Genomic DNA, 144179 nt, shown 5'->3' on the forward strand with positions numbered 1-144179 from the left:
GTTTTTCATTTTGTCATGTCATCTTCAATATCCTGGGTGTTAGTCTTAGCAGTGCACGGTGGTGGCACGAGTTATGGTTGCTTAGCTGACATAAAAGAAAGGGGCTAAAGATGGGATGGCATCAGTGATGGCATCAATGACGTGTGGTGGCATCTTTTATGGTCTATGGTGGGGTGGTAGTGGTAGCAGTGGAGAGTGCTGATGGAAAAAATGGGTGATTAGCCTACCGTAACTCCCGAATTTCAGGGGTTTTTAGATTGTAAAAAGGACGTTATGATTACAAGTACAAAGTTATTGTACAGAATGGCATAGGTTTTTTAATAGGGCAACTTAACCATAACGTCCCTTGATGGCTGCTCGTATGATGAAATTTCTTTGCAGTGTAAATGAGGGCAACTTCGATTTTACATTTCTGAAATAATGTAGGAGCCACCAGCAGAAAATGATCCTTCTTCAAGTGTTTGGATTCCAGATATCCTGATTCTGAAGGCAGGTATCACCCTCCACATATGCCTGCCATTTCTTGAAGATAAGCTGCCGAATGTTCACCCATTGGGCCTACATTGCCTGACACCTTTCATGAGACACCTTCCTGGTTCTTAGACATCTATATACCTCAATGAATAAGAGGTTTAGTCACTTGATACCCCTTTCAATAGCCTTACATTTGCAGTCAATACACCAACAGCGAGTATGTAATCCGTTCATGTGTGCTGAGGAACAAGCTGAAGATCTCCCAATGTTACATGTTGTTTTGGACCCAATCTCTCTTTTTCAGATCAATGAGGATAGCTTCTCTCACCACAACTGTGCCCTAAACTATGGCTTTGCCAAGTGCAACAACAAGCAGATGATGTTCAGTGGGGATGTGACCAAGATCACAATAGGAGTTAATGAACTTCAGAAACATGCACCCAGGAACCAATACAGACACATTAACACCCATGTGCAAGATATGGTCTTTACAGAGCCTCTAAAAGAGGTGTGGGGTATGAACCTAGAAGCTCAGCAAGCTCATCATCCACAATTGATGTTACAGTCTCTGTTGGGTCCACACATAGGGTAGCAATGGCTGGGTCTGTCAGCTGACAATTTGGTAGTGCTATGTAAGGTCACAAAGATACTACTCACATTGTAACGATTTATTGGGTGGACACTCTCAACTTGGGTAGTTCCTTTCCTCCCTGATCAAGGTGTTGCACAGTAAAACGCTTAACAGATTCAAACTTGGTCAGGTTTCCAACCTGTCTAATACCACTTAGCTTCCTCCCCCTGTGCCACCAATAAGCCAGGAACCAGGCTGGTGTATAGAAGAAGGTAATATTGATTTATTTAAAGTACATAATAATAGCTACACCACAATAACGCAAGCCACCCACTCTGTGGCACAACACAATAATCACATATGAAATGTACTCACATTAATAGATTGCCATGTATTTCTTAGTAAACTTTTACCTGCAACAACAAAACACAGGTTGAATTTTAAATCAGATCACACATGGGATTTCTCTGCACATGAACACATAGGAAACTTTAAAAACACACATTAATTCATTTCTTTATCAAAATGCTCTTTTCTCCCAGCGCCCCTCTCGCTCTCACGCTCTATGCATCAGATATATGTGACACCCCTTGATTCAAAGGCAAGGTTTACGGACTGGAATTAGATTGGGAATTCCATCTGGCTATTTGATTGGAAGGTAGGGTTTTGGAAAATAAATCAATGGGAAAATGTATTTGGGAACACAGCATATTCAAATGAAGGTCAGGGTTGTTGGGATTCTTGTTTTGGGACTAGGGACACCCCTCTTCTGTAAGAAAGTTAGGTGTTACATTAAAATAGGGTAACCCAATTACTTTATTGGCTATAGTGACTATAACACACTGGGAATGACATTTGTTAATTTCAAATTTGAACAAGAATCATCCTGCAATCTTTTCTATAGGGGAATTAATGAATTATTGTCGATTAAATAGGCTAAGAGTCTACACAGTTTTGCCAACCCCCCGCCCACAATTTAAGGGAAATGAATAAGGCAGGTAGTTTACCCACAAATATGATAGCATTTGGATCTATGTACTTACATTGGAGATCTCTGTTCTTAGCTCAGGAAGCTAGACAGATTTTAGAACCCTCTCTTGGGGACAGGTAGGAGTAAGCTCACACCACAGGCATTGACAGCTCAGCTATTCTTCAGCGGGGCCCAGTTAGGTTTGGAGGCTGTCTCCCTCAGACAGGGCTCCCAGCTTTTCAAGCACAAGTCTCCTTTCTTTTCTCCTTCTTTCTCTCTGTGTTTCTGTCTCTTTCTGTCTCTCTCTCGCCCTCATCTCACTATCTCTCTCTCTCTCTCTCTCTCTCTCTCTCTCTCTTTCACTCTCTCTCTCAGTTTTGTCTTTCCAGTCCCTTTTTTCCCGGGTTCATAGTGTTATGCTGTTCTATGGTTCTTATGACAAGTTTGCATTATGAATGTTTTTACACCCTCTGTCCCACAGGCCATCCACACCCCCAGTGGTCCACCGTGATGTTCTCTTGTGTTACCCGCTGTTCTCACACACAGGTGTTGCCCGTGTTGCTTGATTCTTCTACCCTGCTCCTCCTCCAGCCTACTTCTGCAGGAGTCTGTCCTGATACATTCTGGTTTGACCATAACCGTCTTGTGGACAATGATGGACTTGACTTTTATGGACTTCATTGTTTCACGGTGTGTCACCCTTTCTCAACTCTCATGCTGGACTTCCTTTGCATCTTGTACTCATGGTGGCCCTGAATCATGCTGTTCCCATGTTCATCTTGTATCCTGGCTTGCAACATTATGTGTTACTACTGACTTCTACAATTGTATTCGCTCTCCCCTCTCACTCCTCCACTCTTTTTGACTGCTTACTCTTTGTTCTCTCATCCTCTCCCTTTCTCCCTTTTCCGATCTCCTCCCCTTCCGAACTTTCTTCTATGCTCTTAGTCTATCAGAATTGTCCCTGGACCTAGTATGATACCAACCTCGTCTGTCTTCTTCCCCCCCTCCCATGCCCCCCTCCAACACTATCTGAAATGTCATCAGGCCTAGTACGATAGTGGCTTGTTTTGTTCCTCCCATCCCTTTTTGCACCCCGCTCCCTCACCTTTTGTTTTTCTCCAGCTCTACCAGAAATGTCATCAGGCCTAGTACAGTAGTCGCCTGTCTGTTTCCATTTCCTTCCCACTCTCCCCCTCCCTTCCTTATTTATGTTTTAGCACTTGCACTATCTAAAATGTTTGTCAGGCCGAGTACAAAAGTTAATTTCTCATCCTGTTCATGGCCTGTAAGAATGTCATTGTATTTTCCCTTGTTCCCTCTCTTGCCTCAAAGCATTTTGAAACACATGTGTATAGGTGCTATATAAAAAAGATCATATCAGATCATATCAATATTCCCGCACATTGGATTGGACATTCATTTTCTCCCCCACCTCTCTAGTCCGACCTCTGCCAGCTGACAGGACAAGGGTTTTAGTAGGTCCAGATAATGGATATTAAGGGGAGGAGAGAAATGCATCTTTTTAAAATGAAATTTAAAGTTGAATTTTTCTTTCTCAGAAAGTCACAACATGACAATTTTCTTCAATTTACTGATAACCACCATAAAATATATATTTTCCGATTCAGTGATTTATGCACGGGACACTACTTTAACGGCGGCATTACCTTCCTGGAGTGAGCTATAATTTTTTGCAGTTTATTCATACACCCAAATAGTTATGAACAGCAAACTTCACAAAACACACACTAATTTTACTTTCTATCAGCTCACCACGTTTTGGATTGTTGTTATTTATAGGAGTGTCACAATCCCATTTCTATATCTAGCTCACATGACACACATTGCATGATGTTGATTATTTTCATAGAACTGACACTTTAATATGAGTCCTAGATGAGCCTAATGGGATGCACAATTCTATTTTTATCAAGGGAATTGAGTCCCATGTTATTCCATAGCAATGAATTAATATAGAAGTCTTCAGTTTCATATTTCAGAAAACCCAGGCAGTTTTGTTTCTCCAAAGTCACATAACCTGGACATCTGCTTGGCTCCATGTTATTGCAGCTCAGCAATTTAGTCTATTAGGCCTGTTAGAAGCTGAGGCACATTTTATCGAGATTGTAAAAGTAGTCGGAAAGGTCAAGCCAGTATTCCCTTTTCTGACCCTTCCATGGATTTGATCTTCAAAACTGTATTTCTCAGCATTTTGATGAAACATACCTGGATTCCTGGTATGCATCGCCCCAAAGGACTCTGGGGTCAAAGATCCAGATACACAGTCCAGCAGTTTAATGTGGTTCTGCAACAGCAAACTACAATCACATTTGCAAGCTGAAAGCAGTTTCTTTTTAAATCAAAAGATGTGTTTTACACGTTATACATTTTATTTCAATACATTACATTTGGGCCTTCTTTCCATGGGTGAATCTATTTCCTTAATCTAACAGTTGAAAAGACATGAGTGCTTATTCTGAATTGTCCACAAATGGGCCACAGTTTAACATGGAAAACAGGTGCCCATTTTAAAATCAAGTAGGCTTTACCACAGAAATAATTTCAGTTTGTGTTTTGGAAAGTAAGTGTTTCTGTTTGTGTCAAATCAAATATGTCACCTGGCTTTGCATTTAGATATAAGTCACTATTCCATTGTATTTGCCAAATTCACAGCATTTTAATGTATGGCAGTCACATGTATCATGTTGCTGTTTGTTTTTCTCAGTCAAAACATGTATTTTACCATTTTACATGAAATCAGCATATGCAGCAACACATGTCTCCTATAATCCATCAGGCAAATTCAGCAATATTAAGTTTTAAAACACACTTTTCTTCACCTATGTGCCTTCCCATTTTGGTAATGTTGAGTGAGGCCCACGTTTCACATTCATTAGGCCTCATGTTGGAAAGTAAGTGTTTTGGATGGGCCTGCATGTTCCAATGGGTCTCATGCATCAGCCAGCTTTAATCTTGTAGAAGTGGACTTGCTTGACCTCTCAGCTCCCATCATTCTGGGGCTGAATATATACCCCACAACATGAACAATAAAAAACACCTAAGTTGGAAGTGGTGCTGCAGAACCTGGCGAACAAACAAGAGCACAGCAGGTTGTAGCAGATAGGAAGAGAATTCTAAATTGCAATCATAGTTTTTCCAGAAAATTACAGCCATATTCCACAAGATCGCAAAACTCCAGTCTGAACTTGGAAAGCCCCCCAAACATGCCCACTGGTGGTGGTAAAAAGAGCTGAGGAAATGAATTGTGACAGTTTGTGCAGGTTCCACACACATTTGTACAATGTCCTTGTGGTGACAAAATCCCTGATTTCTACACAATGTAGAACCAATGAAGATTTAGTTCTACATAGTACTTTGTGTTATCACAATGCACATAGGGGCATCACCTGTGCATCGCAGCTGTTCCCTGGACAGAGGAACTGTTATTGCACAACCTATTGCATTAGAATGATTATGTACAACAGTTTGAAACTGTTTGCATATCCCACAGTCTTGTGGAAAGCCTTCCACTATTTTGTATACATAATTTTGGACCAAATGGCAATGGTTTTGCAAAGTACTGCAAAGGCACTGAGATCAAACAGAAGAATGCCTGGCTTCTCCATACACTGCCCTAGTGTTGATCTAGGACTGCAAGTACACCCTGTATTGTTATGATACAATGTTTTCTCATTTTTTTTAAATGACTACCATTTAAATACTTATGGCCTCATTACAGACTTTGTAGTATTCTCTGCTGAAAATCTGGAGGAGGTAAATTGCACCACCGCTAGTAGTGAGAGCTTTACCACTATGGTGGGGGCAACAGTAATGAAACCTCTGTTACTTCTGGAGACAGTTGGAAAAGAGCATCACCGCTAGTGGACTGTTACTGCCAGATGGAAGACAAATATAGGAGGTATTTTGCGATATTCTTTGTGAGCCACTTGGGGTATTTTGTGATATTTTGATGAGCACCATATGCATAAGAACACCTGGCATTATTCATATATCGGATCACAAACAGTAAGCCAAAACCAGACTTGGGGCGCACTAGATCACAATTTCGTTGTGATGTGGTATTTTAATCTACAATACCACACAATGCCTTTTTTGTGATACTGCAGCATAATACTAACCAAGACACCTGGAAATCATTATTCATATAACCAGCCCCTTATTATGTGAATCACTTCACAGTGACCTATCTTTCCTTGCATTTTATCATGTGTGGTATAATGAAAAATACCACCTGCAGTAGGATGCAATCACTGCCTGCCTCACATGTGTCTGTATACTAACACAAGGAACTAGTACACATAATAAGTAAACTGAGTCTGACGTTTTTCTTTTGCAATCACTTTATAAGCAATAATTATGACATTATACAGAAATTAATGTGAACACCTCAAACTCTTGTTACGCTTTTACGGTAATAACAGATTCTATTCTTCTGGCTAAAATATAACCACAAATATATTTCCTAGTAACTCTTTCCCCGCGATATAAAAAACCCTCCACAACGAGCTTCAATTACACTCCTAGTGCTGCAGTTCAAAACATGGTTATCTGCAGACCTTGAAAGATATCAATTGCTCTGCCCAGCTCACTGCCTTCAGTTATATTTACAGCTTGATGCTTGGGCAGTGAAAAACACATGACATTTACTTTAGCAGAGCATTAGGCTTTTGGTTTATATGTGAAATCTGTGTTTTGGACAGGGCAGGAAACACATATAAATAGCTATCTACAAATATTCTTTAGACCGTGGCTGTCTGTAAAGTGCACCCACAAGCAACCAGATCACACACCTCAATCGGGACTTTTATGCTCACCTAGGTTATGCCTTGTTCATCATGCCTTCACACAGCAGGGCCAGAACACCCCATCAGCTCAGCTGTTCAGAATCATCTCCCAAAACAGGCTGCCTGGACAGAACTCGCGTAGAAATATTTCTAATCTGCTTTTCCTCAACTCAGTAGAACACCGAGCGAAACCCTCTCAGAGAGACAGCCAGCCTGCTTGCACGCTCAGAAACTGCAACCTCAACCCACGTCCAGAGATTCCTATGGAGAGTGTCAGATCGTTCTTCCCACTCATAGATAGCCCCTTTTAAACTCTTTGTGTGACCTTCCCATGAAATATATATTTGCCTACATTTTATGTAAGAAAATACCACCCTTAAAGTGATGTCATGTGTCCATCAAAAACACCTCACTTTAACAATCAACCAACCCTCTTGAATGTTCTGGTGACATGTGTCTATCCTGCACCGTTAGAATAGAGCAATGGAAGAAAAGTGTTACATTTCTCCTGCTCTGCATTCCTGTACTGTAAATGAACAATGGGCCTACTTTGAGCCACATTGTATACAATGCAAAACAAATCTAATGTTCATGTTTATTTTCTTGCACTTCCAGTTAACCTTGCACAGCCTCCATTAAGCTTACCAAATTGCAACACAAAGCCACTGACTGAGCTGTATTGAATATTAGTAAATTAGTAATGGGACATGTTAGTGGGTTTAAGGTTTCAGTAGAAATAATACATGTTCATTTATTTTCCATTGCACTCAGTCCATAATTGTAGTGTGCTATACAATGGTAACATCAGCTGTTATATAATGCCAAATCCAAAACCTTCCTTTTTGCTGGCATGGGCTCTATGCATTCACAATACTGACATATACTATTTTCAACCCAGAGCCTCACTTCCTTATAGGCAAATAGTATAGATTTTTATATTTGTTGAAATTCAGAGCCTCCTTTCTTCCTGCACAACATCTGTTGGGGTAGCCATTTTTGAACATGTATTTAAATACACCCAGCATCCCTATGTATGCCTTCTACCCAGACACGATGAGACAGTGTGTTTGAGGCCTCTGGTACTGAAAGGCATCAATTAAGATACAATTTAGTGAGCAGGAACTCACGAGCCTGGGGCATGGGTCCATAAATAAGCCATCAACATAGAAGCCAGCACTGGGAAGATGCTACATTGTAGAGTGTAGATGTAATTGTGGCAGCAGACTCCACCCACTCCCGGAATGTGGATACCATAATCAAGTGGTGGAATCACCAGAGGGGTGAGTCAGTTATCTGATATTGTCACACTGTCGGGAGACCAGTATCGGGGGTCCATTGCCCCACTCATACGTAATCCCTAGCAGGAAAAAAAGCCGCGAGGGAATCATGTGCCAGGAAGTGGGTGCTCGATTCCTCACTTCTCTCAATACATATGCACACCTCATCCATATTCCAGGTTCCCCACCCGCATGTGGTTAGTCCTATCCAAACTAGGAATTCAAATCTCAGAATGGTTACAAGAAACCAAGACCAAACTAGCCACCCCTGAACCAGACAGAGAGGCAACCCTGCTGTGATACCCATGCCTGTTGCAACGTGCCTCGCAAGGAGCCAGTTAGGAGTCATGCCAAGGCAGTGAGACATCTGCAATACAAGCAACATCCAACTGCCTGAAACGCGTGGACACAATGCATACTGGTCCTTGCAGGTCACACAATCAGTGATGGAAGTGTAAACTAAAGCATTGTAGTGTCTTTCAGTGAAATGCAAAAATATTGTAATTGTTGTCCTGGCAACCTCAAAAGCCCTGGGGAAAAGAAGGGGGGCACAACAAATTTACAAATCCCAGCATGCGTTCTAGTACAAACCGGTGCAAAAAACATCCCAGAGGAAAGGGGAATGATAAATGAAACTGAATCCTTCAAAAATGAAATAATGAGTACAATGTTTGCAAAAAGTTGATCTAAGCCCCCAACCCTACTTCCAAACCCTCATGGAACATGGTTCAGCAAATAATAGTTGATCGGGGGAGTGTTGTGAAGTTCCGTAACAGAGAGGCAGCAAGGAACTCTGTCGTGCTGGTGATAGCAGGTGGGAAGGACCTTTGTTGCAAGTGTCTTTAGGGTTCCATGATATGATTGATATGATATTTTATTTATGGCGCGCCCATACACAAGTGTTTCAAGGCACGAAATGTGCTCAGTTGTGAAAGCACTTGTGTAAATATCCAGTCCATTGGTCAAAAAACCAACATCAGTCACGAGACAGTTCTGGGCCAGTGTAATATCCACAGTGCGGGAGTGTAGGGCAACAGATGTAACTGCATGTGCAGTGGGTACTGTGCTTCTTTGTCAAAGGTAAATGTGTTCATGGTGCCGTTAGACGTACAAGTTGTGGGTGGATCCTCTGGTCTATGTAGTAATGGTGAGTGCATGGTAAAGGGTGATAAGAAATAATCAAGTAGGGAGAGTGGCAGAGTAGTCTGGAGCAGCCCTCTGTCCATAGTGCAAGGGCAGCCTCAACCATGTGAGGGCTTGTCTGTCATTGGGGTGGGTGTATATGTCCCATCAGCCCTCTGATTATACCTCCATCTTATGCTGATAGTAGTGATGCAAGGGGCTTGTAAATCTGATGGTGGGGAAGCCCCTGGTGGCTACCTATTCGGCCCAAAGGCACAAGCTGAGCAAGCAAAATGTATGTGCCACCAGGACACACGTCATAGAGATGGCATAATTTAACATTGGCCCCTACGCCCCGTAGAAGGAAATGGTGTGCATGTGCCATGTGTCAAGCTGCCAAACATAGTTTTCACAACACACACACTTTATAATTTTTGCAGATTGATCATCCACAAAAAAAAAAACATCCCTTGTGTGCACAAATCAAAGAATCCCTGTTCAAACTACTATGATAGCCAAAGGTCAGTACTGGTAGACAGCATATCAAGATGCGTGGCTGGAAGGAAGAGTATGTGTGGAGATATAGTGTAGTACATCATCAAACTGTCCAGGAAAACCTCTCCCATTACCTTGTTGAGGGATATCTCACAGAAATCGCAGGACCTCAGTTCATCATAAAAGGACATAGAGGTGGACCCCAAAATGGCATGACTTCACTCGAGGTGCACTCTCCAATCACTCTTTCAAGCCAGCAATATTGGTCTGTCTGCTTGTCCAGCAAGAAACCTTGGGTCTGAGTCGCTGGCGCATATCAGACTACTGCCGACATGTCCAGATATCACCATACCTAAGGCAGCATGGTTGCTACAGCAACCAACATTGCAGCCAAGGCCACAAGAGATACACATACAGCCCCTACACCTTCATAGCCCCCCTACAGGAAATTCTAGGCAGCTTGTTGGCAAGGAAAGTGGTGGCAAGGCCAGCACAACCTAGTTCTGCCTCTGGCCTGATGTATGTTGCTACCATTCTCCTTACAGTGCTTGTTGTGGTACTTGGTCTCAGCCAGCCTTGGGAAGCTGTCCGTATTGTGCTCCAGGAGGAGGTTGTGGAGCACACAGTTGGACCTGAGATTGGTGATCCCTGTGGGCATAGTCTTCATCACCATCAGTATGAGCTGTCACCAAGTACTGGTGATGATGATAATGGTGATGCTCTTGTGGATCTGCCCGACTCACACAAACACACACACACAGCACCCGACCACGCAGCATCAGCACTCTGTAGTATGAGCACCCTGTAGTATCCTGTGGAACTAGGCTTGTGCTGTGTCAGCCTGAAGGCTGAGTGAATTGTGAGAAGGGTATGATGCGTGTGGCGTGTTGTGGGATGAGTGTTCTCTTGGTTACGGTTGGGACACTCTTGCTCCTGCATACCTTTTTCATTACTATGTGTCCCAGCAGGCTGAGTTGTTGTGTGCTTTCAGAACCTGCATGGATTTTGTAATAATGGCAAGAGATGGGCTGCACCTGTGGATGTTTACAGTGCGTGTCTTGGGGTGCGATACTTGTGCCCCTGCTGTCCTAAAGCAGCTATGTAGACAACAGCAAATTGCATTTCATTGTCATCAAAATACATTTCTATCATCAAAATACATTTTTATGTGTAACAACTCTTTATGGATGCATGAAGTTTATATGATGGAGTGGGTGGGGGTGTGTTAGGCAGAATCCAGGGCAGTTAGCCTTATTTCCTCCTATAATGTTTTACCACCCCAATGTACCTGGTGGAGTAGAGTTCTTCGAAGACGCGCCGAAGGATCCTTCTTGAGTGACTCCCGTTAAAGCAGGAGCCACGGATAGTCAAAAGGCATAGAAGGTGGTGAACTTGTCGTCGACGACGGCGATGAGAAGTTCAAGGGTGCCGAGACCCCGATGTTGATCCAGGCGGTGCTCGTCAGCGACATCCTGCGAGGATGAGGTGTGCGGGGCACCTCGGCGATAGATTGTTCAGGACCGCAAAGAGTTTCAGAAGAGCTGTGGCCCAACGAGGGCGTCGAGTCGTTGAAGTCTTTGTGGCCATCAGGTGGCAGGAAACCCCTCGGCGCGTTGGTCATCCTCGACTTTCTCCGGCGGGACAAAACGGTTGACGTTGTGGACAAGGGAGTCCTTGGATTCAAATGTTCTTAGGCAAAGGAGCGGGCGGCTCCAGTCGTCGGTGGCACGGCATCAAGCGGTCCCCACGGCTGGGCAACACAAATTCAACGGGCCTCCAGAGGTTACACAAACCTGCGAACCCTGGTCGACGGCAATGGACTTCGACAGCGGCGAAGTCCGGGTGCTTTGCTTCGTTCTCCTCAGCGGTCCCATCTCGGGTCGGCATCCTTTCGAGGGTCTGAGTTCCAGGTAGCTTCGGCGAAGGTTAGCGGTGTTCGATGGTCCCTTGGAGCACGGGAAGAGGGCGCCTTACCAGGTCCTCTCTCGGATCAGTCCTTGACGAGTTCGGCAGCTTTCAGATCAGGTCGAAGCAAATGCAACAGCAAGTCTTGGTCTTCAAGCTGGGCGTCGAGGATCAGCAGTTCCAGTTACTCTTCAAGTGTAGACACAGCTTCTGAACAATTTCCAGTGGTGAGAGGTCCCCAGATATACTATCTTGTCTCTCATCCACACTGCTGGGTCACTCTCAGCAGCCAATCATACAGAAGGGCATTCATGAGGTCAGTCAGCGAATCAGGCACACAGTGCATTCAGGCCATCCTCCTCCCTCTCAGACACTCACAACAAGGAATGTGGATTGGGACAAGTACTCAGCCATTCAACACTACACACTGCATTCAGGCCAGTTTCAGGCAGGGCTGTCTCAGTCTTTGTCTCTCATACCAGAAACCAGACAGCCAGAACAAGAAGTGCATGTTGGTCACACACTCCATTCACCCAGGTCCCACCCACAGGGCGTACCCACAACATACCGTCACTGAGAAGGCTCCAGTCAGTCTGGACTGGACTTCACAACAACACCATATATGGAACTTCAACCCAACAGCCAGCCAGGGGGAAGGGACAGAGTCAGGGCTTCCCAGCACTTTGGGAAAACAAGGTACCAGGTAATAGAAAGCAAGAGGCCGCCACAAGGGCCATCTTGTTTTCCATCAGGAATCAACTGATTCCAATGGCAGGGCCTGGGTACCCCAAAATGGAGGATACTCAGCGCACCTGTCAAATTCAGCATGGAGCTGCCATCAGCCCATACCCTGCTCTGTGGGCCACCCACAGGTGCCCAAAAACATACACTAGGGGCACAGGGTTGTACCCCCCCACCCATGGGTGCCGTAAGGGTATCCCATGGGTCTGTTCACCAAACCAAAAGAGAGAGAGCTGCACCGCCAGGAGTTCCACATTAACTCCTGCGTGTAAAATATTACAGAACACACGATAAAAAGGCAGTAAAGGACAAGGATACGGAGGCCCTGTCCCTCCGATGCATTTCCAGCATCACAGCTTACCCTTAGAATTTAGTTTGTGGCCCTCTTTGGAACTGGAATTATTTGAATTCTCTTTGGTGTCTTTCTTAGGCTGCTTTCCCTCATCCTTTTTCTGAGTTACCCCTGAATCCTTGTGAGTAGCCCTGTTGGCAACCCACAAGTCAGCAGCCTTAGCTAATTTCTTAGAATCCAATTCTTTTGAATCAGCCAAGTGCTGTCTGAGATCAGTAGAGCAGGCATCATAGATAGACTCCATCATAACAAGATTTCTCATTCCTTCATAAGTGTTAACTTTATAACCCTTAAGCCATCCCTCTAAGTTATCCAAACATTCATTCACCCAAGTAGCCCGAGGGGTACTATCATGCTTTTTGGGGGTCCTAAACCTCGTAAGGTACTGGGAAGGAGTCTTCCCAAATCTAGCTATCAGAGCTAGCTTTACACATTCATAGTCCATCCTATCCACCTCCCCCAACTCCATTACCACATCAGATGCAACAGGAGGGAGTCTAGAGAATAGTCAGGGGATCAACTGATTCCCTGTGATATCCTGGAGCCCATGATTGTATTCAAACATAGCAAGCCAATCTAATACATCCAACTTATGTTCATACATACCCACAATCTCTATAGGCATTCAGGGTCTTTTTGGACTGGAAGATCTAGAGGATTCGGGGGGAGAAGCATTTTCCAAAGACAATTTCTTCATCTCAAGCTCATGCTTGAGCTCCATTTCTTTAAGCCTTAGTTCTTGATGCCTCTGTTCAGTTTGGGCACTAATTCTTTTGAATTCAAGTTCAAATCTCATGTTCTCTAGAGATATAAATTCAGGACTTAATGTGGGACCTGGTAAGGGTCCATTAGCTACAGGATGAGGCCCCTTGAGCAGGCAGAGGACCAGAGACGGTGAAATAGTTATCTTCCTCTTCCTCACCTGTCTCAATAATAACATTTTCAACATTATCCTCATTACTGTTTGCCACATTTGCTGGAGTAGTAGGGCGTACAGCACCACTATCCAGACTTTGTTTCTCTAACAGTCTATCAATCATTTCTGTTTTCTTGCCTTTGACGGGAAGACCTTTCTGTCTGCACAAATCTTTAAGATAATCAGCAGTTTTTGCAAGGAGAGTCTCCTGATTATAACTTTCCATTTTTGACTTTTGTTAAAATAACTTTTTGTGATTGTTAACCCTGTGGTTAGTTGCACCAAGGCACTAGTAACACACTCAAATTTCAATCCAATTCTTTTATCCCAACACTGCCACCAGTGTTAGGCAGAATCCAGGGCAGTTCCCTTAGGGAGCACTACCCCAGATTAGGACTACAGGTGAGAGCAACAAATCACCTTTGGTACCAGTCTGTACCACAAAGATTTAGTTGGTAGGTGTGGCTGAGCAGTCAGACTTATCTCAAGAGGGAGATGAGCAGTATTCAGGGTTGACACAATAGGTAGTACAGTACTATGGAGCAAGGAAACACTGACCAAAGTTGTGTATTAAAAAGAGAATATATATTTATTTTATACACTTCTAAGTCAACACATAGATCACAGTTAATAAAGTAAGTTAAGTTTAGTCAAAAGAAAAGCATATACAACTCCCTATTCAATGATAGATACGTTTGCGGTAGAGTGAAAACTGAGCAAAATGGCACAGTGAAAACCAACTACAAATTACACTCTAACAAATTACCAAAAGGGAGGGAAAGCACAAGTTAAACCGAAATACCTTCAGACACCCCCTAGCAACACTTCCCAGAGTTTTGTGAACAAGTAATGCACAGTAACACTTTAGCTAAAAGATAAGTGAATTAAAACTGAGCAAAATGGCACTCCACAAGTTAAAACAGTAGGAAGGAAGAGGGGTTTAGAAGATTTAGGTGCATCCACGCATTTCTCATTGAAAACTCATCTAGTGAGAGCAGATCTAACAAATCAGCCTGAGTCAATAGGCCTGAGCCAGAGTCAGTGGTACAGGACCAGGAGCTTAGGAGCAAAAATGTTCTTGTAGCTGCAGTCAAGTCTTTAGTAGAAAATTGTTGAAGAGGTAGATGTGAGGCAAAAGGCAAATGTTAAGAGAGAGGGCGGCCGACCCCAGTAGTTAAAGCATTTCAAACACCTTTAGGGCTACCACAGAAAAAGGGCGGCCTGGCGGAACAATGTACCTTAAATGTGGAGAAGTGGCTCCTGCAGTGGCAGTTGTTCCTGGCAGTTCCTGCAGGTCGAGGGATCCAACAGAGGAAGAGAGGCTCTCGTCATGGAGGAAGATTCAAGTCGCTGCACTACCCAGGGATGAAACCAGCCGCGGCGCTGCCAAACAAAGTTTAAAAGGTACGCTTGTTTTGATCGCGGCCCGGGTCGATAGCTGCCTGGCTATCCGGTCTCCAAGTGCTGGGCACTGTCGATTCTACCAAGGCAGGTCCGAGGAAGCGATTAGTGAACTGGTTGACCCCACCAGCTCAAGGGAAGGAGGCTCTTTCGCTGAAGATCTCCTCCCGTCGTGTGGAAGGAAAGTGGTGAGACGATCCGGCAGGGCTTTACCGGTGGTGTAGATGTTGAAGATGTCTCTGGCTTCTCTCCCCTTCGGTCCGTAGTTCCAGTGGCGCCCTCTTGCTCTTACAGTCATCAGGACCCTTCTTTTATGCAGAAAGAGACACATTCATACAGCCTAGCTGTAACTCACACAGTGGAGTGCTCTTCTTGGCGGGAGACCCTCCAGCTTATCAGGTTAGAGTGCGACCTGAGTTGCTGTGGCAACTCTGTCCAGGGGTTCTACTCCCCCTCCCAAACAACAGACCCACCCCAGACTCAGAGGCGCCAAAAGGAGGGCTTCTGGGCAGAAGCCCGCCAAAAGAGCGAACAAAGGATCCCCGACCACGGTTAGGAAAATGGAGTAAGACTCAAGAAAAAAGTTTTATTAAAGTTCTGGCAAATAAAACGTACCGGAGTAAAGTTAATAATAAAATGATAAATAATAAAGTAATAATAATATAATGAACCAGCGGTATGTTAGAGGCTGTCAGTAAAAGTATTAGCCTCGAACAATGGGAAAATCCCATAGGAAAATATTCACGATTGAATATAAAAGGTAGTAACCACCAGCCAGAAACTTTGTAGAGGGGTACTTTAAGGTACCCTCTCTAAAATGAACCTAGGGGAAAAACTATTAACCCCTTCCAGTACTTCTATATTAACATGGGGTGTACTGGTTTAAATTCAATGGGGACTTTACATGCCCTGGGAGACAGTAGTCAGTCCCAGGGAATGGAGTCTATGTTTGGGGTCACTACGACACCCCTGTGTCACTGCATGGAGGGTGCTGTGTAACACATGTGCATAAAGATGGTTCCTATGGGTGAGAGAAAAGGTCCCATAGGCATTAAAAACAAAAATAGCCTAGAACACACATGCAAAGATGCCTAAGAGTGGGAAAAAAGAGTCTCACTCTTAGGAGGTAAAAGGAAATAAACCCTTCAAATCCAGCAAAGCTGCTGGGGGATTCTATAGGTAAGGGAAATTAGCCATAAGTGAGAATTCTCCCTAACAGGGTGGGTGGGGCGGGTTCGGAGGTGATTAATCATGGGCTTGATTAGCTTGATTCCATAAGTGGCACATTGTGTTGCTGGCTCTGGTGCCAGTTTACAGCCATATGTTATAAATAAGTTTGTTGACTAGTATGTGTTCATTGTACATAAGTCTTTATTATTGACAGCCCCCAGGTGGGTGGACCCTCGAGTAGCTTCAACACTAAAACATATCATAGTTCTGGAACCCATCTGATTCCAGAACTATGCCATTACATCACAACTGAGAAACCAATAAACATAACATCTCCCACCCCTACATAACTCCACAACAGAACAGAAGGAGAGGAATAGGAACGGGGAAAAGGAAAGGATGAAACAGAGACAAGGCAACAGAAAAGAAAACAGAAACAGGGAAAATGTAAAACTCCAAAAAGGGTATGAAAAATAGAGCACAATCTGCCCTGGTGGAGTAGTGGATGTTGATTTGGAACACCAACATGGCCATAAATCCAATATGTATTTTATTTTCAAATTTGTTTATTGGCATTTTCGTTATAGTTACATATTTCAAGGTGACCGATTGGCCAGCGACATTCAGCCTTTGTGGTCAAACAACAAACTTTACATAACATGAACATAAACAATAGAAACATTAACTATCTCCGATTCAAGGGTGGGTGATGACTGATGAGGTTGTAAGCGGGGAGGAAGCGGCCGGGCAACATGGGCACGGGTATGGGCTTTCCGAGAATGTTAATGCTGGAGGGGCTTGGTTTCGAATGTCTTAGGCAATCATTCAGGTCCTGTGCTAGGGCCGGTAGGTGGTTCAGGGGGGCTTATCATCCGAGGAGTGAAACAATCTAGACATGGTGTCTTTCCAAGCAGCAAGGGCCATGCTTGACTCGTCCGTAGATCTAGCCACGCTGTCCTCCCAAGCTCTTGTTTCGGCAGTCGCCCATCTTTCGAATTCTTTGCGCCATGCCCTTTGATTTGGTCCTGCCGGCCGTTTCCATGCCATGGCGATAGTTCTTTTGGCTGTTATGCATAGCAAGTCCATCAGCTTAACCGCATATTTGAGTTTGGCCAGTCTGGGGTAGCAGCCTAGGAGGCATTCTGCTGGGGTCCATTTATATCTGGTGACTTCTGCCTCTTCGCAGGTTTTTTTTACCGTCGACCAGAGGCTACGGGTTTTGGTACAGTTCCATAACATATGGATTAAGTCTGCTCCCTCTATCCCACACCAGGTGCACTGTGTCTGGGCGGTTTTGTTGAACTTAGCGATTCTGCTCGGGGTTAAGTAGGTACGATAGAGTACATTTAACTGGATTAGCCGAAATCTCTGGTTTCTAGAGACCTCTTTCGGGAAGGACAGCGCTCTGCTCCATTCCTCTTCGGACAGCTCCAGTCCCATGTCTGATTCCCAGCGGGTCTTTATTATATCACCGCAGGGATTGGGGATGTCAACAAGGAGTTTATATATCTGAGATATTGCTTTCCCCTCTTCACTCAGGGTGTACATCAAGGCCAAGAGGGGAGTGTTCTCTGGTTCTTCTGGCCAGGTGTCCCATTTTGTGCGTGCTATCTTGCGGATCTTTTGATACCACCGGAATTGGCCAGCGTGAATGCCCTCTTCCTCCTGCAACTCAGCGAACTCCCTAAGTGTGCCTCCGGAGTATAGATCACCCCAGGTGTACACTCCTTTTTCCTCCCAGTGCCTAATGGTGTGGAGGGTGGTGACAGATTTGTCGAGTCCCGAGAGTATTGGCACTTCTTGGAAGTATGGTTGCTTCAGGTGTAACACCGTCTTGGTTCTGCACCATATTTTCCTGCCTAGGATTGTTAGAAAAGGCTGATCGTGTAGCAGAGTTTGAGGGGCCCAGAGCAATTCCCTCAGGTGAATTGGGGAGATCATGGCCTGTAGGAGGGGGTTCTCCGAAGTGGTCGCGTCTGCTAGCCATTTGGTTACATGGCTTAGCTGAGCTGCAAGGTAGTATTTCTCTAGACTAGGTAACTGGATCCCTCCTTGGCTGTGCGGTAATACTAAGGTAGACAGTGCCACCCGATGTCTGCCCTTACCCCATAGAAACTCCTTAATTATTGTGTCGAGAAGCCGAAAGAAGGGCTTGGTGATATAGAAGTGCACATTCTGGAACCCATATAGGAATCTAGGGAGAATGATCATCTTGGTTATTGAGGCCCTGCCCAGCATGGATAATGGAAGCTTAGACCAGAAACTTATGGATTTGCGCAATTTGGGTATCGCAGCCATCGTGTTTCGTGTATGCATTTGTTCTGGGGTGTGCATTATCTGGATCCCAAGGTAACGGAAAGATTCGGTCTCCCACTTTATGCCCACTGAGGGAAGCTCTTCTGCAGATTTATTTTTCAGGGATGCTAATGGAAACATGCAGGATTTCGTTTTGCTAAATTGTATGCCCGAAACTTTGGCATAGTTATCAAGGACCTCCAGTATTGTCGGGACATTGAGATGAGGGTCGTTAACATATATTAGGACATCGTCTGCATATAGTGAAACAATATGGTCAGTCCCGCCCAGCCTAATTCCTGCATCGAAAAATTGCTGCCTAAGGAAGATCGCAATGGGTTCTAGACCCAGGATGTAGATCATGGGAGAGAGTGGGCAGCCCTGCCTAGTGCCCCTGCGAATTTCCCATGTGTCTGATACATATCTCCCGGATTTTATCCTGGCCCTAGGTTCATTATATAGGATCACTACCCATCTGATAAATCGTTGACCAAGCCCAAAACCTTCCAGGACCGCTATCAGCCACTCCCAATAAATGGAATCAAATGCTTTAATAGCATCCAGGGAGAGTAGTGCGAGTTGTTTTCCGCTTGTATTGGTTTCAGCTATAATGTGCTGTAGCCTGCGTAAGTTTAGGGACGTGTTACGTCCAGGTATAAAGCCGTTTTGGTCTTCATGTACTATGTCACCAATCACTTTGGACAGACGTCTCGCTAGTATTGTCGTCAGTATTTTCACATCATAATTAAGCATGGCGAGCGGGCGGTAGGAGTCGCATTTATCGGAGGGTTTATTGGGTTTGAGCATCGGGACCAGTAAGGTTTCCCTCATACTGTCAGGTAGGATACCAGTTTCGAATGTCTCAGAAAAGACCTGGTGTAACAGGGGCGTATAAATCCAATATGTAGACTCTAATAGTAAATTAAGTATTTCCTAAAGTTCTGTATGATTCTTCTATTTTTTGGTGAAATGCCATTTCTCTCATAGGGTTATTGGGACCTCCTGACAACCACCTGTGATTTTTCTCCAATACAATCATCGTCATCGAATGGCATGTTTTTCTCCGACAGTACTACATGATCACACAACCACCTCTTTCAATCTTCTAATATTACAGATTTGCTTGACGACTTCACTACTCTTTGAGGGGCCCTAAATCTGTATTGACCTTTTAGCACTTTCTACCAATCACCTACTTTAATCTCACTTTCTGCCACAGATTTGCTACTATATATAATTAGCTTGCCTTTCTTTCACTCTTTTTACTACCTCCTCCATATCAATTTGTTTGTGCCTTCTTGATACCAACCAAGCAGGTCTAAGTCTATTAGATGCTGTCCTTCCTCTCATCATGGTGAAAGGCTCCTCCTCTGTGACCAAATTTGGAGTCATTCTGTAAGTGTTTAAAGCTTCCTTTAATGTGTCTTTCCACAGCAGAGCATTTACAATAACTAACTGTATGATGCTCTTCACAAAGCCATTCATCCTCTTGACTAGGCCATTGGCCATTGGGTGATATTATGACATTGTTTTGTGCTCTATTGCTCTCTCTTTCATGAAGTTCTGTACCTCTGTTGACATGAACTGAACACCATTGTCCGACAGTATTTCTAGTAGATCCCCCTCCCGGTTGAACATGTCTTCCATAAACCTTACTACTCTTCTTGCAGTAATAGCTCCTTCCATGGTACCCCATTCCACCCATTTTGGTGTATAGTCCAACAATACTATAATATACATTTTCTGGAACTCTAGAATTTTGTACGGTTCTGTAATATCTATGGCTAATCTAGTCCAGAGTGATGTGGAATTTCAACTGGCTGTAAGGGCGTAAACCTCACCCTTTTTCCTTTGTCGCTAACAGCACATGCTGTACAGCCTTTAACCAACTCTTCCATCTCACTCCACAAACTTGTCCACCAGTAGTTCTCTCTCATCCTCCTCTTGGTGAGACTCCTCCCCAAATGACCTTCATGTGCGAGATCCATTATTCTTTTCCTTAATGCCATCGGTGGAATGATGCGGTCACCGCTATAGACACATGCAGCATCACTTGAAATTTCATCCCTTATTTGAGGGTACATCTTGATACTTTGATCAACCTCCGTCCACTCACTTCAAATGGCTTGTCTCAAGTAATCTTGCTCTCAGTCTTCAGCTACCGCTTGGGTCCATTTTTCTCTTGATATCCCTGCATTTATATGTGCAATGATACTTTCTGTACTATGCTCGTCGTAGAACTCTTCTTTGGATTCACCACAATCCAAGGGCAATCTCGAAAAACAGTTTGCCACTACGTTCGATCTCCCTGGGGTGTATCTCACACTTACATTATACTGCATAATATCTAATATCCATCTCTGGATCCTGGGTGACACCAGGTGTGGGCTCTTGGAGTTTAGTACATGGATCAATGGTTTATGATCTGTCCTTAACTCAATTGGCAAACTTCAAATGAGACTCCTGAAATGTTCCAATATCCACCTGACCCCAAGTGCCTCTCTTTCAATGGTGAAATAGTTCTGTTCTGCCCCTTTAAGCATTCTTGACGCAAATGCAATGGGCACCACTCTGCCTCCCTGGATTTGTTCTAGGACATCTCCCAATCCAATGTTATTGGCGTCCACAGAGATTACATTTTGAGCATTGCAATCAAACATTTTCAATGTCAGTGCTTTAGTTATGCAACTCTTTATTTGTTCAAAGTCATATTTGCATCCATCCGACCATGTAAATCACACAGATTTTTTCATCAACTCCCTCATGTGTTTAGTTTTATCCGTATAGTGAGATATAAACTTCGAATAATATTCTGTTAATCCCACAAAGTTTCTCAACTGATCTTTACTGGTTGGTTCAGGAATGTTCAAAATAGTGTCTACTAAATCTTTCTTTGGTCTAATCCCATCAGAATTAATAAAATGCCCCAAGTATGTTACTTCATCCAATTTAATCTTGCATTTTTCTATCTTCAAAGTGAGTCGTATCTCTTGTATCACTTGTAGCACACCCAATAATGTGGCATTGTGCTCTTCATCTATCAATTCTGAAACTAAAACGTCATCTTGAAAATAGTATACATCCTTGAGACCGCCAACAATTGATGCTTTAGTCTTTGGAGTACCGCAGCTGCTGATGCTAAGCCAAAAGGCATTGTCTTGTATCGGAAGGCTCCCAGAGGTTTAACAAATGATGTGAGGTGTCTTGATTCCTCATCTAGCATAACCTGATAATAAGCTGACGATAAATCAAGAGTTGTGAAGAATTCTGCTGGGGTCATGGTCATCAACATTTCTCCAATGTTAGGAAAGGGATTCCTGTCCACCCATATGTTCACATTTAACTCTCTTTAGTCTACACACATCCTAATGGAGTCATCGGGTTTATGCACAATCATGATAGTAGTAAGTCACTCGGAGCTTTCAATTGGGTCAATGTTATCTTATTCACACAGCCTTGTCAGTGTTTTCTGTAAGGATTCTCTCGTGCCTATGGGAATATTCCTTACTCTATGTGCAACCGGTTTAGCACCCTTTTTTGGTATAATTCTGTGTTTAAAGCCTTTTAATACTCCAATGGTCTCGTTAAACACTCTAGGAAAACTTTTTGTCAGACTTTCACCAGTTTCACAACTGTCCGCAGATATGCTTAGAATGGGGACATTCTCCCCAAGATGTATGCTGATTTGTAATGCTGCCTGCACCCACCATCCTACAACGGATGAGCCATTTTCCACAACTTACAGTTTTCAGTATGTTTCTCTTCCTTTAAAATGCAGGTGACCCAACTATATCCAATTATGTTAATGGGAGTCTTGCCATACCCCGCTATGGGCCTCACCCTCGTGCTTTTAAATCCTTGCGTTTTCCTTTTAATTCCCTAACACACGTCTTCACATCTACAATGGTATATGGTGAGCCCGAGTTTACCATGACCTGTAATGGCACTTCATTTATGTGCATAAACACCCATGGTCCTTGATTCTTTTCACCTGGTATGAGGGTTAAAATCTGAACCACCTCCTCTATCTCATCTCTGACTAATAATAGACTACTCTGCCCTCCAATTTCTTCTAATGCTCTGATGCTTGAGTTGTTCACACTTGTAAAGCAATTGCTTTCATTCTGCATTCTGTTGGCAGGATATGAACCAAATCTCCCTCTTCGATTGGTATTCCTGCAAACCTTGCCAAGGTGACCCATGTAGCCACACTTGAAGCATTCAGCAGCGTATGCTGGGCATTACTTTGCTATATTTGTATGTCTGCTCCAACCACATTTATGACAACGACCTTGTCATTTATTGACCGTATCTTTCCTGTGATTTGATTTGAAATTGTTCATTGTCATCTTCTTTCCTAATGCTGCAAGCGTTTCCTCATCGGTCTCCTCTTTATTATCTTGGATTGATTTGATTTCTTTACTCTCCACCTTGCTTTGCACCGCTCTCATACATTTTTCATCTAGTTTCATCGTCCTGGCTATTTCAGTTGCCTGTTCTAAAGTCAGGTCTTTCGCCTGCCATAACTTTTGTTGTATGTGGGGTTCCGCAACAATCAAGACTAATTGATCCCTCAGGTATTCATCAGCTACTACCGTAAATTTACAAGTTGTAATTAAACTAGTACTGCAATGTAGTCATCTACAAATTCCACTTTGCTTTGACGTCTGGAGAAAAAAGGTATCTCTCACAAACAATGTTAGTTTTATTCCCAACCTACTTGGATAGTGTCATGGGTATCAGGCAGGTAGTTGGGGCAAGCTGGGTGGAGGCTTGCCATGCCTGGCATAGGCACACAAAGAACCCATAACAAATCCCTCCTTTCATTCCTTCCTAGTGTTTGTGGTAACTTCCTGGTTCCCACTTCCGGTTGCCAAACAGGAGGTGCATGATAACTCATGAGCTCTCTAGTGTTTGGGTGTGGCTGGCTATATAACCACACCCAAGATTCTTCCAGTGCTTCATGTTGCTTACTGTGAGCTGTATCAGCAACACACTTGCCGTGCTCTGGATCAGCCAGCATCTGCTTACCTGCTCCGGATCATCCTGCTTCTGCTTACCTGCTCCAGATCATCCTACTTCTGCTTACCCGCTCTGTATCATACAGCTTCAGCTTACCTGGTTCTAATTCCACACCGCAGCTATTTCCAGTCAAAAGGGGACTTCTACACCAGCACCTGTAAGAACAAAGAAGAACAGCTTTAACACACGCATATCAGTAACGCTGCGCATACTCACCGAATCTTCCCGCAACGCTGGAATCCAGGTTAGTTGCACAAGTGCATAAACCCCTGTAAGAAAGAAGAGACATTATTCATTGTGCTCGCTCCAATAACGTGGACACTTATTTCACTGTGCTCTCTCTCTCTCTCTCTATGTGGTGCATACTTACCAAATGCCTTCGTGCAAACTTACCTAACCACCAAGTCTCCAGTAGCGCTGAACCCAGACTCGAGGCGCTAACACCACATAATTTCTCCTGCAAGGGAAAGGGAGAGACATTACCAAGCGCGCAAGAATTGAAGGCGTTGCGCAAACCTACAAGCAGCTAGCTTCTACATGCAGCGCTACTCACCCACAAACATACCAGCAAAAAAAGACAATACGGACAATTTTGAACACTCAACATTCTCCGCACAACGTTCACTTGTTGGAAGGACTTTCTAGCCAGTGAAGAAACTGGCGCCTTGAAAACTCTGCCTCGCTGTGAAGGCATAAAACAGTGTTTGGCATCTGAACTCAGCCTACAGACATTGGCAACAATCACATGAGTGAATCGCGCCCCTGCAAATGCAGGATGGAGTGCACACCCTACTAAAGATCAAGGTAAGCCCATAGGGTGACATCACAGCACACAGTAAAGGGAAGGGAGAGGGGCAGGGGAATCGGGTGAATTCAGGTCTGAGTGTACACCTTGTATTTGACAGGTATTCCTCTGGCTGAAACAGGGGAAGGGAAGACTCGGGGTCAAGGGAGGCTCATCCATCTCTCCTGCAGAGACACAGGTGAGTGTGACAGATAGCTTGTTCAGAGCACTCTCATAATGTCTACTGCAGTTTGAACCAGACAAATCTCCTGAACTCCCATCTGTATCATTCGGATCAGGGAGGGAGGGGAAAATTCTAAGTGCCTCAGTGCCAATGCAGTTCAAAAAGTAGCCTCTTTTAAATCATCGTTAAATTTGGTGCCACCTATTGCCCTTAGATGTACTTGAAACCCATGTATCCAATGTTCCCATGAACTGATAGGGTTCCCCGGATTTGGAAGAAATTGAACTGGCGCTGGAGTGTGTTGCATGGTGTGGGGGCATGGTATTAATGTTCTGTTGATTAAGCTTTTGCTTGATTGAGGCTCTGTGGTGTTTCCTTTTTTTGTATTTGTTATATGCTATTAGTTATTTTGTTATCTTTATCTCTATTTTCCCTCTCTCCTCTTCTCGTATTGGTGATGATTATGTGTAAATATCTTCATTCATTGCCTTCATTGATGTACACCCGTTCATTAATTGCATCAAGCAGTTTGCACAGAATGTATAACTTGTTACAAAATCAAATGCTCAGCTGTGCGCTTTCCCTTGTGTTCGATTGTTGTGTCGTGTTGACATGCAGTGCTGTCAATATTGTTGCCTCGGAAATTTCCTCTGTATCTTTCCGTATAGATTACAGGCCGCAGTGTGCTGTTGCCTTGACAACCTTTCAATGGTCAAATAAGATGGCCGCCACATAGAGGATGTTTTTAAGGTCCTTTCCTCTATACTCTGCGGCTGCCGTTGCTAGCGTGCTTTGGAGCTTTTATAAAATGCAGAGGTGAGCGCTGATATTAATGTATATTTTCGCTCCGTACAACAAATTCACGGTACCTTAATGAAGTCTTGGTGCCGCTGAGGAGGATTTGTGTTACTCCGTTGTACAAGGCGGCTGCAGGGACACACGCTTAGATTCTCACGCCAAGTGGACCTTTGCTGAGGGCTCTCTTTAGCAGTAGTTTTCTCGTTGCCAATGTGTTATTAATAAGTTTGTCGACTAGTATCTATTAATTGTACATAAGACTTTATTATTGAGAGCCCCCAGGTGGGTGCAACTTCAACCCTCAAACATCTCATAGTTCTATAACCCATCTGATTCCAGAACTATGCCATTACATCACAACTGAGAAACCAATAAACATAACACCATATTTGTTTCATTTAATATGAACTGCCTGTCGTTATCACCTCCCTTTTGCTGCAAGCATATTCCATAGGTAATTTTTCTACGTTTTAGTCGGATTTGCAGGATGTTATTGGGCAGTACTTACTGCCAGTAGTATTTCATGGGCAGTACTGCAGTGCACTGCTGCAGTAGCAGTATTTCTGGAATACTGTTGGCTGTGTTAACAGTATAGATACATACCACCCTATTTGCCATTACCGCTAAGTCTGTAAATAAACCCTTAATCACCAGCCTGACTAGGGGCTAGGTATAAAGTTATCACATGGAGTGTTCAGGGAAAGACATTCTCTCCGCTTTTAAATGAGCCTGCAAAATCCCTATTCTCTTATTGGGAATGCGCCTATATCCCATGTGTTAATCTGAACACTTTCTGCAATAAATAGTAATGAGGTCCTCGTGTAAAGCCCTTGTGTTACGCTGGTTTCAGAGCTCTAAACACTGTGGCGCACCGGAATCAAGGAGTATCACAGCTCTCCCAGGGGTTCCGGACTAACTCGAAATCTTACATTCCAGCAAGATTTATCAAAGCTTGGAGTAATGTGATTGCCTCTGGAAATTGCTTCTCACTCACCGGAACAGATCACAGTCCAAATCAGAACTGGATTGAGGTTGACCAAGCACATGTCTTAGCCTTCTGTTGTACAGTGGGGGTCGGGATTGGGGTGTTGAACTGGTATAAATCTGCTGACGTTTGATATGCAAGGTATCCTTGCTGTAAAATGTACTGTCAAATGAAGATAAAGAATAAGAGGGCTGATATTGATTAATGTCCAGTAGAATCCAGTGATTAAGGCCATTTTGACATCATTAGAAGATCTTACCACTATTCTCACTGATATAAACATCTCTTTTGGCGACAATCTGATTATTCTAGGAGGTGATATTAATGCCTGCTGCTTTGGTACTGCTAGACATAGACAAAATCTGGAGCTAACTGTTACAATGGCAACTTTTTAGAGAGCCTATTTAATGATTGGAATCTACTAATTCTGAATGGTAACATAAGTGCTGATACGACGCCTGCCTCAACATGGAAAAATGGGAAAGCAGAACTTATAATGACTACATAGTAGTATCGCAAGAATTATTCCATCACTGTACACAGTTTAAAGTGGTCCACATGAACTACAGCGACCACCTTTCGCTCCAGGCCTCTTTATCTTTCAGTTGTTCACACAATAAAAATCAATATGAAAAGAAACTTCAAGTCCCAGGACAAGGCAATCGTGCAGTAACCTTTCCCAAGCAAGGAAAAAACGTAAACTTTAAACTGAGCGAGATAATAAACAACGGCCTTCTCACGGATGCAAGAAATCGTTGTTTTCCTAGTAGCTATGTCAACTTTTTATGGGATCTAGATCTTGAAATTAAGATGTTTTGTTTGTTTGAGGGGGCTTAACCCACTCAAACAAAAAATAAAATCTTAATTTCAAGCCCCACTTGCATAATTTTGATCCCTTAACTCATATGAAAAAAACAATAAAATAAAAATCTGCATGCCCTTAAGTCGACAGGGCTAGATAATAACACTCTGGAAGGAAAAGAAAAAGCTCTTTGCAATGGATACCACCTTTGGTGCCACACCCACAAAATTGCACAACCCAGAACTCGTTGCAGACCACCATAATTTCTGGTGACACATGGGAGAAATTCTTTGCTGAGTTCTATACCATTCTAAGTCAAAATCTAACACCCAGTATAAAAGGAATTAAATGGTCTTTGATGATATCCCTTGAAGAAATAGAGCACCTTATCACTAAATCCACTAGATCCAGAGCCTCTGGTCCCAATGGGCTAAATAATGCAATTCTAAAAGCGGACCAATGAACTTGGTCTAAGATTCTTTATGGTGTTTTTCAGAATATCCTACACACCTCTACCATATCCGATTCATGGCTCCATGCTATTATCATTCCTGTTCATAAAAAAGGCAATAGAATGGACCCCTCAAACTATCATTCTATAGCCCTACCCCTGCGATAGTAAAATCTTTGCTGGCCTTGTCTTGAAAGACAATTAAACGTGGGCTAATAGTGTACTAATTCTTGCCAAACAACACATGGGTTTCCGGAAAGGTAGTTCTACCTTACTTAATGGATTAGTCCTTCAGACCATCAAAGATCAAAGCATTCATGACAAACTTAGACCTGCATTTATAGCTCTCATAGATTTGACTAAAGCCTCTGATTTAGTCAATATAGTCAAACTTTGGTCAACATTAAATAAATGGGGGATTCCTGAAGGACTACTTGCCATATTAATAGCCCTATATCAACACACCTATATTCGGGTAAGATTAAATCTAAGCGGGGAATTGTCCTCAGACATACCGACAACCCATGGAGTGAGACACGGATGCATTTTACCTGCCTTCCTTTTAAATGTATATATTGCAGAACCTTTTGCTTGCACACACTCTAGCATGCCCTAATATAGGAAAGAGCCCTAACATAGGAAAGAGCCCTGTTCACTTCCTAGCCTATGCCAATGACATTGACCTGATCGATCATACCCTGATTGGGCTTCAACATCTAATAAAAGCAACAGAACAATATGCTGACATAAGTGAACTAAAAATGTATCCAAGCAAATTGAATATAATGATCTTAGGATCTAAATTGATTCAGAAAAAACGATGCAAATGTTGAATGAACAATTGTACGTTACCCGTATTAAATAGGATAAAGTACCTCAGATTTAATTTGAGGACAGCTAATATGCTAAAAGACCTGACTATGGAATTATAAAGTAAGATCATACAATATGGGAGTCAGCTAAAAAAACGTATACATTATTTGTGTAGTTTCTCAATTATACCGTTGCTAACATTTTATAAAGGAAAGGAAATCTCACCAATTATGTACGGTATAAATTTAAATTCCATTTCTTGGCAATTTAACTGATCCATTCTCGAAGGGTGTCTGTGGAATAAAAATCTGTCACTTCCAATGTCATTAAAAACTGCCCGCCTTACATATGAATTAGGCCTCCATTCTTTACAATCACAGTTTGGTTGGAAAATATTACTTCTACATAGGTCTATTATAAATCCATGTAAAAATGCACTGTATGAAGATATACGAGACCTTACAAACTCACCAAAAAAACTCTTATCTGTTTAAATCACAGCAATATGCTGATCAAACCCTTAACAAATGTGAAACAACTAAGAAGGGTCTCATTGCAAATCCGGACAAAGTGAAAGAGGCCCTAATGAAAACAGATTGGATCACAACCAGGGGTACATTTTATGATCTTAAAACCACCAGAAATGTTTCCGTTTGTAAAAAATGCAGTAAATATGTTTTGCCATATCTAAGGAGATTTCCTGACCCTAAGTGGCGTGCCAAATTCCTGTGCTTTCGCCTCAATTTGGTGAAAATGAAAGAAACACTAGGAATATGGCAACATTTAGATCTGAAGGAAGGAGAATGTGAGCTCTGTGGTTAAGGTTCCATTCAGGATATCGGGCATCTCCTGATAACTTGCTCAACCACAAAATGAGTACGCAAGAAATATTTCTCCAATTTTGACCATGATAACGATTGGCTAGAAACTCATGAATTCTGGCAAAGACTATCTGTGGATAAAGAGATCTCGCCATAGAATTGTTAACATTATTGAATGCATTACATCTCATTGAAATCTCCTTGTAAAAAGTAAGTCAACTTGAAATGTATGAGCAACTGTCAAACTATTAAGTTTAAGTTTAACTACACATATTTCTTTATTCGTTTTAAAATTAAATTTATTGAATGAAATGATGAACACATAATTTGTTATTTTTAACGTGTTTTTGTAAATCTTTTGAGAAAACTGTGTAAAAAGTTTTTACATGACTAATTACACAATAAAAAAATAAAACAAAAAAAATGTCTGCTGTCTCTGAAACACTGGGGAAGTCGGGGGCGAGTCAAGCAACAAGCTGTGCCCCACTCCCCCTTTCTTCCCAGGTCTCAGAATAATCTTGTAGAGAGGGCAAATTAACAAGTCCCACATTTCGCCAGTGATGTTATAGTACTATATGGACCAATCATTCACTGATTTTTTCATTCAGCAAAAGAATCTGTCTACTGAATTAATACTATCATGTTGTGAAGACAGAGTAGCCACACTTTAAGGGGGTAATTCATAGAATTTAGCGCACAAGTGGCGCACGTGGCTGGCGCACAGTGTGCGCTTGTGATTGTCTGCGCCAGCTGCGTGCGCTAAAATCAATTTCCGCACACAGCGCATTCATGGATTTTAGCTACCAAAGCCAGCCGTGGCGCTCAGTGGCGCAGCGACCCTGCAGCAGCGCCAGTTACGCCCCCAAGAACGCCCCTCGCACAGGGAAAAGCCATCAAAATCCCCAATCCAGCGCAAAGGGCTGCGCTAACCCTGTACCAGTATACATGGCTGCCACACAGCACACGGCAAGCGGGGAACGTGTATTACTGGGGTGCGCGGGAAGTTTCACACACGATTGGCCCTGTGCTAGTGGGGACATGTATTACTGGGGTTTGCGGGAAGTTCCACACACGAAAGGGCCTGTGCGAGTGGGGTACGTGTATTACTGGGGTTTGCGGGAAGTTTCACACGCGATAGGCCCTGTGCAATTGGGGAACGTGTATTAGTGGGGTGCGCGGGAAGTTTCACACACAATTGGTCCTGTGCGAGTGAGGTAGGTGTATTACTGGGGTTCGTGGGAAGTTTCACACGCGAAAGGGCCTGTGCGAGTGGGGTATGTGTATTACTGGGGTTCGCGGGAAGTTTCACACGTGAAAGGGCATGTGCGAGTGGGGAACGTGTATTACTGGGGTGCGCGGGAAGTTTCACACACGATTGGCCCTGTGCTAGTGGGGACGTGTATTACTGGGGTTTGCGGGAAGTTCCACACACGAAAGGGCCTGTGCGAGTGAGGTACGTGTATTACTGGGGTTCGTGGGAAGTTTCACACGCGAAAGGGCCTGTGCGAGTGGGGTATGTGTATTACTGGGGTTCGCGGGAAGTTTCACACGTGAAAAGGCATGTGCGAGTGGGGAACGTGTATTACTGGGGTGCGCAGGAAGTTTCACACACGATTGACCCTGTGCGAGTGGGGTACGTATATTACTGGGGTTCGCGGGAAGTTTCACACGCGAAAGGGCCTGTGCCAGTGGGGTACGTGTATTACTGGGGTTCGCGGGAAGTTTCACACGCGAAAGGGCCTGTTCGAGTGGGGTACGTGTATTACTGGGTTTGCGGGAAGTTTCACACGCGAAAGGGCCTGTGCGTGTGGGGAATGTGTATTACTGGGGTGTGCGGGAAGTTTCACACGCGATTGGCACTGTGCGAGTGGGGTATGTGTATTACTGGGGTTCGCGGGATGTTTCACATGCGAAAGGGCCTGTGCGAGTGGGGCATGTGTATTACTGGGGTTCGCGGGAAGTTTCACATGCAAAAGGGCCTGTGCAAGTGGGGTATGTGTATTACTGTGGTTCGTGGGAAGTTTCACAAGCGATTTTGCTGTCAGAGCGGGGTACTGTATCCAGTGTGTTGCGCAGGGAGTCCTCCCAGGTGTCCCCTCTACCCCCTCCACGGCACCTGCCAGCAGCCCACACCACAGGGGACTACCCTGCACCCCTGGTCATGTCCCACAGGCAGCCCATCCACCATGGGCATGCCCACCAGCCAAGCCACATGTCACCTTGCAATATGATCACCAACTCATGTCCGCCTGCACCCCCACCCCCCAGCAGTGAGGGGCACCTGCCAGCAGGCCCCCACACACGTCCCCCTGCACCACCACCCCCCAGCAGTGAGGGGCACCTGCCAGCAGGCCCCCACTCATGTCCCACACATGTCCCCCTGCACCCCCACCCCCCAGCAGTGAGGGGCACCTGCCAGCAGGCCCCCACACATGTCCCCTGCACCTCCACCCCTCAGCAGTGAGGGGCACCTGCCAGCAGGCCCCCAAAAATGTCTCACACATGTCCCCTGCACCTCCACCCCCCAGCAGTGAGGGGCACCTGCCAGCAGGCCCCCACTCATGTCCCACACATGTCCCCCTGCACTCCTGCACCCCAGCAGTGAGGGGCACCTGCCAGCAGGCCCCACACATGTCCCCCTGTACCCCCACCCCCAGCAGTGAGGGGCACCTGCCAGCAGGCCCCCACTCATGTCCCACACATGTCCCCCTGCACTCCCACCCCCCAGCAGTGAGGGGCACCTGCTAGCAGGCCCCCACTCATGTCCCACACATGTCCCCCTGCACCCCCACCCCCCAGCTGTGAGGGGCACCTGCCAGCAGGCCCCCACTCATGTCCCACACATATCCCCCTGCACCCCCACCCCCAGCAGTGAGGGGCACCTGCCAGCAAGCCCCCACTCATGTCCCACTCATTTGCCCCCACCCATTCACCCATCCAGCAGTGACATGCCCATCTCATAACACAAACCAAAAGTCAACTATGTACATCAACACATGTCCGTCTCACACACACACACACACACACACACACACACACACACACACAGGTTGCCATTGATTGAGTAAACCCACATGTCAACATGCATGAACCCAATGAGTGAATCACACACATTGGGCCTCATTACACGGTAGGCGGTGAGCCATGGTGCTATTAGCGCCATGGCTCATGCCGGTAAAATACCGGCACCGCCTTGGCGGAAAGGGGATTTACCGCCCCATTCCAAGGTTGGAGGGGCGGTAAATCCCCCTTCCACCATTGCCCTTCCCCATTCCCATTTCTGCCCCTTAGGGCTCTATGGGAATGGGGAAGGCGCTAATTACGGCACCGCAATTTTGCGGTGCCGTAATTAGCTCCGAGGTCCCTTAGCGGGTTGGATTTTAACGCCTGCAAAAAGCAGGCGTTAAACCCCCCAACCCGCAAAGGGACCTCGTAGTAAGGCAGTAAGGATTTACCGGTACCGGTATTTTACCGGTACCGGTAAATCCTTACCGCCATCCGTGTAATGAGGCCCATTGAAGTAAAAGATCAAAATGTATTAACATGAAAACCAATTGAAAGTACTTAGAGCATAAAATAATGGCAAACATGAAATGAAATGCATGTCCAAATTTAAAAAAAATAAGAAAATCCTCAAAAAAATCCAAGTAATCCAAAAGAAAAATGGTCAAAACTCTCTGTCCACCAAACCAAATCCCAATGAAACGCAAAAAGGTAAATCCATTGATCCATGGTGAAATGAAATTAAAATGTCCAAATAAATCCAATGTCCAACTATGTACAATACAATTTTCAAGGGTCCATAAGCCCAACGAAACAAATGAAACCTATCTAATAACATACCTAACAAGAAAACTATTTACAAAAGTGTGGGGCATAGTCCAAAAGCCCCAAAATAAAAAAAAGGAAACCTAACACTATAAACTATTTACAATGGTGACAGGCAAGTCCTGCGACTCACTCGTTGAGGTTTTCGGCCAGGGCATCATCGAACTCCATGTCTATTTGCTGGAGGCGGGCCTCTGTCCTGGCCAGAGGTCTCGCAGGGAGGCACTCATGGCCTGTTCCAACTCCCTGTGAGTCGCCTCGAGGCACTCTGCCCGCCTCAGTGCCCGACACATGGAGAACTCCGCCCTGACCATGGTGAGCCACGCCTCTTCAGCCCCCCGCCGCTCCGCACCTATACGCTGGCCCAACCGCAGCCACTCGGAAGACACATCCATTCCAGGGTCCTCCTGCCCTCTGGCCGATGCCTGCCCCCCTGATGTCGATGGCCCGAGGCATCATTGCTCCCACCTAGAGCCTGCTCCTGCTGCTGCTGCTGCTGTCCATGTGCCCTCTCCGATGATGCCTGCACATCCTCCATCAGCTGGTCTCCAGTTGTGGTGTCCACCCCTGCTGGACCGCCGACTCCCGACTGTGGCAGGGATGGGATCTCCACCAAGCTGGCTGTGTTGGTCAGGCCAGGTCCACAGGGGGCCCTGGTGGAATCTGGGCCAGAATACGGCAGGAAGAACGACTGTCGCATAGTCTCCACAGAGGAGGAGAGGTCCACCAGAGTGCGCGTCACATGTAGGAACCCACCAACCAAGGCCCCTCCCAACAGTGCCACGTCGCGACGCTGCTCTTCGTGATGGCGGGCGTTCTCTGCCCAGGAAGAACGCACGTCATCACGAATGTCACGCGTGCGCAATGCAACACCAATCAGGTCAGAGCCCATACATTCATGGGACCCCTCATCCACAGGTAGTGGAGATGCAGATGACATGGCACTCTCCCCTACTTGCGGACGGGCCTCGGACGGGGCATCCCTGCTGGTGCATGGTGGTGCAGTCACAGGGTCAAGGACAGGGACATGCACAGGCCCCTCCGCGGTGACCCGTGCTGCCTCCTGACCCTGGCCCTGGCCTGCACCACTTGCACCAGTGGTACTACCCCCACCAGGCCCCATGTGCGGCTCAGTAGTGGGCTCCTCCTGGTCTCCTTACCGTCTTCCACCATTGCAAGCCCCTGTGGGGGCTCACCCGGCCCTTCCGCCACAGCCGTAGTGGCAGACGAGGCACCAGCTCCCTTGCTCCCGGATGATGGCAAGTCCTGGGAAGGTGGCTGAGCCTTGCGTCGCCGCCCGGTGGAGGCATCCCCGCCACTTGACTCCACAGCGCCGTCGCCGCCCTCTTCTTCACTTGGCGCTGAGTAGAGGGAGACATAGAACACAAGCATCAGGGTAAAGTGCAACATTCCCCTAGACAGGAAGCAATAACACATGAGTTGCAGTGTCTAACGTCACTTTCATCCTGTCCCTCCACAACACATGGGTGAATGCACACAACACACATGCATGAACAGGCACGGCGCCTGCAATCAACATCAGCATCCATGTACAAGTGCCTCTATTAACCAAAATCTTGCCTTCAAACTCACATGCATCATGGCTCACACTGATCCCATGCACACACATCACCGGAGGGTCATGCATCATGCCTTGCACACCACAGACACAGTGGATAGACACAGTGCATACAACGGTGACCGCACTGCATGAGTGAATGTACACATCATCACAGAATTGTATCATGAATCCATGGCGTGCCGAAGTCACACACACACACACACTTCTCAGACACACACACATGTGCACCATACATGTACATGACAGCAGCACCCATCCCTCACACCCGCACCATGTGCAAGAACAGACACTGGCATGCTTTCATGTGTGCATTTGCCATACAGCTGACCATGTTGCATTGTAACTCATGCACCAACCATGTGGTTCACACATTACTGGTCTCACATGCATGACCATGATGTTCCTGCACACACACACATCCATACATGGCCTATGTCACACATACAGGCAAGTATCAGACTACCAGCATACTGCAACATGCCCTGTCTCACACACCAATGCTTGGCCACTTACTGCTAATCTCCAGACGGGTCTTCCTCTGCAGGATCTGGGCGTGGAGCGCTGGGCCTACGCGTTCCAGGACCCTCATCTGGATGTCACTCTTGCTGACCCGGCCCCCCTCCGTGAGGCGCCGGGCCTTGTAGAGAGTCCTGGACCTCAAGTCCTCCCAGCGCTTCTTGACGTGCTTGATGTCACGGGTTGCCACCGACTCCGTGTTGATGGCAACCACTACGTCATCCCAGATCCTCTCCTGTCCTTCCTTGTTGGCGCGTGATGTTCCAAAGAGGGCATCAAAATGCCCCAGGACATGCTCCACCAGGGCACCAACTTCCTTCACACTTAAGCTGGTGGCCCTCTGCCTCTCTGCTGGGGGTCGCCAGTGGTCTCAGATGGTGTTTGCCCCGACATGGTGACCCCCGAGGCAGGCGTGGGTGGGCAACTGGGTCCTAAGACTGGGCTGTGGAGCGATGGTATCCCAGTCGGGAGTCTTCTGTTGCAGGAGGGGTGGACACCACAACTGGAACCCTGGCTGACGTGCAGGCACCAAATAGCAGGACATGTGGGCAGCAGGCAGGCAGGCAGCAGGAGATGGCAGGTGGGAGCATGCTCGGGCTCTGGGGGCAGTAATTTGGCCTTCTGGGCAGGAGCATGGTCTTCCGTGTGTTGTTGCATGGCCAGCTTGATACGGAGTGATTTGGCACGTGAAAAAATTGCACGTCAGCGTGTAATTGGAGGAAAGGCCCTTAGCGCGTAAGCGTGTCAGCACACGTACGCGATTTCATTGGACCAAATGCCCTTAGCGCGTAAGCACTTCTATGACATTACGTGCATGGGCGTTTCCCTCCTGACGTGGGCATAGCGGTTCAGCGTGCGTGAAAAAACTGCACGTCCACATGTGAATGCGTGTAATCTAAGGAAAGGGCATACGCGCGTAAGTGATGTGATGCGCGCAGATGTTTCCCTCAGCACAGGTTAAAGGTGAGCGGGGCCAGCAGTTTGCTGTTCGTGCCTTTCGTGGAGACCGACGTGTGTTGCTGTTTCGTGTTGTTTCGCGCGCCATCACAACTTCACAGCTATCAAGGACGTATCTCTTCTTTTGGCGGGGTTATTGGCTACACGTGTTTTTTGCATCGTGCTAGTCAGATGGTGAGTCGCGCATGCTATTTTTCGCACTGAAGGTGCCCCTGTGTATCGCACCTGTTTTCAAGGTCATAGTAGCCTGCGTGTCCCACGCGTACGTGTTTGCCACGGGTCCAAGGGTAGTGGTAGCTGCAGGTGCAGCTGTGGACACCACCACCCAGGCTCAGGGTCTGCCAGCGCAGGCTGCGTTGGCACTTGAAGAGCCCTTGGAAGATTTCCAACAGGCCAGGAGGGAAACCGTAGGGGCACGCAGGGCTGCCCTGACCAAGACACGTGTCCCTGGGGCAGTTAAGTCATCTGCTGCCCCGAACAGCTGGGTGTTGGCAAGTGCAGGGGCAGATGCACCCAACAACACCCCGGTTGTGATTCTGCCAACCAGGACAGTTGCGGTCAATGACCCTGCCACAGCGGATGTTGCTGCGCAGGGTCCATTAGAGGGCACCCAGCTGCAACTGACACAAGTCAGGCCCATGGTCGTCCCTCCACCTGCCACTCCCTTGGCTCAATCCACCGAACCCACTGGCCATACTGATCAGGGTGGCATTAGCCAGCCAGGGTCTGCGCCACAATCCAAGAGGAGGAAGGTTGCACCTGCAGCACAGGCTGGGACCCCACACACAGCCACGACCTCCTGCACATCGAGGAAGAAGCCTTTCTGCAAACAGGAACTGGACTTCCTCGTGGGCTACGTGCGGAAACACAGCCATGACATGCTAGTGGGTGCTAATTGTCAGACTACGTCTGCCCACCGTGATACCCACTGGAAGCAAGTTGCGGAACATGTGAGTGCATTCGGCCATGAGGTGCGCACGGCACAAGAGTGAAAAAAGTGTTGCAATGACCTCAAACGCAGCGCTAAGGCTAGGCGTGCCTCAAATTACAACTTGACTCTGGTGACTGGCGGTGGGCCTGCACCGGAGGAGAAAGACCTCACTCCGCATGAGTCACTCGTTGCGGAGTTCATGCCATCTGAATTGGTCGAAGGAGTGGGAGAGATGCCGGACTTTGATGCCCAGTCCAGTGAGTGTTGATGCGTGTTTGTCGAGGACGTGTGCATTTTACTTGTGTGATGTGTTGTGCATGACTGCCACTACATGTCACGTGTACATGGTTATGATGTGCGAGTAATGCAATGCTTCCCTGATGCATGTCTACTCTGCTGGACGGTGGACATGTGGAGCAGACGGGGACTGTCCACATCACCACTTTTGCACCCTAGTCACATGCTGGTTACCAGTATGCCCCTCCGGTCCATGTTCCAGCTCACTGGCACTTCTGCATGTAGCGTGGGTGACCTTCCTCTCAGCCCAGGAACTATGCATAGCATGACTGACGTGCATGTGTCCTCTGCCTGCAAGGGGGTAGCCAATGTAGGCATGCTCCCTTGCCCCTCAACCCCCTGCTCTGCACCCCAATTCCATTTTAGCACTGGTCTGCTACAATATTGCCCTTGGTTACTTCCCTGGTCATGCCTCCTGTGTACATTCTAACATCCAGCGGCCAATCTGCCAGCCATATCCATTGAGGTACATCCTTAGTACTTGATGCAGGGTGTCTCACTTGGACTGTGCAGAGGTCAGATGTCCCGCAGGGACATGAGTGCCCATTCATGCTCCATGTGCATTTCACGCATGCCCATATGTGTCCATGACTGGATGATCACTGTTACACAAGTCCATGATGACCCAAATTGCATGGCATTTCATCTGCCTTCCCATGTCAACTGTGGCTCAGTAATGCGTTGCACACATGTTTAGGGTCTGACAATCTGTGTGGGTCACAGGCCTCAGCCTGTTTAATGGCCAATGGTGTAGTGTCTTCTTCACACGTGGGTGTACTCCAGAGGTTTCATCATGTGTCCTGCTTACTGTCCAATCATCATTTGCTGTGTTGTCATTTGACTCACATGATGCTGTTGATGCTAGTCAACACTGTCTGTCAATACACAGGTCTATGGTTAGCCTTTTGATACCATGCTAGGCATCCCTGCTTTTGCACTTGGGGGGAGGGGTGGTTTGCTTGTAGATATGCTACCCATTGAATGCACATTGCACGTGATGCCTGAAGTTGACCTTGCACTGCCTTCACATTTTCTGACACACACCATGAAGTCCTTGTACATGTAGATCGTGAGTAACATACATATTTGCTGCACTGCATAGGCCCACTTCAGTGCAAAGCTGCCACCTTTCCACAGGTCTAATCACAGAAGCAATTTCAAGTTTACCCAGCATGCATGCCAGGTTCTATTTCGTGTGTCACATGTCTGCCTGATGTGTTTGGTGTCGGTGTGTGTGTGTGTAGTGTGCTTCTAACATGTGTAGTGACTTTTTTCCTCTATATTTTTCAGGTGATGACACAATGGTGCCGGAGGATGGTGTTGTCATGCCAGGCACAGGGTTGTTATCACTACATCAACCCAGCACAAGTGGGGGTCGTGGGGTGGTAGGCCACGAAAACCACCAATTGCTACAGTCCATCTTGTCTCTGGCTGCCTATGAGTCCAGCCCTGATGAACACTTTGATGACCATGTCGAGTTGGATGAGCATCAGGTTCAAATGTCAGGGTTGAGTGCTTCTGATGTGGACACTCCTCTGTCCGCAACACCTGCACTGAGGGGTCAGACAGCCTTGGATCCTCCGCCCGTGGTGGATCGGGACGCAGGGTCACCCTCCACACCAGTCACTGATGTGCCTGGGACATCATGTCGACGGGGGCATGTAGTCGTGCAGCAACGGGCGGTGCCAACACAACGAGGACACCCAGTCCTTAGGTCCCACAGGGGTCAAGCCCAGCAATGCGGTTGCCGCGCGCAACCGCTGTATACTGAGTGGGAGCAAGACATGACTGCCAATTCTGAATGCCAGGGAGCAGCAATGGAGAACATCGCTGAGAGCATGGAGTGTGTGGCCCGATCTGTGCTCCCCCCTGCTAGACAGGTGCTTCTCCAGCAGCAGGCGGCACGGTCCATGGCCCGCTCCCTCAGGCTGGGCATGGCGGCCTCAGAAAGGGCACGCCAGGCTGAAATGTTGTCTCTGCATGAAGCAATTGCTGCTCACTCAGAGGCACACATGGAGGCCCTAAGGGAGGAGTATGATTCCCTCAGATCCACTCTGGGTGTCCTTCTGATGTCCCAGAGGGAGCGGGCAAAGGAGAGGTTTGCACAGCTTGAGCGTACCATCTCGGCTGAGCTACATGCTTTCTGGGAGGCGCAGCGGTTGTCAAGCCAGGCCTTGCAGGAGGAACTCCGTGTTACACGTGATACCTTGCAAGAGGAAGCACGTGTATCACGGGAGGTTCTGCAGGCAGACCTACATGTCATCACCACACAGAACCAGGCTCACCCATCAGGCAGACCTGCTGCCGACGAGGGGCAAGCTGCGGCTAGGAGTGGTCATGCTCCTGTGCCACGTCCTCCTTTCCAGGAAGAGCCCGACTCGGACGACAATCTATCTCCCATGGAGGTTTTTTTTTTCCTCAGCATCATCGCATGTGGGTGTTGAGCAGCACCCTGTACCTCCCCCCTCCTGGGTGCCCCACACACCCGGGTCGTATGTGGCCATTTTTGATTTTTCTTTTAGTTTAGTTAGTTAAGTTTCTGTTTGATAGTTAGTTTAAATAGGTAAAGTAGGTTTTTCATAGTTAGTTTAATTAGTTAATATAGTTTAAAATTGCTAGTCTATTGTGCTTTCATGTGATGGTGTGGTGCTCTGTGGCTTTTGAATGCATCCACTGTCTGTTCCAGCTGGGCCCTTCAAGCTTGTCTTGTGTATGTGTTTGCTGCTTGGGGTCCTTGACTCACATATGCCACTCCTGCTTCCCTTATCCATGGGCTCGCAAGGATGGTTCGGTGTAACAGCCTATTACACAAGGGCAATGGACTGTCATATCTGTGGCATGTCTGCTGCTGTGGAACTTGTGTTAACACCCCTAGTGGGGATGATTGGGGTGTAATTGTCCACTGTTCTTCCTTTGCTAGATGGGGTGTTTAATGATTCATGTGTACATTCATTGCTATGCATTGTGTAGTATGTTTCTTATCTTTAATGAACATGTGCTTGTTGCAAATCATACCGTAGATAGTGTGTTCCACAATGTTGCTGTGAAAGACGGACTGATGGTGTGATTTCTGATGTACGTCTCTGACATGGTCCAGTCATGTAATGCCTGAAGAGACACACACAGATGAATATTAAACATTAATCATGTGTTTCATGCACTTTCTGCAGGGGGATGAGCCTCAAGACCACCTTTGCCAGCAGACATGGGCCATTGGACGTCTGGAATCAGGACACGTTTGGTGCTGCCGACATGTGCATGTGTGCGCAAGCAGAGGCACAGGGATTGAGATCATACATCTGAAAATCGATGACATGTTTCAAGGGACTCCAGGCAAGGTGATCAGCACAGGGGGGGTCACAACACAGCAAACCCTCCACCTAGCCAATTGAACATGCATGCTTAGTAGCAGCACTGAAGGTGAACTTGGACAAATATTGGTGTAGAAGCGCATAATACAGCTCAGATGTGTTAGTGGACTGATGGCTAGTTGATGTGAAAGTTGTCTGGGGCACCTGCAGTGGCACATACCCTCCGGTCCACTATGGTCTATTGAGGCACTTGTATTAGCCATGTAGCATTCCGAGACATGGAATGAAGCAGCTCACAGGGACAGACAGCAAGGGACAGACTCGGGTGCAGTGCATTTCATTTCCAAGTAGAAATTGATACATGCACTGGCTACTTTATTTTGGTCATGGTGGTACAGGACTTGTTCTGAAGTCAGACCTTGCTATATGCGTCTGTCTGCTTATACAGGGAACATTGCATGTTATGTGAATTGTGACACATTGGTGTTGCATTTGCCACGCACCCACCGGAGCCTGACTTACTGCATTGACTGTGTATGAACCATCAGAGGGGTAATGTTACGCATGGGTATGAAGAATCCACACAAGTTTGTCTGTTTGTAGTGTATTTTGTTACTTTGGGGCATATTTGGTGGTGTGTTTGTGTGTTTTGGGCACGCACAGATTATTAACTGTGGCTCTCTTTGCAGCATTGAAATGCTCCTGTTACCGGACCTGAGAGTAAGCAGGCAGGAGGCCAGCACTCACCCCAGAGATAAGTTTCTCTTTGACTTACATTTGTGTAATTTGGTGCTATGTGCATGTGAACAAGTTTGATCTAATTGTGTATGTGTTAATGTGTGTACTACATTTTGGTGCATTCCCTACTTTCCCGTGTCAATCCTACTCCCCTCTCCTGCCCCTCATTCCGGTTATCCAGTATGCCAATGCCTGTCCCGACTGCATATCCCTGACCCTCCTTCCCCACCAGGGTCTCAGAGGCCTGTGTGAGTTAGACCTTGCGCACCCAGACCATAGTGGGGGTGGTTGTTTCGTGCCACTCCTGTGCCTGTACACGGGAGCTGTGACAGTAGACATCCGTTTGTGGTGCATCATTCTATGTTATGTGCCACACATGGTTCAGATCCTGTTCTGACATTGTTTTACTGTGCTACCTTGTTTGTTAACATCATTGTGGTAGTACTTGGCCTTTGTGGAGTACTGCTACTTCAAGTCATCTACTGGAGGCTGTTCTGGTTTGTTTTACTGCCTGCAGGCTATTTGCTTGGCTTCTGTGTTGTCCTGCTTTGAGTTCTGTTGGATTATGTGCTTTTGCAAATGTAGGTGGACTCTGAGGGTGCTGGCAACTTTTTACACACAAGGTGGGAGATGGTGACAAAGGGGAATGGTGATCCAGTGGCCAGGTGGAATTCAAGGATGTCGGATGAATAACCCAGATGCAGTTGTTCAATGGGTCGTGGTGATTTGTGAGGGAGGGGGGCTGTTTTGTTGTTGATAGCTGCCTTGCCCTGCAGTGTGATGGGCACCCTGAAATTATAATTGTGCTTTCCTATTTACATTATAATAATTATAATAATATTGATGATGTATTCTGCTAATCAATGCCTGTTCATGTGTTGTGTTTACCTTTCAGGTGTGAGGGGAAAGTTGTGATTTGTCATGCTGGGGTATACACATGGTGAATGTTCACATGTGATGTGTAGAGGACACTGATGGTCACTTGATTGCACATGCATATGTTAAGTGCATGTCCCTACTGACCCACACACTCGCACTATGATCCACTACATGTACAACCACCCTTCCATGTCCACGTGTACACTGTTTGCCTTCTGGTGCCCACTGTGTCCCTGCAGCACATGTTCTATGACCATTTGTGGATCCTGTACATGTCTATTTTGTTTTGTTTTAATGTAGTTTGTCGCTTATATGTGATGCTCAGGGTGTGTATCACACACAATGGCTGTTCACTGTGCTGTGTGCTGAGCAGTGTGTCGCAGGAGGTGGACACGGCACACAGTAGCTGCAGTGTTGATTTTGCAATGCACATTGTGCATGTGGACAGGCATTCCTTGTTATGTTTAAAATACAACTTTTGGAATGCATTTGGGTATGACTTATTTTTGGTGGGAGGTTGTTGGTCAGTCATTTCATCTGATTCCATGTCAGGCATCATTGTCTGATGCCCATTTACATTTTTCACATGGCAATGTGTACCTTTTTGGTACTGTGTTGGTGTATGGCTATTGCTTGCCATGTCATGTTGTGATTTGGGAGGGTTTGAATGACATACCAGTGATAGTCATGTCCTGTTTTGCACGTCTGTGTGATTCACACCTTGCATGTATGCCTTTTGGTCACACAGGATTGCTTGTGTTTAAGTAGCTAGGGATGCATACAATGTGGCAATTCCATGGCAACAATCTCAGGGTGGTAAGGTTGTGACAGTTGACTGTCTCTTTGTCATCATCGATTGTCACCTGGTATGTGCCAGGCCTGTGTGCACTCCGCAGGGTTGGAGGTTCAGGTGAAAAATCTGGCCACAAGCTGGGTCCGGGCTTCCTCGCCACATGCCCTATCCCCTCCCATGGGCAGCGCCTGTGCCTGTGGTTGGGGATGTGGGGGCAACACCATGTCCACCGGTATGCCCTGCCGTGTTGCAACATTGTGCAGGACACATGCTGCCACAATGATCCTGCACACTACTGGGGGTGCATAGAGTAGCTGCCCGCCAGAGTGGTCAAGGGAGCGGAAGCGTGACTTGAGCACTCCGAATGTGCGCTCCACTATGGCCCTGGTTGCAATATGGGCCGCATTGTATCTTACCTGGGGTGGTGTGGTGGGGTTCCGGATTGGCGTCATCATGTGGTTGTCCCCTGGAGAGGTGATAATGGTTGTGATTATTGGGGTTTGTGTATTTGTGTGTGTGTGTGTGTGTGTGTTTGACATGCATGCATGTGCACAGGCATTTGTACTCACCTAGGAGCCATGTGTCGCCATGCTGCCAGCTTCCAGGGCCCGGCTCAGGGCGGACATTCTGTATATGAAACTGTCATGGGTGGAGCCTGTGTAGACAGAGGTGATGAGTCCCTTTGCATCGCATACCACCTGTACATTGATGGAATGCCAGTGCTTGCGGTTTCGGTAGATGTGCTCAGTGGCCCAGGTGGACGTAGGGCCACATGGGTGCAATCTATGGCACCGAGCACTTTGGGGAAGTGTTCCACCCTGTAAATGTCCTGGACAACGGCCAACCTTTCTGCGGGTGTTCTGGGCATGTATATGTGCCTGCGGACTGAGGGGCGCGCTGTCATGATTGCCAATACCTGGTGTAGGCAGCATGACTGCATGGCCTGTGAGACCCCCCCCCACTATGGCAGTAGTCCGCTGAAAAGACCCAGTGGACAAAAAATGCAGGACATTGAGCACCTTCTCCAAGGGGCTCAATGCTTGGGAGCAGAGGGTGGGGGATGTTAGGTCATCTTCCCACTCCCTGACCAGGTCTAGGATGATATGGGGTGGAAACCTATACCTGCCATAGACCTGGTCATCAGGCATCCCAAAAAGGCTTGCCCGTGGTAAAAAAATGCGTGCCCTGGCTATTCTCCTCCTCCTGCGGTGTCCCACGATCAGTGCTGCGACAAATGGGGCATTCATCGTAGCTGTATGTACGTGTTTGTTGTTTGCGTGCACTTTTATGCTGTGCGCAGGGACGCTTCCGCCTGCCTTCGTGTGGCAGCTACGCGTTGACGCCTGTGCGCGTCTTTTGACGTGCGGGGGTTTCCGGTATTCAAATCCATGAATATGGGTTATTCGCGTGCGTGTGGGCGTTCCGTGTAGTTCCCTGCAGTACTTCCCTAGTTATGCCTTCTTTTTCACGTGTTATTCCCCATTCCGCGTGTTACGCCCACTGTTCCGCCCACTTTTGTTGTGTGCGCTGCACTATGTGCGCTTTTGCTGTGCGCTTAGCGCACGCTGTTTGGAGACGTGTGCGCCAGCGTGCGCCATGCACGGATTTGGTGCACAACCAGTGGGAAAGTAGCGCAGCGCCTTCCTTGAATCGCACGCGTGCATGTGCGCTTGCTTTCTCCCGCTTTCGCCTCCTTGCGCCTGCTTGCGCTGGGATTTTCGGTGCACTTTTGTTCCATGAATCGGCCCCTAAATGAGCGCATTTAAAGGGCAGAATCCCATTTCATATGAGATTTCTTAATACAAGAAAATCACATTTTTCCAGGTGTGTAGTATGCATTGTTGGTAAACCATACAATATATTCTAACGAATGCACCTATATATAGGCTGACACAGACAGTGATTGGACAATGCCACCCTTTGGCCAGTCACAGCAAACACAAAACCTAGGTATGGAAGGCGGTCCGAGTCAGATAACAGGACCCTCAATAGGCTAAAAAAAAAAGACTCCTTCCGTACTTTATCACATCGAGACAACACACAGTACTGCAGTACTGCTTCTAAACAAAAAGCTATGTATGGAAACCTTGCTGCATGCAACGCATGAGCACAGAACACGTGCTTGTGGAGTAACAGTGGAATATAGCACAATAAACATGCGTGTGGAGGGGCAGTGTGACATAGCACAGTAAACATGCTTACGGAGTGACAGAAGGACATAGCACAGCAAGCATGCTTATGGAGTGACAGAGGGATGTAGCACAGTAAACATGTTTGTGGAGTGGTAGTGGGACAGAGTACACCAAACGTGCTTACGAAGGGACAGGGGGCCATAGCACAGCAAACATGCTCAGGGAGTGACAGTTGAACATAACACAGCAAATATGTTTATGCCGTCACAGTGGGACATAGCACAGCAGGCATGCCTATGGACTGTCAGTAAGACATAGCATAGCAAACATGCTTATAGAGTGACAGGGGACATAGCACAGCAAGCATGCTTGGGGAGTGAAAGTAGGCTGTAGCACAATAAACATGCGTGTGTAGTAACAGTGGGACATAGCACAGCAAACATGCTTATGGAGTGACAGTGAAACAGAGCATGACAACCATGCTTATGGAGTGACAGTCGAACATAAAAAGCAAACATGCTTATGGACTGACAGTGAGACATAGCACAGCAGATATGCAAAACAGCATAGCAAACATGCTTATGGAGTGACAGCCGAAAATAGCACAGCAAATATGCTTTTGGATTGACAGTGCCAGGTGTATTTAAGGAAGGCAGGGTGATAAAACAAGACCTGGAAACGCATGTCTTCCCTTTTTGAGCCCATAATTCGAAAGCGAAATAAACAAAATGATGATATTGTTTTCCAACAACGAAAGGGGGCTGAGGGCAAGCTGAAAGCCAGGATGATAACGGCCAATCGACGGCCGTTTGCATTCATGGGCTTGTTTTGCTGTACTGTTGGATTGAGCAATGGTGCAAACAAACACATTTGCTGGGTGCACGTTGGAAAACAGATTAGCTGGAAGTACAAGGCATTACATGCAAAGTGCATTGTACGAGAAACCCCACTCCGAACCACAACATGCCGAGCAAAGTCTCACAAGGGATACACACCCACAGGGTCACAGGAAAGCCAGCTGGGCCGGGAGATTATCGGGAATTTTGCTCTGTTTCCAAGAAAAGAATAAATAGTCTCAGAAACAGACCTCAGATCCGCTTGATCGTAGAGCATACATTACACAATCCACCAATAACAACACTTGAATGCTCGCCTCAACTTGGGACAAGATGTCCACAAACGATATGTCACCGCATCCCCCAGCATTTTCGGCAGCCCCCACGACACGCAGCTGTGGCAAGCACTCCTGCACTTTCCACGCGATGGTGCACACAGATGGCAGATGCAGGCTTTGCAGGATATGTGCAGTGAAAGCCATGGACGATATGTACAGAGAAAGCCGTCCTGATATTTACAGAACTGAAGTCCACTCAACACTAATTCTGTTAATCCCCCCTTCCATGCGATTCCACGAACAAGGCCTTTCCATTCAATTCAGTGAGAGGCAACAGCACAAACCAACAAATGAATGGGACTTGCTTGGGATGCTAGATTTTTAAGGTGTGATAGTCAGTTTAAGGAAAGACCTATCGTTTAATTAAAATGATATCTTATTGGGAGGACGTGTCTATCCATAGCAGACTTGCAGGCGTTTGGGGGCGGGGTGGGGGGAGTCACTGATTCCACAAACATAGGGCCAGTCCCAAAAAGAGCGCCAATGAAAGGGTACCAGAAAAAACGCTCCTTTTATTTGCGCCCATTGCTGAGATTCTCAGGTCACCTTATTCTCAAAGGTGACCTACGCATTGCAGGAGGGGCTGGACAGTAGTGCAAAGAGGTGCTGTCCAACCCCCTTGCACATATTACTAGGAGGACTGGCAACTTTTGACTTGGGTGGGGGGCACAATATCGTGGCCCATATTGCAGCATCTCCAATCCAAGGTACAGTTGCATGAACCCACCATTCAAATTGTAAATTTTGTTTTCAGAAATACTATTGACGTAAAATACATAGGGAGCGATAATTTAGTGCAGATTAACATAACACAGGGAACGCACTTTTTCTGTTAGGCACAAAAACACACATGTAAAATTATGAGGCTGCAGAGAAATAATGTTCTGGGCTACTGAGCAGTACCTTGAAGCTTTGGAGATTGTTTTTCCTTTATTTATTTTGATTAGTATGAATTGTATAGGGCTGTATTGTAATAAACACTTTGTAAAAGTTATTTTAGAATTATAAACACATAAATAAAAGAAATAAATACATTATTTTGCATACATTTTCCCTAGTCTGCCATAGCCATTTGAAATAGCTGCTGGCCCCTTGTGAACCTTGCACATGTCAATTAAGTGGGTCTATTTGAAATTCTGGTGATTCGAATGCAATGATACCATTGATGGAGAATAATGCTTTATTTGGCTCTAAATGATCAAACTGGCCACTTTCATAACCAGTGCTGCTATTACACAGCACAGTGGTACCATGAATATTGCCCTTGTAAATAACAGAGACTAAGCCTGCTCAGTCTAAAACGAAAATGCTTAGTACTGGCGCATGCTCCTCTGTAATTAACTGAGTTGTCTGTGTCCACACTTTCCATTAGTAACCCAGATGGCTGCGTCAAAGTGCACGCGTGCGCATACACACACACACACACATGTAAACACACAGTATAATGTTCTATTATTATATTTGTTTACCTTGGATGTTGATCTATACCCACCTCCTTCCTTTAGCAGAACTATGGTCCATCCAACGGGACTGACAGGAAGCGCTCTTATCCCGTCGCATCCCCCACACTCTACCTCAGTGTTCTCTGTGTTTGCAGCATAATTTTGCCTCTTTTCCTTCCACTAATTGTATTCTTGCTCATCTTCTTTTCCTCAACAGGCAAAGGTCTGAATACCCCTGGCGGGGGCATTGGTCCAGATGAGCACTCTGAGTCTCCAACAGTGGTGATCTGGCGTATTATAAAAGCATATTAACAGAGAATATTAACATAAAAGCACAAAACAAATTCATTAATAAAGTGAAACTGAAGAGAGGGTCCCTGTAATGACCCAGTTACCCTCATGAACATGACAGCTCAGAGATACAAAACACACAAAGTCACACACTATTCGGCCAGTCCCCAGGAGGACCAGTGACTGACACGTATGTGGAAAGATATTCTCTCAGGCAGCCATTCAAGCCTTTTTCAGTGAATATCTTTATGGATACAGGTGCTTCAACATTGGCCATAGACCCAAATGCCTCGATGGATGACGTTGGCTACTGCTGAGAAACCACTGTGCTTTCATTAGTGACACCACAACGTAGCCACATTAGTCGCAAAGTACACTTGCAGCCATGCACAACGTTACACAAACACACACGTGAATACACGAAAAACATGCTCACACAGTTCTGTAGATAGAGGACAGATACATATACATGCTGCCCAAAGCTTTTATAATTTGCCTCATTGGCTAAGTGCAGAAACGCTGAACACAAAGCAACAAGGCGATGCAGAGCAAGCTTGCAGATACTTACGGCAAATAACATGGAGCTACAGGATCACATAAGGAACCTCTAAGGGCCAAATACGGCTAACATTGGGAAAACATAGCATGGTATAGATATGTCAAAATCACAGTATAAGTATAACAAGCATCACATAAGGGCACAAGCCGCAGGATAAGAGACGACTGAAAGCAGAACTAGGCTGCACAAAACAGAAAGGCCAGGGCTGGCGGCCAAGGCCAGAGACAAGCAGCACATTCCAAAGTTAAATGACAAGGGGCCATCTGCAGAAGAACAGAATCCTCATAAATTGCAGACCAGAAGAGCTTGATTTTGTGGTCCTCAACCACATGATGCGGCCAAGCTAGACAATGGTTATTTACCGGTGGTGGGAAGACAAACAGTTCTCAGCAGCACAGACATGAAGTGACACATGAACAATGTTGCAAAGGTGAGGGCACTCTAAGAGGCTAAAGTGGTACTGCTAACAGATACATTTGGAACACATAGTCATTCTCATCACCTTGAAGAGGTGCACAGAGTGCTGAGAACAGAGTTGGGTCCCAGGCCTGAGGAGACCAGTTCTCAGCGAATCAGGGGACAGAAATTCAGGGGTGGGTGACATGGGGCAAGGCCCAATGGTAATCCGATGACCCTGCAAAAATGTCATAGATAGTTTCTTGGGGAAGGGGCAGGTTAGCCACCTGACATGAGAGGGCCAATCTCCTAGACTATTGGCTTAAGGGCATGGATGACAGAAGTTATGTGAATATTGGACTCCCTGTGAATTGGGCGTTTTAGCACAGGTCATGGATGATGGTATCCCTGTGTAAAGGCTTAGCAAAGGGAGCTGCCCTGTATTGCAGAAGGTGTTCTTCTAATTAAGTCTCGAGGAGGCATCTTATCTGCAATTCGATGCTGTAGGTACAGATCCAACAAGAGAAATATTGGTATCCCTTGTTAGGAGGTAGGATGACAGCTGTGGGTTCATGTTCCGGTTGTGTAAATGTTTGTGTAGCAGGACATTAGCATTGTGAGCATTGTAAGTGATCTCAAGCACTCCCTTGTTTAGTGAAGTGGTGATGTCACCCATCAGGTCTGTGCATAGGACTTGCAGAGCACGAGGAGTTATAGAAGTTAGTGTTGAGAAACTTAAAATTGACAGAGGAGACTGTTCGGTGGCGGTGCACCGAAGGCAAATGCGCGTGATTGGTGGGTGTGTCTGAGGAGACAGAGGGTTGCAGAAGGGCGGTGCATGGAGTATTCCTGACAGGTTGTTGTGGGGCCAGAGAGGCTTGAGAAGAATTGTTGAGAACTGGTATATGTTACATTCATTAATCTGAGTTGAAAGTATTAATTGTGCTTGTGTAATAACCAGTGTCGAAAGCCTCAACTTGATTTCAAGTAAGTATGAAGGCATCAAGGGAAGTGTGGGGGGACATGCCTCTACAGCACCTATGTAAGGCCCTTCCACGATATAAGGACAACATTTACAAATATAGCATGGAATGGACAAAAATCAAAGAGGGTAAATTGACTAAGCCATGGCCACAATGCAGAGGTTTCTACAAAAATGTGCCACAACTATTACAGACACACATACAAGACAACTATAAGGGGACGAAGTTGGCCAAATGTATGGCGATATTTGAACTCTGGAAGATGTTCCAGGAGAATGAGAAAGAAGAGGCTGCAGCACAAGTGTAGAGATGATACCCTATGCGGGAGTTAAAGGCAGCAGAGGGGTAGACAAATCCAATATTTAAACCTCAACCATATACCAAGGAGGAGGGCCAAAAAGGTGTCAGACAGACAGATGGTGTGATGGGAGCATGCGGCAAGAGGCAAGTTTTAGTGAGAAGGGAACAGAGAAAGTGGGAAATAAAGAGCGCAAAAGCAAGGAGGAGGAGCGTGCAGTGAGATAAATAAGGACAAAGTGGGGAATTGGCAAGGTAGATGTAAAAGTGGGAGGAGATAGGCAAGCAGAGCAAGACAGTGGTACCCCACAGTACAGGACCTTCACTCCATCATACAGGACAGACGTGAGGTAGAAAGAGTAGCGGTAACTTGATTGACTTTGAATGGAAGCTCAGGGAATACACGACCTCCAGGAGGCTGAGCTTTGCGGATGATTTCAACAGTGACATGGGGACACTGACTCAGACGCGGACGCAGAGGGTGACGCAGGCATCGATTGATGGGGGAAATCACAGAGAGAAGGGTGACATGGCAAGTAGGAAAGTAGGAAAAGACACAAAGGGACTTTGGGGTGACAAGGACGATCGATCACAACAGTCCAGAGATGTTTCACGCAGTATGGACGTCCTGATCCCATATGTGCAGAGGCTTAAAGATCTTCCAGGGCCAAGGAAGGGGGGCAAAGGCATGTTCTGACATTAAAGATGCTGAGAGACTGGATAGGCAAAATAGGCTGACATGAGGGGCGATAAGGAGATCGGGTTCACACAGTTGCCCTTACTGGAAAAGGGAGGGGGCGGCCTGAATACATACCCTGGAAGCACATAGACAAGTAAAACTTGAGGTGTAGGCTACCCTCATTAACTGCAGGTGCGGGGAAATGGATATATGAAATGGAAAGGATGACAGCAGGACAGCAATAAGCAGTGGGGGACATAAAGGGGCTACTAGTGGCGATCCTCGGGGAGGCCGCTGATTATATGTGAAGATGGGCGGGGTACTTAGGAGTAGCCACCCAGGACACGGCACACAATTTCACAACATTTGCTAACAGCCGAGCGGTCGTATGGCAAGCTCTACAGACACAGTACCAGGACACGTCAGACATTAGTGCGATTATGGAATGCAAAATGGGGGAAGACGAAGACCCCATACAATACATTCAGATGATTAAAGAGCTTTGGCTCCTTGAAATGTGAGAACTGTGGGACAAAACAGTAGCATTATTCTACCAAAGGTTGCCGGAACAGGTTGAAAGGCACCTGAAGAAATTGGTGGGGATGGAAGCAAAGCCTTGGTCAGAAATACAGCTCACGATAGTACACTACTGTAGGTTAATGCAAGAGAATGCGAGGAAATAGCTCAAAAGGTTAGTGCAGAAGAAGCTATCTAAATATTCCATGGAAGGGGCAATATTGACAAGCACAGGAGGACAAGGGGCACAGCAGACGCAGTATGCACCACCGCCCATGGGAGGTGGATTCATGGGGTGGGGGATGTGGAGCATCGGTTTCTAGGCGGCCACCTAGAGGATGCGGGTATGGGCATCCAATGCAGCAGAATCACAGGGGATTTCCGGGGGGTTCCGAGGATACGGATGGCAAACACACCAAGGCCCAGAGGCCTGGGTGGTTCCAAAGGGAGGTGAGAGAATCATCCCAATGCTGGGTGTATGGACAGATAGGGCATATCTCGAGGGTGTGCAGAAACAGTGGAGAGGTGCAACAGAATGTGGGGATGCAATATCAACCAGGGGGAACAGAACAGGCATTACACTCATGACCAGACTCCACAACAAAGACAGAAACTGAACGCATACCCAAAGACACACTAACCCATTACACAGGCACCACAAATGGAAGCACCTATGCATCAGTATTCACAGGCACCACAGTTGCCACAGATGCAGGATAGCACACAACACGCATACACAGCGCAGCAAATACCCCAGATGCAGAACAGCATACAACCGAATGATGGGACAGTGGCACGCTCAAACTCCAAGACAATGGCTCCCATTAGGAAAAGGGGGGTCACTGCAGCGGGGGGGCACCCCATTCGTAGGGAACAGAATGTCATTATGCCCTCAATACATAGCCCACCGATGGACATGATGTGTTGCATACTATCAATTACACCCATCCCTGCAGAGGATCCACGTATAGGTACTTTTTCCTTTCTTTTAGACATAGAGGCGACCGAATCGTGCATCCAGGAAGGGACTTAAAACATGTCAGGCGATGCCATGAATGCTCAAGGATTCTCTGGGGTGACGGAAGTGGTTCTTTTTAAAGAAGATATTGCACTTTCTATAGGGGAGCACAATCTATCTTTGCCTCTGTGTACGTTGCCTAAGTCCATGCGGAGTACCTTGTTGAAGATGGAAGGGGATTCACAGTACCCTTGAGGAAGTCTTGTATGGTTCCACTTATTATTTCTATATCTGAATTGGTATAGAGATGAATGCATTCTTCAAATATATGACTGTGGAGTAGGCAGCTTCCGTGGGGATGCAACACAGGATTGTCGCTGGGTTCGGAACTAAATGATATTCTACATGAACGGAAAATTGAAAAAGGTACTATATTTGTAGACATTACCCTTCTTATGTGTTCTTACACTACTTTCCTTAGAGTTCAGGCGCATCATCATCATATGATGCGTATACATAGGGGAAGAAGCAGGACTGAAACACAGCAATCATTTTTGTGCGTGAACACAAGCATGTACATTATACACAGTTGCTAATGATACTGCCTCTTGGTTGCTTATTGTACTCTCCATATTTGTATGTATTGTACTCTATTTATGGTTTGTGTGTATTAGTAGAAATATGTTGTAAGTAATGCATTATTGGCTACTTACCGCATGTTTCACAGTACGGAAAAGTGTGATACAGAAACATTCACCGTTTTTTTATATAAGTTTGGAAAATTACAAATATAGCACCTCTGTGGTGTATGCTGCAGCCAATACCTACATTTCTGTATGAGTGGGTTCCTGTACTAGAAAGCACACTGCAATGGAATGTTCTTTAGAAAACTACTTTGTGTAATAAACTATGTAGTGTATTACACATCTCTCGATAATCCCTGATACTTTTTTGGCAACATTACATTCACAATCCCTTGTATGAAATGCAAATGCACATGTGATGTCATCAGGGATGTCATCAATGATATTTGTGATGTCATCTTTGATGTCCTGGGTGTTAGTCTTAGCAGTGCACGGTGGTGGCACGAGTCATGGTTGCTTAGCTTACCATAACTGTGGAATTTCAGGGATTTTTCGATTTTACCTACAACCATAGCGTCCCCTTAACAACATTTTTTTTTACTGAATTGCATAGGTTTTAAGTAGTGCAACTTAACCATAACGTCCCTTTAACAAAGTTTTTTTTTACTGAATTTCACAGGTTTTTAGTAGCGCTACTTAACTATAACGTCCCTTTAACAACGTTTTTTACTGAATTTCATAGGTGTTTATTAGTGCAACGTAACCATAACGTCCTTCTAAATGGAGGAAGACCATTACCACCCTAGCTTCCCAAAGCGGGAACCCGGGGTGCTAAAAAAAATATTTTTCTTCCCAAACCGATACGCCTGCGGCGTCCCGGTGTAGGAAGAAAAATCCTTTAACAAAATGGTCACCATGGAAAGGGAAGGCGGGGTTCAATACAGGGCCCCTCTTCACTTCACAACACATGTGCGCAGTCTTCACAGCTATGTCTTTTCTACAGCGCGTGTGCATGTTCAGATGAGGCGCATTTGAGCTCGGATTCATCTAATTTCTTCGTGTTTTTCTTCAATGCGTGTGCGTGGTCTTCTCAGCTACGTGTTATATACAGTGCGTGCGTGGTCTTCGCAGCTACATGTTATGTACAGTGCGTGTGCGTGGTCTTTGCAGCTATGTGTTATCTACAGCACATGTGTGTGGTCTTCGCAGCTACGTGTTATCTACATAGTGTATGTGCAGTCTTTGCAACTACATGTTTTCTACAGCGCGTGTGCGCGGCCTTCACTAGTACGTGTTTTTGGTTAACTCCTGTGTGCGGTTTTGTTCAACGCATGTGCGTGTTCGGATAAGGCGCGTGTGAGCGCAGAAATGCGTGTGCGTGGTGTTTGAAGCTACGTATTATCTACAGCGCGTGTGCATGGTCTTTGAGGTATGTGTTTAATACAACACGTGTGTGTCCTCTTCACAGCTACGTGTTATCTACAGCGCCAGCGCCTGTGCCTGGTCTTTGCAGCTACATGTTTTCTACAGCACGTGTGCGTGGTCTTCACTGGTACGTGTTTTCCGTGAACTCCTGTGCGCGGTTTTGTTGAACGTGTGTGCATGTTCGGATAAGGCACGTGTGAGCGCAGAAGCGCGTGTGCATGGTCTTTGCAGGTACATGTTTTCTACAGCGCGTGTGCGATGTCTTCACTGGTACGTGTTTTCCGTTAACTCCTGTGCGCGGTTTTGTTCAACGCGTGTGCATGGTCTTCTCAGCAACGTGTTATGTACAGTGCATGTGCGTGTTTCGATAAGGCATGTGTGAGCTCGGAAACGCGTGTGCGTGCTATTTGCAGCTGTGTGTTTACTACAACGAGTGTGTGTGGTCTTCTCAGCTACGTGTTATCTACAGTGTGTGTGCGTGGCCTTCGCAGCTACGTGTTTTCTCCATCGCGTGTGTGCAGTCTTTGCAGGTACGTGTTTTCTACAGCGCTTGCGCACGGTTTTGACTGCTACGTGTTTTCCGTTAACTCCTGTGCGTGGTCATCATTTCTGCGAGTTTTCTTCAACACGTGTCCGTGTTCGGATGAGGCGCACGTGCGAGTTTGAAAAAGAACATGTGTGTTCATTTTGACTGGCACGTTATATGTGAAGAGCGGGTGAAGTAGTTCTGCACATGCGCTTTACTGTGTGAGCATGGTCTACACCGCTACGTGCTATCTTCACGTTCGGGTGTCATTTAGTTAACACGTTTTTGTGCTTCTTGCAGCCATATTCCATGGCATCCTTATCACCTCTCACCTCCCCAAACATTATTTGATCAGCTTGACGAGTGCAATGTTGTTTTTTTTAATATGTTTTGCCGTGATGTCCGTGGACACCGGACGAAAATCCAAGATGGCGGGCGTCTCCAAAAATCTGACGCACTTCACGCTTCACCCCAGCCAATCGGTGAGCGCGTCATATGTCCGCGAACATCACGCAAGCCGCTTGGCCAATCCTGTCCTTTTCGGGAAGCGAACAGAGAAGTGTGTCCACAGAGCGGACATGGATATCACTAATTTTTGTGCCTTACGTTTTGGTCATTTTAAAGAAAACTACTGGATGGATTTACACCAAATTAACAAAAGAACGCTTTCGGGACCAAGCCGCTGTTCCTGCCGCAAATTTGGTACAAATACATCTAGCGGTTTGGGCTGTAGGCGTGAGCAAAGTTTTCTTCCCATTATGTCTATAACTTTTCCCCCCTAGACGAATCCTCACCAAACTTTGCAAAACAATTCAGAGTGGCCCATATACTTTTTTTTTGCAAAGTTTGGTGAGGATTCGTCCAGGGGGAGCAGAGTTATAGGCCTCCCAAAAAGTGCTCTTCCTATGGGTGGCAACGCCTGTCGTCTATTCACTACGTATAGCCAGCCTTCATGATTACTTAGTCTACTTGATTTGCAGCATCTGTACAGTTATAAAGTGACTTATATTTTCTTCAGTGTTCTCCTTACGTGAAATCTTCATTTCGCACAGTACAGTTATAAAGTGACTTATATTTTCTTCAGTGTTCTCCTTACATGAAATCTTCATTTCGCACATAAACTGACACTTGTTTCCTTATCTCGTCATCAATTTCGAAACGATTTATGCATTCTCTTCTGTGATCATCCTTCTGAGTGTGTCACTCTCATTTCTTGTGATGTCACCAACCTCTTGTATTCACTGTTTCACACTTCTTGAGCGACATCCCCCAAGAGGCTGTCATCTCTCTGCAGGTACATCTTATAGGGCCTTCTCAATGGATACCTTGTCTCAAAGATCTTTTGTGGTATTAGGATCATTATCGGTGTTATGCATGTCGTCATTTCCGGCTTTAAACATATAAGCAAAATAGGGGTGGGATTTCTGGTAGAGGCATTTGGCTCCTCCTCTACACTCCCCCCTCTGCTTAATTTCATCCATCAACCACTTTCCCATCAGTCTTCACATCTAAACATGCTTGTCTGAAAAACTGTTTCTTTGGAGTCCATATCTTCATTATTCCTTTCAGAGATCCTGCTGAATTTACATGTTCATCAACACTCCAGGTCATGTGGCTACATTGTCCATTCGGGCTGCAGTAGATCCATTGTCCCACATACTTCTTGTGGTTTCTCGGATAGAGGAAATCGTTCCCTCAGGTGCTAGAATGCTTGCTTCTATATATTTTCTGATTTCTTAATCTGTCAGCTCCTTGGGTCCAAACCCAGACTCAACATTGATCATTCCTACTGCTTTCTTTGCTGTCTTCTTGCACTGTGTGATTATTATCCTGCTCACGCAGAATCCAAACATGCTCATCACCAGTAGTGCTCCGAGAAATTTGAAAATATTCACTATCCATTGTGGAACCCATGAGAAGATCGATGCAAACCAGCCGTCATCTGCAATATCTTCTGTCTCATCTTCCATCTGCAGGTTTTTAGCAACGTTATGGCCTCTGTCAAGGTCGCATTCTCATCATCATGAGAAGGTATGAATGTGCAACATGATTCCCCGATTTTGGCACAAACACCTCCATGCGTTGCTGTAATCATCTCCCGGACATATCTATTCTGGAGAGTCATCGGTCTTATGGCTCTCAGTTCTTCCTTGATTGAGTTGAATCCCTTTATGGTAGTGTTGATTGTCTGCAGGAGCTCCCAACAAGTGATTAGCAACCACTTCGCATTCGTCATGGCCTGGGGCCCTGGCATGGAGATAGTCGTGAATACTACAGCAGTCTGACTGAACAACCTGTGTTCATTTGGAATAGAATTGAAGGCTTCTATTGATTTAGCTGAAACGTAATTCTCCCTTCTTGTCCGATTGAAAAATGCAAATGATCTCCTCTTCCTCAGGTGAGCATCTGCTTTTGTAAACTCGCCAATGTTCAAGTCACTCTTCAGAATCACCAATGCTGGAACATGAATAAGTACTATGGAACACAGCCCACGCTCTAATTCCTGGGAAACCTCATATACGCTCTGGATCCACAGTCCAGCAGTGGTTCATTAACACTACTGTCCAATCCTTCATTCCTGGTACATCGAAGATTCGGCCAAACTGCTGATTCATTCCAACCTTTCTCGTGCCATTGTTTCTGAAATACAAGGATGCACTAGCTAGAGGTACTATCTGCAAAGGTCCTCCTTTATCATTGACCCATGTCAGCAATTTCACAGTGTTCAACCAGTGATGCTTGCATTCATTCTCTGCAGTGTCTATGATTGGTTCATAATATCCTGTTAGTGCTAATGCATTACATACAATCAGGCATTCAGCCCATCCTTTTGAAGTCAGCACCGTTCCCTTGATCTGCAGCTGATCTCTCTACTTGCATCTTCGTATTTCTTCATGCTTCTTTCCTTGACAATTGAGCATTTTGTTTTCTTCTCTTCTGATTCCTGCTCCATTTATTCCAGGCTGTTCATATCTGATCACTTGATTTTTTGTCTCTGATTTCTCTCTTGTCTTTAAATCTTGCACATAGTCATCTTCTCTTGGAGCTGTCTTCTCAGTCACCCATATCAAGGATATTGTTCAACCCTGGAACTGACCTCTCATCTGGAAGAGTGCAAGGTGTGTCAGGCAATGAGCTTTTTGGACTGCTATTTCTATAGATATTAATATCTTAGAAGTTCCCATAGCATAAGGTATGAGAGCACACACACAGCAACTCTCTTTAGATGTTCTTTCTCCTACCTTGTTCTTTCTCATACCTTGTTCCTGTGCTGATATCACATATTATTAGCCAAGTGTGCTGTGCTGTCTAGATAATTGTTTAATTCATAATCATCTTCCCTTGTGCTTCTGTTGTGTCTTCCTCTCACAAAGTGAATGCTTGCCTAATATTCAAGAAGCATATCAATAATGTCCCTTCCTACAGGGGAAAACATAAGAACATTTGTTTTAGCAATTGGCAACCCTACACAAGCCACTGGTGTGGGGAAAATCGCAAATGGTCTTGGCCTCTCAAAAATAGAGAATTCTACGTGAGTACTGGAGTGGGAAGAATCAAAAGGGACTTCCACCTTGCTTGCACCAATGAAGTAAACAGTATAGATCAAGAGAACCAGGAAGACAAGGATGAATGCTGAGCATGCATATATTATACACCAATATATTAATCCCCACCATTTACGATTCCCTGAACGTCATCAGGCTTGCTCACTTTCCAAAACTGTACCAATTTCAAAATCCCTCATTCTGCCTGTGTACTGCTTTTAAGGAAGGAAAAAACCGTTTTAATCAGTCAATACTGGTAAATCAGGTAGCTGCAGTATTTGTTCAACTATTGCCAAAAGTAGCCACATTATCGCAGGTCCATTTTTAGGATCATGTAGAAAAGTAGGTATGTTGACACTACGTCCAACAAGAGCAGGATGAGCTCTAAGAATAAATATGAAAACAGCGATAAGGATCCTATGGGCATCGTCGTTTGACAAAACCATAGAGTCAACCAAATAATTGCGTTGTATGAAAAGAATCAACTTATTGTTCACGCTTCCAATCTCGTTTCAAGTGGTGTCGCTCAAACATATTAACAATATGTCCACATTTTCTAAAGTTCAATTTTCAAAAGATTTCTGCGGCTGAAGAACTGAGTTTGCACTCCTTCTGTAATATCTATAAAGGGTGAGCCACAGTTCAAATGCACACTTGCATTTATTTAATCATCAACATTAGCGTCATTCTTCCTCGTCATTGATCGGGTCTGCACGTGCTGAACTTCTTCTCCTTGTCTTGCTTCCTAATCCATCATTGGGGGTGCATCGGCCTCACCAGCATATGGCTTTACTTCATTCAAATGGATCCAAGCACATCACCCTTAGACTTTCACTGCTGTGGGAGTAATGTCCTCCACTAGATAAGGACCTCTGAATCGTGGCAAGTGCCACTTTCTGGTAAAATTCTGTGTTAGAAATGCATCTCCTATAAAAAGTCTAGGTACAGGTAGCAATTCTGAATTTATGGTTGCTGAATGGTCTTCATCTGTGTCCTGAGACCGACCCCGCCGGTGCTTGAGTTGATCTGAAATGACAGAGATACTAACGGTCATACATGTCAACTACGCACATAAATAATTTCCTAACATTTCTGCAGTCTTCTGGGCATCACTTCTGCTCCTTGATGGAGGAGACAAAGGTGTTCTCATTTGCCTCTCTGTCACTAACTGGTGGGGTGTGAGGTGGCGGTCTGCCCAGGCTGATTCCTTAATGCATACATGGCTAGTGGTAGGCAATATAGCCATCCCTCCTTCAGTGTCAATTTTCGTTTTGCGTTCCTCTCTTTAAGAAGACCGCTGAGTCTCACATTTCCTATTCTCTTGCAGGTGATAAGCAGAAGAAAACCTGTACTTAATATTCAATAATGGACTAATCTGTTCAAATATGTCATAAAGAAATTGATGCCCATTATTGGATCTCAGCACCTCACACACTCCCCATCTTGGAAAGACTTCTCGTACTAAAAACTTTGCTGCACAAGTGGCATCAGGGTGTGTACAGGGACCTGCTTCGATACACTGGAGAAGGAACACACCACCACTATAATATACCTGTATCAACTACATACTTGCAGCATATCAACATAGTCAATATGTAAATGCTGAAAAGGACCATTTGGTCAAGGAATCACTCCTCTAATCGTTTGCAGTGCATGAACAGTGGTAAACTTTTGGCATATGATGCAATTTAACACATAAATGCAACATGTTCTAACAGGTTCGGTACAAATCAGTCCTCCGCAATAGTTGCTACGAGGCTCTGCCTAGTTACATGTGCAGGGTATTGCAGCTGTTCAAGCGTTACCTTTAATAATGCTACTGGCATCACCGGCTTTCCAGTGCTGTTTTGTCGCCATAATGCTTCGGAGGGGGATAAAGAACACCCCTTTCATTTTCATAACTCTTGCTCTTCCTGTGGTGCACTGCCCTGAATTTTCATCAACTGTGTTCTCGTTAAATGATTAAACCCTTCATTCACTAGCATAATCGTGACTACTTTTTCCTTTACATCTGGAGTATCAAAACATGAAATATCTGATGAATATGCAACCCTTTTGGGCTCCACATCTGCGGCTTCTTTCCTACAAGAAATAAAGTCAGTTTGCTTAGTATGTACTGCACATTTAACTATCGCTATGGCTACTGGGATTTGTAGTGCCTTAATAAGCATGTCCAATAATGTTACATGCTGCACTGGAGTGCCATCCGCTCACAGGTAGCCCCTCCTTTTCCAACATGCTAAGACTGCGTGCACGTTTGACGTCACATAGGCGGAGTCACTGTACACAGTCACTTCCTGCCCTGTATGATTTTCGAGTGTGACAATAAGCGCCACCAATTCTGCTGCTTGCGCTGAAAAGTGAGACGGTAGTCTTGCACTTGCTACAACTTCAAATTTGCCATTTGCTCTATGTCTCACCACAGCTGCACCAGACTGCCTCTCCCCACTAGTTTGATACATTTTCAAAGATCCATCAATAAAGAGGATCTCCCCCCTGCTAACGCATTTTCCTTTATGCGTGGGATGTTGTCATAGAATTCTTTGTAGTTCGGGCAATCATGCACATGCTCGCCCTCTGCCGCAGGCTTAGCTACAAACGTGGCAAGGTTTACTATTTTACATCTGACTATTTTAATCGCTGGATTTGATATGATCACCTCATATGCTGAAGCTCTCTGAGATGTCAATGTACCCTTAGGTTTTTCCAAAATGGCAATCAAAGCATGCTCCGCAAAGAGTGTCATAGAACACCCCATCACAATACTGCTAGACTTCTCAATGGTGAACGTGGTTACCACCGGCGACTGTTAGCAAGGAAAGTGCCCTTTCATAGCTGGATCCAGAATCCTACTGTAATATGCTAAAGGTTTATAACCCAATGTAGTCCTCTATGTAAGTACTGCTGCCATAACTGTCCCATTTGTGTGCAAAAATAAAAATAACTCATCATAATAAGGAATTCCTGAAACTGGAACTGTACAAATTGCTTTCTTCAATTCTTCAAACCCTCCCTCCATTTCCTCAGACCATTATATTTTATCATTGTTTACCCATACTTCTTTTAGAGCTTGCAAAAGAGGTCTTGTGTATGAACTATAATCACACTCCCATGCTCTGACATAATTGCATAGTCCCAAAAACTGCTGGATCTGATTTACTGTGTGTGGTTTTGCTGTGTTCATAATTGCCTCAGTTCTCTCAGGTGTGACCCTCTTTCTCTCATGTGTGATCAACTGGCCTATGTACAACACCTCTTCTTGACAGTACTGCAACTTTTCTTTGTCTACCTTATATCCTTTGTCTGCTAGGATAGTCATTAACTGAATCAAGCCTTGCATGCACTCATCTTCTGTAGTGCTACAAAATCAGAATGTCATCTACGTGCTGTATCACAACACTCTTCAAATCAATATTCCCTAGGTCCATCTCAAGGACCCTATTAAAGATTGATGGATACTCACAGTACACTTGGGGCAGCTTAGTATGTTCCAGATGAGTCTGGCAGAACGAAAAGGAGGTCAAGTCTTGTGAGTCCTTGTGCAACGGGATTGAGAAAAACACATTTTTCAAGTCAATCACCGTAAAATGTTGTGCCTCTTCTGGAATACTAATACATAGTATTATTGCTGGATTAGGAAATAAAGGAAACTCTGCCTCTCCAATCTGGTTAATTGGTCTCATATCTTGTATGAATCTCCATGATACCCCCTTATATTTCTTGATAGGATATACTGCAGTGTTTCACGATGATTCTGACCGTACGAGAATACCTTGTTCCATCAATGCTGAAATAATCCTAAAATACCTTCATCTGCCTCTCAAGACATGGGGTACTGTCTTGCTCAAGGTAAAGTTGCTACTGGCTTGAACGTCATCTTAACCTCCACTATCCACTTCAATAGGCCTACATTATTGGGGCCTGTATTCCAGAAAGCACTTGCCACTTTTTCCAAGTCCTCATCAAAAAATGCTGGACGTTGCCGCACTTTCACTATTCGCTGTGGGATCTCTCTTTTCTCTATTCTAATCCAATTTGTAATACTCATTTCGAATATTACTTCATCATCTATTGGATCGACTCTAAACATCACAACAATACAATGGATGGGTTTCCCCTACTTCGCTGGCTGAAGGGAAGCAACAAACAATAGTAAACAGGGGTCAAGCCGGCGGAAAAAGAAAGAGAAGGTTCACTCAAAGGACAACGTCCAACCGTGGAGAAAGGGAAAAAGTCCCCTCAGATGCAGTTCAGATCACCATACATGAAGCAAGCAATAATTTAAAATACTATATTTATTTATTTATATCAATTTTGAATCTTTGTAAAAAAATTTATTAAAGCATCTCATGTGCTAATACAACATACAAAAATATATGTCACAAACTATAAAAGAGTGCATACTATGTTAAAGTGCTAGTTTCAAATATTGGCTGCTGCAGGAAATCACAAAAGGATGAATCACATTAATCCTGAAAGTTAGTCTGGGCATGCCATAAGGGGTGCCTCAAGCGAGTGAAGGGGATCACTCTAATGAGGAAGCCCCCAGTTGCCCTGACCAGACTATATATATAGCAAACAAATTGTATATCAATGGCATGACCTGAACAATATTAATGATCAAGGAGACATCAAAATACTATTGATATTAATAATTCCAATAATCAATTTAGAAGCAGACAATAAACTAGAAAAGAGTTCATATTAATTCAAAAGAAAACAATAGAGCACACACACTAAAATCTAACTAAGGGATGCTGTCCCTTTCTCCACGGTTGGACGTTGTCCTTTGAGTGAACCTTCTCTTTCTTTTTCCGCCGGCTTGACCCCTGTTTACTATCGACTCTAAACATGTCATCGTCTTTGACGTCGGTCAGTCTACACCCTTCCCTAATAGCAATCACTGTTCTCCATGGCCTGCCCTGGTCATTTGTTCCTTCGAGCACTGCCATTTCCCCTCGTACTACGGCTGCATTTAACTCTAGGGGAATAGTCTGTCCCCCTCTTTGTCCATAGGTATATGTGGCCTGGGCAAGAATTCATCAGGTATTCTCATATTCTTTCCCACTAAGCTATGGGTTGCTATGTCAACAGAATGCTTACCCCATAAATAAATAAATTCTGGCTCTAGTGGCATTCCTTGCAGCCAATTGCCCTGTAATTGCCAATATAAATTTGCCTTCATATAATGTATCCCTAGAGTAGATCACACTATGCCTTCCTCAGTGAAAGAAATCGTCATGTTAAGCTTTGTCATTAAATCTCATCCTAAAATATTAACAGGTGTCTGCTGTGAATAGAATAATGGAACAGACATATCACACTCGCCTATGGAGACTGGTAATGTATCAGTAAAAGGAACTCGACTCGTAGCTCCAGGGAATCCCTGAGTATTCATGGAAATCCCTGACATTGGGTATTTTCTCTCTCGTATACATACGCGAGTAGCCCCAGTGTCTACTAGAAAAGAAAAAGATTTGCCTCCTATCGTCACATCAACCTTTGGTTCCTCTTGGGGGTCTGGTGTCACGGATAGTACTAAGCACATCAAGTCGCCCTGTGAGCTGTCCTATTTTGGATACATGCATACCCCTGTACCTGTAAAAGGATTTCCTCCCACCACAGTGACACCCGCTATTCTAAGTGTCGGTTATTGTCCCGTTTTGCGTTCTGCTGTATCTGCATGGGTGTATTCTGGGACTGCCCTTGCAGTGGATTCAATGGTGCTTGCTGTGGCTGCAATGCTTGTTGCATTTGCGGCGCTTGTGCTTGATACACTGTCTGATTTTGGGTAAACCCATCCCTAGCTTGTGAGCTATATGCTGGAGGATAAGCTGTCCCCTCTCTTGAGAATTGGCCATTCTGTACTACCCTTGACTTCCACATGCGCGTGCTATGTGCCCTGTCATCCCACACGTCGAACATAGAGGAGGAGCTCTTCTGACTAGTCCTCCTTGGTTTAATCCTCCCTGCGCATGCTGATTATCATTCTGCATATTCTGAAAACCACTGTGGTTATTCTAAAAACCATCCCTTCCTCTGTAGCCCATTCCCCTGCCTCATGGCACAAACCCATTCCCTCTTTGATCCATTTGGCGCTGAGTATTCACCTGTGATGTGCCCACTGCTTGGTGTATTCCCAGTCCTTCTCTGCTTGTCAATAACGCCCCTTCTATGGCATATTTAGACAATTACTTAGACAATTACTTCTGAACTAACTTGGCTTCCTCACGTTTTCTAGCATCTTCCTTCTTCCTATTCTTCTGCTGTAACAGCCGACAGTGATGCACTATGGTCAACTGTATCTCTGCCCATGGCTTTTCTTTCATTCCCACAGGTTTCTTGAGTTCCCTCTTTACCTGACCGGGCAACCCCTAACATAAAATGTGGTAAAATACTGCCACTGTTTTTCCCCACGGCTCTTGAGTTTCAAGAGTCCACTGTTCCTTAATGTAAGCAAGCAGATCTTTGTCTTCTTTCATCTTATGTGTCATAATCTCACCCATATCTGATGTGTCAGGATACTGCACTCTGGGATCTCTCCAGACATCTGCTCTACAATTATTAAATGGCGCTACATTAGGCACTGTGTTCTGTGCCGTGACACTTGAATAGCCTGCTCTCGTCCAAATGTCATCTGCTGTTTCCCCAAGAATGGCTGCTAGGAGACCCTTAACATCCCCTATTGCCAATGTTTTTCTCTAATTCATAAATCCATTTTCCCCACACCCACCGTCAAACTAGGAAGTTTGCACCTTAAATTGTCCTTTTCCATTTGTGGCCAAGGAATATAATGGTGGTCTTGCCCCGCCTTTCTCCAATAAAGGGAACTGTGTGAACCCCAAACCCCAATCAGTTCCCATCATCTGCCTATCCATAGTGGGGATAATGGTTCCTGATCGCCTTCTACCTGCCAATGACCTCAGCCTGCTCACATATGGAGATGACTCTCCTTTCTTGCTATACAATCATCCTCTAGGATGCTCTGGATATGCAGCAGGATCTGGCGTCCTATCCTTAGGTTGCTCTAAATCAGAACATCTTACTTCCTTGTCTGTTTGCAGACATCCCTCAGGCCGCATGCACCACCGCCCTCTTCCCAAAAGAAGGTTTCTCTCTCTTCGTCTGACATATCTACCCTTGTCTAAAGTCAGCCTGTCTAGGGACAAGGCTCTATGCTCGACACTAAACAGGTCTCTTTCTTCGATTCGTTATTGGAAGACCAGGGATCAATCTCCCTTCCCTTCGGTTTACCGATTTGTTGCCTTCTCTTAAGTCTTGATAGGCTTTATCGATCCTATCTCCGATGCTCCCTTTATCAAAATTCTCTTCTAGAGCTACTCTAGATGTTCCTGGAATTGTCTCCTTTTAAGGATGAAACTCCTCTACATTACCCCATGTTATCACTAGACTTGGTTCCATGAACTCTTACTGAATGTGATCATTATCGCGTTCCCGCTGTCTTCTTTTTTGGGCCAACTCTTTGTCTAATTCTCTTTGCTTTCTCGCTTCCCATCTAACTCTTTCCTCTTCTTGACTTTTCTCCTCTCTTGTTTCGTTCGCTCTACGCTCTTCTTCTTCCCTTCCCCCTTGCATCCTTGTATCTCTTAATTCATGTGCTTCTTCCTCTTCTCTTTTCCTTTCTTGCCTATCTCATTCGATTGCTCTCTGCCTGTTGTCATACTTACTTTGCTCCTCTGCCCTTTCTTCCTTCTTTTGTTGCACTTCTTGATACATCTGTTCTTGCTTTTGTCTGTTCTTTTTCTTATGTTCATCCTCTTTCAATCTCTTTTCTCATTCCCTGTCTGTTCATTTTGATCTTCCCTTTGTCTGACCCCCTCGATACTCTTCCCATCGCGCTTGAACAAAATCTGTCCTCCCATCCATTTGTTCTGTATGAGCGTTACCTCGTCAGCTAGATCCTTCTCTCCTTTCCATATCTTAATCTCTTGTTCTATGTTTGTAGTCATATTCGATAGCTCACTTTTCTCCTCTTTGTTTTGCACGATCTTAAATATCTCCTCCTTTCTTCTGGTCTCTTCTATACTATCGTCACTGCTATAAGCAGGAGGTTCATATATCGAATTACTATACCCTGTCGCTGCCTTTAGTTCCTTCAACGGATACAATCTTAGGTCTTCTGTACTTTCGCCATTCACTTCAGGCGAGGAAAGGGGAGCAGAAGGCTCAACACCTTCCTCCCTACAATGAGTAAGCACCCACTCCTCAGGTGGTGGATCTTCTCTCTCCTATTGGTACATTTTCCAGAGCTCTAAAATAGCTAACCTCTTTTCCAATTATTTCCCCGTGTACGCAGCCTGCAGGTATGTGGTCATGTGTTGCAATACCGCTTTTGACAGTGATCCCCCTTGTGGCTAAGGCATGTACATTTTGTCTGCTGTGCCTTTTACCCACCTCAGCACTGTATTGTCTGAGCTTAGGCATGTGTTTTGACAACGTTTGACAAGGTGCATCAGTGACTTAATATCACCCATTGTGACAAGTCTCAATTGACTCTCAATACTTACAAGCATTTGTACACAGATACTTTTATAAAAACAACAAATATGAGCATGCTCCAACACTCGCTGCTCAAAACCTCTGTTTTTCAATAGCCTCAACCCACTTTTTGTTGGTGTCGACAATGACCTTAAAATTGGCAATACATTCTTATCTCAAATTCAACTTTACACAACTTATTCTTGTTGTTTCTTTGACAACTTTTTTACAACAAATACTTAGACAGGTGGACAGAATAGGTGACTCATTTACATTTACACCATAGTACTTTTCTCCGTCTTTCCCATAAAAATACTCTGACTAGAGTTTATCTCATCTCCTAACATAAACCTGTTTATGCTCCACTTATTTTTACATCAAATGGGGTGTAAGGCGAGTTCTTCTAAAACTACTTGAGTTAGTAATCCCGGGCCATATCCCTTAAAATACTCTTTTTTTAAAAAAGCTCTTTATTTACACTTTAAAAGCGCTCTTTGTTTACACTTTTATAATTAACACTGTTACTATTCTAACTACCACAATCTCATCCCCACAGTTTGCCACTCCCCTCAGTCTACTCACCATTCGCTCGTTCTGCTCAAGGCCTTCGGTATCGGCTCCCCTCCCCAATCAACCACTTTCGCCTTCCATCCATGAAGCACCTGTGGAAACCAGGAGGGATTTCATCAAAGAGGGGCCCGGCCCACCTGTATCAATTTTCTTGCAAGAATTCTATATCGGCATCTCGCCATAGGAAACCCAGCAATCTTCCGGCTAGATGGCGAAGCGTGCTCGATTGTCTGAAATTCTGGAGTTCTACTTAATCGATGGGTCAGCAACCATCCGACATGCTACCACGAGAACCGTTATACACTTTTTAAATGAGGAAGTGCTTCATTACATGGATGGGGGTGCAGAATAGCTCTCACAACAATAACCAGACCGACTCAAGAAGTTGCCAAACAAAAGCTGCTTTATTGTCAATTGTCTAAAACAGGGAGCACAACAGACATCAATGGACGTCTCACAGCATAATCTTGAAGCATCACATGAAAAAACATCCTTATGTAGCAAAAACCTGTCATAAGTGACGTCATAGTACGTGGCAAACTAAGAAAACTTATTTGGGATTGTGATAGGTCTATGGGGAAAATCTAGGTATACGTTCTGTAGGGAATTAGATTGTGATTGGGTCTCTATAATCAGGTGGACAACTTATGCCCACCCCTTGTGCAAGTCATTCTCAATATTTGTTAGATACACGACACACCATTGGCTTTCAAAGTATAGGGCTCTTCAATACATGGCCCTCTATAATTGGTTGGCATGCATGAACTCTTCTGGAATATTCGACCTGCTAGCATTACGTGAGCTGGTAACCCAGGTGCTTGTGGCTGGACTTGACCATGCCTCCCCACGCAATCAGCTCATCATACATCATCACTCCTGCTGTCTGCCATAAATTGTCTTTGAACTCGGCCTTGCAAAGTATCACTGCGCCTAAGAATAGAAGGGAGTGTGAGCACGTTCTTATATTCAAATCATGATGCAGCATGCGCATTTTGACAGGATACTGCTTTTGAGCTCCTTTCCTTGTATTTAATAATATTAAATGAATAAAACTTGGCACTCATAATGTTTCCATCGCACCTTAACAGGAGCTTGCCTTATTTCTCGTGTCCTTTCTATCTCCTTGAACCAGTTTTTCGCTGCCCCAACCATCAACACTGGGCCGGACAGCCTTCTGGATTCTTCCATGATTTTCAGCTGTTTTTCTCTGCTGCACAATCTTTCAGCCCTTCTCTTTCACAGGTCATAGCTTACGAAAGTTTTGATATCGAATATCCACTCTCTATACATTACACTGCCACCCTAGTGGCCGTGTAGTTACGGTTAAGTTGCTGTTTCCATAGGAAGAACAATTTTTGGGTGGCTTATAACTCTGCTCCCCCTGGACGAATCCTCACCAAACTTTGCAAAAAAAGTGTATGCAAAGTTTGGTGATGTTTGGTCCAGGGGGGGAAAAGTTATAGGGGGGGTCCCAAAACATCTTTTTTTCCCATAGACTGAATGGGGGAAAAAGTTTGCGCACGTCTACAGTCCAAACGGCTGGACGGATTTTCACTAAATTTGCGGCAGGAGCTTGGTCCTGAAAGCGTGCTTTTGTAAATTTGGTGCCAATCCGTCCAGTAGTTTTCTTTAAAACGACCAAAAAGTACATCTGGAAAAAATAGTGATATCTATGTACGCTCCGCGGACACACTTCCCTGTTCGCTCCATGGACAAGATAGCGATTGGCTAATCCATAGCGTCATGTACGTGGACATGTGGCGCATTCACTGATTGGGTGTTGAACGGCGTGAAGTGTGTCAGATTCTGTCGCTGCGCCCGCCATGTTTTATTCGTGTTTTGGTGTACGCGGACATCGCTGGTAACACACATAAACAACACAAAAATGCACTTCTTAAACTTATGAAATATTATATCGGAAGGTGAAGGTTAATGAGGCTGGGATGGGATGTGGAGCACGAAGGCAAAAAGTGGTGTTTTCTTGTCATCTAAGTCATACGGTAAATAGCGTTGTAGAGTTTGAAATCTGAGGCAGCTACCTGCAGTGTTTGATGGAAAGAGCGGGTTTGCAAGTGTATGGGAGTACCACTTCTCATGAATGCTTTGAGACATGTTGTTGAAAAGTCAGAATGTATTTGCATTCTGAGCGAAGGTCACTTGCTTTGTTTTTGTGGTTGTGAGGTCAGTAGGCCCACGCATCCGAGTGAACCCATAAGGGTCAATTGTTTTTTGACCTTGAACTAAAGGGAACAATTCTGTAAGACTGCAGGGAGTGCAAGTTTGGGAAAAATACCGTTTGATAAGGTTATGTATTCAAAAAGTTTGTAAAACACATGTATTATCAGTTGAAGAAGATTCTTAACTCCAGGTACCTCGCTGTCTGGGTTATAACGAAGACAATGGAGACGGTAAATATCGTGTAAGTTTACTTTTGACGACTCTACACGGGAACAAGTTTTAATTTGTTATTTCCAGGACAGTAATTTTGGCATTATAACTGAGGTACTATCTTTCTGTGTAGCTGTCAATTTTTTTTTTAACGTTATGGAGAATGCAGATTCTCACCGTTTGTAGGCTATCATAAGGTTCAACCACGTGCAACGCTATTATTTCTTTAAAATGTCATGTATGACCACATCGATTTGTATATCAATTTCCACGTTCTTTTTGTCTTTTTAGCAATTGTTTGGTAAAGGATAGGTATTGATACGTATTTTCTGTTACATTTTCCGAACAGCTACATTCTGCTGTACTATGATTGCCATGGATCCCAGATGCCAAGTGATGGGTTCTTTGGACGCCAGATGCACAAACTCGTCACCGGCTGCCTAACCGTCACTTTATTGTGGGACGACCGGCCCAGCCCATTTGTCCATACGCTGGAGTGGCCATTAGGAGTAACATAACATCTTTTATGGTGGTGTAGTCCAAAGTTCATGGCAACGTCTTGGAAATCACTGTGCGACCGAAGCGGTTGCTTTATCGAAAGCGAATACTTTGCGTATGCGAAAAGATCAACGTGTGGCTCACGATTACATTTTCGATGATGACGGAACAAACAAAGTTACTATTTCATTGAAAATGGAAATAGTCCGATGGTCTCGGACAGTTTATTGTGAAATTAAAGTAGTTTACACATTCTAAAATTGTTAATATTTTCCTTTAAAAAACTGTTTATTATTTCAAAATGTAACGTGCTACGTTCTACATCGCTGTGTGTTCATTTGCAGGTTCTGCGTCACGGCACGTAGGTGCTTATGGGTGCATTTGGCTGTGCTGGAGAGGAACGTCATCCAGAAAGGTGTTGAATATCACTAGGGTTGGTTATGTGAGGAGATATGGGAGTGTTTTCGTATTACACACGTTTCGTAATGTAATTAAAAATGTTACGGTATACGTTTATTTACTGAGGGGTAGGCTTTAGCCATGGGGACTGGGCAGAATGTCGGGGTCATGGTATAAGGTCATGATCCGCACAATGTGGCTACTGGTCATGACCAGAAGGGAGAGAAGATAGGATTACAGTGGCCATGTCCACCTGGGACTGGCTTTGTGGTAAAGTTGTTCGACATTACGATACATTTAAAATGGAGGAAAGAAGTGCTGGTGGTAATATGTGGAGAGCGTTTCCTTTGTGCTATTTGCAGGCTGTCATAGAAGGCGAAGAGGGGCCATGTATGGAAAAACTGCCTTTCCTTTCTATGGTGGCCCTGTTGGAAAAGGATTTTGTTTTGTATGCAATTTTTTTTTTACTATTCTTAAACTGTGAAAGGTGTTTCTTAAAGGAACATTTCATTTGTTTACGGATGTTTTTTTTTTGGGAAGGACAGCTAAGAAGGAAAGTTACGGACGGAAATGAGCAAAGAGGCACCAAACAGTAATATGGGGGGCTAGGCAGACGGGGGAAAATGTTGTGCGTGTGTTCTTTCTAAGGTAGGGGCAGTGTTTCTCATGCTCCTTCATTACAGCAGTGCTGCTGGTTCTTGGGGATGAGGGATGGCCTTAGCTCATGTCGTTTTCAGATAAATAGTATTTTTGGTAAAAGTATGTACTGTGTGCTGCTTTGTTAATGGCTCACTACGAATAGGTGTTAGAGCTGTACAAGGGAAATATTGAAGGTGGCAGTTCCTCAGTAGAAAATGTACTTCCACACTGTCCATGCGGGATAGGTCTTATTATTAAGTGTGTACGGATTCTCGGACACGTCACCGTGCTGTGCGCCAATATATGGTCATGTGCTGGGCCGGCGTTAGGGGCAGCTGTGCCCTGGGCGAATTGGTGCCCCACACTCCCCGCGTGCCCCTGGTCAACAGGGTCCATGGCTATGGAGTGTATTTTTTTTTTAAAACCTCCTCGCTCTGGCAAGGAGGTAATTCTATTAAAAGCACCCTATTGTTCCTAAATGAGCTCCGCGGACGCATTGACCAACAATGAGGCGCCTGCCGCCACTATGTCAGCTCGGGAGAGCCATTCAAAGACTCCCCCGAGCTGGCGTGGGGCTAACAGTCCCTTTTCTTGGTTAAGGCGCCTGCGGCAGAGGGGCGCATTTGGTGTCAATCGGGTGTTAAGCACCCGATTGACATTGAATGCGCCCACCTGCAGCGCCTTCTGCCGCTACGCCAGCTTCACGGAGCCCTTGAAAGAGTGCCCCGAGCTTGCGTGGCAGGGGGCTAATGGCACCCTGTGGAGCGCGGCGCCCTGGCCGGTCGGCCGGCTCGCCCCCTCCTCCTAAGGTCAGTTCTGGTCATGTGGCATTCTCCGCAAGGTGTGCAATGAAATCAGATGTTACTTTACATTATGGTTACGTGCCACTACTACAAACCGATGACCTTTACTAAAACTTTGTTAAAGGGACGTTATAGGATGTTATAAGTTGCGCTACTTAAAACCTATCAAATTCAGTAAAAAAAACTTTATTAAAGGAACTTTATGGTTAAGTTGCGCAACTAAAAACCTATTAAATTCACTAAAAAAAACGTTGTTACCGGGACGTTAAGGTTCAACGTAAACCTGAAAAACCCTTGAAATTCAACAGTTATGGTAAGCTAAGCATCCATAACTCACACCACCACCGTGCACTGCTAAGACTAACACCCAAGACATCAAACATTACACCACAAATGTCATTGATGTCATCACATGTGCATTTACTTTTCATGAAAAGTCTGTACAAGGGATTCTTATTATAATGTGGATAAAAAAGTGTCAAGGGTCATTGGAATACATATCATGAGTAATTAGTGCAATAAGGAATGCATTGATTCAAAAACCATACCATTACAAAGTTCTATCCAGTATACTAAGCTACTCATGCAGAAACATAGCTCTTCTGTGTAGCATACATGATGAAAGTGCACTATTCATAATCTTGACTTGTTGAATAATGAAATGATAACTGCTTTCTTATTACAGTTTTGCATACAGTCAAACATGTAATAAGTAGCTAATAAAATCCACTTACTACATAATTGTATTATTATAGACAAAACACAAAGAGACAACAACACATACAATTATGTATATACAAGGAAATTGGAGTAAGGAAAAAAGCAGCAGAAGTAGCAGAAAGTGTTCATAACCTAACAGATTACCTTTATGCAGAGAAATGACTGCTCTGTTTCAAAGCTGCTACTTACCCTATGCATATGTTTCACATGATTTGACTGGACCGTAAGGGAATTACTGTAAGAACATACTTGAAGGATAAGTCTACAAATATAGTACCTTTTCAATGTTTTATTCCTGACTGTTACGGAAGAAAACCATGTGGCCTTGATATGTCAGTAAAGGAAAAAAGGGGGAGCCAGACATGTGATGTCATCAATGACATTTGTGATGTCATGTTTGATGTCTTGGGTGTTAGTCTTAGCAGTGCACGGTGGTGGTGCGAGTTGTGGTTGCTTAGTTTACCATAACTGGTGAATTTCAAGGGTTTTTCGGTTTTACGTTGAACCATAACGTCCCGGTAACAATGTTTTTTTTAGTGAATTTAATAGGTTTTTAGTTGCGCAGCTTAACCATAACGTCCCTTTAGTAAAGTTTTTTTTTACTGAATATAAATATATATACTGGCAGCATCGCCTGCAGTCTATTCACTACGTATAGACAGCCTTCATGATTACTTAGTCTACATGCGTTGCAGCATCTGTACAGTTACAAAGCGACTTATATTTTCTTCAGTGTTCTCAGTACGTACAATCTTCATTTTGCACATAAACTGTCACTCAATTCGTTATCTTGTCATCAATTTCCATACGATCTATGCATTCTCTTCTGTGATCATCCTTCTCAGTGCATCTCTCCCATTTCTTGTGATGTCACCAACCTCTTGCATTCACTGCTTCACACTTCTTCAGGGACCTCCCCTAATAGGCTGTCATCTCTCTGCGGATACATCTTATAGGGCCTTCTCAATGGATAACTTGTCTCAAAGATCTTTTGCGGTATTGGGATCATCATCAGCGTTGTGCGTGTCACCATTTCCGGCTTCCGACATATAGGCAAAATAGGGACGGGCTTTCCGGTCGAGGCATTTGGCTCCTCCTCTACACAAAATAAGGCAGACAAGGCCAAACTACAATATTGCCAGACAGAAGTGCTATACATTGGACAGATGATATACCAAAATGGCTGACGAGTGATTCCAGAGAGGGAAGAGGCAATATGCAGGATAGCAAAACCCACAGCAGTTAGAGAGATGCAGCAGTTCTTGGGACTATGTAATTACTGCAGGTCATCAGCATTCGATTACAGCACTTACACTAGGCCCTTATTGAGTGCACTGAAGGAAGCACTAAGAGGGGAGAAGGCAATACAATGGGCAACAGAAATGACTGAGGCATTTATCGAGCCGAAGGAAGCAATATACAAGCTCCTGTTTTAGGGATTGTAATTGTAATTGTTTATTTGTAAAGCGCTTATACACAAGTGAAGTGCTTAAAAGTGCTTCAAGGCAGGAAGGGAACAAGGGAATTCATTCATCATTCTTAGGCATTGAAGATTCCAAATGATCTAACAACAATAACTAGCATACAAGGCCAGTGGCAATTCTACTAGTCTAAGTGCATGCCAAGGAGTGGGAGGAGAAAGTGGGGTGCGGAGGGAAAAGGACATACAGAACAATAATCTACCGTATTAGGCCTGGCAACATTTCAGATTGATTGGTGGTTGATAATCTAATGTGCCTACACATGAGTATTTCAGGCACAATCAAGCTAGGGAGGGGAGTCAGAGGAAGGACAGGACAGACAAACCTGCTAGGCCTAGTACATTGAAGTTCGTACAAGTGCACAGACAGGAAGTGCGAGGGAGCAGGAGGGGGCAAGTGCACCCAGTCCAGCAGGGGCCTTGTTTGAGTTCAGAGTGGTTGCCCCTCTCATGGAATGCATTCCAAGTGAAGTAGTGCCAGTCAGAGTGCAGAGGCCCAGAGGCAAGTGCAGGACCGGTGGGGGAGCTGGGACCTGTGAGACTCTGGAGTTGCACCAGTCGACCAATCAGTGAACTGAGCAGGTGGTGGGGAAGAAAGAAGTAGGGAAGCAGGAAAGAAGAGAAAGAAGGTTAGCAGGGGAGAGGGAGAGAGAAAGAGGGAGGGAAGAGGAAGGTATTGATGAGTTTCCTGAACTTAAGGAGGTTTGACTCAAGATGGAGAGAGGCAGAGATCTGTTCCAGAGGGAGGCACCGGCAGAGGATAAGGATCTACCCTAAAATCTCTGTTTGGAAAAATGGCTCACCCTCCGAGAGTTGGAGGAGGCATAGAAGGGGGCTCTAGAAGGAGAGTATTTAGGAAGAGAATGTTGTAGATAGTAAGGGCTCTGGCCCCAGAAGCTTTGTGGACAATGCAGAGGGACTTGAACTTGATCCTTGCAGCCATAGGGAGCCAGTGGAAGGATTTCATCACCAGAGACATGCAGTCCCTGGGCTTCAGGTTAAGGGTACGTCCTGCAGTTCTTTTCTGGATGAGTTGAAGAGGCCGGAGAGTAGAAGTAGGAAGATTGACAAAGAGACTGTTGCAGTAGTCTACTCTGGAGAGAACCAGGGCTCTGGAGATGGTGTGCCTCTGGGGGAAGGTGAGAAAAGGTTGAATACCTCTGAGTAGGTGAATCTGGTTGTGGGACCTTTTGGACATATCTGTGATGTGATAAGAGAAGGAGGGAGTAGAGCCAAAGATGACCCCCAGATTTTTTGCCTCACTGGTGGGTCAGGGCGCAGTACCCATGGGGCTGGCCAGAGTGAGAGTGAGAAAGCAGGAGCAGGGGTCTCAATGAGGACGATCTCTGTCTTACTGGCATTAAGGCAGAGGTCATTAACAGCACACCAGGACTGAATTAGCCGACAGACAGCCAGGAAAGTGTGACAAGGAGGAAGAGGCCAAGGGTACCTTGAAAAAGAGCTTTGTGTCATCCACCTAACACTGAAAGTTGCAAGTGAAGGCAGATATCTTGTGGGCCAAAAGGGCCATGTTCACATTAAAAAACCAGGGGGATAGTTTAGATCCCTGTGGGACACCACAAGTAGAGAGAGTGATAGCAGAGAGAAAGGTCCAAAGTTCCACCTGGGAATGACAGTCAGAGAGAAAGAATGCTAGCCCCAGACTATTTATAGGAATGCGTTCTATTCTCACACTCCAATGGTGTAGTTATGACCACAGTACTGACACAGAAGACCAACCTGGTGCACAAGCCACTAGCCTATTACAGTGGGAAATAAGACTCTGTAATGAGAGGATACTGTCCATGCAAACAAGCATTGGCTGCAGCTGCATTTGCGGTGGATGAATCAGTGAGTAATAACATGAGATGCAGCAATATTCGCTACATGGACCATGCTCTCTTTGCAATGCTGGAAAGACCAAAGAGCACACTGACAACACAAAGGGCCTCTGGTGCGAGGTGTTACTATCTAACCCAGCTCTCAAGATAGTGAGATGCAGACTTGCGAACCCGACGACCTTTCTCCACGGCGTTTTACAGAAGGGTGCCTATGCACACGACTGCACAGCAAACCTAGAAGAATTCAGTGACAGTCGCAAAGTACAGGAGGATGCACTTGAGGGGGGAGACATGCTCTATATTGATGGGTCTTCAACACAACTAACCAAACGACTGAAACGGCAGTCACGAGACTGAGAGAGGCTGGGACAAATGAGGTACTGACGAGTGCTCGCCTGCCATCACATTACTCAGCAAAAGCAGCAGATTTAGTGACCTTATTGTTGGCATTGGAGCACACTAGGGAGAAGGAAGTGATGATTTACTAGGATTCAGCCTATGTGACATCCACAGTGCATTCTGGGCTGTCACGGTGGATAAGAAGGGGCTGCAGACTTGCTGATAGGTCACTGGTACAGCACACAATCCTATTGGGCAGATTGGTAGAGGTCATAGATGTCCCAGAGTGAATAGCAATAGTAAAATACCAAGCACACACAAAAGGGAGGATCCTATCTCCTGGGGTAATGAAGCAGCAGAAGCGGAGGCAAAATGTGCTGCCTACTTTTGCAGAACACGTGGCTGAATTCATAATGAATTGTTTAGTGTGTAAACAATATAATGCAGGTCATACATTGGGGGTAGTGAGAACAGCCATACCTCGCCCAGTGGGTCCGTTGCAAACCTACAGGTCAACTATGTCAACATGATCCAAGTCTGCGAAGGGTACAGCTACATGATAGTGGTCATGTGTCAATTTTCCCATTGGATCGAGGCAGGTCCTTGTTCCCATCCTGATGCCCTTAAAGCAGCAACATTTCTGGTCTGGGAGATATTCCCATGATGGGGCACGTGTGAAGTCTTGCGGTCTGTCAATGACTCACTCCGCCAATGAGATGTTCCAGCATATTACAACCTTGCTCGTAATGCCACACAAACACTCCTGTGCCTATTTCCCACAAGTGAATGGGGTGTGTAGCCAAAACTAAAAAAGCGTTTGAACACAAACTGGCTGCATTGCCTCCCTCTAGCTTTTTTCGCGCAGCGCAATAATCCCGGGTCCGAACACCATTCAATCCCACATGGGGTGGTGACAGGACGTTGCATGTGACTTCCCCTGGCTCCTCCCACAAGGGCAATAAAGGATGCTGAGAATGTGGCTGATGTATTGGGTCAGGAAATGTACGGGTATACAACTCCCTTGATTGCTAGAGCCTCTTTTAGTTCTCGCCAGTTGCAAAGACAACTTCAGAGGCCTGAAGCCAGAGAAGAAAGCGGCATTGTCGAAAGCAACACGGGGTTACTTAATCAGCCACCATTGTAACCAGGAGATCAAGTTCTCCAGAGGCACTTTTCACGGAAGTGGAATGCGCCAAGGTTTACCGGCCCCCATGTAACAGAACTTGTGACTGAGAGAGCCGTTAAACTAGTTGGGAAGAACGTTTGGAATCACCTCAGTGACACAAGCCCTACAAAGCAGTGGCTTCTCCTAGCACCGACATCGACAGGGCCAACGATCCTCAGCAAGAAATAATTCAGAATCGGCACTGCTGAGCAGAGCAAACCCAATGGTTGCTCGCTCATGGGCAACAGAGTTAGGGCAAGGACTTACTACACATCCAGAGTGAGGGTACACTGCCTGTTTGTTATTTTTCTTTCCACACACATTCATTGTGGACGTGCAACTGTTCTTTTTGCATTTCCTCCATGCTTCCCACTGATCCTCATCCTAAAATATTCCAAGGCCAATTTGTCCAATTTGTCAGAAGATCCAATAGACCTCAGGGACGGCATCCTAATGTGTATTTCCATGTCTTCATAGCATAGCATAGCTGGCCCAAGTATACACACAACTAGAAAGAGGAACCCATCTGTCCTTGCAGTCTACAGAGACCCTAAAATTAAAGCTGTGTGGGAACAACTGTTCATTTTTGCCATGACAGACTACATGGTCCACAGGGCTTGAATTAACATAATACTAAAACATTAATGCTTATGTTTGCACATTTCGGGTGGGCAACTCATATTGTCAAGCTCAAGCTCCACTAGAATCCAAGCAGCACAGGTAATGGAGACTGTTATTAAAAAAAATGCTCATCTTGTCTTGTCTCTTATTTCCAAGTGGTGTTTTTGCTTTCATATTTTGGCGAAAATATCTCTTGTATCCAGTGCTACCGCTATATCCTCTACTAACACTACCCCAACTCCAGCAGGTGGACAGAGTAGCACTGTAAGGAGAGGTAAACGCATTGCTGATGCAGAAATGGGAGCGGTAGACCTACATCTGACAGACACTGGTCGAGTGTCTAATAATATGTGGTACAAGCACATGACCAAAGTAGATAAAGAAACCACTGGGGCGAGCTGCTAGGTCTGCCCACAAATCCCCTTTGCCATGAGTGCCTCCAGAACATTTATGGCAACTGAAATACTAGCAGCAAGAACACAATGCCTTATCTACAACCCGAGGGAGATTCCAAGGGAAGGCAACAACATTGAGATGGATATCCAAGGCAACGTTCCTCTAGGAAGACAGTTATATAAAGACTCTTGACATGATGAACAATTACTGGCAATTAGACCAGGCTAAACAATACATAATTGACAGCCCACAGAAAGGAGAGACAATGACAATAACACTGAAGGAGTTACCCTGCCCGAAGAATGGGGTGAAGGAAATCAGAGAACCAGGGTATTATGAAAGATCACAGATGCTTATGTATGGCCAAGTATACACAGGAGAAGGATGGAAAGAGGGTGTAGTAGGAAGGAATGCACACACCCTAATACAAGCACTAGAAAACACAGTGCCTGAAAGAGTGGGATGCGAGCACTAAGTTGCTCACTTGGGTGGACAATGAAGCTGGACCAATGCCCATAATACCACTGAAGAAACCGGCATTATGTTACCAGAATGACGGTGCAGTAAAGGTTGGAGAAATCACAGAGTGTAGGTACACAGAAAAACATCCAGCAATGAAGGTCGGCACGCAATATTAATGGATCACTATTGGGCGTGCAGATCCAAGGCATACAAGAAGCTGCCACCCAACTGGGGAGGAGTTTGTTCGTTGGTGCACATTAATATGCTAGCACTGGTAGTGCCACAGAAGGATGTGAAGATAGACAACTTCCCTAAAATGGATACTAACAAGAGAAAGAAGAGATCAATAGAATTGGAAGAAAAGGGAAGAAACGTCAGTGGAAATGAGTAGAGTGAAAGGAGACAACTATTTCTCATCTGAATCAGAAGCATCACTAGACAATGCACCACCTGAGCATCAGTTGTTCAGCAGGACAGAGATGTTTTTCACGTCAGTAGTTTCATCTGTCCAGACATATTCAAAATGGTTGCAGATAACAAGATGGGAACTGATGCAAACGATAAACTCTACATTAAATGGCTTCAATGCGATAAAAGAAGAGCTCTGAGCAGTAAGGTTAATGGCACTTCAGAAAAGATATGTTCTAGACCTTCTCACAGCAATAGAAGGAGGGGTTTGCACCAAAGATCGAGAGTTCCTGCTGCACGTTCATGCCTGCAAATGACTGAGAGAATGGCACACTGACAGAAGCAGTGACAAGACTATTGAAGCTGCACGCCAAGATGGAGGAGGAAGCCAAAGGAACAGATAAAGACCAGAGCTGGTTGTAATACATATGTTCATGAATGCCAACATGGTTAGCAGACGAACTGAAAGTATTACTAGGAGCACTAATACTAGTACTAGTGGGACTGTGTGTGCTTAAGATCTGCATTACACAATGTTGCAAAACTACTGAGAAGACAATAGGGATTAAGGTGTTAGTGGATGTGAACATGGCATAAGAATAAGACAAGATAGTAGAAGAAAGAAGCAACCTGGGAGCAAGGATAAAAGAGTGCCCCCTGTTCCCGACTGAGATGATAACATTTAACAATCTCTTTGACAGCAACAGATACAGGAGCAAATGGGTATGGTTCAGCCCAGAAGGAGACTGTAGCTATATGACCTGATGTTTCGATGTCCATGGAAATTAGTATGGACATCGTGGAGCAATAATGATGATAGGGCTACCAAAAGCAAGAGTGACGAAGTATGGAGGTTTGGTCGACCAAACAGGGACTGAAGAGGTGGTCCCTGGAATGCCCCTCCTCACCCCATGAACATGACAGGCCGAAGAGTCATAAACGCACAAAGTCACGCACTACTCGGCCAGTACCAAGGAGGACCAGTGACTGACATGTATGTGGAAAGATATTCTCTCAGGCAGCCAATCAAACCTTATCCAGTGAATGACTTTTGGATACAGGTGCGTCAACATTGGTCATGGACCCAAATGCCTCGATGGATGGCATTGGCTAATGCCGAGAAACCACTGTGCTGACGTCATTAGTGACACCAGGATGTAGCCACATTAGTCACGAAGTACACTTGCAGCCATGAGCAATGTTATACAAATACACATGTGAATACACAAAGAACATGCTTACACAGTTCTGTAGATAGAGGACATATACATATATATTCTGACAATAGCTTTTATTATTTTCCTCATTAGCTAAGTGCAGAAATGCTGAATGCAAGGCAACAAAGAGATACAGAGCAAGCTTCCAGGTGCTTATGGAAACTAACCTAATGGAACTACAGGATCACATAAGGATCCTGGAAGGACCAAATACAATTAACCTAGGGATAACATAGCATGGTATAGATATGTAGAAATCACAGTCTAATTATAACAAGGATCACATAAAGCCACAAGCCGCGGGACGAGAGATGAGGGAAAGCAGAACTAGACTGCACAGAACAGGAAGGCCAGGTCTCGCAGCCAAGGTCAGAGACAAGCAGCACATTCCAAACTTAAAACAGCAAGGGGCCATCTGCAGAAAAACAGAATAAATCCTCATAGATTGCAGACCAGAAGAGCTTGATTTTGTAGTCCTCATCTACGTGATGCAGACTAGCCAGACAATGGTTATTCACCTACGGTGGGAAGACAAACGGTTCTCTGCAACACAGACATGAAGTGACACATGAGCTTGTCAAAAACGTTGCAACAGTGAGGGCATTCTGACAGGCAAAAGTGGTACTGCTAACAGATACACTGGGAACTCATAGTCATTCTCATCACCTTGTAGAGGTACACAGAGCGCTGAGAACAGAGTTGGGTCCCAGACATGGGACACCAGCTCCAGCCAATCAGGGGACAGAAATCAAGGGGTGGATGGCAGGGGGCAAGTGCCAATGGTAATCCTGCTACCCTGCAACAATGTAATAGATACTTTCATGGGAAAGGGGCAGGCTAGCCACCTGACATGAGAGGGTCAATCAACTAAAATCCATAGGGGCAATCTATACAGTATACTACTCTGATCACCCAATCAGAAAGTGGGATATGTTTTTCAGGGGAAGGGCCCAGGTTGTGATGTTACTTTGCAACAAAAAGGCCTGACACGGGTTTGCGAGTGGTGACTCTGGAGATTTTTGACTCTCCTGTATGATCCCTGTTGGTTTTTATAATAAACATTTTTTCTAACTTGCCCTTGGCTGAGTCCTGTTTGTTCTGGGGGAAGGTTTTTGAGCCCTGGGAGCTGAACAGGTAAACTTGTAGTAACTCCCAGACCTCTGGCATACCATACCACACCAACAAAACAATTAAAAATATCCAATTAAAAAACAGATAGCGGATAGAGAGAGACCATTTCATGTCGATGCCCCATAAATTTCCACAGGAAGTGCCTCTGTGTCGCTTAGCTGGTAGCTTTTTTAGGAAGGTTGAAAATGCAAGAAAACATGCCAGTGGCAGTGTCAGGCATCTTCTGGGTTTAGCGCAGACATTTGCAGCTTTTGCCACTGTCTTGACTTGGCCCGGGACTGCATAAACATCCAGCCTGGCACCAAGACTTTTATTCTTTTTGCAAAAGATCGAAAACAGGGCTAGTTGCCAACAGTGGCGGCTCGTGACTTGGAAAGGTGGTGGGCCATACATTTTGAAGGTTGCATTTGCGAGCAAGCCTAAACCCCTTATGGAGGTTCAAGGGTAGACAGGGTTTGTCCGTGAGAAATCTGGGGGAAAGTGGTTGCGTTTGTAGAACATGCACTGTAACTTTCAATTTAAAAAAGACAGATATCATTGTAACTTCATTTCATTTGCCTCTGGGCGTGTCTGGATGCAAAATTGATATATCGGGTGCCCTTTTCAACATTTCTCCTTTACCTAGAGGTGTCCTACTTTTTATTAGCAATGTCACAAACAGTGCAACTTCGCATCTGGACACATCAAATGAAATATACAAAAAGAAACCTTTCTCAGTGCCTTCTTTTGATGTAACATAGCTGGCAAAGTTAATCAACGAGGTTTTGTTGTGGGAATAAAGCATATGTAAGGTAGTTCCCAGCAGTTCATGGATATGGCATTAAAGGATGACTAAAGTATTAACCATAGGGGGTATGATATAAAGAGATGCTCTAAGCACCAGTTAGGATATGGGAACCAAGCAGTGGAGCAAGGTCATAATTTAATGGAGCTTCACCTGGAAATGGCTGGCCTTCCCTGCCTAATAACCTCTCCCCCCAAACACAAACGCTGAGAAGGGAACCCTTCTCTTCAATAAAAAGACCTTTTAAAGAAACACTTCCTTTTCTCCTCTGGATATGTGAACCAATAAGTAACCTCTCGTAGCACAAAAGAAGAAAACGTGAATCGTGGCCTAATAAAGGGCATGTAGTCTCTTCTTCGATAAAGAGACCGCACACACCAAAACCACTGTAATGAATCAACTTCCGGGGCACCAGTGGTCCAGGGTTGAATATCAGTTTCTAAACAATCAATCAGCCCCAAAGATCTAGTACAGAAGAAGGGATCTGAACAGATTGGAAACACAAGCACATTATAAACCTCCTTGTCCAATTTTGGCAACGTGGACGGAACGGCAGGCTTATCTCTGCAAGATTGTCTATCGTTGGTTAGTTGCAACATGGTGAAAATACAATTATTAGCCAATGATAAAAGGCACTCTCCAGTCAAGGTTGTATAAAAATATTGACTTCATTATTATTCAACAGATAGTTCTAACACACTACAAAATACATCCCACACGGTAAAGGGATGCAGAGGACACACAATTTCACAAAGGGAAAGGGATGCACTCTGGATACTGACAGGAGGGGTGTCGGTATCGTAATTAATTGCAATAGTTCAAGGATACTTAGATTCAACACAAAGGGAGCAAAGGGTCTTAAAAATGTCACTATGGGCTTTCGTAGAAGGGCCAGGGGGACAGAACCACAATGTACCTTGTGATTGTAGAAGTTCTTGGTTTTCGACAGGGTCGAGTCAGTTTCAGGGCACATTGCAGCTCCTGTGACAGAGTTCAAGACAGGAGACAGCAGAGTTCAAGACAGGAGACAGCTGCGTGTATCAGGCAGCAGTCAGTTCACAGAGTGAGGCTGGACGGACGGCTGCAGGCTGGCCTACACAGCCGCCTGAGGTCAGGAATCGTTGTCTCAGCACTCGTTGGCAGTTCTGAAGTACTGGTCGAGGCATCTCGGACAGTGTTAGCGACTGTGGCATAATATCAGTCAGCGGTGCAGTCGGTTGCTGCTTGAGGAGCTCCACTGACTCGAAACTGTCCTTTAAGTCGGATGTCAGTAGATGCTTGTCGATGCACTCCTCCTAGCTTCTTCACTGGGCGTGTGTCTTCCTTTAAGTTTGACGGCCAAAACCTGAGAGTGTTGCAGGCAACTGCCTCGTCCTTGGTTGTTTTGTCTTGTCCTTGAAACTCTCTGGAACTTCCCACCTAGGAAGCTTGCTGCAGAGCCAAGCAGGTCACTCAGTGTGTTGGCTGTGTATCTGTTCTGGTGCTGCTGGACAGTGCTCTGGAGTCAGTATCTGCGTCTCTTGCCTTGGAGATGTTTAGGGCGGGATCTTGCTTCCCTCTTTGGAAATTGTGGCCTTCCTTCACTGGCGGAAGTTGTAAGGCAGACTGTACCTCCAGCCAGGGTCCAAATGAGTTCTTCATGTTACTCCTTGCAAAGTCTTGAGATGATCGGCCAAAAGAGGGGCTCAACCCTCTTTTAAAGCCAAATAGGCCCCAGTTATTGGTGTAGGCTAAGCCTACCTTAATGAACCAATCATGGGTCCCCACCAACAATCTCCTGTATGAGGTCACAACAAGAGTGCTTTGCAACAAAGAAGGTGAAGAGTTGAAAACATCTGATACTAAGTCCCACCCATGTTCATGTCTGTTGTGGATCAAAGGGCTCTCTGGTTAATTGAGCTCCATGTGGTTCCTGATTAAAGCAGCAGGTCTCCCTTGACGATGCAGCGGGACCTGATTTTTGGTCTCTGCAAAACCACATGCTCGTACCTTCTTAATTTGGTGCCCCTGCGGCGATCACTTCTGTAAATACCTAGTCCCAGACATGATAGGTCACTACCCTTGATACTGAGTGGCGGGAGCTGGGTTCAGGTTGACACAGTGCATATAAAAGGTTGTTGGGGTTTTGATGTCCTTGGTTAGCCCTGCAACCAGGCCTCCCTGTGGGCCTGTTTGAATTAACTCTGATTAGTATGCAAGGTTGCCACCAGCAGCTAACAAAGGAAAGGTGGATCCATGTAGCCTTTGTTATTTAATTAGGCTGGCCATGACAGGAGGAAGGTTTTGCCCTCCTCCTCCTTCTGAGAGGCCTTGATGTACTCTTGGCTGTCATATTCCAACTAAATATGAATGGGGGGACGGCGCCTGTAGGCTGTGTCCACCCAGAGTACACGGGTCTCGGCAGGATAGCTCACGGGCAACGTGCTCACCTTGGAAACAAGATGACACTGAGCAACACAGGTTTGATCCACAGTTCTGCACTTAGAAACCTCTGGGTATTAAGCGTGTTATAAATAACCTATCATATAATTTGTATGTCATCCGGTGAGCATAGGAAAATGTGAGCGGATTAGCCCCACACATTTCCCTGAGGTTGATCTACCATCATTCAATTTCATTTAAAAAATTTTAAAAAGTCCATCGTGAGCACACACTCAACGTGCGGATTGTCAATTTCCTCATAACCAACAATCAAGCAAATTACCAACAGAAAGTTACAAAGCAAGGGTGATTACTTCAAATATGTCTATAAAATATGGTAGCGAAAGCAAATCTGAAAACGAAATTGATTTACCTTGTTTTAATAATTTTTCTTTTGATGTGATAATGTGTCTGTTCTGCGCGAACCTATGGCAATAGGGAGGGACTATTAATCAGGGAGGTTTGTATAGCACTGTGTGTGATGCTAGTGAAATATGGACAGTTTACTGTCCAAAGCGACATTAATAAATCACCAAACGTTTACTTTCAGTGGATTCTAGCGCTGCCAGGATGCCGGTTAGCAACGCAGCACTTTAGAAAGGTTGTCCATACCTTGTGTAGTGGAGAACCTGGGAAGAACAGGACATCAGCAACACTTCTGAGTTGATGTCCCTGTGTACCAAAGCCATATTATCCTTTTCCCTAAAATGTCCCCCGCCAGTCCCCACTTCTGCTGTATCAGATAGCATTAAAAACCTAACCAAGGCCCGAAGTTAATGTCTCCTTTTCTGATTGCTGGAAAGGCGGGTAAAGTTTGCTTGTGGCGTCCGTCATTGGAACTCTAAGGCCCTTTGTCAGCTCTTTGGTGAATCTGAAAGCGGCCCTGGCAACCTTGCCAGGCTTGTGGGTTGGGAGGCGAGGAGGCAGGCCAACGAGAAGGTAACCCATAGCGGGACGAGCAACATCACACTTCAGGTGCCCCCCCCCCGTGCCGGAAATGTATACGCTAGGGGTCCCGGGCAGCGGTGTTGCTAGAGAGAGGGCTGGCGGGGCCTGGACCCCTCCTGTGTCATCCTGCCCCCCCCCCCTTCTGCCCCCATACCTTATCTTGGCTACTTTCTCTGCACTGTCTGTAGTGCTGTGTCTGCCAGCACAGCACACACACAGGGCCGCAATTATGCTGCTGCACAACACTGAAGTCAACTACAGCCCCTCCAATCAGAATGTAGCACACAAAAGCGCTAATAATGGGTCGTTAGTGACTTAATGGTTTGGTGCATACATTCTGATGGGAGGGGAGGTGCAGTGGGGTGTGGTAGTTCGTGAGCACAAAAGATTCTCTGCAGGAGTGCTTCTGATGTTACATATTGCCCTTTTATAGCCCCCCCCCCTACTTTTGTCTGCGGCCCCCAGACTTTTGTCGGTGGCTGCCTCTGTGGCTTTACAGTGGGCAATCCGTCAGTTTTGGGGCCGCCGACATTGCGGAATAACTTCTTTGTGGGCATACGGTTTAAAAAAAAAGAACAGTTGTTACTTTGTTCTCGTGGGGCATGTGGGGATGAATTTGGGTGTATGTTGGGCGGCCTGTGAGCAGGGAACGTTCTGGCCTTTTCCGCTCACAGGACTGAATGGTTTCAAGCGTTCATAATATTTATGGGACGAATTCTGTTACTTTCTTAGGGATGGAGCACGTGGGCTGAAGCAGGAGTGTGTTTCAGGTGGTCGGTAGCAGGGGACCTTTTTCATTCATTTCAGGATGGGGTTTGGGTATAGTATTTTGTACACCTATATTTTTACATATAAGGAATTATCGGCCGTAACGTCAGGAGTGTCAGATATGCTTTTTTGAGGAGGGTTTTTTCCGATATATGCACTAGCCCTTGCCACGTGGATGTCGGCTACACGGAGTGAATTGGAGGTTGCGGGATAGATAGACTTGCTTGACGGGTGGTTTTGTTTGGATTTGCTATCCTGGGCCCCGATTCAGACACAGTATACTGAATAAATAAAATATGGTCTGGTGAAACTTTCAGGGCCCTTGCAATCAGAATAGGATCAAGATGGCGGACGGTCAGGGGAGCCGGTGCAATACCAGAATGTGCAATAGCACCCGCAAGTCTCACTAACTCGAAATGCTCCTGCACATGTTTGGCACCTCGACCGCGTTTCATCTGTTATGTTATAGAAGAGGGCAGGTGGTTCTGTTGGGGCAATGCAATAGTGCCTGGAAGTTCTTTATCTGGGGATGCACCAGTGAATGTCTGCTCTCACTCCTGGTGCAATGGTATTTATACATGGGCTGACCAGACGTCCCGGTTTTTTATGGTACCGTCCCAGGAAATCGTCCTCCGTCCCGGGGTCCTGGAAGATTTTTAATTTTACTTGCAAGGGTGGGTGGTTACGGTCCCGGTTATTGCTGGAACTGATTTAGAAATCCCAAAATCGGGTCCCGGCGCGATTCTTCCTGCGCGAATGGGGGCGTTAAATGACTTGCACACCCCCATTTCCTCCCCTTTGCCCTCCCCGGTGCTCTCCTCCAATGAGAGGAGTGTGCCTGTGAGCACACCTCCTACTGCCCCCTGAAACAGGCCATTAACATAGAAGTAGGACTACCGTTTTATTTGTATTTACTTTAGTCCTACTTCCATGTCTATGTCCTGACCAGTTTTTCTTTTCTTTAAATCTTGTCACCCTTTTTTTACGTCGAAGTTGGTGTCAACGCAGGGGCTTATGGCGAGAGTAGAGGAGCAATGGAAGTTGGAGTAGGGGTCCTCTGCCAACGGCAAAGTGTGTTGGGTCAAGTCCATGTCTGTGGATTTGATCTGTTGGGAGGAGCATGACACTCTGGGGGGCAAAGGGGTGGATGATATGATCCCATGCCCATCTGTGGCTACCAGAAAAGTGGCAGTGGCGTTTTTTAGGTGCTTGCTCTTTTTATATGTGGCCCCGACGAGCGGGGTGTTACAGGAAGGCCTGGTCTCAGGGTCCCGCCTCACTTGATGACTGTGTTGCATCACATAGCATTGTAAATTCGTTGCTGCATTGCAAGGGTATGGCCGATGGCTGCCCATTTGGTCATAAAAGCATTCTCTCCTTCGTGAAAGAGCGAGTTATATAGTTTTGTTTAAGTTTTCTTGTCCCAATATTGTTTGTTGACTATGTAGTGATTTGTAGGTTACGGGGCCATGGTTCATGTACACCTCAGCTGGACAGGCGTCATGTTCTGTACCCGTGGCACTGATTACAGAGTTCATGGCTAATAAGGTGTCTATTTTCCTTACTAACAAGTCCTCACGCTTCTTTAGCTGGTCAGAACAGTGAATTAAGCGCTCACCCCACATATCAGTGCTCAGCCGGCATACCAGCATGGTCAACTCAGACTTTTTGTCCTTCCATGGTCTCTAAATTGGGTACTACCGTGTGGGGTAATAATGTCTTCTTTGAAGCTCAGGTTGTGGAGCCTTGTTTATTCCAACGTGGTGGTCAGAGCGTGGCAGCACGTTGGGGGGGAATAGACAGATGCAATGGGGCATACCTTCGTGGTGTACTTCCAGCTGGTGTTGTGCGAACGAGTTACAGAGTACCATTGGGTATTTAGAGAGGGAGGCGCAGTTGAGGAGGCTATTGTACCTTTGGTATTTCAGTGGGTTGTGTAGTCATCATATTGCTGCATTGGATATTTTCCTCAGCTGCTCTTGGTTGAATAATATATGTTCTTGTTCCGTGCGCTCAGAGTGGACATAGACAGTAATGAATGGTATTGTCGTAGGGAGCCGGGCCTGCAGAATGTTGTAGTCTGTGACCTTGTAATATGGTTTGGGATAAATGTATCTCACAGTGGGTAGCAGAGAGTGGCTTACAGAAACTCTTCACTGGTGATAATTGTGTCCGATGTTGGGAGGTTTTATTGGAGTTCAATAAGCCCAATAGGTCCCGAAGTTCTTGTGCTCCGATCTTCTGGATCGGGTTACTCGAGGGTTAATGGTGGTTTGTAGGAGGAAGCTTGGATGGCCCTCCCAAGGGGGTGCTGAAGTACGCAGGAGGTCCACACAAGGTAAGAACGATGGTGCTATGCCTGCTACTCCGGCGTCTCAGCATAGTTGGCCGATGTTTGGGCATGTCGACCAGTAGGGAAGTGTCCCATGTTGTGGGTCTATGGTCGGCCCCTATGCAGGTCATGCATCGGCCCCAAGATGCAGTGGAAGTTTTTGCCTTTTCGGTGGGGAGCGACAGCATGTGTTTGTCCGTGGTGGCCAGTTCTAACTTACCCCCTACCCCCACCCGTGGCAGTCCCAAGCACCCAATAATGAATGTGTTTCTCAGGCCGAGTCGGAGGGTTGCTCAATCGTCCCCGGCGGTCTATATATATTCAGAGATGCCCCGTCTGCTGGTTACTTTGTCCAGGCAAGACAGGTTTCGATTGCAGTTTTGGGGGCCTTGTGTTTGGTGTTTGATGCTTGCCCCCTTTTCTGGTGCAGAGCCCTTCACTGGTGAGTTACATGGTTAAGCGCAGCTTGGTGGTGCTTGCTCGGTGTAGTAGATGCTCGGGTGGGGCTTCGGGCAGCCAACAAATTACTCATGTGCTTTTGGAAGACTTTTTTTTAAAAATAATTTTTATTTTTTCAGGGAGATCCGAGTTATTCAGTCCACGGGAACCAGGGGATGGGCAGGGTGGGAGCTCCTCAGGTATCCTCTCCCAAGGGATGCAGCGGGTGTGGAGCAACACCCTTCGGCGAGACAGAGCCCATTCTGGGGGTCAGGTTTTGGTTAGTGTTTTTGTTTTGGGGCTCTGTTTTATTTAAACTTTCCGATGTCGGCAGGACTGGTGTCTGGAGCCATGTTTGGCAAAGTACCCACTCTCGGTGGTGTGGGGCTGCGGGCAGTCAGGGACTGCGGTTGCCGGGAGATCGATTTTCGGGTGTCACTGCACACAGGCTGAGGGTCTGGAGGGCTCTCTGGGGATCATTGTCAATGGGAGTGACGGGTGATGGTTCACCCCTCTTGCAGGGCAGTGCACATATTGCAGGATAGGTTGTCATTTGTGATGTATACGGTTCGGCCGTGGCACAATTGTTTGCGGACGAATTGACCATGGTCAATTCGGCCACAAAGCCAATTTTGCCATGGCCAAATCCACCCAAACTCTTTAAAAAAAACATGCACTCCCCCACCCACCCCCTACTTACCTTTTCGCTGGCCGCTCATCTTCTAACACTGCAGAGTCTGATCCGTCCCTCCTACGTGGGTGGGATCTGACGCCGCAGGGTCCGCTTTTCTTTTTTTTCTTTTTTCGTCTTGCACCTCAAACCTCTGGAAGCCCCCAAAAGCCAACAGTACCAAACATGGGGAGCGGGGTACACCCGTGCAACCCCGCTCCCCAAGTTTGTTAGTTAATCCCCAAATTGATTGTTTACAAATGATTGAATGGTACTAGCCAAATTCGGCCAGATTTACCATATGATTGTTTGTAAACAATCAATTTGGGTAATACCGTCAGTTGTGGTTTCTCGTGGCTTATGGATGCTTGCCTCCTTGCGGTGGTCCTGCTGCCCAAAGCCATTTGTAGGTTGGGTCCAACTTCTAGTGTGACTGTTGGTGGCTTTGGGATAGGGAGGGGTCTCTGGGGTTGTGAGAGCGGGATCTGGGTATCGTTTCCCAGGAACAAGCACACTGATGTTGGTGGTGCAGGTGGCAAGGACACCATTGGTTGACAGGTGAGTTCCAGGGATGCACAGGCAGTTGTCCTCACAGGTGTGCAAGAGCACACCGGGTTTATTTGGTCATAGGGGTGCCTGGCGCACCAGGGGCCTGTGTCGGGTCAATGTGACTGACATGGGCTGTGTGTGGTTTCTGTTAAGTTATCACAGTCGTGGTGTAGATGTCTGTGAGTCTGTTATATGGCGGGCGGGGGTGTTCTCCAATGGGGGAAGTTGGTCAACGGGACACACCTCCCGGTGGGAGCCCGACCATGGGGATTTGGTTCCTGTGTTATGTGAGGAAGTACTTTGGGGAACAGCAGCCCCCCTTTACCTCCAGATACTCCGGGCCACTAAAGTTAAGTGGCAGGAGTGGGGCGATGTGGGGGGGGGGAACCTTGGGTGGGGTTCCAGTTGCATGGTTGGATAGGTTGTTGGTATTGGCTAGTTTACCATTTGGCATGTGGTTAACATGTCCTGTTTTGTATCACTAGATGACACACTATGATGAGAAGAATGAGCCTAGGTTCTCTAGCTGGTGAACTACCATCAACGCAAACGATGGCGCTGTCATGAGTGGAGTAACGTCTGCGGGTCGCACAACAGGTTGAATAGAAATCCTAAAGCAGCATCTGAGAATTCCCAGGTGGCTCCCGCCACAGGCGCCTGTAGAGGGGGTGCACGTTTATGGATTAATTATGCACAATTGATGGCCTGCAAAGCCAGGGGAGGATTCTCTGCATGAGGGGACATCCCATAGGAGTGTGCGCACCAGGGAAGAGATGATTTGGTGCTATGATACCATAGGGTTTAATGGTCAAGATCAAAGCATTGGGCTGTATTCGGTTCCAAGTGACATGCATGAGTTCTTTGCGGTAGGGGTGGGGAGTGCCCCTGGCCGGTAGGCCAGTTGCCCTGTGGCAGAAGGATGGAACACATTGCATTGCATTGAGCAAGGGGATAAACCTTTTGGGTCACTGTAAGGGAGATTGATTGCTAATTTACGTTAGGGTCCTAGATTTGGTGTGGAACAGTGAGGGGGCAGGCCAGGGGTTTATAGAGCAGTCTTCAACTGGTCCGTGCAAGGGGTGAACAGGTTTGCTCAATTTAAGGTTTCACATATTTCCTCAGGCCTATCCCGGTGTATGGGGGCATTGGACATGGACAGGGACACCCCCCCATGCTATAGTACGTAATGTTGACGTCATTTACGATTAAATGATGAGTCAAATCATGACGTAAACAATGACATAGCCATTTGGTCATACAATTCATGTATGGCCTTCTGACAATTTGGTGATGTGAGATATGTAATAAATCTGGCGGAATGCCTTCCATTTAAACATTGGTGTTTGAGTTCCTCACTGGCCCGGAGCCTGCACTGCTTGCAAAAGGGGGCCTGGCAACATTGCTTGGCCAGCTGGTTGGGAGGCGCAGAGGCTGACCAACAGCCAGGGACACCCGTAGGGTGAGACACCTCCACAGGGCTGGGTGGTAGGGCAACATCATGGGCAGGCGTCACCGCCTGGCTCCAGAAGTGTATAGGCTAGGAGTCCCAGGTGGATATACAGAGAGGGGGCGCAATGTGCCCTCGCTCTCTTTTCACTGCATGGGACTGGTGTGCTGCTTTGGGCAGCATGTTTCTTTTTCCCACCCACCCTTTAGTTTAGCAGGTGGAGAGTGTGTTGCGGTAGGTTGGAGCACATTACATTGAATTGAGCAAGGGGCTTAATATTTAGGATCACTGGAAGGGAGATTGATTGCTGATTTACGTCAGGGTCCTAGGTCCAGTGCGGAACGGTGAGGTGGCAGGCCAGGGGCTCGTAGAGCGGTCGTCAAAGGTCCATGAGAGGGGTGAGTGGGCCTGGCCGGTTTCGGAGGTCACATATTTCCCTCAGGCATGTCCCAGTGCGTGGGGCACATTGGACATGGACACTCCCCCATGCTATACTATGTAATGCTGACGTAATATATGACGATGACGTAACCATGTTATAGAGGAGCAGGTAGCTATTTTCTCACTAGTTCCCACCCCCACACTGCAGTCATACGGGAACAGCAGGAGAAGATCAGTAAATGGAACCCTCTGTATCATTCCTACACCACATCGAGTGTATGAGAGATGTTATGCTGTCAGACAGCCATACAGAATGTACCCTCGCACTGAAAGCATGGAAGGATGCAGTGTGGAAACATGCCATGGGGAAGGAATGTCACATGCAAGGATGTCAGAATGCACCTATGAACATCATAGATGTACGTTAAGTAAAATCTGACGAACGCAGAGCAATGTCATAAAGAAGATATATGAACCTATGATGAAACGATATGAAAATATTCAAGAGTAATGATGTAACTGAAGCACCAAGAGAAACATGTACCTAAACACTAAAGTAATCGTGGAAATAAAGAAGATAAAGTAACTTACTGACCAATAACTCTAAATATGCAGTAACGCAAGGTAAAAAGGAAACGTGTAGAGGCTTGCTCTAGAGGAAGATATAACATGGCAAGGATGGCCATAGTAGGTAGATGGACACTGGCTCATGTGAATTCAACCAAGCTACCTCAGAGACAAACCAAGGGTGCAGAATCAGGAGATGCGGGAGAACAGCTCTGTTTGCAGAGCCAATGATGAGTCATGGTTGGCCCAGAATTAAGGATACTATCCTCGGCGGGCTCCCTCCTGTGGAATAGCCTCCCTCTCCCGCTGCATCTTGAGCAGGCCCTCCTTAAATTCCAAAAAAGTCTCAAGACCTTTCTTTTGACTTCTTCCTTCTCCTCCTCCCTTCACTGCTAATCATTCAGTAGCGTGATTGATGTGCAGGGCCCCATGTATCCTTGGGGCCCTGACACACCACATCTCTCATCACAGCCTCTGTCTATATACTACACTTACTTAGGCTCACCCTCCCCTCGTGAGGCTGCATTTACATTCGTCTCAGCACATCACCCTGAACACTTATCCCTTACCACCTCCCCTCTGCACTTAAATGCTCGGAACACTCACAAGGCATAGTAGGTTCGTCTCCCCTCCCTGTTATTCTCATTATTTGTTTGTACTATTAATTCAATTATTTATCTGTGTTGTAATTCATTGTCTACCTTCCATTGTCCCCACCCTGTTAATCTGTGGGGGCGCTTAGAAACAGCTTTGCTAATTGTATAAATGCCTAACAAATGACCAATGAATAAATAAATAAATAAGCACAGAGTACAAAGGGAGTACATGAATGAGCTCTGAATGTGGTACATTCTCATAGATGGAAGAAGAAGAAAACATCTGTGAGAGCCAAACTGCTGGTCAATTAAAAATGTTGTTGTGAGATAGGGTGAGCAAGTCTCTAGAGGCCAAGAGGAGCAACAGCACCCAGCATAATTAAATTAAATAGCAGTAAATAGAAGGCGGAAATGGACAAATTTGTGGACTCTTCACACGTGGCTGAGAAGTTGAAAACAAAGTCTATTTATTAGAGCCTCAAGCTAAGGTAGTGATGTGCTCACACTCCCTTGAATGCTCCAGGGCAGCGAACAGGCAACAAGGTCAACTACAAACAGAAGACTTTGGTTTATGGCCTACCAATGAGAGATGATGGACTAATTGGGAAAATGGGGAGTAGTCTGACGGGATTCAAACAACTAAGCTTTGTTTCACTTATGTGCTGCTAAATAGCCAAAAGTCCAAGGTTGGTATAGAATGCCATCAATCAGTGACTTTGAGGGAAAACCTAATGTTCAATATAGAAGAGACCAATCCATAATCAGTACTAAAGGTATTTAGAGGTAGGTCAAGGCATGCCCTACAGATAATGTGTAACCAATGATGTACTAATCCTTGTATGTTCTATAAGTAGATATGTTCCCATAAAGCAATAATTTCTCTGTATAGGTTTGCTATTTTTGCACATAGAATGGTGGCATAATTTATGCATATTCGGGTATCAGACCTCTATGCAATGAAGCTGCTATGCAAGTGTGCAAGCATCAATCCGGTGAGTTCTTCCTCCATTATTAAATGACAATAAAGTAGTGCTTTGCCATAATCCTTGAGTCTGTGAATTTTTTTGGTCTGAGATAATGATTTGTAATTCCATCTAGCATAAAAGACGCTTGTAGTTGCTAGAGCACATTTGGTAGCTGTGCGGATGGTTACGGTCTAGTCGCCCTTGTCCAGATCCAGACCCCCAGATGCTTGACTGCTCCCGCCATTAGCCAGAAGACCATGGAGCTTCCTGCGGTGATCGGCCCGCAGAGAAGTGCAAGAAGATTTGGTCATCAGGTCTCCCTTTGATGACATTCCTGCCCTGTCCCCGCAGGTGCCCCATGGACGATAGGAAAACTGTCGATTGAGGGAGGGTCGATGCCAGAGGATTTGAAGGTGGCAAAAATAAGGGGGGCATTGTGTTATAAATAATAGGTATAAACAGTAACAGGATTTTTTGGGGAGATTATAAAGAGAAGTAGATGCCTCGATTCCTGGTTCCAAGGGAGCAGAAGGGTATTAAGTATTCCTGAGGCAAGGCCCACAGAAGAGTGTGTATCAAACTCCTAGATGTAGTGAAACAGATAAGGGATACATTTACTAAGATAGCAAAGGAAGGCATACGCATACAATTAAAAAAAAAAGTGCACATGGGTGGGGTTAGGAAAGTGTCAATATACATCTTTTGTTGTGTCTAGACTAATGAATATAGAACAATAGTAAAAAATTAAAGAGATTGGTGAAAATGTGGGCTAAAAGATTGACATCAATCAGTAAGGAAAACATCAAAGGAAAGTAATACATAAATAAGGAAGAGACTCTTAAAATAAATGAACAAGATAATAAAACTTGATAGAAATTGTAAACAAAAAAGCAAACAGAATATCATTGTGTAGCTTTGTAAAAGAAAAATGTGTGCAGTTAAATATTTTTCTGATTAGGGATCATAAATAGTGATTGATGGTGCCTGCCCCCAATTGACTGGCATGGTATAATTGATAAAATAAAGAATTGAATAAAAGAATGGGTAATGATGATGGAAACCGATCCATCATCATTGGGGAACACACTGCACTTACATTTGTGTAGGACATTGCCGAGATACACCACAAAGAAAAGGAAATATCATTTAGAATGGGTTTGAGGCACAACCAATAAGACACTCATGGCATGGCCTCAGGAGGGTTCACTGTCAAAACCTGTATTATGACATATGATGATAAACTTGCATGCCACATATAAGGGGAAAAGTTTACAGAAAAGGCTGGCCATTTTAGAGCTATGGAAAATGTACCAGAATAAGAAAAAAGATCCAGCCTATGGGGAGTGGATGCTTAATCAGCATAAAGGGGAGGATAAAACGCCTTCGGCTCCCCTTTCCTGGAGAGAAAAACGTAGACACGGAGGAGAAGGGATTCTAACCTTTAAAGGAATTAAAAGCAACAGTGGGGTACATGAATCCAACGTATGCCCCCCCCCACTTATAGCAGCAAGAATAATGTGAAAGAGAGCAAGAGCATAGAACGCACAGAAATATCAACACGCAATGAACGTAAACAGCGTGATGAGAGAAAAGACAGATAAGACAGACAGATGGCGATAGAAGAAGAAGCAACGAAACAGACAGAGATAAATGATAAAGCTAAGGTAATAACAATAGTACAGAATTAATGGATGGGAGGACAAATATTGCTTAAACTAGACGATAAGGGCATTGATGGGGTTCGAGAAAGAGAGGAGAGAGAAGAGTGGGGAACGAAAGAAAAGCAAAAGTTAAGAGCATATATAGAAGGGAGTGACAAAGAATGCAAGCGAAGAGAAGAACAAAGAAGATATGAGGCAAGGAAAGAAAAGGAGAGATTAGGAGAGAAGAAATGAGAAGAGACAGAAGCCCAAAGAATGAAAGTACGTAGGTTGCAATGAAGGCGAGAGGAAGATGAATTAAGGGAGATTAGGAGAAGAGAAGAAGAAATGAACAGGAGTACAGGATTAAAAGACGATGAGATTGAATATTTATGCCATAGGAGCATAATGTTGATTGACACACAAGAACGATAGGCAGAAGAGAGAGGGTCACAACAGCCCCGCAGGGAGATGCAACAAGTGCCAAGATCAGCATGGGCTGATTGGAAGGACACAGAAGTTATTGTGCAAAGGCTTAGGAATGTATACAGGCAAATAAGGGATAAAGACTGGCATAGAACACAAGCAAATGTAGAAGGATCTATATTGAGGGAAACTGAAGATAGATTAGATGACATTATGACAGACGACAATGAAGCACTGTCTTTTAATAGACTAGATCTCAACAATGCGGAGAAGGACAACAGCCATACAAGCTGGGGCATAATGACGTCAGAAGAAGAAAGAGAGGAGAATGGGAGGGCATGAAGAGAGGGAACATTCAGGTTTTCAAAAGAATCAAGTATAGAGAATGGGATAAAATTGTCAGATATATAGGACCCTAAAGAATGGATACCAGAACCAACACCCTATACTGAGTGACCACAAGTAGTAGTGCAGGAGATATACCACGCCATATATAAGAAGATTAAGATTATTACCAGGAAGGAGACCAATGGGTGGGGATAGTTCTGCCTTGAAGATGAAGAGTGTAGGCAAGCATGATTATGGACCGGGATTTTCACAATTCCCATTATTGGAGAAGGAGGGAGGACGACCACAATGTATACCGTGGCCACAGATGGATAAAGATCATTTAAGATGCAAATTGCAGAGTTTGACTTCTGGTGCAGGAAAATGGATTCATGAGTTATAGAGGATGACAACAGGAATGACAATAGATATAGGTGATGTAAAAGGGTTGCTAGCAGCTTTCCCATGGGAGAGATCTGATGTTTGGAAGTGGGCAGGATACACAGGTGTGACTGCACAGAACATGACACACAATAGAGCGTCATTTAATAATTGCAGAGCAGACGTATGGCGGGCACTCAGAGTACAGTACTCCGACGCATCAGACATGGGTGCGATTATGACTTGGAAAATGGGGGAGGATAAATACCCTGTTGCTTATATTCAAGATATGCAGGATAGATGGTGGCAGGAGACTCGTGAACCGTAGGATAAAACTGAAGCATTACATGCCACATTTTATGTCAGGGGCTGCCTGAGCCAGTGCAATGGCAATTGATAAAACAGATAGGAATGGAAGCGAGGCCATGGCCAGAAATACAATTGTCAATCGTGCATCACTGTCGATTAATGAGGGAGAAGAATAAGAAAGAAGCTGAGAACAGAAAGCAGGAGGAAGAAAAGTTAGCCCAGAAAAAGTTGTCTAACATAGATATCGAGGGAGCGGTATTGATGAGTAATAAAGGAGGGATGACACAGGAGATGTACCAGGACAGAGGAATTACACAGGATATCCCACAGACCAGAGTGGGTACATTTTCGGGCCAAGAGGAAGAGGGAATGGGCCTAGAGGAGTAGGATGGGGTGGATTTCAAAACTCTCAGGGGAGAGGAAGATTTAATGGCAGACAGCTGCAGCAATGTTGGAATTGCGGAAGAATCAGACACATGGCTGGGTCATGCAGAAGCAGGGGAGGCATTCAACAGAATTGGCAAGCTCCAACCGGGGGGATGGGTTATGTGCCACAATATAATACAGAACCACAGGAATATTATGCCCAGGATCACATGCAGGCTCTGATATATGCTCCACAACCCCAACAAATGCAGCCAGCACCACTGCAAATGCAAGGACCAAAAGGGCGACCACAGCAGGCACCCATGCAAACACAACAGGTACAAGCACAGCAATTAGAGACTAAGCAGGCTATGGAACCGCAATGGAACATGACCCTCGGGGGCGAACACGTACCCACACCTAAATTGGGGAGTGTGACTGTGATAGGAGGAATTCCTTTCACAGGTACAGAAATTAATTTATTTCCACAATAGCACAGCCCACAGAGTGACCTGATGTGTTCAGTACTATCAGTAGCATCAGACCTACTAGAGGAACTAAGGGTCAGAGTAACAATCGGAGGCAAGACATTCTCATTTCTAGTAGACAATGTAGCCACTCATTCTTGTGTCCATGAGAGAAAATACCCAATGTCAGGTTCTGCCATGAATGCTCATGGATTCTCTGGGGCAGTGAGTTTAGTTCCTTTTACAGACAAATTGCCAATCTCTATAGGAAAACACGATATGTCAATGTCATTATTATATTTAAGCCAGATGGCAGTTAACATATTGGGACGTGATTTACTGACAAAGCTTAACATGATGATATCTTTTACTGAAAAAGGAATAGTGTGCTATACTCCAGGGATACACAATATGAATGTGGGAGAGTTTATATTAGCCTTTAGAGGCCAGAAAGCATTACAAGGAGTTCCTTTAGATCCACAAGTATTGTTCTATGTATGGAGTGGCCAGACTATTATCATGGTTGCCAAGATTGGTAGGTAAACTATTGAGAATGCCTGATGAATTCTTGTTTAGACCAGAGATTCCTATCGACACTGAGGAATTCCAGATTATTCCCTTGGAGTTAGAAGCAGCAGTGATAAGAGAAGAAAGGGTGATGCTTCATAGGACAGGTGGTGAAGGAAGAGGATGGAGGTCAGTGACAGCCCTCAGTCAAGGATATAGGTTGCCAGATTTGACAGAGGAAGAACTGTTTAGAGATGACTACTCTGACAATGAACTTGTGTTTTTTATAAGTATCACACATTGCATCTAGGTAAAGAATGCAGAAATACTGCAGTTAATGGCAGTGGTAAAGAGAAGACCGTCATTCTTTCAAGAAGACTTAGAGAAGGTGCCAGGCATTTTATGGACCACAAGCCCACATGATGTGGGACTAAAGGGATAGGTGCAGTTAAACTTAAACTAAAACTAAGAGCTCTTTTACCATGAGCAAAGCAATATCCCATGTCTGGGTGAGGCAGACAAAGTTATATTTAAGAATATTTTTCATCTTTAATGAAGCAAGGAATGTTGGTGCCATCAGATTCATCATGTAACACAGTTCTATATGCCATGAGGAAATCAAAGGGGGTTTGTGGAGATTTATTCAGGACCTTCGCCCTAAACAATATAGTCAAAGCTAGGTTTCCATTAGTTCCAAATCACTGCGACAATACTGAGCAAAATTCCATCTAAGGCCCAATATTTCACAGTTATCAATTTGAAACATACATTTTTCTCAATTCCCCTTTATGAAGATTCACAAGATTTAACTTCCTTTTCATATAGAAATACATACTGAAACATACTCGTTTGCCCCAGGGGTACTCTGAGCCCCCTTTGATCTTTAGAAGATGGACCTGGTTAATGTCCAACTCAAAAGCATAATAATTCAGTATGTGAATGACAGTTTGATGTGTAGGGAGACAGAAGAAAGATGCAGAGGAGACTCAGTTAAATTCATCAGTATACTTTCAGAGCAAGGATACAAGGTAAATATAAAATACAATATTGTCAAGAAGAAGTCTTGTACATAGGACAGTGGATCTCTAATGAAGGGAGAAAAGTGACACCTGAAATGCAGAAGCAATCATGAAAACCATAGGACCTAAAACAGTGAGGCGAAATGCAACAATATTTAGCTTTATGCAATTATTGCAGGGCCTTGGCTTTCGATTACAGTACATACATTTGATCATTTTTTTAAAAACTAAGAGAAGCACAGGTAGATAAGAGCACAATAACATGGAGAGACAAGATGACTGAATGGTTTAAAGAATTAAAACAGGCAATCAGTACAGCCCGGGTGTTGGGGATCTCAGATTACAAAGAAGAATGTTATGTATTCTCCCATTCAAATGGAGAAGTTATGACAGCAGTTCTTACACAGAAGACAACATTAGGACATGACCACAAAATATTGGCTTTTTATAGTGGGATTTTATATCCAAATATGAAGGGACACTATCCCTGTAAGCAATCTTTATCTGCTGCACCATTCGCAATTGAACAGGCTTCAAGTATAACAATGGGATGTCCAATAACGTAGAGCATGCATTATCTGCAATTTTAGAGAAGCCTAAATGTACATTGACCACACAAAGAGCATCAAGACATGAGGCCATTATTTCCAACTGCGCAATTAAAATTGTTAGATGTAAGACAGTAAATCCAGCAACGTTTATAGCAGAACGAGTAGAAGAGGATGATTATGTACATGATTTCACAATGTATACTGAGAATTATAATGGTATTCCTCAGGCTAGAGAAAATGCCCTATGGAGGGGAAAGTTGTTTTTATTACTGGTTCTTCAAAAATTGACCAGACAACTTGGGAAAGACATACTTTTTTTTATTTTGTATTGTGCTATAGAGAAAAATTAAACTTTGCACAAGGTACATAGCAAGCAAACAAAATAATCATTACAATGCATGCATTCATTAACTATCTTTAAATATTAAAAGAGAAAACAGAAAAGAAACAACAGTTATTCATATCTCGTAAAGAGATTCAATTCTCGCAGAAATTTTACTACTTACCACGCCAGGAGGGCATCATGGCTCAAGCTCATTCATTCCCTAAATGATTGTGCATCAAGCCACCAATCCTTGTCAACAAGTCTCAGACTCTTTTTACCCTCTCAACCCAGGTACTTTCACAGTCCACCAGGATATGTCTCAGTGTCTCAACACATGAATTGTTGCAGCCTTGGCACACATTTATTGTCACTATTTAAAAATCCTTATATAAAAAAAAAAAAAAGGATTTTCCTCTTGGGTAATATATTGAGCCGAAATCTCAGTTCTAGTTCTAAAACTAGGAAGATGTGTCCTGGTAGAAGGCCCTGCGGCTTATCATGCATTGATAGAGATTGAGACATCCTATTAATTTGCATCTCAGTGATTGTATATATCCAATCATTTCTTTTTAAGCACTTTTTAACATACATTGGGTTATCTAAGAGGTCACTTTTATGGTATTCTAATGATCTTAGAATTTCAAGAGCATATTGCTCTAATCCACTCAGAAAAGGGTTCATGTTCTTCTCAAGTTCTGCCTTCACTTCTTGTATTTAATCATGGTTCAAAGACCAACCTATATACAGAGACTATTCTCCACGCTACATGTGAGCAGAGAGATTCGAGAACCCAATTCATACCTTACACATGAAATCGAAATAGACTTTGGGAGTGAGAGAACATTTTTCTACAATATGCTCTCTAAACTACCACAGTTTATTGCTTTTATTGCTGCATTATCATCCACACTCTAAATTAGGATGGGGATCACTTTACAAGTATAACATTTTATCAGTGGTAGTATTGAAAACTTGCAGAACCCATAATTTCATTTCTTCATTTGACTTCCAAGTTGGATTAGTTTACCTTCCATGATTTCATCTACATATCCCTGAGAAGAAAAAGATTGAACACTAAATCCCAAATATAGGACAGCCTTGCCAATTGATATTACCTAGCCTGTTAACCTGCAGGTGAAGTTAGATTCCTTTTCAAGGGGCGCTTATATATTACTATTTTTGATTTTGAAGGATTTTTCTTGAGATCATTGATTAATGCATACTCTCCCAGGGCATCCAGCAACTGCTGCAGTTCGACAGGTGTGTAATCAAGCATCACTATGTCATCTGCATAGGCTCCCCAGTTCAAACTCTTAGAACCCACTATTGGGCTTGCAAGAACACACCCCGCAGGCTCTCAGGCAGATCTGCCATATATAGGTTGAAGAGGCAGGGGGAAATTATGCACCCCTGCCTCACCCTCCTCTGAGTCCAAAAGCAGGTTGATAAATGGCCTCAGGCATCCAGCCTTATCTTCAAATAAGACAACTCGTGAAGTTCGACTATTATAGCTAAGAGTGGTTTGGGGAGTCCCCACTGTCACAATTTCTGCCATAACCGGGCTCTATTGGCTATGTCGAAGACCTGGGACAAATCAGCCCATGGCCCGAACAAGCTAAGTATGCCTTTCTGAAAGGATTTACTAGAGGTTATGCTTATTATTAGGCCATTCAGAGTGTTAGATACGCCCGTTCAGACCCCTATCTGATACTTTGCTAGGATTCCCTAATTTTTTATCAAGCGTTCCAAGTCTGTTAAGACTAGCCATGAACATATTTCACTGCCAGCACCCAGGAGGGATATCGGAGGCGTTGGGGGGGGGTAATTAATCGCAATCACCCAATCTCCCTTCTTACAGATTGGTATCATGACAGCTCTTCTCCACGACTCCCAGAGGGTCCTTGAGCTGATCACCTTTTGAAAAAGATGATATAATATATTAGACCATAGGGCAACATCTGATTTTAATATCTAATTTGTGAGTCCATTGGGCCCAGATGCCCTAGATCCAGAGGATTTAGTTATGACTTCCTCTATGAAGTCCTGGGTAAAATTCAAAGCGCAATTACCTTTATAGGCGCTAGATACCGGCACCATATCTGATAAGCAATAGAGAGAAGTGAAATGATCCACCCATACCGACTCTTGAATTACATTACTCTGGGTGCTCGATTGCCTCTGCTCTCTCTTAACAACTATAGACCAGAAATTCCTTGAGTTAGCCTTTCCCACAGCCTTTAACATCAATTATCCATCATTATGTAGGCAAATGAACGTATGCAACTTTGACCAATTTCTATTTATTTGCCGCAATATTCTTTTCTCTAATTCAATTTACTCCCTATTTAGGGATTTATAATTTAACCTTCGTATTTCCTTCCTTAATTCTCTCCTTTTTACATATGTTTCTTCAGTAAAGGAGTTCAGATGATTCTGCATTGGTTGCTCTTCAATTGGTTTAGGTGTTTGAACATCCCACAAGAAGTCCACACATTTTAAATGGTTGTGAAGCAGTCTAAACTCAAGAACTGTTATTGACTGCACCCGTCTTGAGAAACTAGCATTAAGACTTAACCACCCTCTCGCAAATTTTACCAGTCTGTTTTTCCCATTATTAACAGTTACGGTACAGAAGTACTGACTTTCAGAATTCACGACTTAATTTCTGAAGGACGTTGCCAACATATCGTGATCGCTCAACCCTGTTCTTTTAATGTTAATATTCATGCAATTATCAAATAGGTATTTTGTTAGAAATAGATAATCAAGGGTGGAACCCTGCCTCCCCCTAGACCAGGTCAAACCCCAATGTTACCGTTAGCCATAAATATATTTTAGGCTTTTAAAAATGAGAGCCAGTGTTCACCATTAGGAGTGGGTTCCTTTCATTTTATTCACACGTTTGAATCCATTGGGGATTCAAACCCCCCATCAGAATTAAACTTCCTGACCCGTGGAGCATCCTTATCTGGGTGAGATCTTGTGCCAGCCGCTCCTGGATATCAGAGAGTGTTGAGCTTGAGAGGATTCCATTATATCTTGTTCACTAATGATACTAGGAGAGCTTTTTTATCCCTTAAGTTAGTTTTTATCACTAGGATTCCCAGGATTGTATTGCTCTCTATATAGGAGAAGATCGAATTTCTAAGAGAGAGCTAACAATAATCCCCTGGCCGGTCTCCCTTTACCTTGTCATAAATCTAGTTGTTCTATTAGTGTAAACACATCTACCTTAAATCTTTGAACTAGCCAGGTCTCCTCCAGGGCTATTATATCATACTCACTAAACATCTCCTCTCTACTATTCCTATTCTTAAATGATCTGGAGCCCCTCGTATTTCAACCTATCAATTTCAGTTCACGTGGAACTAAAGTGAATCTTTGTCCAGCCCCAATTTATGAGAAATAATCTCTGGTACCAGAGACCAAGCATTCTGTGACTTTCCCATAAGTTGAGTCGTCCTTTGTGTATCCTTCTTCTCTGCCATATAATGGGATGTCACCTTTAAGGGTAATACACCTCCTTTAGGCTCCAATCCCTCCTGAGAATTTCGATAAGTGCCAAACGACCCACTATGCTCACAAAAAGGTTCAGCTGATATCTCTATACCATGGATCCTGAGGACCGGAGCTGCGGACAAAATGGCTTTAACCCCCAGTCTTGACTTCAATCCCATCTCCATTATATTATTATTTCTATAGTCTGGGAATTTAATATATTCAACATCATGTGAGGAGAAGAGAAAGAGCTCATCGACCTTTCAAAAAATGGGCAATATTCCACTCTTATTCAGAGATTTTGTTTTAGTCCTTCCATCTATTTGTTTAGCCCAGACTTTAGAGATATTGAATGGGTTTCATAGCAAGTCAGATTCCTCAATATTATTAATTTACCGATTGCCTCCCTCATCCTTGCAAGATACCTTTCCTTTCCCAGTAGATTGAAATAGACCTCAGCTTTCAACCACCCTAGTTTGGAAACCATGCTGTTTTACTCTCTCAGCAGATTTTCCTGAGTCCCCTTATTGGGCAAACTCATGTACCACATCAGGTAATCATAATTTTCTGTACCATCTGCCTGAAACCCAACATTGTGCCCGTTTCCACTATTGGATTAACAGCGGTAGTGCTTGAATGTTCCATAACCCTGGCAGCTATACAATTTTTCATGTCAGCTAGTGTGAAGGCAGGTAGACATGCATGTGTTTCTTCCCAAGTAAAAATATCAGAGCTACTCTTAGTGATTTTTGAGTGGTTTTTGTGTGGACCCCAACAGTATTTTTTGTGGATTCTGGCCTTGTCCAAAGGGCTTTGTTCCCTGATGTTTTGCCCTCCGCACTAGTGATAGGGCGATCCGTCACGATGATGCACCCATGCCCATTGTCAGGTTATAAATTAAACTCTGTAGCCTTAGAATTCCTCAATACCTTACTAGATATACTACTAGTACAGGGAATTGTAATAGCTCTCACAAACTGAACCGTGGTGGATTTCTTCTTCCTGGGTGCCATCTGGTTCTTTGTCTTTTGTACCTGAGTGATATTTTGAGAGACCTCGTTTTCACCCAATATACCCCTTTTCTCTTTTTTCCTTCTCGTTTTGCCGTTCATGTTATGTAGTTTAAGCCCTGCTCGGTATTTACTCCTGTCGATAATTCTGGTGAAACTGAAACAACCTCATCCTTGTCCGGAGGATTTTCGCAAGATTGAGCCAAGCGAATAACCTCTTCCATAATCGACTCGGACAGTGGCATATCATGTAATTCATCTGGATTCCTTTCCTGGTTATTCCTTTCTGTCATTACATCTTGAGTCGACCTACATTGACTATTAATTAACAAAGATCTAACAGAAAAAATCAATATATCAACTGAATCCTGTGTTGTTGACCATTTTCCATGCATCTCCTCTATAAACGTGGGCTGATGCTTAATATCTATTTTTAGTTCTGCAATGTTGACAGCCAAAGAATCAGTGACTACTGTTTTCAGATCAACCATGGAGCTTTCGCACTCACTAACCTCCCTGGTCAATTCAAGTAATAGCCCTGTATGTGTTTGAACCTTGCATTTTAGCAATTCAAAAACATTGACCAAAGCTGTTAAAGTAGCCTCATTTGGTTCTTTATGTGGCTCTCGAGTGGAATGCCCTCGTTTGAATTCTTTACTCTTACTTTCTAAAACTGCCCTACTTATTAGAACCTCCACCAGATCCTGTACTGGATTTAGTGAGAGATCTGTCAACAGAGAAGTAAGGGAAGTAATTAGGTTGATCACCTTAATCAAATTTGTTTTTGGAGAGCTGATGTAACTACCTCCCAGGTGGCTAGTTAGATCCAGTGTGCCCGTAATATCATCCATTAGATACAATTCTGCATCACCCACGCTGCAACATATCCTTCTTGGAAATACATCTTTGATGGTTGGTTTCATAGTGCTAGCTGTTAAAGTATATTCCAGACTACTTAACACGGTGGTGAGGGTACTGAGAGATCAATGGCCGAATAGCAATGACGAGACAATAGAGAGTGCAGACATTGAGATATTGCTAGTGGTGCCAGAGGGTGGACATGCCGTCTCTAGCATCTATAAAATATTGATAGACTGAAATTCGAGAACAGAATTGAAATGCAAAGGAAGATGGGAAATGGAATTGGGGAAGAGGTTTGAGGATAAAGAATGGGGAGAGGTAATGTTGTATCATAAAAAGGTTCTAGGATTGCTAGACTACAACTAATACAATTGTACATCACACAGAGAGCATACCTTAGGCCTGCCATTGTTGCTACTTTTCAAGGCGCGGAGAGGCAGGAATGCCCCAGGTGTATGTTGGTAAATGCTGGACTGGTACACATGTTTTGGGGATTCCCGATAGTACAAGGGTTTTGGAGGGAAGCAGCACATAAGGCATCCCAAGGTGGCATAGAACTGGAAATCCAGACTCCGGAAGCTTGTATGCTGGGCAGGTTAAAGAGAAATGCTAAAGCTAAGCCTCTCAGTAAAAGAAAAGATCTGATGTACATAATAGCCAAATGTAATATTGCCATGCAGTGGAAAGATGTTAGAGAGCTGAGCATCACTGGTTGGTGGAGGGAGCAAGAAAAGTGGGTCACTGCAGAAATTGGAGCGTGGGAGCGAGCACTGAGCGTACAAAAAGCTGAATTGGGAGTGGACATTCAACAATGGATCAACTGTGATTTTGTTTGCATGCAGTGGTGAGGAAGAGGCCACACAGGCCGCAGTGGTGGAGATAGATGCAGAGTGACTAAAAGTGATTACCGAGATGTGTTATGTAAAGGCTAAATTGGGGGGTTATAGTAGAAGTAGCTAAAATAGAAGATATTAAATATTTGGTTGATGGTAGTGTGGTTGTTGAAATGCAGGTATCCAGTCATATTTTCAAATACTTATTTTGGAAACGCAATTTCTTTGAAAACATTTGGCCGAAATGTTTTTTTTCGATTGCAATTATTTGAATTTATACATATTTTGTGGGGTTTTGTTAGTTAAAAAAAGTGTTAAAAAACAGAGGTTTGGAGGGAACCCCCCATTTAAAAAAAATAAAAAAAACATTCAAAAACATTTTTATGGCAACATTTTTTCGAGAAAATGGCATTGCAAAATAAGCCATTCGAAAAAGTCACTATAAACCTGAAATGCAATAATACAAATATTTAAAAATGAAATAAAAAAATAAAAAAGTATACTCCTTCTTCTGTGCCAATTCTGAGCTCAGAGTATTAGGGAATGGAACAGGGCCCCTCATTTGTTCAACCTCATTAGGTCCCACAGAGGTTGAGGGTTTCACCAAGTCAATATAGTGTTGAGTTTGAACTGGTAGAGTTTTGCTCAGGATTGTGGGATGTTTTCCCCCAGAATATTCTGTCAAATTCAGGTGCTCTTAAATCAACATCCAGGAACCCACTCCTGAGATAATCCATATGTGACATTCTTAAAGCGGTGGACAGTCAATTAGATGTTACACAATCATGGTTTTGTGGCATTACTGACCCACTGTACTTTTACGAGAAAGATAATAAGGACGGCTCAACGGCCCTTAAGCCCCCAGTCACCGCACGAAAACTACACTATACTGGGGGGCCAGAGGGCAGGGCTTGACGGCCATGCAGTAGGAGGCACTGCTCGGGTGCTCCTGAGAGATCCTGAATAACATCCTTGCAAACTGGCAGAATTTACTCTATAATACAGCTAAAACCATAAAGGCAGGTGTCGGAACTACCATAGATCAACTGGAGAGCCTGCGGTGGACAATCAGAGTGGGAATCGTGAAGAAATTAGCTGTTAGAGATCCCACTCGTGTAATTCAAAGTGGCGGGTGCAAGCTGTGTGATCAGCTGAAGAGGCGGCGCACTTCAAGACCCGACGGCGGCCACAGGGAAAGAGAGAGGCAAGCAGTGGATCGCCAATAGGAGCTCGGCGACTGGAGTACACCAGGTACATGCCAGGAGCAGCAAGAACCGCATTGCCCCGGTGACCGTGGGTCTGGGGCAGGTGGGTGAAGCCGGGCCATCAGAGGTGGGTCTGCCTGTGCAGGAGCAGTGCCCGTATTATTGAAGCGCCAGGAGAAGAGGGGCTGGAGAAAGGTGGCGACCCAGCAGCAACCCCCGTGCTCCAGTGCTGGGCACACACGACAGGGCATCGATCCGGCTGGGATGGCTCTGGGCTGGGCTGCTGAGAGCATGCGGCAGGAGGCAGAAGAATTCCGGTACCCCTTCTTAGGAGGAGGCCGGCTCCAGCCCGGGAGGAACCGTTGGCAGAAGAGGGCACTGGCCCACTCCTGGAGGTGAGAGCTGGCAGCCCCTGGCATGGCATATGTCCACGCAGCACCCAGATGGGGGGCCCACGCTGCTTTTGTAACCCCAGCGGGTGCTTGCACACCAGGAGTAGCGCCCTGTGGCCCCTGACATGTGGATGGCATAGCCTGCGCCCACAGCGAGTCGGGTCATCCCAGCCCGCTGAAATCGGAAGAACAGTCCTAAATAAGGGCTCTGATTGAGAGAGTCAGAGATACCGTTGTGGCGGCCCAGACCAGAGAGCAGAGACCAATGCACAACGTACGAGGAGGCTGTGAGGGCCTGGGCCTACACCCGAGGCGGCCAACACCGGCAAGCCCTCGGGTATGCCCAAGAGGGAAAACACAATGCAAACCATAAAACTAAGGGAAATAAACAACAAAAATAAGGATTTACATTTAGCTGATACGTGGACATTCAACACACAGGGTTCACAAGGATATTAACCTCCACTTGATAAATAATGTGAAAAACATACGTGTAGGGAACAAAAGCCCCATGCAAGTTGGCAGACATTAGCCACATAGAGCTGAAATGGAGGAGCCACCAGACGACCTATATTCAGGACAGCTACCACCCATGGAGGCCTGATAAGGAAAGCAATGAACGGCAGGAAAGGTGGAGATCCCGCAAGGACCAGCAGGAGCATTGGAGCAGTCAACGCATCCCTAGGCCAGCATCATGAAGGAGGTACAGTCCATGGCCACGGTTTGCTGGGAGTTGTGGGCCCCGTAGTGGCGAACAGAGCAGAGCTTGGCAGGTGAGATGAGTGGTGGTACCGGGACACCATAACATTGGCCCGGATCTACGAGGAGGGGTAGCACGCATTGGTGAACAAGAGGAGTCTGCATGGGCCCTGGCCTATATCCGAGGCGATTGACACCGAGAAGCCCCCTGGCGTATCTGGAGATAATGCAAAATGACCAAGAGGGGGAAGGCCTGGGAAGGCACTCAGCGAAGCCAAGTCCGTGGAGTGGGCCTGACACTGGTTGACATATAGCAGCCTTACCACCCGAGATGGTCCAATATTGGGTCTGCCAGAACTGATTTACTAGACTGCACAGCAAGTCGGCTCTCAGAGGCACGACTGCATTCGCACACAAGAGGAGCAGAGTGCCCCAAGAAGGGAGGGTGTCAAACATCCGGCTTCACGATAAATCAGAAGGTAACCCTAGACGGCCACTTGACGAGTTGAAAAGGGGAAGACGTTTCATAGGCTGACACAACAAACCATGCCTAGTAAACTGAAAAGAGGAAGAGGGAGACAAACCAGCATCAACTCCTTCGCCAGGAACTCTGGCAAGAGCCAACCCACTTCACCGGCTGAAACCGTGGCCTCGACCATCACTGCAAAGCAGGGAGGGAATGATGGCGAGAGCCTAATTTTGGAAGCCATTGCAGCCCTGAAGACATCTCTGGAAAACAAACTCGACACAGCTATAGAGGCCCTGATGACATCTCTGGAAAACAAAATGGACACAGTTATGGTGGACATGAGTCTCCTCTGGCAAGACGTAAAGATCCTGGCAGAAAGAGTGGGTACGGCGGTTCAACAGGTGCAGCAAAATACCACCGACTTTGCGACTACCCAGACTCAAATGTCCGATGTGCTGCAATGAGTGAAGGTCCTGGAACAGAGGGCAGAGGACGTAGAAGGGAGGGCCCGGTGGAAGAATATCCGGATTGTTGGGCTGCCGGAAGGGGAGGAGGGCAACAACCCCACAAACTATTTTGAGAACCTGTTGCTGCAGGAGATTGGGGCAGGAGTACTGTCCAAAGGTTTTGTGGTGGAGATAGCCCATAGAGCCCTGGCCAGGAGACCCCAACCGTGAGCTCCCCCGAGATCAATGATCACAAAAATACTGAACTTCAAAGACGGGGAGAAAATATTGAAATTTTCAAGGGAAGGGGGAGTGATAACCAAAAACTCCTCCAGAATAACGATATACCCAAACTATACAGTGCTGGTACAGAGGCAATAGGCGCAATATGGCCCCACCAAAGAAGGCCTTAAAGCAGCGGGTATACCATACAGGTGCTGTACCCGGCAAAACTGAAGGTAATATGAGATGGCAGATCGCACTTCTTCAAGACAACAGAAGAGGCCCACGCATGGATGGACCAACAGGGTATCCCGCAACAGAGACCCAGAAATGGCAATGATAATGAGGAAAACCCACCTCGGAGACAGCTGGAATGAGCCTACCATGGGACAAGACATTCCCGACACCATAGACATTAAGCAAGCCAGGAGGAATATAAATAAAGGAGCGGCGAACTCTGGTCCGGTTGCTGGAGATGACAGGATTTGAAACCCCAACAATTCTATTAGTTAGGATGTCAGTTTTAAGACATCACGCTGCAGAGAGCCAGTCCCACCTTGGTGGGTGGTGCAAGAGAAGCAGCGAGGCCCGAGCAGGGGGAGGGTGGCTGGGCATTTGTTTATTAGTTAAAGTTAGAAAGTTGTATAGTTGGTTGGAGCAAGGCACGAATGGTGGAGGAAACGGCACACAAAGAAATACGAGGCATGGCGCAAGTGGCGATGAAATCTACGAGGAGCAAAAGGAGCCAACACAGGAACCTTTCCCTGGCCTGGGGTCCCCGACGGTGTTTGCACACAAAGACATTAATGAGGGGAAGAAAACAACATGCCTGAAGGGCGGTAGGACAATGCAGACTGGGGCCGGAGCAACAAGTATTAAGCAGGAGACCTCACAGGAAGACAGGGTAAAGGCTGGCCATAGGGATCTCCACAAAAATGGGGCCGAACAAGGTAACAATTGCAACCTGGACCGTCAGGGGACTCAACGCTTATGTCAAGAGACTCAGAGTGTATGCATGGCTGAACAGGGTGAAGGTTAAAATAGCTTTATTACAAGAAACTCACTTGACCATTAAGAAGCAAACTAAAGTGGCCAAGCAATGGGGGGCCAGATTTACAGCTTGACATACTCTAACTATGCCAGCGGAGTACAGATATGGGTTGCCCGGGGGTCCCATTTCAATTGATTAAGCAAGAAAATAACCCGGAAGGCAGGTTTGTGATAATACACACAATGCCGGAGAACAGGGAGGTATGCTTGATAAACACATACACCCCAAATCATGATGCAGCAGACTTCTTCAGGAAAATAGCAGCCCAGCTGGCTCAATACATAGAGGCGACGTTTATCTGGGCAGGCGACTTTAACTGAACGCTGGACCCGCTTATGGATAGACCTGATGAAAAATACAGGAAGCAGGCGCCGCCAGCGAGAGCTTTACAAAAAATCCTTAGTCAACTCCACCTGGAAGATGTCTGGAGGAAGGTACATGGACAAGGGAGAGGATACACACACACTATAGCACTCCTCATGGGATATTCACACACATAGACTATTTGTGCAGCTTACAATAGTGTGTGAGATGTAGTTTCTCTTGCTTAGATGAGTTTAGTCAGCTCAAAGGCACTAGTAGCATGCAGTCACCGGTACCAAAGAGTAGATGAACAGATGAGGAATGGCTCAAAGGCACTAAATGCCTGCAGTTACCGCCCAAAATACATATTTGTTTCCAACCGTGTCAGTGTCATCAATCATACATTTAAGGTCACTGAACCCCCAAAACCAGCTCAAAGGCACTCAAGAGTCGCAATCACCGCCCTTAGAGCAGTTCAATGTGCCAAAAGTACCAAGAAAAAAAGAGACTTGGACTTGTAACTGCTCAGACCCACTCCTAAATGTTACTTGGTAATGATGTAATAAGATACAGCACAATAGTGCGTGAACACCAAGCTCACCTCTCCAGCTCGGTGTCCACTTCAACTTCTTCCTGTTTTAAGAGTTAAGCATCCAGTTACTCTCTTCAAGTCGTCCACGCAGTCCCCTTGTATAACCGTGATATTACTAACAATTGGCATACATGGCGGGCACTGTGCAAGAGGGGCCCCTGACCCACCCAACTTACTCGGATTGACTCTCTGTGCCGCTTTGTGGTGTTAAGGGGATTTTGAATGAAAGTGCCACCTCCAACAAGCTGCAAGAGAAAAGAGACTGAATTTGCTCAGAATGCTGATCCGACTGCCTCTCTTTGACTCTCCGGAAAGAAATACTGACCAGCGGTAGTAAAGCTAAATCGTGAAGGTGAATTTGAGATAGTGACGAGTATGAGACTGTCCTTGAATTATTCAGCATAGGCTGCAAAATTAGTGGCGCTCACTAAGTGCAAAAAAAAGAGGTGATGGCTGGAAGGTTTAGACTGAATCTTAACCACTGGCATTGCTCGGGCCAACCCTCCAGACCATCGTTCTTCACCTGCCAAGCCATTACAGAAGGGGAAACACCATATGCAAATCAGGCTTGGGACCATGGTCTGGAAGGTTGCCAGAGCAACGCCAGTGGTTAAGATTCAGTCTAAACCTTCCAGCCATCACCTCTTTGTTTTTTCTTTGTCACCCCGAGTGGGACGGTATGCCCAAGCTACTCCTCACTGATGAGGCCCAACAAGGCCGAAACATGTTTGGGGATGCTTGTGGTCTCGTGCAGACGGGATGTAACCTAGCAGTTCGGGCTGGACTGCCCCTTTTGGGGTGGGACCAAGCCTGATTTGCATATGGTTTTTCCCCTTCTGTTATGGCTTGGCAGGCAAAGAACGATGGTCTGGAAGGTTGCCCAGAGCAACGCCAGTGGTTAAGATTCAGTCTTAACCTTCCAGCCATCACCTCTTTGTTTTTGCTCATCTAAGTGCTGCAAAGGTTTGAGGAAGTGACAATGTACTCAAACTCTGCCTATGTGACATCTGCTGTACACGCAGGTTTGTCAAACTGGAAAAGGAGGGTCTTCCTCCGAGCAGAAAGTACTCCAGTCCACCATGAAGCCCTATTGCATAGGCTTATAGAAGCACTAAGTCTCCCATTGAATCTAGCAGTCGCAAACATGCTCAGTGCACTCTAAACAAAGTGATTTAATCTCCTGTGCAAATGAAACAGTAGATTTAGAGGCTAAAAAAGCAGCCTATTATCCACCAACGTCTAGTTTAGAAATGAAAGATGGTAAACAGTTGACAGGACGATGCATTTTAGCAAAGGAGGGCTTTAACATGCTGTCCATTGTCCAGTCATGTGAAATACAAGGTCGAGCGCCACAAGAAGAACAGGATTTATGGAAAAAGCAGAGGTATTTTCTATGCCCCACTGAGGGAATTTGGAGACAGGATAGCACTTGAAAGCCAGTTATGCCTCTAGCATTATTGAGAGTAGCACTGAAGCAGCTTCACTACCCTTCACACACGACTCGAGAGAGTCTAGCTGCAACAATTGCAGAAGAATTGTTCTAACCCACTCTACTAGAATACGTGGCACAGTTCATTGTACATTACATAGTGTGCCAGAAATGTACTGCAGGGAAAACTTTGTGAACCATAAGATGAGTAATTGCTAGACACAATGGCCCCTTTTAACATCTACATATAGATTATGTATATATGCTGCAGATATAACATGGATACGGATATATGCTAGTCATACTATGTCCTTTTTCTAGATGGACAAGGGCAGGTCCATGCACACACCCTGATGCCCCATGTGCTGCCAAGTTCCTTGTACACGAGGTGTTCCTCAGGTGGTGGGTGTGTGAGGTCTTGCAGTCTGACAATGGAGCGCACTTTGTAAACAAGTTATTTGAACAGATAGTACTTTTATTAGTCATGAAACATATGTTTTCTTCTGCTTATAACCCACAGGCGAATGGCGTATGGGAGAGATTGAGCAGATTATTAAAGGAGCACATAGCCAAGTTGAAAATAACTTTGAAAAGGGGATGGCCACATTGCCCACCCATTGCCTTTTATGCCCTGAGAAATCAGCCTGGTTCAGATCACCATCTGACTCCTCATGAGTTTGTGAAAGGATGTTCCATGAGAACGCCACTTGCTCCTCCAACTAGGGTAGGAACTGATGCCAATGGTGTAGCGAAGGCACTAGATGACGAGATGCTTGATTACCTAACAATAATGATTGCAAGTGTTTGTTTTATGCCCCAACAGATCAAGAACAGAAGAGAGGGGTCAAAAAGAAGTGATAAAGACAATCAACCTCTTGAAACAGAAGATTTGCTAAAACCCCCAAGTGTGCATCCAGGCGATCAGGTGCTAGTGTGAAAATTCATATGCACCTGGAGTACGCCTCAGTTTGAGGCGCCACATGAAGTTGAAGAAGTTAGTCCCTCTGCCCTAAAACTAAAGGGATAAAGCGTGTGGCTACACCTATATGATATCAAACTCTATGAAGGGAAACATCGACCCCTCCTGCAACTACCCACAGTGAAGCAAGAGAAGTAGTCCTGTGTGTGCGACCCACCTAATGGTTAGAAATGAGAATAAGGAAAATGAAGTAAACACAAGAACTATAGATTCGGGTCCAGCATTTCTCAAAATTTGACAAGGAAAAGATAGACTTGCAGCTACCTTGAAACTCTTTTTAGACAGGCTTAATGGAACAATGAGAAGCAGATCTGGAGTTTGGAAAAAGAAGAGTATCATCCATCATTTATGCTACATATTATAGCAATAGTATAGACACTATGAAGAGGAGTAAACATTATCACGTTTCTGGAAGACCCAAAGAATAACTGTATTGTCTGTGGAGTGATAATCGCAATTATGCTCCAGGTAAGAGTAATTAAAAAGGAGATAACAAATGTGTATATTAAAGTAAATTCAACATGGAGAGGCTTCAACATTTCAGAGACTCACTACCATCTAGAAAGTCAATAGGTTTTCTTGGAATATTGATAGTGATATCATGTTGTATTATGATTTATGTTTTTCTCATTATTATGGCATTATGACATGTTGCAAAAAGTGGTACAGATATGGAGGGTGTCAAGGAAACATCTATTATTTTCCCCAAATAAAGGTACAGACACCCTATTTTACAATATAACTAAGGCTCTATTTCGGTTTAAAAGGGATGTTGTGGAGAACCATGACGGTATATATACATATATTGATAATTTGATTCATTTGAAAAATAACCTAGGGTACCAGCCTATGAAAGAGGTAGGCGTAAGTGTGTCAGACAAAAACTGTTATGTTTGTTCCTTAATACTGGATGCCATGAATGCGGCAAGAACATTTATTGCAGGAGAAGTGTCCACACATGATGACAAGTGCCTTAGTCATGTGGCAGCATTTACAATGAGAGGACAATTTGAAGTAAAATGGGTGATCAAAAGTAGCATTCCCATATGAAGACACCAATGTGAAAACAAGAAGGATGCAAAATGTACTGGCATGGACAAGCAAGAAATGTATATATCCATGCCAGATTGGGGAATGAATAAAGGTTGTCCAGATGAAGAAGTTGAATTAATCAGAAATTACTGAAAAAACAGGAGAGCCAAGATGCAGAGCGAGAGCCTTGCACATCTATTGAAAAAAGAATCAGAAAGCATAGTGCAGATAGTGAGTGACAAATGCCTAAGATTGTGGGTCAAGTTGCTTGAAGTTACTCACATGGGTCGACAGTGAAGCACCTGTATCTATAATACCATTTAGGAATGCAATGAAATGCTTCAGGAATGATGTCCTGGTCCTGGTTGCAGAAGATAGAGGATGTGGAGAGATAATTGAAGTTCCCAGGAATGAATGGAGGAACTGCAGTATTGATAGACTGATATTGGGACTGTGGATCCAGAGCCTCCATGCAGTTGCCTAAGAATTAGGAAGTAATTTGGTCCTCAGTGATATACATGTTCAAGTGGTGGTGATCCACCATGTAGATGAATTTCCAACAATGGATGAGCATCAAAGGAAGAAGAGGTCACTGAACCTCCTTCGACTAAAGAGAGAGAACTACTTCTCAGCAAAATCAAAAGAGGCCTATGACAGTATTCCAGGTGAGCATAAACTGCTCAGCAAGACAGCAATGATAATGACATCTGTATTCTTGCCAGGATTTCAAGCTGCAGTAAATACCAAGGGGCTGCAGATTACAAGATGGGAGTTGCTTCAGGTGATAAATGCATCAATACAAGGATTTAATGCAATCAGAGAAGAATTGAGATCCATCAGGCTGATGACCCTCCAGAACAGATATGTCCTAGACCTGATTACAGCAATGAAAGGGGGCATATGCACCAAGATCGGACCTCCTTGCTGTACATTGAAACCATCTCATGATGGAGGAAATGGAAGTTTAACAGAGGCAATGAGCATGCTGATGACCTTCTATATGAAAATGGAGGATGAAGCTGATGAGACAGCAGGATATGACTGGTTTCTGTGTATTCCAAACTGGCTGGCAAATGCATTTAAAATGCTTGAAGCAATACTAGTGGTTGTGTTGCTAGGATTGTGTCTCATAAGGATCATCTTAGGACAATGTAAGAAGATAACCGAGAAAGCTATTGGGATGAAGATAATAATTTACATAGATGCTGTAAAGGGTGATCAGAACTTGGGAGATTATAAAGAAAAGTATTCTTGCACCTCTAGGAATCACATTATATTAACCTAAGGATCATAAAAAATATGTAAGACATTGGATATTCTGTTCACCATCTGGAGAGTGCTGTCGTATGACCTGGAGTGTGGATGAACATATAAAAAATGCAGGTTACCTGAGGGGGGTGACAAAGATTTGGATCCCGAAGAAAAAGCAGGATGAAGAGAAATTACAGATACATGATGATGAGGAGATGAAGACCATGGAAGAAGAGAATTTAGTCGAAAATTCGACCAGAGGGGGTAATGTAGAGGAGCAGGTAGACACTTTCTCACTAGTTCCCACCCCCTCAACACCATCATACTGGAACAGGAGGGGAAGAGCAGTAGATGGGACTCCCTGTGTTGATCCTATACCACATCGAGTGTATGAGAGACGTTATGCACTCAGACAGCCACAGAAAATGTACCCTCGCACTGTAAGCATGGAAGGATGCCACATGGAAGGATGTTGCATGCAAGGATGTCAGAGTGCACCTATGGACATCATAGACATATGCTAAGTTAAATCTGACGAGGGCAGAGCAATGTCATAAAGTAGATGTATGAACTTATGATGAAACAATATGAAAATATTCAAGAGAAATGATGTAACTGAAGCAGCAAGAGAAACATGTACCTAAAAGTAAAAGCTAAAGTAATCGTGAAAATAAAGATGAAGTAACTTACTGACCAATAACTCTAAATACGAATTAACGCAAGGAAGAAAGGAAACATATAGAAGCTTGTTATAGAGGAATATGTAACATGACAAGGATGGCCATAGTAGGAAGATGGACACTAGCTCATATCGAATTCAACCAAGCTACCTCAGAGACAAACCAAGGGTGACGAATCAGGAGACACAGGAGAACAGCTCTGTGTGCAGAGCCGATGATGAGTCAAGGTTGGCCCAGAATTAAGGATGCTATTTCGAGGAATAATCACAGAACACAAAGGGAGTACATGGATAAGCTCTGAATTTGGGATAATTCTTCATAGATGGAAGAAGAAGAAAACATCTGTGAGAGCCAAACTGCTGGTCAATTAAAAGTGCATAAAGTTCATGTGAGATAGAATGAGCAAGTCTGTAGAGGCCAAGAGGAGCAACAAAACCCTGCATAATTACATTGAATAGCAATACATAGAAGGTTGAAATAGGCAAATTCGTAGTCTCTTCACATGAGACTCAGAAGTTGAAACAATAGCTATTCATTAGAGCCTCCAGCTAAATTAGTGTTGTGCTCACTCTCCCTTGAATGTTCCAGGACAACTAGCAGACAACAAGGTCAACAAAAAATGGAAGACTTTGGCTTATGGCCTACTCATGAGAGATGATGGACTAATTGGGAAAATGGGGTGTAGTCTGACAGGATTCAAACACCTATGTTTTGTTTCATGTAGGTGCTGCTAATGAGCCAAATAGAATGCCAACCCATCTGTGAGGTTGAGGGACAACCTAATGAGCAATATAGCAGAGACCAATCCACTGTTCTGTCTGATATAATCAGTAACATACGTATTTAGAGGTAGGTCAAGGCGTGCCCTACAGATAAGGGGTAGCCAATGATGTACTAATCCTTATATGTTCTATAATTAGATATGTTCCCTTAAATCAATTATTTCCCTCAATAGGTTTTGCATTTTGCCACGTAGAATGACGTCATAGATTACACTTATTGGGGTATAAAACCTCCTTGTAATTAAGCTGCTATGCAAGTGTATAAGCATCAGTCCGATGTCTGAGAGTTCTCCCTACTTTATGAAACGACAATAAAGTAGTTGCCAAATTCATTGAGTCTGTCTGATTATTTGGTCTGAGATCATTATTTGTAATTCCATCTAGTGCAAAAGACACTTCAAGGTGCTAGAGCGCAATTTGATGATGTAATTCATGTTCAAATAAACATTGGTGTGTCTGTCCCTCACAGGCATGCCGCCTGCCTCACACAATGCTTATTCGAGTTTTCACTGTGCAGGACAGTGGAGCTCCCGTCTGAGCTTTCACCAGCATGTTAATTTTAGATGCCAAACTGATAGACAAGCAAACAATACACTGCAATGCCTCCCACAGGATGGCATTGTTGCATGCAGTTTGTTTGATTAACAGTTTACTTGTTAAAATGTGCATTTTGGCCGAAGATCAGCCTGAGGGAACCAATGTCCCAGTTGTCCTCCCTCTCACTGCCCCCGCCCCACCCTCCCATACTTACTGTCACACCTGCCGCCCAAATGAAAACCCTGTAATTGGGTCCTTCCTTTCCTCCACCCCACCAAAATGCTTTGTTTTACAAAAGTGCAAGGCTGAAGAAACCAAGAAAATGCATTTAAATGACCACTGTTGTACATCATGCATGTTTATGAAGGCTCCCCTTTCCATTCTCCCACCCATGCCACATGGCTATAAACACATGCCCCCGTCCGCTCCCATTACCTGCAAAGACATTGGTACCTTTGGATTTATAGTGATAAATTCGAATTACATTATGTTGAAAGTCATAATGTCTAAAACAAAAAGTTGAAAAAATAAATGTCGAATTTCTTTTTTTAGGTGCTTTTTGTTCGAAATGGGGGGGTTCCCCCCAACGCTCCTTTTTTGTAATTTTCTTTTTGTTTTACCCCTTTTTTTTACCTCCCGAATCCAAAAAAAAATGTAAATAAAAAAATAAAGCATTCTACTTTTTTTTGGACATTTTTTTTTTCCACATTATGTCTTTTGACATAATGTTTTCGACTTATTCACTGCCTACCGTACTACAAAGTACTCAATTGTACAATTGTACTCAATTGTACAGCGCTTTGGTGTAAAGCGCTTAATAAACCAATAAATACAAATACAAATACCTTTGACGAGCTGGGATTTTTGATATCTTGGTCGTTAATTGTGTCCCAAGCACTCTATTCAAACAAAGCGAGGGAGCCAAGCAACTTTTAGCTAGCACAGTGCAATGTGACTGTGGATTGTTAACAGCAAGGTGTGAGAGTGTCTTTGTTATTTCAGGACTGTCTTTGAAGCACGGGTGTCCAAGGGACCACCCGGTGTGTTCCTGTGCCCCGCAGGAAGGTGTTGGCCTTCCTCACAGGATCACAGGGCCAGCGTCCAGGGCAGGCTCATGCATGGATTTTTTGGAGACACCCAGGCCAGGCAGCCCATTCCCAATCGTCGTCCTTCTTTTCGACACGTTCACCAATTCAATACAGACGTGGAATTAATTAATCTAATTTAATTTCAATTTTTCCTATTAAACTTCCGACTTCCCCCTGTATGATTAACTTTATCTTATTCTGTAGCTCTTTTAAACTGGCAGACTTCTATGCCCCGTCTTTCTGAAATCACAGAAACTATACATTCACGTTCTCTAGAGTATTACTTTCTTTCTCACCTCCGGTACAGTTATATTTGCTTATTCCAGACAATTCTATACTTTTCCATAGTAATGGAATTGGAAAGTCCGGTGGTGGAGGGACTGATATTGTGAATGCGCATCTAAACATCTAAGGACAGTTTTATGTTCCTTTTTTGGGCTTTTTCCTCTTGCTGTTAATCTCGCTTCAGCTAAGGCTCTAGTTTTTCTTTTAATTTTTAGTCCTTCTGTAAAAGTGTAATCTGTTGGAAATACTTTTTTGATTTACAAAGTCAAGATTTTATTGATCTCGTTTTTTAAAAATAAATTTTTATTGGGATTTTCATGAGAAGAGAACAATATCACATTGGTTACACGACAGAAGGGTACATCCCTTACTCCCAACAGTTTACTGAGCAAAGGCGCCATGTATCATGCATAACTTCAGCCATATAAAGGGTGTAACAACACAGTTTCATGTAGTCGCCCAAATATTTCTTTTGCCCCCCGAAACGCCCTTCAACAAAAAAGATGGGAGTCTCCCAACAAGAACAACTTGGGCAATAGGGAACTCGTGTCATATTAAAAAACAAAAAAAAAGCTAGGTTTGTGGCACATGTCCGGCATGAGAGGACACAGTAAGATAACATCAAAAGAACACTCTGTGGGGCCACAACATTAAGTGTTCTGTTATTCTGGGCTATCTCTGCCACTCCACTAACTAGACTGGCAATAAGCTCTGTAGTGTTCCAAGAATGGAAGCCACTCCATATTGATGTGCAAGTGAGATTCAAGCAATACAGCAGTCAGAATTTCCATATCATATAATTCATAGGCTTTCTTCATAGAGTCCCCCTTAGTTGGTAGGTGGCTTCTCTTCCAATAAAGAGTGATACTGACTGTGGCTGATAGGAGGAAATTCCTGGGCATGTGAGATAATAATGTGCATCCCTCTCCCTGTCTTCATGACTGAACAATATCAATAATGGGGATAATCTTCTCTATATTCATTCTATGTCCGTGATCCATGCCCATACCTCCTAACAATAGGACTGTGCCATGAGACACTGCCACCACATGCACCATTATGTGCCTGTCGTGCTACAGTTTCTCCAACAAAAGGGGTTCTCATTGGAGTACATTTTAGAGAGCCGGTGAGGGGTTAGCTGCCATTGGAAAAATAGTCTACAGTTGTGCATTTTATATTGGAACGCTATAGAAGAGGACCATATGCTCTGTATATTTTCCGCCAGTATTATGGGTCCTCTTGAGCTGGAGGTCCTCGGACAATTGTTTCTGTTTATTTGTGGTGTCTATGTGACCTCTCCCAAGAAGGGAGCTATATAGTTGGGAAATTAGCCCTTTTGTGCAGGTATGTGCATTGAGCACTTGCTCAAATTGGGTCAATGGGTGATTTACGTTATTCACCCAGTATCGGTCTGTTTGGCCTTCAGCTGCAAATGCAGTATTAGTGGTATAGGGGCCTTACCTAAAGCCTCAGCTAATGGGTGTTTGGGGAGGTATTGACTTTCTTTCCATAATTGTCCTGCCTGGGTCAACCTAGCTTCATAGGGTGACTGAAAGCTGAGGGGTCTCACCATTCTATCTCTTATTAGAGGAGCCAAAATACAGCTGAGGGGGGATGGCCATGAAGTGACTCCTTCCATATCCTTGGATTTTTTCCATAAGTACCACAAAACAGATAGTCTGTACATATTTTGTGTGGTAATCAATTGTTAGGGACCTGCAACCATTCTCCAAGCTTGATTGGCTTAACGAGATAATATTCCAGGGCTACTCTTTGTTTTCCCGTAAGTGATCCACCTGGACTCTCAGTGGGGCCGCTCTGTAGTATTCACTTAGGTCTGGGAACCAGACTCCCCCACTTTATTTTGGTAAGATGAATGTGCTATATGCTATCCTTGATATTTTCCCTGCACATAAGAATGACAGAAGTGATTTATTGACCTCAACATGGAAAAATGTTGCTATTATCATTGGAAGGGCCTGGTATAGAAATAGCAGTCTCAGTAAGATGTTCATTTTTACCGCTGTTAGGCACGCTGCCCACAACAGCATTGTATTAGACCATTTCAGCTTGTCATTCTTTATTTTATCCCATAGGGGAGGATAGTTGGCAGTGTACAGGTCATCAAGATTCCTGGTGACTTGCACCCCTAAATATTTAATACTATCCACGTGTGTGGCTAAATAGGTATTGGGACGTCTGGGACACATTCTTCGTTAGATGTAGCGCTACTGTGTTGTTCAGGTTGATTTTACAACCAAAAAGTGTCCCGTATTTGGACACCATCAAAATGAGCACTGGGATAGTAATCTCCAGGTTGTCATATGAGCAAGGATGTCATCCCCATATAAGGCCAGTTTGTATGTTTTCCCTCCCACCATCTGCCGTGTATATGATTGTTTGAGTGAATGGCTGCTGCTAGCTTTCCAGTGTGAACGCAAAAATGAATGGTGACAAGGGGCAACCAGGGCGATTCCTCGGGCTCAGGCAGAGTTCCGGTGAGCCCACTCCATTAACAACCACCGTGGACCTGGTATTCTGATACAGGGCCATAGCTCCCTCCAGCCATCTACAGCCTAAACCTGTCTTTCTCAGGGTTGTCTCCATAAAAAGGGCACTCAACCCTGTTGAACACCTTTACAGCATCGATCGAGAGCAGGATAGGGTCTCGAATATTGTCATAACTACTAGCTATTAGGTTTGAGGTCTTGTGAATGTTATCTGCTCCCTTTCTGTCCCTAATAAAGCCTACTTGGTCACCGTGTATCAACTTCGGGAGAACCAATTACAGTCTTTCTGCTAAAATACTGGCAAACACCTTAGCATCGACATTGGTCAACGGTATGGACCGGTAGGTGTCACAGTCCATTTTAGCTCGACCTCCCTAGGCAGGACTATAATGAATAGCTACGTAGATGTATCTAGGGCTTGACCACCGTTTAAGATATCATTAAAAAGCTTATCAAGGAAAGGAGCTATTTTTGGGCCAAAACTTTGATTAAATGCTGGTGTGAACCCCTCCTGCCCAGGGGCGGAACCAGCCCTAAGTTTGGTGATAGCTTCAAAGACTTTGCCATTCACTACAGGGCAACCAGTAACTCTTTTTACTTTGGGGTCAATTTATGTAGTAGTTGTGCTTCTAAGTAGTTGTATATTTCACCCTCGTCCGACAGGTGTTTGGTCGCATAAAGATTGGCATAAAAGTTACCAAACCGTTTTGCGATTTCCTCGGGCCTAATTGACAATCTGTCCATCCCATTATTAATTTTGAAGACAGACCTTTCTGCTCTTTGACCTTGAGGAGAAGGAGATGTATACTTCACTCATGATGCCCTCTCCCTCACCTCCGTCATACTGGAAGAGCAGCAAGAAAGCACGGTGCATGACACCAAGTACCATCGCAATACCGCATCAAAAGTATGAAAAACCTTACGTGCTCAGACAACCGTACCAAATGTATAATTGAACTGAAGTGGTAGAAGGAAGTCTGCAGACACCATCAGGCATAGAAAATCTATAAGCGAAGTCTGACAGGGATGAAGTGACGTCATGAAGAAAAGACACACGGACTCACAGAAACGATATATGAATACTTAAAGAATGAAGATGTAACTGAAGTTACAAAGTGAATATACATGCAAAAGTGAAGAAATCATATATACTAAAAAGATAAGTACGAAGATATGCACTAGATGTATATAAGCAGAAACACAAGATAGATGAGAAATATAGAAGTTTGCTACAGTAGACAAAATGACTTGGGTAAAACAGTCATGTTGAGAAGATGGATGTCAGTTTTGTGTAATAGTAAGCTGAAAACCCCAAGGAGAGAGACTGAGGAAGAAGAGTTGACAAGCACTGGAATACAGATTAACGCAAGAACAAATAATATTTGTTTGGCTAACGATCAAGGATGCCACAGTGAGATGCAACTGCAAAGCACAAAGGGAGTCAAAGAGGATAAGCCATGTACATAAGACATATTTCTCTTAGATTAAGCAAAGGAGTAAAAATCTGTGAGGGACAACTATTGGACAATTAGAAGTGAACAAAGCATATGCAAGACGGAGCAATCAAGACTCCAGAGGCCCAAGAGAGTAATAGCACCCAGTATAATTGAATCAAATGGCACTAGTTAGAAGGAGAGATTAGAGAAACCATTGTCTCCTCACATGTGGTGCAAAACGAGAAAACAAGGCCTTTCCATAATGCTCCGACACAGATAGCTGTGTACCCTCCTTCCCTTAAACGTTTTGGAGAAGAGAACAGCAAGTAAGGTCAACTACAAAGATGCCTTGGCTTAGCGCCTAACCAATGAGAGATGGTAAGGCTAATTGACAAGTGGCCAGCTGTCTGATGTTGTTCCCCGCACCTCGGTTTCGTTTTGCTTTCATGCTCCTAACAAGCTGAATGTCCATGGTTGAAAGAGGATACCAACCAATTAGGATGGCCTATGCAATGTTGTAATGTACATTTTTGCAGAAGCCAATCTGACATTGATTTTCTACTATTATCTGTATTACACATAGTTAGAGGTTGTTCTAACCTTGCCTATCTGATAAAGGGCAGCCAATGATGTTATAACAGCTAAATAAGCTGTAGGTGTATATGTTCCCCTAAACAATCCCTACATTCAATTGGTTTCTACTATTTGCCATGTAGGATGACATCATAGAGGACACATATTGAGGTATAAAGCCTTTGTATATTGGAAATGTATTTGAGGGTGAGTAAGCTGCGACTTGTTATGCTTGCCAGATGTCCCTGCTTTATTGAACTGAAGTACTACTTTGCCATTTTCTTTGAGTCTGTCCGGTTACTTGGGCCCATAATTATTGGTTATGGTAATCCCGTCCAGCACTTGTTATGCTCCAGGGGCTACTGTACAACCTCTCAGATGGCACGTGAGTAGTGTGTAAGTATTATCACTCTTTTCATATTACCTCTGTTTAACGAACCGTAGCTGTGTGAAAGCTTTCCCTTGCCATATATCGCTGAGTTCTTGCCTTAATTCTTTGAGCTCAGTGAGTTTCTCCTCTACTTGAGTAGTTGCAGTTTTAATGGCTACCTCTTTCTCTCTCATTGCTTGCTTTAGTTTTGTTTCATGTAGCAGTCCCTCTATTTTCTTGACTGACCCTTTTGCTGTTAAAAGGCCCCAAAAGTCAATTTTTGCTGTCTCCCAAGATGATGTGAAGTAACGTCTCCCCATTGTCATTAACCTGAAAAAAAGTATGTAACCTCTTTGTGAAGGGATTCCCTGAACACCAGGCAGCTATACAGAGAATATTTACAGACCCAACGTTTGTCAAGTAGAGTGAGAGGAGTAACGTCAAGAGAAAGCCTAGGAATATTGTGGAATGACCACCCCATCATTTGTATGTCCGCATCCATTATGTTGTGTTCTTGGGAGGCCTCTATCAGAATACAATCAATCCTAATAAAGGTTTTGTGAGGCCAGGTGGTGAGAAAAACGTGAATTTCTTTAACTGTGGGTGTGTTACTCTCCATGTGCCTACTATGTAGTGCTCTTGGAAGAGGACTGTCACGTTGTCACCATCATGGCCAGAGGGAGGAGTGGCTCTAACTCACAATGAAAACCAGCCCTGCAGTGGGTCTATTATCAAGTCAAGGTCCCACCTGCATATGAGTAAACCCGTTTTCTATGCACTCAAAAACGTGAATGCTGCACTGACAAAGGCAAGTTGCTACTGGTTAGGAGCTTAAAGCGTGAACAACGTCACTGTGGACTGGCCTATCATTCCATTAATCATGAAGAACAGCCCCTCCATGCACCTTTTGGTCTGGGTAATTTTGATCGCCAAGGATTTCTGAATGAGGACCCCCATGCCTGCTTTCGTCGTCGGACCAGATGACCAGTTTGAACCCCCTAATTCCCTGCCCTTGAGCGTACATTCCTCCCCTGCCTTACACTTTGTTTCCAGCAAAAAGAGTATGTCCACCCCAGATTGTTTGAACTCCCGGACAAGCAGTCAATGTTTTTGTGGGGAGTTGAGGCCTTTTACATTTGGTGACCCGACATTTACTCCTGTACATCGTGCCATCATGGTAAATCCTCAGCTTCATGGGTATATGCCATTTACCGGGAATATGCCATTTACCATCTGAGGCGATTGAGACTCTCCAAGACCAAACCTGCCTTCACATTAACTCCCTTGATCAATGAGATGGTAAATGGTGAAATCATTCACAGACAGATACACTTCCTGGGGTGTTGAATCACCCAAATTTCCTTGTACCTTTCTGCTGATGAGTCCGATGCACGATCTGTGGATCTCGGATTAGCGATGCGATCTTCCGATGACAGCTGTTTCAGGACACCCTCTACCTCTGCTTGTGATATTTCTCTGTAGTCCTCACCTCGGTGCTCAAACTACAGCACAAATGTGATCCCCCACCAATATCTAATGTTTTTGTCTTGTAGCCATTGGGTCAGTGGAAGGCATTCCCTTCTTTTGGCCAAAGTCATTGTGAACAGGTCCTGTTAGAAGTGGATTTGCAAGCCCTCAAATGATATCTGGCCTTTCTCGCTTGCCCTTCGGATGATATCTGTCTTGTGCTAATATTGATGGTACTTTGCAAGGACTGATCATGGGCCATTGGGGGGCACCCTCCTTGTGGACTCTGTCGAATACGATTGCCAGAGTTGGCGGTTTAGTAAACAGACTGTTGATGAGGGACCTAAGACAAAGTTCAAGAGGCATATTGGATTCGCCCGTCAGTTCCTTCATGCCCATTATCCTGATGTTAAAGCACCTCTCACGAGTTTAATGTCATCAATTTTTAGTGCAGGGCCTATTTCCTTCTGCTGCAGTTCCTGAAAGCTGGCGGCTTCAAACTTAATTCCAATGCCTGCTGAGAGTTGGCTGTTTTCCATAGCTTCCAGACGTTCCTCAGCCTTGTCCACCCTCCCCTTCAATTCTGTTATTGCAGTGGCTATCCGGCCCTTCATAGAACTGATTTCATCCAGTGCAAGGCGAATGGCTGCTTTGGTGGATGCTTCCTGATCGTCACAAGGCACAGAGAGAGCATTATCCATTCCCTTTTCTGCTGCCATTTCCGGTTGTCTTCAGAAGCTGTGGAATAGCGTGTCTGTGTGGGGCGAGCATGCAATGTCCACCTGTGCCCGTAGGACGTCGCTTCTGAGTGGTGTGAGAGTTTGGTGTATTTTGAATAGCCAGAGAGTTAACTCAGAGCATAGAGTGTGACCGTTTTCTGTCCCATTACCCCCCTGAAAGAGATCCCTGCTGGTGCTCAAATGGGGAGGCTTCCCCTTGTCTCGCCTTGTTCTCGCGTCTCACCAACCAGGAAGCTGCAGGAGCGTCCCCTGTGTGGCAGTAGCACCCCCAGTTGATGCCCATCATTCCAACCAATCAGGTTTCCTCACAACCCCAGCCAAGTGTACCACAGTGAAAGTGGTTAGAATGGCAACAAATAAGAGAAGGTCCTAAAGGCCTCCTGTCGTCTCACATGGCACCTGACTCACATTATTGAAGTTCTTCAAGGAGGGACTTTGGAGCAGGTATGCCACCACAATCCGGGTATCTATGTGGAAATGAGCTATTCACAGGAGCCAGGCCCACAGGTCCCCCTGCAGGCAATTTCTCTGCACGGGTGGTCAACGGGCCTGTTTGGGCAGCTCTCTGTAACCCGGTGTGCCCAAGAAGGCACTCTGTTGCACGTAGATGTGGTAGCCAGTGCGAGGACCAGGATCTACTGCGCCTCTGGGGAGCATGGATCAGTGCTGCTGCACGATGCTAGTGACACCCAGCCCCCTACAAGCTCTGCCCCTGGTTCTTCCACTGTGCTGGCCCTCTGTTGCTTGGCCAGGGTGATTGCGCGGGCATGCACTTCCTCCGCGCCCTACAATATTTCTGCTGTGCCAGCGAGGTGGGGATCGAAGGTGACTCCGAGACTGCTACCTCGATGGGGGAATTAACGCATACTTGCCAACCCTACCGATTTAGGCGGTAGGATACCGCTTTTTAAGAAGTCCTACCACTTACCAATCTAGTGTTAACAAATACCGATTTTCATTAGCCTGGCTGCCTGAGGCCTGGCACAGCATGATCAGCATCCTCTGGTCAGCGAGTTAATAGGCCATCATTTTGATTGATCATTGTATGACTGGTCAGCGTGAAAGAGACACTCTGCTCTACCCTGTGTATCCCGTATTCCAAGCAGTCACTGTCAGGGTGAGATGCCTGCCATTGGCATCTCGTGACATTCTTTGGGCAGAGGCTCCTGTCTGCCTCATCGTCGTGCTGTGAGCTCCGAGCTGGCGTCTCTCACTAGAAATGAATTGCTGGTCTCTGTCTCTGCTCAGCTGAGCTGAGCTGTGAATATACAGCTGCTAGTTTCAAACCCGCCTTCTCCCAAATTTCTGCAGGTAACATTTGTGAATTATTACTTTGTAAGTGTTCAGGCAGAAATGAGGGTGGCAGATCAAAGGATAGCACTGCGAAAATGACCGTGTGCAGTCAGGCTCCGGAGGCACTGATAAAGGAAAAAAGCCACACACTCCACAGTAAATGTGTTTCAACGCTCGTGGAACAATTGCACACACACATGTTAGGCTGCTTTTCCCTATTGATGTTTTCGAGCCAACAGCATCTAGTGACTGGCTCTCAATAATGTGATTTGGCTCCTGACCTAGAGTCGGAAAAAGGACTTGGATCCAAGAATGCCCTACACTTGTGCAGATGCAACTTCATGAATGCAGGCACCTGGACGCTTGAATACCAAGCCTTTTGGGTAGGGGGCCATGTCCGAAAGCCCAGTGTCCTGTCATCTGGGGGCAAGGGGTAGAATCATGTCTGTGCTGCCTTTCTCCGGAGCTCCGGCCAGACCCATTAGCTCCATGACCTAGATTGAAACTTAGAAGGAAAAGCTTGACTGAAAGAGCAGAGCAACACGATCTGGGGTGGTAGGTAAGGAGAAATGGGGGAGAGGGAGAGTGGGGGGGTGAGAGAGGTAAGCAGGGGGTCGATAGGAATGCAATGATCGAGTGCCTGTACAAGAGAAACCTCAAGAGAGGGGGAAGAGAAGAAATCCGGAAGTTAAGCAAACCGATGGGAAAAATGAAAGGATCAAGGAGGCTGTGGGGGGAGAGGAAATGGGCAGGTTGATGAGAAAGATGAGAGGAAGGCAGGAGGCACTGAGGGGACGTGAGAAAAAACAGGGGATGAGAAAGATGAGAGGAAGGCAGGAGGCACTGAGGGGATGTGAGAAAAAACAGTGGATGAGAAAGATGAGAGGAAGGCAGGAGGCACTGAGGGGACGTGAGAAAAAACAGGGGATGAGAAAGATAAGAGGAAGGCAGGATGTACCGAGGGAACAGGAGAAAAAACAGGCAGATGGATGAGAAAGATGAAAGGAGAGCAGGAGACAATGAGGGGACATGAGAACAACTGTTAAAAAGCCAAACAGCGATAAAGGGGGCCCCCCCAGCAACTGCCCCATGTTACCATTTAGTAGCCCCATAACAGGACAATATATTTATCTCTATATTACTTTTGTTCAGATGGGGCTTGCCTTACAAGCTGTATTTGTGGGAGCCCTTGTGGCTGTCACTTCCGTTGGGGTGAGGCAGGTTTAATTAGTAACGTTTAGAAATATTTGTTGTGTCAAGGGCATAGACATCATCAAAGCCTTTCAACCTTTTAGTTGAAAGTGGCCATGAGCCTGAGGGAGGCTCAGAGCAGTTGCTACATGTTGCCAGTCAGCGGTTTTATAACACAGCAATATATTTTCTCTATATTAGTTTTGTTCCTGGGGCTTGCCTTACAAGCTGCATTTGCGGGAGTCCTTGTGGCCGTCACTTCCCTTCGGGTATACAGAAGTGTTATCACCTTGTTGCCTTTTCACACCGGATCCTCCACAGCAGGCACTTGTTCAAATAGAAGGATTTGTAGCTTTTCAGCGAGTATTTTGTTTTTCAGCTCCCTGCTGGCTGGCTGGCTATCTCGTGATTATCAGTGGGTATGTTTGGAGAGGAAAATATGTGTTAATGAGGAAGAGGCTGGTCACAATGCTCACAGCTCACTTATTTGGTACATTTCTTTCTAATGACGGGTCAGAGGATTTGGTATCAGCCACACCAGGCAGTCTTTTCATGTGATCTCTTCAAGGCCATATGTCATTTCAGGTTATTTTCTGTGATGACATAAGGCCAAAGTTCATGTGACACCATTTCATGGGCTATCATCATTATGCTAGTTACTATTTTTGAAACTTTAAGATTTCTACATATTTTTGGGCACAGAATGTTGGCATGTATGTTAACGGCACAGCAGTTCCATCTCTTATAGGTCGAGAAGAGCGCTGCTCTTTAACTCAGTACAGCTCACAGGGATTTATACGATTGTCTGCTGGTCGCTTCCTAAAGCATTCCGGTCACTACTCTGATGCCTTTCATGTCACCCCTTTCAGTTCCGAGGTGCGTTCATGCTCATTGTCTGTTGCCGGATAAGGGAGAGGAAGATATTAGGCTTTCTTGTTGCCTGCGCCCACTGGTGGTCTCATTTTTTATATTTTTCTCAGTGACTTTAATTTACCTAAAAATGATTCCTTTTGTTAATTGCTTGCTAAAATATGTCATCTTCGAACACCCTTTAATCTTCATCAATGCGCTGCAGGCCCACCTCATTCTCATGAAAATCAACTGAACTGCATTTTTGCTTCTTTGTCTTCTATTCTCTGTTCTCGCCCCATGGAAATGAACTGGTTTGACCAATGTTTAATTCCATTTTATATTTACTCACATTCTCCACATCAGTTTGACAACCTGTGGAATCCGAAAATAGAATCTTAAGGCTTTTACACTATGCACAAGGAAAATACACCGACACGGGCTTGTAAAGATTCCCAGAATCTTTATTACAAAACTGTACAGTTATAAAACAAAGTACACAAACAGCTATTTGGCTGTCAATACATCACAGAGACCACCAGCAGGGTTCAATGTGAGCAGTGAGCAGGATTTGCTAGCTGGACATCAGCGTATTTATACAGTTTGTTATAATGATGTCCAGATCCTGCAAGTTAATCATGTACTGGGCTAGGGTCGCGCCAGGTTCGTTCCTAATTTACATATCTCGTGCATGCGGTTTACTTTTTAATACATTCACTAACAAACATTATTATTCTCTAGTTTAACGTTACACTCTTTACACATTGCTTTAATATAGATCAAACAAATGTTTCGCATGTCATATTTGAATAGCGTTATTGTTCTTGTATACTTGTAGGTTAACATCGCTGATTCAAGTAATCCCCTGATCCAGAGGTCAACAAAGGACAAGGTCTACATGACCCCAACATGTAGCCTGAAGGCAGGTTGGACATTAACTCTCCTACAGAGGTTGAAGAGGTTAAGGCAAGAACAAGAGCACACGAGACGGCCATTTTAGACTACAGGGTGACTTTGTACAATAAACTAAAATGGCGGCTTTAACCTAAAATGGAGGCTTGATTCACTTGAGGTCATGACCTTGTAATACGGATTTCCTCGCAAAGCGACTGGGCATAGGCCAACATATACAATGAGGGCGAAACAATATTATATCAGTTCTAAAAAACCCTCCTTTTGGCCTATGCCAAGTGCTAAACTACCTTCAATCATTTTGCGATGAACTCCACATTTCAATGTCTATACATCCCGAATCATTGTCGGACATATCTATTGCCATTAGATCAGACACTAGAGTTTCTTTCAAAACATGCTCTTTGGAAACCTTATCTGGGGCGTATATTTTATGCCCTAATACACTTGTTGCTTGCGCGCAACACCCCCCTAATACTGAACATATACCAGGGAGACACTGTATACAACAACAAAGGAATAAAAAACTTCCCAAGATAAACAGCATGGCCGAAAACAACTTCCATCCCCACGATCGTAGGAGGTCCCAAAACCATGCACTAAGTTCCCAGTTTCCCTCAGGAACATGCACTTCTGAACTAAGAACATGTAGATTTTGGATAGCCCTAAAGATCGTTGGAGAGGAGTCTGGTACGTAAGCGCAGCAAGCAGACCCCACTAATTTACATACTCCTCCACGCTCGGCCAGAATGACATCTAATGCCATCTGGTTCTGAAGAGCCACTAATCTTATCGCTTTCTGTTCTAACGTCATATTATACAGTATGTCAGTGGTCTGGTTGATGGTTCTCTCCACTACTCTCGTAGTCCCCTGATATCTTCAGAATTCGTAATTTGCCCAAAAAATGGCACAAAGGATTTCATGATGTCCCCTAGAGTTTGCGCTGGAGTATCCCCTTTCACACCTCGTCTTGGATGAGTCTTCGAAATGTCTGCAGTACTGGCAATAAATACCCCAGGTAATAGAATCCCTAAATAACAGGTTCCTTGCCAATCCCTGGGCAACCATGGAAATGCCACATTACCAGAAACAAAATAGACAGGTTCGCCTACGTACAGAGGTCTGTTCTCACTAGTCAAATTCGCAACGTTGGCGCACTTTCTAAAATTACCCATTGACCGTGTTCCATTCCTCTGTATGCAGAAGGATACTGAATCGGGGCTATGATTAACAGAATAAGATGGAGGCATGGCATCCTTATTGCATATAGGAGCCATTTTGAAAGAGATCAAAGACTGAAAAGGACGAGACAATCTATCAGAGGGTTTAATAGAAGCAACGTTTGACTTACTCCTATTTGCAAAAAAGCGAGCATCCCAGGGGCATCAAAACATGTTTTTCAAAACTATTCCAATTTGTACCATCAAAGTTCCCTGAAATGCTGTCATTCCATCGGCCAAAGAATAGTGCTCTAAGAGAAGCGTAACAGGCAGTTGTCAAAGGTAAAGGATGAATATACCAACCTAGCCCCCTATCCCCATGTTGCGGTAGATGTGAACAGATCCAGCAATTGGTTCTATTTAAAATTGCATGAGTGGCATTCATAATTAACAAAAGGGTATTATTCTGATAGTTCCGTGTATGCAAAGAATCTCTAGGCGATAAGGTATGCAATTGCACGGAAAGAGTGGGGAAAACAGGTACATTTTAATAGCGGATATGCTTCCTCCAAATACCATAACTCAAAACCAACAGTTACTAAAAATCCAGTTATTGTTACAAAAAGGCAACAATACACTTTGGGGGTCCCCTTACATGCTTGATCATTGTCTCTGCTAGTCACATATTTATCTAAAAGTTCGGTACGACCGGTAGCGGGTGCAGGCAATGTAGTCTTCATTCGAAAAACACCAATTGTTCGTTTGCTGGCGACTCCAGTCGCGCGTCTTCTTAATGTATTTCCCACAACCCTTAGCCAACAGAATCCTCCCCTACAGTCAGGCCAAAAGACAAGCCCTCAAATGATTTTCTCAATCGCACAGTCAGACCGTGCTGTACGTCGATTTCCTTGGACGTAAATTATATTTCATAGTTTCTGGTGAGAGCAATAGTTTCTGGTGAGAGCAAAGTGTCGTCACTTCCTCCTGGAGCTGGCGAGTGAACGGAAATGGGATCAGAAAAGGAGCGACCCGGAAGTTCCACTGTTGGAGAGTGCGGAGACAAGATGGCCGTTTTGTCTGGCCTTGCGAATTCTGAATTGGTCTCCGATACTCTCTTGTCAGTTGTTGCTGTTTCAGACACGTTAGTTACAGCAGTGGGAAGGGATTCTGTGTCTTCTGTATCGTATGGCACGGGCTGCGGGATCCATTTGGTGTGTGTCGCATGGATCCAGTTCTTACGACCCGCTACCCGCACAGCAGTCTGAGTGACTAGCAGGACTTGGTAGGGACCCCTCCACCGAGGTGCAAGGCAAGACGACCTCTCAAAAACCTTTGTGAGGATACAGTCCCCCGGTCGTAGACTGTGACCAGGACCCTCGTACCGTACAGGTAATGCCTCTCGCACCTTGTGATAAATTGAAAACAGATTTTTAGTCAACTGGTTACAGTAATCTGAAAGAAGCACATTTTCTATATCCCGCAACTAACTGCTTTTTGGCAAACCCCAAATATTAGCAGGTCTCCCCATTACCACCTCAAAGGGAGAGAGCCCAGTCTTAGTTTGAGCGGTTGTTCTCATCGATAGCAACACGATCGGTAAGGCGTCTGGCCATTTTAACTTGGTGCCAGCACACGTCTTAGCGAGCTTGTTCTTTATAATGCCGTTATGCCTTTCCACTAATCCGGCACTTTGGGCATGTCTGGCCGAATGGAACCGTTTATCAATCTGTAATCCTTTGCATATTTGTAGGATTATATCAGCGATACAGTGTGGCACATTATCCGACCAGATGACTCTCGGCAGCCGAACCTAGGAAAAAACTTTTTCAACAGAGTTTTTGCCATAGTTATGGCCATTGCATCTCTAACCGGGAAGGCCTCAACCCACTTACTAAAGGCACAAATGACAACCAACACATATTTAAGATTGTTGCAACGTTCCATTTCAATAAAATCAAAGTGAATAACCTCAAACGGAACAGAAGGTGGAGCGAAACTTCGGAGTCGATGTACCTTTTCCTACATTGTGCTGCAAGCAGACCATGCACCCTTGGACAAAGCGCTCCGCAGTTTTGAAAATCTTATCATTGGTCCATACACTGTGTAGCATTTTAGTCAATTTACGCGCATAAAACATGTGTCGGACCTTAAGCTATAATAACCATCATTGTAATGTAGGCATCAAGGAGTGACCATTTTCCTTCAACATTGTCCACCCAACACCCATCATCATCCAACCTTCCTGCACCCTCGACCCATCTCTTAGTTTCCTCTATAGTAGCATCTGCTTGAATGTCTTTTACAGAATCGATACGTTCACCCAAAGTGCAAATATTTACAGTTTCTCTTACAGCATACATTTCCGAACTAAAATCAGTGGCAGTTTGTTTAGCTATCTGATCAGCGAAAGCATTCCCTTTTCCTACATCATCTGTAACCTTTTGATGTGCTGCACATTTTATGATAGCTAGCTGAACAGGGAGTGCGAGTGCTGAAAGTAATCGCACTATTAAAGTGCCATGCTGAATTTTCGTACCATGCGAGGTCAAGAAACCTCGTTCTTTCCAAAGTCTACCGAAGTTGTGAACCACCCCAAAAGCATACTGACTATCGGTATATATATTTACTGTAAACCCTTCCGAAAGTTCACAAGCTCGAGTTAACGCTATAACTTCTGCGGCCTGCGCGGAAGTATGCATAATTCTTTTGGTTTTCACATTCGTGCTTAAAGTAGTAACGCCATAAGCAGCCGTGGATGTACCATTCGGAAGTTTAAAACAAGAGCCATCACAAAATAGCTCTCCTTGTGGGCTATTCAAAGCCGTGTCTTTCAGATCGATTCTACCTTTAGTCTCTTGTTCTGTCACATAAAGCCAATCGTGTGACGTTTCGTCACCATCAACAGTATCTTGCGGGACAGGTAAAAGTTCAGCCAGATTTAATACACAACACCTCTGAATTTGAATGTGGGGGGCAAACAAGATTAGTTCATATCTTGTCAATTGTGCGGAAGTGAGGTGTTGCGTTTGAGTTCTATTAAAAAAAATATCTACAGAGTGAGGTACCATTAGGGTTAACGCATGACCCAGGACCATTCCCTCACTCTGTTTTACAGACGCAGCAGCAACAGCTCTCAAACATCTCGGCAAAGCGCATGCAACAGGATCAAGGGCGGATGAGAAATAGCCGCAGGGCCTATTCTTCCCTCCATGTTCCTGCGTTAACACAGCCAAAGCACATCCATCACGTTCATGCACATAGAACACAAAGGCCTTGTCATAATTCTGAGTTCCTAAAACCGGCGCTGAACACACCGCGGATTTGAGCAAATCAAATGCTGTCTGGTGTTCCAAAGTCCATTGCAATGGCAATGAAATGCCCTTATTTGTCAAAGCCAGCATTGGTTTAATCGTTAACGAAATGTTAGGGATCCACAATCTACAGTAAGAAGCCATACCTATCTGGGTTCTAACTTCCTTCTGCGTATTTGGGACAGACATGCCAGAAATAGTCTTTATTCGTTCAGGTGTCAACCGTCTTCCCTCCTTTAACAGGAGATAGCCTAAATAGGCAGCCTCCTGACAACAATATTGGAATTTTTTGAGTGAAGCTTTGTGGCCATGTTTCGCTAGATGACAAAGCAACAACATGGTGCCTTCTTTACAGGCGCTCTCAGAATCAGCAGCCAAGAGGAGATCATCTACATACTGTAGTAACGTACAAGTAGTAGGCAACTCGAGAGTATCGAGCTGCTCTTTTAATGCCCTACTATAAATACTTGGACTCTCAGTGTACCCTTGTGATGCACGAGTGAATGTGAACGAGCGTCCACCTAGGGTAAACGCGAACAAATACCTGCTATCCTTTTGTATAGGAATACTGAAAAACGCGTTTTTAAGATCAACAACCCTAAAATGAATGCCAGAAGCCAGAATCATGGTTAGTATCGTTGTAACATCAGGTACAATAGGAAATTGAGGAGCCACAATTTTGTTAATAGCACGTAAATCAATTATAAACCGAAAGGGAATCGCATTATCACCTTTTTTGTATGCTGCCAAAATGGGGCTGTTACATAGGCTACCCGTAATTTCCTCAATTACTCCACGATGTACAAAATCAGAAACTATACATTTCAAAGCCTGCTCGCCTTCAACTGAGATCTTATACTGCGGGATGGGAGGCAATTTTACTCCATGTTTCAGAATAATTTTAACAGGTTCAATTTGAAGAATGCCCACATCATTATCATCAATTGCCCATAAGCATTCTGGAACATTACTGAATTCTGGCGGTAAAGGTCGAGTCAAAAACTGAGAGGCGAGTGGTTGCTGAGGTGAAATTGTTAACCAAATTCCGTCCGGAGAACAATGTATTACTGCATGCAATGCCTTCAACAAACTTAACCCCAGCAAGTTCTCCCCACAGTTTGTGGTAAGTAGAAATGGACACTGTTCCGTGAAGGGACCCAGTGTTATCGGTACCGGCAAAAAGACCGGACAAACTACAGGTGTGCCTGAAAACCCTACGGAAACGTTGGACTGCCCTGACAGGGGAATATTTGGAACCCGTGAATGATCAATGGAACATTTCTGTGCTCCCGTATATACTAAAAATAGATGCTTCCTATTTCCCACCACCTTCTCAACTTAGGGGCCTTTCTGATGAACGGGAATAGGCGTCAGTTCCAAATCCTCCTTCGGGCAATCCTAGCGAAACAGAATATTATCAAGAGGAAGCTCTTCAGAGAGGTACGCGGCAGAAGGGTGATCAAAAATGTTTCTATTATCCACATTCGAAACTTGCTTATCTTGTGAAGGAGGTTGCTGCGATTCTGGTGCAAACTAACTCTGCCAGGGCCCCCTGCACCTGGGCGACCTCTGGATCGTCTACCCATGTTCCCAAATGACCTTTGCTGCAAGGTCGGACATTGTGCACGCCAGTGGCCTTCCTGTCGACAATAGACACACTGGTTAATGGTTACCGGAGCCAGGGGCGTACTTCCCTGTGGAAAGTACTGACCTCTAAATTGATTACCCCCTCTAGGGTTTCTAGCAATCTGTTGTAATAGGACTTTTGTTTTCAGGTCACCCTTTTTTTCTCAAGTTTTCCTTTTCATTATTCACATGATTTTCATAGTACTGATCCATGTGCAGTACTTCTGATTGAGACTTCGATGTCGGGCAACAATCCAGGTACAAATTTGTCGACAAACAGCCTTTTCCCTGACTCTGTGCCTAAGTCTTGTCCACTGAAATCTGAAAATACCTGTTCAAACCGATTGAAGAAATCGGTAGCACCCTCAGACTTTCCTTGGACACAGGCATTAAACTTGTCCCAAATGATTCTCTTTTCAGGATCTATGGTTTTCAATTTTACAATAATCCTATCAGGCAAGGTTAATATCACTTGAGGCGGTCGCTCGCCAGCTGGTCTTTCTCTATCTAGCCTAACCATGTTATCCCATGTATCTCCTAACCCAGGTACATCATCTACAGTCCTAATCTGTTTCCACAAATCAACTGGCAGGAGTACGGGAAATAATAAATCAATATCACTTAAGGTGAATACCGACCACTGTAAGACCGACTCTATTTCTTTATAGAACCCGGTCGGATTCTTTCTTACATCGGGAATAGATTGCTTTATAGTGTTCACTTCCTGTCTTGAAAACGGGACGTGAACAAACTGTGATACGTAATGTGCAGGAATTTCCCCAGCGAGTATACCTCGTGCGGCATCAGCCGCAATCTCAACTTTTGGGACAAATGTCGGAGGGACCTCTCTCATAGGCAACTGAGAAGTAGGCAGCTCCGAACGCTTACCAAGCAACAGAGCCAAATCAAGCGCTAAGGCAGTCGAAGATGTTTCAACCGAAAAGGCCCTCATATAAACACTCAACAATTCTGCGGGACAACAAATCTTTCTTTTTACACACTCATTCTGCAGGAATTCTACCATAACCTGTATCACTTTCTTTTGCATTTCTAACGTATACTGACTATATGTCCCATATACTTCATCTGGAGTTATCGACATATCCGAAATCCATCTTATCGCATCCTTTGTACAAATTTGCGCTTCCTCACCTTTTAATTCACGGCGAGGAGAAAACCGTTTCTGTAAGTACATAACACCTAAACTACCACCATCTGCTTCCTCATTCTGTAACCCTTCCATCTCCTTCCCATACTCAAAAATCCTCTCAACATGCTCATATACCTTCTCCGCAGTATCTCTGGACAACGCTAAGGAGTTCAAATCCCGTAACCCTTGCGGGAAATCTACATTGTTTAATCTATTCCACATTATACTCAAATGAGTCCCTAATCCTTCAATAAAAACATTTTTCTCAGGAATACCTTTTAAATTTTCGAGTGTGGAAAAAACATCAGCTTGTTCACCGTTCTCCATGCAATGTTTAGCCCAAACGATCAATTCATTCTTTTTTTCTGGGGACACAGTATTACGAGTCACAACTCTTGGTCTCGCTCTCTGGTCTACTACAAGCGATGCAGAATCACTTGGAAGAGGAAGAGTAGGCACATTCTGAATATCAACAGGTGGAGGCAAGGGGGCAGGCAAAGGAGCGACGGCTGGAAGAACAACAGGAAAAACAACAGGGGGGACCGGAGGAACTATAGGAGGGGGAATAACAACAGGAAGAGGCAAAGCGCCAGGAGGAGGAGGGACGTACGGAGGTGGCGCGGAGGCACCGGGCCTTCGTTCATGCAAACGTTTATTAATCAATTCATCTGACGTATGAAAATCTTTTGAAGGTTAGCTTTTCTGAATGCCTAATTGGAACGCCCTGTCCGTGTTCCTAACTGACTCCAATTGTTTATTTTAGTCATATAACCGTGCCTTTTCGACACGCATATGTTTCTCTCTACTCTTTTGTTGCTGCAAAGCTTCTGTTTTCCAACTATGCAATGCGTCAAATGCTGCAGGTCTAGCCTTTTTCTTTACTAATACAGACTGTAGATATTCTATACGAGGGATTTCAAAACTACCATTTGTTGGCCACCGAAGATGTCTGGTCTGTCTGTGCCAAATGTCATTAAATGCTATACTACCAAAGCCTTTCTTACAGTACAAAGTACATGCCGGCAACCCCTCCTGTGGTGCGGGGCGGCTATCTTCCAAAGATTGTCTGTCGCTGTGGAATAATGCCCTAAAGCAGGCAGACAATTTCCCAGGCATATCAAAGTTCTGGTGTTACCTGGTCAAGTAATTGTGCTCGCGAGTACAATGCGCCAAATTCAAATTGTCAGGGTTAAATTAAGAATCGGGTCACGATTCACCTAACCAAAGGACTGGGAGGCCCGATCGGGTTACTAAGGACAATGCTAAGGACCCACGTGTCTGGTGATTTTTGGCAAATTTACCCACCTCGATATATGGACCCTCGTCAAGACGTCGTCTCGGGCTACAGCTCACCGTTCAGGGATCGGATCGTGCAGTTTTGTCGAGGAATTCGCTTCTCGTCCAGAGTGGCCGTTTCTGTTGGCACCGTCCGATCCCGGTCCGATTGCCGAGCCAACCTTCAACGAGACGAAGTCGATCTTGAGGGTCCCTATTCGGGCGCCATCTGTGGAATCAGAAAATACAATATTAAGGCTTTTACACCATGCAAAAGGAAAATACACCGACACGGGCTTGTAAAAATTCCCAGAATCTTTATTACAAAACTGAACAGTTATAAAAACAAAGTACATAAATAGCTATTTGGCTGTCAATACATCACAGAGACCACTAGCAGGGTTCAATGTGAGCAGTGAGCAGGATTTGCTACCTGGACAGCAGCGTATTTATACAGTTTGTTATAATGATGTCCAGCCTCCTGCAAGTTAATCATGTACTGGGCTAGGGTTGCGCCAGGTTCGTTCGTAATTTACATATCTCGTGCATGCGGTTTACTTTTTAATACATTCACTAACAAACATTATTATTCTCTAGTTTAACGTTACACTCTTTACACATTGCTTTAATATAGATCAAACAAATGTTTCACATGTCGTATTTGGATAGCGTTATTGTTCTTGTATACTTGTAGGTTAACATCGCTGATTCAAGTAATCCCCTGATCCCGAGGTCATCAAAGGACAAGGTCTACATGACCCTAACATGTAGCCTGAAGGCAGGTTGGACATTAACTCTCCTATAGAGGTTGAAGAGATTAAGGCAAGAACAAGAGCACACGAGACGGCCATTTTAGACTACACGGTGACTTTGTACAATAAACAAAAATGGCGGCTTTAACCTAAAATGGAGGCTTGATTCACTTGAGGTCACGACCTTGTAATACAGATTTCCTCGCAAAGCGACTGGGCATAGGCCAACATATACAATGAGGGCGAAACAATATTCTATCAGTTCTAACAAACCTATTGTCTATTTTTGTTTTTAATGGGTAATCTTAGCTACGATCCTGTGTCTGTTATTCATACAGCTTTAGATACGGTTGTGTCTCATCAACTGGTAATATTGAAATTAATAAAATAATGTAACCATTCTTTAGATCTATCTCTGAATGAGTGCATGCATTGTCTCACATTGAGATTATGCCAGTGTTCTGCAGGGCTCCATTCTTTCCCTAAAGGCGTTTAATCTTCATATCGAATCATTGAGTGACATTGTTTCTAAATTTGAGATCAACATTCATCGATGTACTGATGATATCAGCTTTATCATACGATGTCATCAACTGAAGACATTTCTCAACTCAGCTGAGCAGGGAAATTAGATGAATTTTTTGAATCACAAATGTAACTTTTCAGACCTGAAGTTTCTCCTTTTTACATCCTCCAGTCAGGAAGCCTTGGTCTGGGGTTGGTTTTCCCTTCTTGCACAGAACCGATTCTCCCTTGTACTGTTCCTTGTTGTAAAATGACTGGGGTTTTCAATTGAGAATAAACAGTCCCAGAAAATGAATGTCGATAACAAAGTTCAAACCTCTATAAACCAATGACTTCTTCTGCACAATATTGAACAATGTAATCCGCATGAACTATTTTCATTAGTAGTTCAAGCTTTGTTGAATTGTCATGTCAACAGTGGAAATGCTGTCTTGATCATCACTACTCAGGGTGTACTTTCAACCCTCATTCAGTTCTCCATTCAGTGGCTAAACTGATTATGGAAAGCACAGATTTTACTTTATTTCTCCTATTCTGGCTGAACTTCATTGGCTCCATGTGGACTCTGATTTTGTTTTAAGCAGCTAGCATTGCCTATAAAGCGGTTGTACACATCAACCCCTACTTCTGGCTGACAAGCCAGTTATTTCTGGAGGTCAGTTGTCTACTCATAGTAAAGACATTCTTAATCTGTGTGCACTCTGATGAGTCAGACTTGGGAGACAGACACATAGGTGAGGTTTTCTCACAAGACACCATTCATTAAATAATAAAAGCAGTGATAAACGCCTATATTTCCCTAACCTGACAAGGATTTCCCTGCCTGTCAAACTAATTCTAAAAGAAAATGACCTAGTGTCCAAAATGTCTGTCCCTCACACTAATATATACAACAAAATCATACTGGAATTATTTAGTAACATATATGCAATTATAAAGAAAACAAACAAGACTTCTTTCAATTTCAGAAAAGTTATTTTCCCTCACCAAGTTCTATTCCACATGGAATATACAGTTCTTTGTATCCAATACGACCTTCACTTGGCATGGTGACTTCCTCATGTCCACAAGGTTTCTCACTCTTATGACAATTGTTACAGTTTCCACTTGGCAAATCAAAAGTCTCTTTCTTCACATATCAAATTGAAAAGTCAATTACAAAAAGATTTGTTTCTCAGGACACCAATCCGTTTTCACCACTTTACATTTCTTCTTCATACATAGCACCTTAATCAGGAAAGATCATTCAACACTTCTACTTTAGTCAGGATGGTTTTGCAACAGTCATGAAAGCACAGTGGTGCAATTGCAATTCTTTACCACCTTCTTCTTCAACCACAACCTTCTTCCACAGATACAGTACTTCAACTTCTTTTTTTCGTTGTCCACTCACCTGCCGGGACAAACCACTAATTGTCCCTTTCCTGGAATGTAATTGCCTGCCAGGCTAAAGCTCCTACTACTACTACTCATACTTTGTGGTAAGACTTGTTCAGAACATTCTACACTTAACTCCTTAATGGGGAAAGTTAAACCAACAACATCCTCTGGAACAAGTCTTTGACTTGTAACACAATTGGCATATAACTTCTTTCATACACAAGATGACGATGATTCTTACATTGATTTGTTTGCCATTGGCAATGCAGGAAACAAGGCACCTTACTTGGATATCCCTTTTCGGGAAAATTGCATCCCTTTTGTTTTATATTTGCACCTCTTTGGATTGGGGAATGCGGGTTACAGTGTTCTCTTATTGGGCCTCTACGTTCACATTATTCTTTTCACTTTGTTTAAAAATTGATGCTTTTTGGTTTGGACAGTGCGGGTTACAATCTGCTTCTGTTCGACCTCTCTCTTTTAAATTGTTACATTCACTTAGTTTGAATTTAACTGTTTGTGATACAAAATTAACTTTCTTGTATAGTGGTCAGTTTTGGAGCACCCCAGTGTTACCTCGATTCGGCCAACTCACCTTTTGATGCTGGCTTCTCCTCTGGAACCGCTTCCTCTGCTTCACTGATTGTCTGGTCAGTTTACGAGTTTGACAGCTGCATTCGGCTTCCAGCTGGCCATGATGTCCATCAATGGAGCACACCCTGATCCACACACTCTCCTGTGAAGTCCTCTCACCGGAG

The sequence above is a fragment of the Ambystoma mexicanum genome, chromosome 3p (genome assembly GCF_040938575.1).
Source record: "Ambystoma mexicanum isolate Mex_15411 chromosome 3p, UKY_AmexF1_1, whole genome shotgun sequence".
Lineage (NCBI taxonomy): Eukaryota > Metazoa > Chordata > Amphibia > Caudata > Ambystomatidae > Ambystoma > Ambystoma mexicanum.